This window comes from Marmota flaviventris, chromosome 3 (assembly GCF_047511675.1).
Source record: "Marmota flaviventris isolate mMarFla1 chromosome 3, mMarFla1.hap1, whole genome shotgun sequence".
Lineage (NCBI taxonomy): Eukaryota > Metazoa > Chordata > Mammalia > Rodentia > Sciuridae > Marmota > Marmota flaviventris.
Window position 1 is genome coordinate 168852545 of NC_092500.1, and position 144179 is coordinate 168996723.

The 144179-nt window shown below is 46.8% G+C and overlaps 1 protein-coding gene across 1 annotated transcript; it reads left to right on the forward strand.

Moving 5' to 3' along the window:
• The first annotated feature begins 28064 nt into the window (after positions 1-28064).
• LOC114085726 (dihydropyrimidinase-related protein 2) lies at positions 28065-90537 on the forward strand. Its single transcript, XM_027926959.2, has 14 exons — positions 28065-28392; positions 31656-31744; positions 33450-33634; positions 64806-64970; positions 67137-67198; positions 67459-67539; positions 68035-68103; positions 72323-72443; positions 80088-80244; positions 80741-80882; positions 82497-82667; positions 85359-85538; positions 86331-86496; positions 87930-90537. The coding sequence occupies exons 1-14, from the start codon at positions 28354-28356 to the stop codon at positions 88019-88021; spliced, it is 1719 nt and encodes a 572-aa protein (XP_027782760.1). The 5' UTR covers positions 28065-28353; the 3' UTR covers positions 88022-90537.
• Positions 90538-144179: the final 53642 nt, after the last annotated feature.

The window sequence follows — 144179 nt, forward strand, 5'->3', positions numbered from 1 at the left end:
TTTCTCTCTTTAGGGTTCTGTAGTTTTCACTGTATAAGTCTTTCACCTCTTTTGTTAGGTTGATTCCCAAGTATTTTATTTTTTTTGAAGATATTGTGAATGGAGTGGTTGTCCTCATTTCCATTTCAGAGGATTTGTCGCTGATATACAGGAATGCCTTTGATTTATGCGTGTTGATTTTATATCCTGCCACTTTGCTGAATTCATTTATTAGCTCTAATAGTTTCTTTGTAGAGCCTTTTGGGTCTGCTAGGTATAGAATCATATCATCTGCAAATAGTGATAATTTAAGTTCTTCTTTTCCTATTTTTATGCCTTTAATTTCTTTCGTCTGTCTAATTGCTCTGGCCAGTGTTTCGAGAACTATGTTGAACAGAAGTGGAGAGAGAGGGCATCCCTGTCTTGTTCCAGATTTTAGAGGGAATGCCTTCAGTTTTTCTCCATTCAGAATGATGCTAGCCTGAGGCTTAGCATAGATTGCTTTTACAATATTGAGGTATGTTCCTGTTATCCCTAGTTTTTCTAGAGTTTTGAACATAAAGGGATGCTGTACTTTGTCGAATGCTTTTTCCGCATCTATCGAGATGATCATATGGTTCTTATTTTTAAGTCTATTGATGTGGTGAATAACATTTATTGATTTCCGTATATTGAACCAGCCTTGCATCCCAGGGATGAATCCTACTTGATCATGGTGCACAATTTTTTTGATATGTTTTTGTATCCGATTCGCCAGAATTTTATTGAGGATTTTTGCATCTAGGTTCATTAGAGATATTGGTCTGTAGTTTTCTTTCTTTGAAGTGTCTTTGTCTGGTTTAGGTATCAGGGTGATGTTGGCCTCATAGAATGAATTTGGAAGTTCTCCCTCTTTTTCTATTTCCTGAAGTAGCTTGAAAAGTATTGGTATCAGTTCTTCTTTAAAGGTTTTGTAAAACTCTGCTGTATACCCATCTGGTCCTGGGCTTTTCTTAGTTGGTAGTCTTTTTATGGTTTCTTCTATTTCCTCAATTGATATTGGTCTGTTTAGGTTGTCTATATCCTCCTGACTCAATCTGGGCAGATCATATGACTTAAGAAATTTATCTATGCCTTCACTATCTTCTAATTTATTGGAGTATAAGGATTCAAAATAGTTTTTGATTATCTTCTGTATTTCTGAAGTGTCTGTTGTGATATTGCCTTTTTCATCCCGTATGCTAGTAATTTGAGTTCTCTCTCTTCTTCTCTTTGCTAGCATGGCTAAGGGTCTGTCGATTTTGTTTATTTTTTCAAAGAACCAACTTTTAGTTTTGTCAATTTTTTCAATTGTTTCTTTTGTTTCGATTTCATTAATTTCAGCTCTGATTTTAATTATTTCTTGCCTTCTACTTCTTTTGCTGTTGTTTTGCTCTTCTTTTTCAAGGATTTTGAGATGAAGTGTGAGATCATTTATTTGTTGGTTTTTTCTTTTTTTAAGGAATGAACTCCAAGCAATGAATTTTCCTCTTAGAACTGCTTTCAATGTGTCCCATAGATTCCGATATGTTGTGTCTGTGTTTTCATTTATCTCTAAGAATTTTTTAATTTCCTCCTTGATGTCTTCTATAACCCATTGATCATTCAGTAACCTATTGTTCATTCTCCAAGTGATGTATGCTTTTTCCTTCCTTCTTTTATCATTGATTTTCAGTTTCATTCCATTATGATCAGATAAGATGCATGGTATTATCTCTACTCCTTTATATTGTCTAAGAGTTGCCCTGTGACATAATATATGATCTATTTTTGAGAAGGATCCATGTGCTGCTGAGAAAAAAGTGTAACTGCTTGATGTTGGGTGGTATATTCTATATATGTCAATTAAGTCTAGGTTATTAATTGTGTTATTGAGTTCTATAGTTTCCTTATTCAACTTTTGTTTGGAAGATCTGTCCAGTGGCGAGAGAGGTGTGTTGAAGTCTCCCATGATTATTGTATGGTGGTCTATTAGACTCTTGAACTTGAGAAGAGTTTGTTTGACGAACATAGCTGCACCATTGTTTGGGGCATAAATATTTATGATTGTTATGTCTTATTGGTGTATGGTTCCCTTAAGCAGTATGTAGTGTTCCTCTTTATCCCTTTTGATTAACTTTGGCTTGAAATCTATTTTATTTGATATGAGTATGGACACTCCTGCTTGTTTCCGAAGTCCATATGAGTGATATGATTTTTTCCCAACCTTTCACCTTCAGCCTATGTATGTCTTTTCCTATCAAATGCATCTCCTATAGGCAGCATATTGTTGGGTCTTGTTTTGTGATCCATTCTACTAGCCTGTGTCTCTTAATTGGTGAGTTTAAGCCATTAACATTTAGGGTTATTATTGAGATATGGGTTGTTCTTCCAGCCATATTTGTTTATTTCTGTTACTAAACATGGTTTGTTTTCCTCTTTGATTATTCCCCCCCCCCCTTTACTGTCCTACCTCCCACTGTTGGTTTTCATTGTTATTTTCCATTTCCTCTTCCTGTAATGTTTTGGCGAGGATGTTTTGAAGAGATGGTTTTCTAGCTGCGAATTCTTTAAACTTTTGTTTATCGTGGAAGGTTTTAATTTCATCTTCCATCCTGAAGCTTAATTTCGCTGGATACACAATTCTTGGTTGGAACCCATTTTCTTTCAGTGTTTGAAATATGTTATTCCAGGATCTTCTAGCTTTCAGAGTCTGTGTTGAAAGATCAGCTGTTATCCTGATTGGCTTACCCCTAAATGTAATCTGCTTCCTTTCTCTTGTAGCTTTTAAAATTCTCTCCTTATTCTGTATGTTGGGCATCTTCATTATAATGTGTCTAGGTGTGGATCTCTTATGATTTTGCACATTCGGCGTCCTGTAGGCTTCTAGGATTTGGGATTCTGTCTCATTCTTCAAGTCTGGGAAGTTTTCTCGTATTATTTCATTGAATAGACTGCTCATTCCTTTGGTTTGGAGCTCTGTACCTTCCTGTATCCCAATGACTCTTAAGTTTGGTCTCTTAATGTTATCCCATATTTCTTGGATGTTCTGCTCATGGTTTCTTAACAGTCTTGCTGAGCTGTCTATGTTCTTTTCCAGTTGAAATACTTTGTCTTCATTGTCTGATGTTCTATCTTCTAAGTGTTCTACTCTGCTGGTAGTATTCTCCATTGAGTTTTTAAGTTGGTTTATTGCTTCCTGCATTTCTAGGATTTCTGTTTGTTTGTTTTTTATAACCTCTATCTCCCTGTAAAGTTGATCCTTTGCTTCCTGGATTTGTTTGCGTAATTCATTGTCGAAGTGATCTTTCATTGTCTGATTTTGCTGTCTAATGTCTTCCTTGATACTCCAGATCATCTGAAGCATGTATATCCTGAATTCTTTATCTGACATTCCATCTGCTGCAGCTGTTACCTCTTCTAAAGTTGCATTGACCTGCATTGCTTGTGGTCCTTTCTTTCCTTGTCTTTTCATACTGCTTGCGTTTCTTTCCTGCAGGCGCGGGCGGCGGCTCTGCTCTCTCCTTATTCCAATTGGGGTGTCGTGACTACCACGCCGGCAGGTCACTGGGCCTGTTCTGGGCGCTGGCGGCGGCTCTGTTCTGCCCCTACTCCAAGTGGGGTGACGAGTGTACCACGCCGGCAGGCCACCGGGCCTGATCCGCCGGTCGGTTGCAGGTTTGCCTACCCTGCAGGCGCGGGCGGCGGCTCTACTCTGCCCCTACTCCAAATGGGGTGACGTGTCTGTCATACCGGCAGGCCACTGGGCCTGTCCCGCTGGTCAGTTGCAGATCTGCCCACCTTTCGGGCACGGGTGGTGGCTCTGCTCTGCCCCTACTCCAATTGGGGTGTCGTGACTACCCCGCCTGCAGGTCACTGGGCCTGTTCCTGGCACGGGCGGCGACTCTGCTACCACGCCGGCAGGCTCCTGGGCCTGATCCGCCGGTCTGTCACAGGTCTGCCTACCTTGCAGGCGCGGGCGGCGGCTCTGCCCTGCCCCTCCTACCACGCCTGCGGACCTCTGTGCCTGATCTGCAGGTTGGTCACAGGTCTGCTCACCCTGCGGGCATGGGTGGCGGTTTCGCTCCGCCCCCACTCCAATTGGGGTCACGTGACCACCACACTGGCAGGGCCTGATCCGGGCGTGGGCGAAGGATCTGCTCTGCCCCTACTCCAGCTGGGGTGATGTGTGTACCACGCTGGCAGGCCACTGGGCCTGACCCCCCAGTCTGTCACAGGTCTGCTTACCTTGCAAGTGTGGGCGGCGGCTCTGCCCTGCCCTTCCTACCACGCCCGTGTACCACTGGGTCGCGGGTCTGCCCACCTTGCGGGCGCGGGTGGCGGCTCCGCTCCGCCCCCTCTCCAATTGGGGTCACGCGGTCACCACGCCGGCGAGCCGCTGGGCCTGCTCAGGGCGCTGGCAGCTGCCCGGCTCCTCCCCTCTGGCTCGACGACAAATCAAGAGAGACTCGGTGTCTGTGCCTCACCCCGCCTACCAGGCGACCAACTGTTTCTGTCGCCGCTGGTATTGATGAAGTTCTCTCCTCCGCTGCTTTCTGATGACATCAGATCTCTGCCATGTTGGTATCCTATGCGAATGGCAGCATTTCGTTCCCCTTGCCGGGCAACCAAAGCAACGGGTGAGTCCTGACCGGCCCTCAGCAGGACCCTGACCGAGAAGCAGTTTCCGCGGGCTCCTAGCCCTGGGCCAGGGCAGTTCCGGGAGCCGGAACTCGGCTGATCCGTGCTCGGTGTATGCTCTGATAAGAGCAGACTCCAAGAAGCAGCCTCCGCAGGCTCCCCAGCCCTGGGCCAGCCTCATTTAATTCTTACAAAGATCTATGAGGTAAAATGAGGCTGTGTAGGCAACTGCCCGGCATCGTTTTGCCAAGATCATGAAGGTAGTAAGCAGTAGAATGGCTGCTAGTGTTAGCAAACATAAATACACAATATCTAGTTACATTTGAATTTCAGATAAGCATCAAATAAAATTTTTGTTTGCATAGTGTAACTACGCCTCCTATAGTACTGGGATAGACATACACTAAAAATTGCTCGTTGTTTATCTAAAATTCCAATTTAACTAGGCATCCTGTATTTTATCTGACAAAAGTATTTCTATGACTGTTTTCATTACATTTAATTAGGATAAGAATTCATGTCTAAGGCAGGCAAGTTTGTGCTGTTATAATAATGAATTACCATAGGCTGGCAACTTCAATAATAAACATTTATTTCTCACAGTTCTAGAGGCTGGAAGCTGGAGCCCAAGGTGGCAGCTTGCTCAGGGTTCTGGGGAGGGCCCTCTTCTAGGTTGCAGACAGTCACCTTCTCTATCCTCGCCTGGCAGAGGAGGGTGCACTAGCTCCGTGTTCTCTTTTCTCCCATGGAGCTGATCCCATTCCTGAGAACTCCACCCTCATGAAATGATGACCCCCAAGTCCTTACCTCTGAACACCACTACCTTAGGGACTGGAATTTATCAGGAACTTTAGGAGGACACAGACATTCTGTCCCTGATATTAGGTTTATTTGGGGGGATTCACTGTGTAATACTTCAAGTCTCTAGAGTACAGTTCGCAGTAAAACTCAGCTCTTACCTCTGAAGTTGTGACTGTTTCCTGCTCTAGAATTCAATTCACAGAGTTCAAGTATGAAGATTGTAGGGGGGAGGAGGGGAGGGGAGAAGAGGGAGGGGAGGGGAGGGAGGGGAGGGAGGGGAGGGCGGCATACTATGTTTTGAACCTATTGATACAGAATTGAATATTCAGATCTGGATTTTCACTTCAGTGCAGGGAGCATGTGCAGTGGTTTATAAAGTGGGATTCCAGCTAGTTATTTATTTGGCTGAGCTGGTCAAGGCAAGGTTATTAATTTGCCAGGGGGGCAGGGCACAGTGCCAGCACAGCCTGTCCACCATTGGAGGGCCGTGCTCACCAGTGCTCATACCTTTGTGCAGGGTTGGTACAGGTTCGGGGTCACTTTCTGCCCATCTAAGTTGAACGCTCTCTGTGGCTGATGAGCATCAGAGGGGCTGGGGCCGTGGCTCAGGGGTGCAGCGGTTGCCTCGCACATGTGGGGCCCTGGGTTCGGTCCTGAGCACCACATAAAAATAAATAAATAAAATGAAGGTATTGTGTCCATCTACAACCAAGGAAATATATAATTTTTTTAAAGTAAATTGTCAGGTAGGCAAGGAATGAAACGTGGATTTATGAAGGGGAGTAAATTGTGTCAGAACTAAAAAGAGTCTGGAATTGAGCCTGCAGGAGGCACAACAGAAACAAAAGAAACATTGTCACACGACAGAGCAGAGTGAAGGACAAGGAAGGTCCTTCCAGCTGTGTCGGGGGACGGGCCGTGGGACATGAGCTCCACCTTGACTTGGGCCACCAGAGGGACACTACTTTGGAAGGGGTGAGAACATGCCAACCCGACCTCCCGTCCCGGCTGGGAAGTGTATGAGGGAGGGCTATGAGAGGTACAAGGTTTCTTTTTGGTGGAAAGTTTTTTGAAAGCAGATTTTTCAGATGAGTATCAATGTTAAAGGCAACTCCTCCTGAGATGCTTAGGCCTCAATCTCAGTTCTCTTGCCTAGACATTTGGAGAGCGAGGGCAGCATTGGATGTTCTGGGAGCAGCTGAGGAATGGCCTTGCGTCTCCGCCCGTCTGGGCAGGCGGCCCTGGCTACTGCAAGGTCGAGGCAGCCTCCGAGCTCAGGATGTTATAGCACAGGGTCCTCCGGGCCAGGTGCTTGAGTTTTTGCCAGATCTGTGCATGATTTTTTTCCTGTTATTTAGTATTTTGTAAAAATTGGCTGAAGCCTTTTGAGCTTTTTTTTTTTTTTTTTTTTTAAAAAAAACCCATACATTTTGAAGTTTATATTGGAGAAATGTTATAAAAATGATAAAGCATATCTGTACATTCCCCTCATTTCCCTAATTGTTGACATTTGATTACATCTACTTTATTACTCTCTCTCTCTCTCTCCACACACACACACACACACACACACACACACTGAGAGTCCATTGCAGATATGATGCTTCATCTCCTCTTAATACACTATTGTGTATTTCCTAAAGAACTGGAACAGTCTCCTTCATAACTAAAATAAAACCATCAAAATCAGAAAGTGGCACTGCAGCAGTACTTCCTTCTCATCCTCAGACTCCATTTGAATTTTACTGAGTGTCCAGTAGGGTCTTTAACAGGTCTAATATCCTTGACAGGATTTATGTTGAATGTCATGTCTCTTTGGGATCCTTCAATCTGGAACAGTTTATCTTTTCTTCACTTGAAGACCTGGCATTGATGGGGACTACAGATCGCATATTTTGTGGGCTGGCTCTGAGTTTGGATGTCCCTGGCGTTTCTTCGTGATTTATGCATTTTTGATAAGACCGTCTCTGAAGTGATCCTGGGTCTTTCCAGCTACGTGAGGTACATGATGTCAGTTTGCATCATTATGAATTATGATAACTTTGGTCACTTGGTAAAGGTGGCGGCCGCCAGATCTTTCAGTTGTTAGAGGCAGAGAAACTTATGTAAAGAAATAGTGACTGAAAAATTTTTAAATTGTGGAAGCAAAATGGACATTTAGATTCATGAACCTTCAAGATCTCCAAGCAGGTTAAACCCAAAGAGGTCTAACCCAAGGCACATGATAACCAAATGTCAAAATCAAGCACATACAGAGAATTTTGAGAGCAACAAGGGAAAATCTAGTCAATTCCTGTGAGGGATTCTCCGCAGGATCCTCAGTCTCTTGTTTTCTTAGCAGGAAACTTGCAGGCCAGGAAGGCCTGGGGTATTTCCAAAGCACAGGAGGAAAAAACTGCAACCAAGAAATACTACAGCAGACAAAATCATCCATTAAAATGAAGGTGAGGTAGACGTATCTCTGACAGAGCTCGTCTCTGCTAGACCTGCCTTATAACTGGTGAAGCTGAAAGCAAAATAAAACAAAGAAAAGCTGAGGGAGCCATTAGATCTGCTTTGTAAGAAATGCTTAGGAAGTTTGCAAACTGAAATGAAAAGTGCAGGGATGCAAGGTTGGGTCAACATCCAGAAATTAATAGATGTTGATTGATCCCAGAGACAGACTGAAAGACAAGAATCACATGATCATCTCCATTGATGCAGAAAAAGCATTTGACAAAATACAGCACCCATCCATATTCAAAACACTAGAAACATTAGGGAATGTGAGGACACATCTCAACTTTGTAAAAGCTATCTATGTTAAACCCCAGGCCCACATCATTCTAAATGGAGAAAAATTGAAAGCCTTTTCTTCTAAAAACCAGAACAAGACAAGGATGCCCTCTTTCAATTCTGTTCAATATAGTCTTGGAAACTCTAACCAGAGCAATCGGACAGAAGAAAGAAATTAAAGGGATAAGAATCAGAAAAGAAGAACTCAGACTGTCGCTACTTTGCTGATGACATGATTCTATATTTAGAAGACCCCAAAACCTCTACCAGGCACCTTCTAGAACCATAAATGAATTCAGCAAAGTAGCAGGGTGTGATATTAATACCCATAAACCAGTTGTCTTCCTCTACAACAATGATAAATCAACTGACAGAAAAATTAGGGAACTATCCCATTCAAACAACCTTGAAAAAAATGAAGATATTTAGGAATAAATCTAACAAAAGAAGTGAAAGACCTCTGCAATGAAAACTTCAGAACACTAAAGAAAGAAATTGAAGAAGACCTTAGAAAATGGAAAGATCTCCCCTGTTCTTGGATAGGCAGAATTGATATTGTCAAAATGGCCATATTACCAAGGTGTTATACAGATTTAATGCAATTCCTATTGAAATTCCAATGATGTTCTTCATAGAAATTGAAAAGGCATTCATGAAATTCATTTGTAAAAATAAGATGCCCAGAATAGCCAAAGCAATCCTCAGGGATAAACGTGAAGCAGTAGGCATCACAATAACAGACCTTGAGTTATGCCACAGAGCTATAGTAACAAAAATGGCATGGTATTTACACCAAAACAGACACAGAATAGAAGACACAGAGACAAACCCACATAAATACAGTTACCTCAAAGGCGCCATAAACATGCATTGGGGAAAAGATAGCCTCTTCAACAAATGGTCAGGGGAAAACTGGAAATTCATATGTAGCAGAATGAATATTCATCCTGCACAAAAGTCCAAGTGGATCAGGGATCTAGGCACTAGAACAGAGACTCTGCACCTAATAGAAGAAAAAGTAGGCTCAGATCTCCATCATGTCGGCTTAGGAACTGACTCCCTCAACAAGACTCCTAAAGTGCAAGAAGTAAAGTCAAGAATGAATAAATGGGATGGTAGTAAACTAAAAACTTCTTCTCAGCAAAAGAAACAATCAAGAATGTGAAGAGAGAGCCTGCAGAATGGGAGAAAATCTTTACCACACACACTTCAGATAGAACATTAATCTCTAGGATGTATAAAGAACTCAAAAATTTTATACCAAAGAAACAAACAACAACAACAACAAACAACCCAATCAATAAGTGGGCTAAGGAACTGAACAGACACTTCACAGAACAAGAAATACAGTTGGGGGCTGGGGATGTGGCTCAGGCGGTAGCGCGCTCGCCTGCCATGCGCGCGGCCCGGGTTCGATCCTCAGCACCACATACAAACAAAGATGTTGTGTCCACCGAAAACTAAAAAATAAATTTAAAATTCTCTCTCTCTCTTCTCTCTCTCTCTCTCTCTAAAAAAAAAAAAAAAGAAAAAAAAGAAAAAAGAAATACAGTTGGCCAACAAATATATGAAAAAATATTCAACATCTCAAGCAATTAGAAAATTTCAAATTAAACCTACACAGAGATGTTGTCTCACTCCAGTCAGAATGGCAGTTGTCAAGAATACAAGTAACAATAGATGTTGGGGATGTGGGGGAAAAGGTACACTTATACATTGCTTATAGGACTGCAAATTGTGGCAACCACTCTGGAAAGCAGTGTGGAGATTCCTCAGAAAACTTGGAATGGAACCACCATTAGACTCAGTTATCCCACTGCCGCAGTCTGGCTGGGCACAATCGGGAGCCACTTGTCAAAAGAAACTAACTTTATTTTTAGAACCACACATGCCAAACAAAACAGCCTCTCAGGAAAAACCCTCAGAGCCCCAACTGCCACCACCGGCTTTTCACAAGCCTCTCTCTCCAACCCAAGCCTCCCTCCACCTCCCACAATCCTCATGCTCTTGAGGCCGATTGGCTGAGTCACGTGGGCGGAGCCAAAAAAGTCCCCCAATGAGCAGCTCCGTGGTCTGAAAGGGCAGGGAAACAGCCCAATGAGCATCACCACAGAGGAGCCAATCAGCTAGATGTTGCTGGGGCCGCTGTGAGCCAATCATCAGCCGGCAGCTGGAAGTTTGCTGGCAGCTGGAAGTTTGCTGGGGCCCCTTTGGCTGTGGCTCTCAACATCCCACTCCTCCCTATATAGCCAAAGGACTTAAAATCAGCATACTACAGTGACACAGCCACATCATATTTATAGCAGCTCAATTCATAATAGCTAAGCTATGAAACCAACCTAGGTGCCCTTCAACCAATGAAAGAAAATGTGGCATATATACACAATGGAATATTACTTAGCCATAAAGAAGAATGAAATGATGGCATTCACCAGTAAATGGATGGAACTGGAGACTAGAATGCTAAGTGAAATAAGCCAATCTCCCCAAACTAAAGACTGAACATTCCCTCTGATATTTGGAGGCTCACTCACAATAAGTGGGAGTGGGGTGGGGGGAGGGAAGGATAGAAGTACATTGGATCACACGAAGGGGAATGAAGGGAAGAGAGGGGGATGGGAATAGGGCAGTAGAATGAACCAGACTTAACTTTCCTATGTTCATATATGAATACATGACTGTAAAGCGGAAAAGGCGAGTGAGATCAGGAACCACAGAACAAGAATAAGGCACCAAAAGAAGATTTATTGGGGGGTGCTCCGGGGTGAAGTTCACCTCTCCACAAAAGGGTGAGGGCTGGGGAAGTCGTGGCCGGGAAAGGCAAGAACAATGCTTATAAGGGAAGCTGGAGGTGGGAGGGCCTCGGCCACCTAAATTGTGCTACCAACATCAGGTAGGCTGAGCTGAGTTTGGGGGAACCTGTTGCTGGTTGGTCTGAGCTGAGATGAGTTGACAGGGTGATTGCTTCAGTCGGTGGGAAACCATGGTCTTTGGGGTCCATTACCACATCAGCTTCTGGTGGCCATTTCAGGTCTCCTCAGCCAGGTGGAAAGTCCCCAACCACAACCACCATGGAAGGGGGAGGGGAAAGGGAAGGCTGTTGACCCAACGATGACCAGTGTTAATTCTGCATCACGTACAACCGTAAGAACGGCAAGTTATATTCATGTATGTATAATATGTCAAAATACTTCCTACTGTTATGCATAACTAAAAAGAACAAATAAAAAATCAAAAAATGGAAAAATGTGTTAGATAGCAAAACAAAGGCACATGAAAGCAGGAATTTCATGTGTAATAGTGAATATATGGACACACAGATTAATGCAGCATTTTAAAGCTAGTGTCTAAATTTTAACCCTAACATAAAAGTTGGATAAAAAGTTTTAAATGGATACATAATATAAAAAGAAGCGATCTCTTCCTACAGGAACACAAAGTCTGTAGTGTTGAGTAGAAGAGAAGTATCTCTGAGGTGGGTGTGGCGGGGCACACCTGTGATCCCAGTGACTCTGGAGGCGGAGGCAGGAGGATTGCAAGTTTGAGACCAGCCTCAGCAAATTAGCGAGATCCTGCCTCAAAATAAAAAAGTGAAAAGAACTGGTGAGGTACTCTTGAGTTTAATTCCCAGTAGCAGGAGGAAAAAAAAAAAAAAGTAGAACATTCATGTACAACTAACATTAAATTGTTACTAAAATAGAAAGTTATAACTATAAGACATTTTACCCAGATATCAAGGGAACAACAAATAAAAAACATGTAATAGGTACACACAAGATCACTAAAAATACTCAAAGAAAATCAATATTAAAAAAACACCAAAGGAAGACAGAAACAGGAAAACAGGGATAAAACCACTGCAAGACAAACATAAAAAAGGTAACAAAGTGGCAATAGTAAGTACTCAGTGTAAAGAACTGTCTTAAATGTAAATGAATTAAATGTAGCAATCAGAAGGCAGAGTGACTAATGGGTAATCAAACAGTATCCAGGGCCGTGTTGTCTCCCAATGACCTAAGTTAGAATGAAAGACACACAGGCTGATGGCGAAAGGAAGGAAAGAGATATTTCATCAAATGGCAACCAAAGGAAGCACAAGTGGCTGTATGTAAATCAGACAAAACTGAGGTTGACTCTACAACTGTCTCCAGAGATAAGTAAAGTCCTTTAAAATATAATAATAAAAGACCAATTCAGGAGGAATATATAACAATTACAAATATATACATAGCCAACATCAGAGCACATCAAAAGCAAATGTTAACAGATCTGACGTCGAAAACCAACCGCAACACATTTATAGTGGTGGATTTCCACGCCCCACCTGTGATAGGGGATGGAGTGACCAGATGGGAAATCAAGGAACAGCTGCTGTATGCACACCAGAGACCAGGCGGACCCACCTGGTATGGTCACGACGTTCCTCCCCAACAGCAGAAGAAAACACATTCCTTTCAAGTGTGCACAAACATTCTCTAGAACAGATGAAATTTTTAGGTTATAGAATAAGGCATAACCAATCCAAGAAGCTCAGAGTTATTCCAAATAATTTTTCCAAACACAGTGGGATGAAACTACACGTCGATAAGAGGAAGAAGATAGAAAAATTCACAATGATGTGGAAACTCAATGACGTACTCTTGACTGGCCAGTGGTCAAGAAAAAAAAAAGGGAGTTTGAAAAGTATTTTAAGACAAATAAAAATGAAAGCATACAACCTAAAAACCTACAGGATACAGCAGAAGTAGTTATGTGAGGGAAATATGTAGATCTTAAACAAGCAATCTAACTTTACACCTCACAAAACTAAAAAGAGAATCAAGTAAACCCAAAGGTAGCAGACAGAGGAAAGAGCGAAGACTAGGAGTAAATCAAACAGGGGCAAAGGAAATCAACAGTTTTTAAAAAGATCAACAAAATTGACAAACCCTCAGCTAGACTAAAAAGAAGAGTCAAATCAGAAATGAAAGAGGAGACATTAGGAAGGACAGGTCAGAAGTAAAAAAGACCGAAGAAGAGTGTTCTGACCAGTTACACACCAGCACTCTGGATAACTCCACGGGATGTGTAAGTCCTGAGAAACACAGTGGAAGAAATCCACATTAGGAGGCGACAGACAGCTTGATCAAGCCAATAATAAATAAGGCGATTGAATCAGTAGTAAAAAAAAAAAAAAAATCCAACAAAGAAAAGCCCAGGACCTCATTGTTTCACAGGTGAATTCCACCAAACATTCCAACAATTATTAATGCTAATCTTCTTAAACACTTCCAGAAAAGAAAAGAAAGGAAAGAATAAAGAAAGAAAAAGAAGGAACCCTTCCATCCTAATTTTATGTCAATTCCAAAGCCAAGCAAAGACAATACAAGAAAAATAAAATAAAGCAAAAAGCCTCAGGCCATAAAATGCACCTGATGGACATAGACACACAAATCCTTAATAAAACACTGAGCAAATCAAATTCGGATCAGACACAGTGACAAAGTGAGGTTGTCTGGAGGATGTTTCATCATTTGCAAATCAACCAATAATAAATAAGATGAAAGAAAAGCCCCACGTGATCATCTGAATAGATGCAAAAGCAGAAAAACAGATAAGCAACAGTAAGACCCCCCCCACCCCCCCACACACACATTTCACAGAGCTCAATAGCAACTCATGATCAAAAGTCTCAACCAAGTAGTACAGAGGGACCTTATCGCTACATAATGAAGACATACACGAAAAACCCACAGCTAACACCGTGATCAATGGGGAAAACAGAAAGCTTTCTCTCTAACATCTGGCACAAAGAGAGAATATCCACATTAGCATTTATTTTGGGTGAATCTGGCCAAAACAATTAGACAAGAAAAATAAAAGTCACCCAAATTGAAAAGAAAAGAGAAAAGTTTTCTATGGGCATAGACTACACGATGATATATGTAGAAAACCCTGAAGAGTCATCCGAAATTTATTAGGACTAAAAAATGGGATGGGGGTATATTTCACTTGCCTACCGTGTGCAAAACCCTGAGTTTTATTCCCAGGACTACAAAAAACTGAAGTTATAGGACACTAAGTGAACATAGAAAATTAATCTTGCTTTTATTTGCAGATTATAAACTATTCTAAACACTGGGTTCAATTCTCAGCACTGTATATAAATAAATAAAATAAAGATCTATCAATCAACAACTAAAAAAAATATTTTTTAAAAAGAGTCACAACATAAAGCAACCAAAAGAATATGCGATAATAAACTTAAGAAGTGAAAGACATATACATTGAAAATTATAAAACACTGATGAAAGAAATTAAAGAACACAGAATTAATGGAAGATAGCACATATTTTAATTAGTAGAATTAATATTATTGAAATATTCATATGACCCAAATTGATGTATGAAATCAATGTAGATGGAGGCATTCTTTATCAAAATAGAATAAAAATTCTTAAAATTCAGATGGAACCACCAAAGACCCTGACTACAGAGTACAGAGCAATTTTGAGTGAGAACAGAGCTGGGGATATCACATCCCCTGATTTCAAAATATATTTTTAAAAAGTTAAAATAATAAAAATAGAATAATCAGGCATGAAGACATAAAGCCAGACACACAGTCCAAAAGAACGGAACAGAGTTCCAGAATAAAACCACACACCTCTGGTTAGCTGACCTTTTTCTGGGTGTGGGTACTGGGGATCGAATCCAGGGTGGCTCTACCACTGAGCTCCAGCCCCCCCCCCCCCCCCCCCCTTTTACTTTTATTTTGACTCAGGGTCTCACTAAGTTGCCCAGGCTGTCTTTGAACTTGCGATCCTCCTGCCTCAGCTCTCTGATTAGCTAAGATTACCAGTGGGCGCCCCTGTGCCTGGCTCAGTCAGCTAGTCTTTGATGTGGGTGCCAAGAATGCCCAGTGGGGAAGGGACACATGCTGGCAAAGACACAGAACAGCAGGATTTCTCATTTATTTGCTGGTGGGAATGCAAAATGGTATAGCCACTCTGGAAGACAGTTGGGCAGTTTCTCATAAAACTCAATATACTCTTAAAATGTGATCCAGCAGACATACTCCTCGATGAGATGAAAATTATGTCCATATAAAAATCTGTACAAAAATGTTTATGGAAGCTTTATTTGTAATTGCAAATTTACAAGCTACTGAGATGTCCTCCTGCAGGGGATTGGATAAACAAACAGTGGTGTCTCTAGATGATAGACTATTACTAAGTGTTAAAAAGAAATGAGATAAACGTCACGAAAAGATGTGGAGGATTCTTTAATGCTCATGGCTGAATGAAAGAAGCCAATCTGAAAAGCCTACATACTGTGCGATTCCAATCATATGACGTTCTTGAAAAAGCAAAACGATGAAGAAGCAAAAAGGTCAGTTTTTGCCAGGGGTTTATGTGTGGGTGTGGAAGGGTGTGATAATAGAGCGCAGGGGATTTTTAGCAAGTGAAACTATTCCGTATGGCACTGCAGTGGTGGGTACACAACCCTGATGCCTGCTAGGTACTTTTGTTAATAATGTATCTGTGTTTGCTCATAAGCTGTAACAAATGTATCACACTAATGCAAGCTGCTGCTATGCTAATAACAGGAGAAACTGTGTAATTGTGCGTGGGGGAAAGGGAGGATTAGAATCTCTTGGTACTTCTTGCTCAATTTCTCTGTGAGCCTAAAATTTCTCTCTCTCTCTCTTTTTTTTTTTTTAAAAAGGAGTCTATTAATTTAAACAATGGCATCATCATATATAAACTGTTCTATAACTTTTAAAAATTTAGCAATATGTTGTAGACATTAAAAAAAAAAAAATAATGGTGGTTGGGAGAGGAAAGGTAGAGGCAGTAAGTTGAGTAGCACAGGAAGCCAGTTACAGTCAAGTCTGCAAAGTTTTAGTGCATTCCCCAGTCGGGGGGCTCTTGCTGGAGCTCTCTCAGTGGGGGCAGGGGAAGAAGTAAAGGCCATGAGTGTAGACTACACTTTCTAGAATCTTAGCCACAAAGGAAAAACAAGGACAGGGCAATGGGTATAGCTGGACACAGGCCAGGCGATGGGAGGGGCTGGCACATGTCTCCACGTTCCAGAGAGTGAGTGGTGGAGAGGGAGAGAGGAGGTCCGGGAGGGAGGCGGGTGGAAACTCCCAGGTTCCTTGAACAGGTCTTCCTCTTCCTCTGAGGCACAAGGACGGAGAGGAGATGGGTGTGTGCGATAGTGTCTTGGAAGGCTCTGTCCGTCTTTGATTCCTTGTGTAGCATCTGCCCTGCCGGCCAGGCTGAGCGTTCCCCAAGGCCAGGACTCAGTGTGACCTGAGAAGAATGGCGAAGGTTGTGACAGCTTCTGAAGGGTGCGAGAGGGTGACGAAGCCAAGGACACACGGCAAGCTGTGGGGAGGCTGTTCTGGGGTCACTCGTCCCCATCTTTACTGCAGTGTGGATTTTTCTCATGGCCGTACTGGTGGACGCCTGGTGAGTTCTCTGCTCCACTCCAGGAGCTTGCAGGGCAAGAGTGCGGAGGAGACACCTGTGAGGCTGTGCAGGTGATGGGCTTCATCTCCACGAGGTGGGGAGGGCTCAGGTAGCCCCAAGAGTGAGTGGCTGAGGAGAAGGACAGGCCAAGGTCACTGAGGTCCAGAAGATGAAAACAAGGGGTGGGTGCATAAGTTGTGTTCCACACAAATTTCAAATTAAAACAGGATTATGATAGGAGTTAGGATAGAGAGGATACTGCTGCTGCAACAACTAGGTCCCCAAGATGTGTAATGACTCAAGGACAAAAGGAGTGCATTTGTGTCATGTAAAAGATCAAGGTGAGTATTCTTGAACAGCAGACAGGGTGGGCGCAGGTTCCCCGTCTATGCAGTTAACTGGCGACTCAGGTTCCCCTGCTTCTACGTCTTCAACACACAGCTCCTGTGGTTGTCTGGGGGACGTCGTCTAGTCAGCTAGGAGACTCCAGAGGGGAAGACAGAGGCAGTTCTCTGTGTCTCAGGCCTTGAGGAGACCTGTTTGATTAGCATGATCTCTGTCACATCTAGCTGCCAAGGAGGCTGGGAGTGTCCTACGCGGTGTCCTCCGTGTTCAGTTGTGTCCTGGATGAAGAGTGTGGGTGTTGTGAACAGCTAGCAGCCTGTGCCCCACACAGAGGCACAAAGGATGGACTGACCTAGTTGCGTACAACCTGAGAGTGCAGAAGTGACTTTCAGAGAGGGGACAATGCCCAGGGGGTGGGGCTTTTGTAAGTGTCTGGATTGACACTGTCTGAGGGCAGAGGGGGTGCAGAGAAGCCGGACTTGTCTGACTCTCCCGTCGGCCGTCTCCGCAGCTATTCAGCGTATTGGAGTTCTTCCAGCATTGTTCTCGTGGTCTGTAAAGTCCAGCCATCAGCTTCACAGTGTTCAAGGTGATTCATGAGAACATTCTTGGTGAATAGTAACTGTTCCATAGAAGTGATTTTTCTTTCTTCTGCCTATTCAAGGATCTTCAAAGTCACAAGTAGAGGGAGAGCACTGTTAAAAAAGTTGGGTGAGGTCTGTGATTGGCTAGAGAAGACCTGCCTCAAGGGCACCTGGAGTGGGGCAGGTGGAAGTATAGCATTCATGAAGAGTTTTGTAAATGACAGATGGAGCTAGGTTCAGCCTCACCGAGGTAGACAACTGCTGTGGAGAACGAGCAAAGAGCCCAGGTCCCTCCTCCGGGGCGGCTCCTTCCTGCTCCCAATCCCTGGCACCACTTGGGAACAGACACAGAGGTACCTACAGCTTCTGATTTTCCAAAAGAAGGGTGGAAGTGTGGTGGCTTTTTCATAGAAAGTGTTCTAATTTTTAGATGTTGGATATTAATTAAAAATCAGTTAGATCACCACGTGGGTCCAACAAAATGTGTCTCAGGGCTGCTCTGGCCCATGGGCCACCAGTTTGAAACTTGCACATTATGTACCAGTGAAGTTCCACTCCCAGGATGGCCTTCAAATCTGTGCTGTCCAGTATGACAGCCAGAGCCACTAAAACTCCCATTCCTCAGTTTGATTGGCCATATTTCAGGTGTGCCTTCGCCAGCTGGGGCTAGTGGCTACTCATGTCACACAGCAGAAGTCTAGGACATTTCTCTCAGGGTAGAAAGCTCTGCAAAGCACTGGAGGGGACATGAAAGAGAGGTACTGCATGTCAGAAGAGGTTTCCTTTCCTAGATACGGACAGGCCATTATGTTCTGTCTGTGTTGTCACGTGGATGGAGGCCAGGGAGCGAGTCCTGTGGAGTTTCACCTTGTCTTGCATGAAAGTATGAGATATTTCTCTGGCCAGTACCTCGGTGAATCATGGAGATTTAATAGTGTTGGAGAATCCCTCCATTCCACTCTGACTTTACCCCCTGTGCTGAGTGTCCAAGGTGGGGACTCCTGCTGTGTGAAAGAGTGTTGATATCTTGACACTTTAGAGGCAGATCTCTGTGTCTTCCAGTAGGAGGGGCCTGGTCTGTCCCAGATCCTCCTTATGCACTAGATTGATATTGAAGGAAGCTGACTGTGCTGCAGAGACGGGCTGGGGATTTGGTCAGGCACATCAGACAATTCAGCTCTCCGTATGTCAACGGGGTGGGGGGCATTGGTGGTGGTTGATTGGGGTGAGGGATCTCTGAGGTACACAGGCCAGTGGTCCACCAGATACAGAGAACCCTGAGATGGGGGCTCCAAGAGAAGGCCACTCGAAGAAGCACTGGTAGGTGGGCAGTGGTCAGAACTCCATGGGAGGTCCACCATTCCATGGAAGGCCCTCCATTCTGGTGGAGGCCTACCTGTGTGTATCAGATCCCAGTCCTTGAAAACAGGAACCAGGCATGATGGCGCATGCCCGCAATCCCAGCAGCTCAGGAGGCTGAGGCAAGAGGATCATGAGTTCAGAGCCAGCCTCAGCAAAAGCTAGGTGCTGAGCAACTCAGTGAGACCCTGTCTCTAAGTAAAATACAAAATAGGGCTGGGGATGTGACTCTGAGGTCCAGTGCCCCTGAGTTCAATTCCTGGTACCCCTCCCTCCCCCACAAAAGAAAGAAAACAGACAAGATGAGGGGTATGCATTCTATTCTCCAGAGGGGAACCAGCAGGGGCTAGGCAGGGGCCAGGCAGGGCCCAAGGCTTTGAGAGAGACGTCGGGGTGAGCAGCTTCTGGTTGATGGCACTCGGGAGGGTCTGGGACCAGATCAAAGGGTCCCTGCAGAAGAAAGAGGGGCTGGTAACTTGGTGGAGTAGAGCCCAGATGCTTGCTCTAACATGCCAAGTTCCTTCCCAGAGTGGGGGAAAAACTATCTAATACAAAATCTCGGACTACAGGGCCTCATGACACCTGTGTCCCCCTGTTTCTAGGACTGGGGGGCAGGTAAGGACATCAGCAAGGGCCTCCAGGCAAACCTTCATAAACTGGGCAGGATGGGAAGGGGACGAGACAGAAAATAGAGAGGGAGCTCCCCAGGGACCTTCTAGAAACTAACTGAAGGATGGGGCCTGAAACAGAGCTGGTTGTGCATTTTGTGCCTTGGAAGATCATTTTGGACTCAAGTGCCACATGGCTGTATTTTACAACTGGGACTTTCACCCAAGGTATTTATTCATATATTCATCTACTTATCTTTTACCTACTCTTCCATCCATCCCCCCATCCTCTCACCCATCCACTGTCCGTCCATCCATCCATCCATCCATCCATCCATCCCTCCCTCCCTCCCCATCCTCTCAGGATCCATGTGGCTATTGTATGAAGAAAGAAAGCACAGTTTCTGTCCTCGAGAAGCTTATTGTTGCTGGGTATGTTGGTGCACATCCCAGCAACTTAGGAGGCTGAGGCAGGAGGATCGTAAGTTCAAGGCCAGCTGCAGCAACTTAGCAAGGCCTAAATAACTTAGCAAGACCTTATCTCAAAATGAAAAAATAAACTGGGGATGTAGTGCCCCTGGGTTCAATCTCAAGTACCATAAGTAAAAGAAGAACCTTATTGTCCAGAAGACAACGTATAAAGAAATAGTGCGGGGAACTGTATCAGGCACTCTGCTAGGAGTCCGGACAGGGTCCAGTGGGCGACAGGAGTAGCCAGCTCTGTGTGGGGTTCAGGAATGGCTGCACAGAGGAGGGGTGAGGGGTCAGAGAGGGCATGGATATACTTGCAGAGGTAGGTGTGGGGGCCTGGGAAGAGGCTACAGACAGCCCCACACATTTCAGGAATGTGAAGATGACAACTCCAGCCAGGCAGTGGCTGGGGACGAGAGGAGCAGAGAACAGGGCATCGCCTCCCACCCAGTCTCTCTAGAACTAGGGTCACTTTCTTCCTGTTGGTGCCCCCTCTCTTTCAAGTGTTGTTTTTACTGGTCTAACTCATTTCTAATTTCCTGAAGGAGCAGAGGGGACTCCTTAGACTTCTCATCCATCAGAGGCCACACGAGTTCACCGTTGGGAATTTGGTCTGAAGGCCCATAATGAGACTGACAGTAGGCTCATAGAACTAGTTGTCTGTCTCTTCCGGTGATTTCCTCATCTGTTGGTGTCCTAGTGAGGGTCCTCTTTGGCTTCTGGAAAGATTCTGGGTGTGTCTGAAGTTGGAGGGACACCCATATCTGGGTTGCTGACCATCTAGGGTCAGAGAACCCCAGTCAGGTCTCGGGTAGAGAAGCAGAGCTGGTGCAGATGTGTGTGCTCAGCAACTTGTACCTCCACCTGGGCTTTTGACCCATCCATCTATCCACTTATTCATCCTTCTTGTGCAAATGCCTTGAATCAAAGTGCTTTGAACACCCCTGCCCCATCTCATTCCCCTCTGCACACATGGTAAACTCCCACTACTTGAAAATAGATAGTGACGGGTGTGAGTGGGGGTGGGGGAAGAAGACCAATTTGTTTAAGGGGAAATTCAGAATTTTGTGAAGTCTTTACAGTATTCAAATGGACTGCTTCAAGAATTCACTAAGGTAGCTGGGTGTGGTGGTGTATGCCTGTAATCCCAGAGCTCAGGAGGCTGAGGCAGGAGGATCATGAGTGCAGAGCCAGCCTCTGCAATTGCGTGAGGCCCTGAGCAACTCAAGTGAGACCCTGTCTCTAGATAAAATACAAAAATGGGCTGAGGATGTGGCTCAGTGGTTAAGCGTGCCTGAGTTCAATACCAGTACCCCCCCCCCCCCCCATAAAAAAAGAAAGAAAGAAAAGAATTCACTAATCTAATAACCCGTCCTAAAGAAGCCTCTCGGGAATTGACTGTATAAAAGTGCAATAGCCATAGAGTATTTTGGGGCAAGTGTATAGTTCTTGGTACTTGTTCATGGCTGTTCTTTTAAGAGACTTAAAATGAAACATTTACGATTTCTCAGTACATAGCTTTCCTCCCCCAGTGTAGAGTTGATGCAGACTCTGACTCAAGGAAGATAACTGATGAGGATATTGTATATCCTGGGCTGGGTGGAGCTCAGACCTGAGATGTGGGCTTGGAAAGAGGGACCAGGTGCAGTCCCCACACCCAGACCCCAGGTGGAGTTGATGGTGACTGTCAGGCCTGGATGGGGAAGGACTGACTCTTGAGGCTTTGCCAAGGGCAGTGGGAAGCTTGGCCTCAGCCCCTATTCAGTGATGCAAAGTCTTGACATCTGGATTGGATCACAGGTGCATGGTGGGGTGGCGTGGCAGATAGAAGGTGATGGTGTGGTCACCTAGGCTGGAGGCACCAGGAGGAAATGGAGGTGGTGTTCTTAGAAATGTCCGCCCATCCCTTTGTCCATTCATATTTCTGTTTAATGAATGCAGGGCCCTTTGCCAGGTGCGGGTGGAGAATGAGGCAGCTTAGGGGATTTTCTGTTAAGAGGTAGAGACAGATTGAAAAATACCCAAGTAAACAAGTCCACAAAAACAGTTCCACACTGTGATCACTGCTACTAAGGAGCCGGGGCCAAGCTGGGAAATAGTGACTACATGGGCTGGCTCCAGACCAGTGGCCAGGGAGGGTCTCCTGCGAGCAGGGATGGAGGGGCCAGGAGAGGCTGCCATCAATGGGGGAAGAGCGACAGCAGGAACAGAGGGCCACATGAGGAAATGGAGCCCAGGGCGCCCTGGAGTGAGGGGCAAGAGGGGGCAGAGGAGGAAGGGCACTTGCTAAACCATTTGCATTCTTTTATGCAAGCAGCCTGCCTTGTCTGAAATTCGACCAACCAGGTCTTCTCTTTTTAGCCGCTGGCTGGCACATTAAGTGCATGCCACTTGCCTTGGTGTTCATCTGTTTTGTTTCCCAGGGGAGCAGGGCCGGGGTCACAGAGTGAATCTGAGTTGTACAGGTAATGAGGCAAGGGACAGGGCAAGGGGAAGGGCCTGAGGAGGGGAAAGGCCTGAAGGCAGATGGCACTTCACTGTGCTCTGCTCACCTCTTGCTCAAGGCAGGCTCTTGTTCCTACTAATTCTTATTGGTCAAGTTCTTAAGCATCGAGAGAACTAGCCCTGTGAGCTTCATCACCTACATTAGAATCCCACCCTCCTGTGGGAAGCTGAGCCTGGAACAAGAGGCGTCTTTGTGCTTTACTTTCCCATCTGTAAGGTAAGGACACAAAGACTTACCTAGGAGGATTTGGGGAAGATTAAGGATGACATACTTGTTTGTTTGCTTATTTATTTATTTATTTATGGCAGTAATGGGGACCCAACCCAGGGCTTCACCCATGCCAGGCAAGCACTGTACCACTGAGCTACACCCCTGGGCCCTGAAGGTGTATCAAAAGCACTGTGTGCTCTGTCCAGATCACAGTAGGTGCTCCGTGGATGTCAGCTCCCTCCTTACTGACTACAGAACAATGTTTTAGGACATTGGACTATAATTGAAAGGTGGCACATTGAATTATAGTGATAACATTTATTATTCTTTCAAGAGCAGGATCTGGCTGCATTTTGGGGAGTGGGGGAAGTTCTGGGCAGGGAGTAAAACCTTCATTCTAGTATGTGGTTTTTGGAGCTTCCTTCTTTAGCAATGGAGGGTGGGGCAGGCTGGGTCTGTGTTTTGGTGCCCAGAGACAGACTAGTTAAAACCTCTCTGGCCTTATGCAGGAGGCTCTGGTCTGGAGAGATGAGCTGGGGCCATCCAATTCTGATGAACAGGCAGGTCTGGGAACACTGAAACAAGTGACCTCTGAGGACCTCTCCAGGCCACAGTCCACTTCTGGACCAGGAAGGGGTGGACCACATGCACACTCCTCATTGACCACCAGAGGGCAGACCTGAGGCAGGATGACCAGAGCAAGGTGCCTGTGTCTCCAGCTGGAACAGAGACCTCAGGCAAAATCTGTAGTCAGAGGATGGGGTGCAGGGTGTCTAATACTGGGATCCTTGGGAAGGCATCTGTGCTACCTAGAGAGGAGGAAGCTCTAGTCTCCCAGCTGTTGTGACCTGTACCTGTCTTCTGTGCTCTAATGCATAGCAGATTTGGACAGATGAGCCTCTGGTCTTCATGCTGTGGGGATGTCTGCAGGATGTTTCAGAGTCCCAACAGAAGTGGCTTATAGCCTGTCTAGTTCTATAAAAAGCAGCGTCTGGCTCAGAGGGCTGCACTGCTGACCCCTGTTACCCCCAATCACAACTGAAGAAGGCAGTGGGCAGTGCCAACCCCTCAGCTGTGCCTCTGCAGCCTGTGCCCCTTCAGGGTTACACACACTCAGGAAGCAGTTGCTGTTGCCTGAGTCCATCTGCAGCAAAGATGTGTCCTAGTCAATGCCCTTTGTTTTTGGCAGAGAAGGATTCCGGAACCTTCTCTTACACTGCATTCATTTTAACCTTCTCTGCAGTCTGCATTGGAGACCGCAGTCCTCCGTGTCCGACTGCAGCAGTGTGGGGATTTGTGGCTTTCTCTTCTCTGCCACATCGAGGCTCATTCTTCCTGTCAGCATTTTATGTTTCAGAGTTGCCCCACGCTGTAACTTTCTGAGCACTGCACTTCCACAGAGCTCCAGCCGTGCCCAGAAGCAGAAATGGTTACTCCAGCCTCTCAAAGGGGGAAGATGAAACCGAGGACTGTGGTGGGCTAGGCCAGGACAGGACTCACGCAGGGCAGACGGCGAGGAACTGAAAGCAGCCAGTTACTGCAGAGCATCAGGGTGCCAGTCTGCAGCCCCCACCACCATTTCCCAGCAGGTTGTAAGATGAGAACATCTTAAAGGTCTGCATCAGTGTCACTCCTCCTCCATCTACCCACGCATCCGGTCCTATTTAAGCCCCCAGTTTTGCTGGTTCCAGAATAAGAGTAAGAGATGAGAAAGACTCATGAAAGAGTAATCTGTGAGCTCAGGCTTCAGAAGGAAGGAAAGGGATGCTCCCCTAGGTAGGGTGCAGCTGTGCACTGCACCATGTAGGTGGCATTATAGGACAAGTGGTCTAACATAGGCATGTACAAAGATTAATGAGAAAGGGGACAAAAGAACACATTTTTGAGAAAAAAAGTTTCCAGAGATGACCTCTATCATTCAGTGGTTCATTTCAGGATTGGCTGCTCTACCTCTGTGTCAGCCGGCTTGGTGGCACACAGCAGTTCTGTTACTTAAAACGTGGGCAACTATGCCGGCACTAGAGTAATGAGCTTTGCTGTTGCACGGTTCTCTTGCAGTTTCAGGGACTTGAGGAAGAAGAGCTGAGCTGCAGTAAGACCCAGCAAAGTGACCTTGCCAAAAGAAAGGGCTGAGTTGGGGAATTTTTGACACCCAAACTCACTATGGTGGTGATGTGGAAGAACCTTTTGTCCTTGTCAAAGCCATGACACTTACTGATGCACCAAACCTTGAGGACAACCCCTGTGGACTGGGCAGTGTGCTAGTAACTGGGAGACTAGGAATGTGAGGAGTCTAGGAGTCACCATCTCATAGAAGAAATGCACAGCCTCTGTACATGCAAAATGTGTCACAGTCAAGGTGAACAGAGGAGGTGCGCTCCAGGCTTTAGGGGGCTGGATGTAAAAAGACTCCACCGTCAGGTAGCATTTAAGTTCAGTGTGAGAGAAGTGTCCCTGGAAAGGGGAAGGGAAGAAGGAGAATAGCCCCGGGGGAGAGGTCTGCTCTGACGCTGTGTCTGCATGCACCCGCCCACAGATTGGAGGTGGTTGTCCAGGGACTGGACATGAGGCTGTAGAGGAGGTGAAGTCAGATTCTGACCCTTGGTTGACTCCCCCCCTGTTCACAGACCCCCTTGAGTAGGGTTTTCCTTCCTCCAGACCCCCAGATTGTCTAGGGGGTTCCATCTAATTGTCCCACTCTTTTTCAACTCCTTGCCCTTTCCTGATGCTGGTGAAGTATGGGGAGGCAGGGGGTTGGGAAGGGGTTGCAAAATGCAAAACAGGCAGTCTTCACTGCTGTTTCCTGTTTGGTGTGTGTTTCATATTTATAAATGGAGGACAGGTTCAAATATTAGGTTCCCAGATTAGGTTCCAGCTTCACTGGAAAATTTCAGTATTTTTCCAAAGAGAGATTTTTTTTTTTTAAAAAAAGTAGTTTATATTAACAAATCTATTAATGTAGAATGGGTGGACAATTCTCCCTCACCCCCCTTTTACTTTTCTGCATGGCACTGAGCAGTAAGTACGGTAAGAAATTCAGATTACTGTCAGTTATCCTCCTTGGTCGATTAAAACTATTCCTTGGGTACTTTCTATGTGCCAAATACTCTCTTAAGTTCCAGCCAGAGCAGACAAATCCATTTAGATGTTACATTTCTGGATATTTATGGTTAGAAATGTCAATTACAATTGACTGGAAACCTTATATCAATGGCTATAGAGATAAGATTGACACAAATAAGTCTGACAAAAGCTCATGGGAGCTTTTTATTAGAAAACAAAACATTCCATGGCAAACCAGTAAATAACAAGACATATTTAAACCCATTAAGATCAAACCAGGAGCAAGGAAGTATAACAAGAATATAAAAAAGCAATATAATTAGAGCCATTTTGTTTCAAATTAATTTGAATATCATTATTTACTTGTTTGCCACGTGGGTATTTTTTTCTTGGGTTTTAATAAGACCCTACTCTATGCACCCCAAATCCAAGCTGGAACCTACTGGTGGGATTCCTTGGTAGGAAGGCATATTTTATGTCTTCCGAGACAAATCCCTTATTTGAGTCCAATATTTGAGGATAATCAGTCCACTTTGCTCCTGCATATCAGGTAGTTGGAGGGGGAAATGCTTCTATTGAACTTTAATGAATTTCCACAGTCCCCTTCTGGGACTTTTGAGGGGAAAGAAATGGTGAATTTTACATCTCTAAGTCTGGGAAGATCGACAGGTGCAGACGCTGGGACACAGGGCCCTCACTAGTCCTAGGATGATCCTGAATTTATCCAGCTAATCTTTCCTAAGCGAGTGTGAGCTGATTAAATAGATTGAGTGCTGCTTGCTGGCCTAGATCATGTAGGAATTGCATGTATTGTGATCCCAAGCAAGAGAAGCCCCACAGTCCAGATGTTTGTCATTGTACCTGCCTGGGGAACCTTCCAAAGGGGGTGGCCTGGTTAGACTGCCTGGGACTCACTGGGCCAGCTCTTTTCTTCCACAAGGATTCTGAAGGTAGAGCATCACAGCAAAGCCAAGGGCTCCCAGGCCGGTTCAGTCGGGTCACGGAGAGACCTTGAAAGCCGGTTAAGTGCGACTCGACTCCGGTTGGGGATTCAGGGTCTTTAACTCTTGAGATTAGAGGTTTTCTCCACGACCATTTCCCATTCCTTTGGGATTTAAGCTCTTTTTTGTCCCTCTGGCTTCTTTCCAGCTCATTTCGCTTTCTGCCTCAAGATGCTGTGCGGGGCGCCAGCTAAGAGCGCCGCGAGGCCTTAGGGCTCCGCCGACGCTGGAATCCCAACAGCTTTTCCTCCACGGATCTGTAGGCACCAGCGAACGCCCCCTGGCCCAACTTCCCCAGGGGCTCCGGGTGGGCGTGGCCATTAAAGAGGGGACACAGGGGCCTACACTGGGCCATTTACACTTTCACAGACTGTGGCCTGTTGGCACAAAAGGCTCTTTCGGGGTGGGGCTTCCCGTGCCCCGCGGACCGAGGCCTTCCCGGATGCCGCGCGCTTGCTCGGGGCTTTCTTTGCAGCTCCAGGCAACAGATGCAGGCAGCCGGCGCTGCCGCAGGCCAGATTCCGTCTTTGCAGGCTCACCTCCCGCCCGCGCCACAACGCACCCCGGAGCGCGACCGGCCCCGTGGCCCGGGCCGCAGCAGCCCGCATCCAGCATCCACTCCGGGGCTGGAGACGGCGGGCGTGGCCGGTGGCGAGCCTGTCGCCGGCTTCCTTTCCCCGCACTCGCCGCCTCAATTCCCCAGCCGGCTGCTGGGCGGAGGCTGAGCAAGTCTTGCTCCAGGCTGGGCGGGGGAGGCCCGGCGCCCCTCCCGGGCCGCGCGGCGCCGGCCGGCGGTGCAGTCGCGCGCTCGCCGCCAGCGAAGCCATTGGCTCGGCGCAGTCACCCCACGCGGGCTGCAGCGGCGGCCTCCGCGGATTGGCGCGCGGGCGGGCGTGTGCGTGCCGCCCGGGCTGCACCGAAGCCCCTCCGTCTTGGGGTTGTGCCCCCTCCCCCTGTTCGAAACGACCACCCCTCCATTGTCCCTGCGTTGCAGATGCTGCATCTGGGGCTGCTGCCAGCCCCAGTCCCGGATGCCCAGGCCCAAAGAAAGGGAGCCAAAGGCGCGTTCCCTGCTCGGGCGCACGCACCGACCGCCGCCCTCAACCGCACACTGCAGCATTTCGCGCTCCGGCGCCGCGCCCCTCCCAGCTTTCCCTCATTTGCATATCCCACGGTTGTGGCCAATCAGTGCTCGCCTCTCTCGAAGCGGATGGCTTTTGCCTGAGAGGAAAGGGAGTGGCTGGCGGCGCATGCGCCGCGGTGGCTGACTTGAACCGAGGCTTTTATTGCTGTAGTTTATTTCCACCCCCTTCCCTCCTGTTCTCTCTCTCCCTCTCTCTTTCTTTTTTTCCGCCCTAGCTGGGGCTGTGTTGGAGGAGAGGAAGAAAGAGCAACAGAGGATTGTATTTGTCCCTTACGTTCCTGAAAATTGCTACCAGCAAGACCAGCTAAACGGTTGTACCTTCTTCAATTCTGCAAAAAGTACCAAGTCCTCTTCCCAGCAATTTTTGCTTTAAAGCTGCCCTTTTGAAATTATTTTTTTTCCAGGAGAGAGAGATGTCTTATCAGGGGAAGAAAAATATTCCACGCATCACGGTGAGTTGGGTACTTGGGAAATGTGCGTTCGGCTAGCAACCTTTTGTGGCCCTGAACATCTAAGGAATTTTTAAAAGAGGGAGATGGAGAGGGACCCAACTTTTTTAAAAAACATTTTTTCAGTTGCTAATGAAGGCGATAGTAGGGTGGTGGTGGTGGGAGATGCAATAATAAAGAATTATAAGGCACGTAGTTTGCAAGGCATTCAATTAGGAGCGTGAGTACTTGGAGATAGCTTTAGGTAGCGCGCCAGATCCGCTGTATCCTTTTATTGTCAGCCCGAGATGCTGCAGTGCTGGCCTGCGGGGTGTAAGCAAATGGATGCCAGATTGAATATGCATGGTTGAAGCTCGATATTGTTCTCCGGGCTGCGTGCTGCGAGGCTGGACTCAGGAGCTGCGATGGGGAGCTGGGGAAATGGATCCTCCCTCCCCGTGTCTTCCGCCCCCACCATAAAGGGCTTTCTGGAGCCTTCCTCCGGCTCCTTGGAAGAAGGGACCGGTTTCAGCCCGAAGGCGTAATGACAGCAGAGGGATGCTGAAAAGGGCAGGGTGTAGCGGAATGATGGGGAAACGGGAAGGGAAATCGGGCACCGTGATGAGCAGGAGAGGAGGGCGGAGGCCCGGGCCAAGGCTTTTTGTTGACTGGGGACAGGTTTTGGGTAGTTCTCTTGTTTTTTTTTTTTTTTTTTTTTTCCGCCCTCTTTTTTGAGGCTGGGGCCCTGGCAGGGCTCGGGGCTCGCTTTCCTGCGTCTTTTCTGCTTCTTCCGCCACCAGGGAGGCGTCCGTGTTGGCGCATACAAAGCGGGCTGGGAGGGTGGGCGCTGGGGACAGCGGCGAGCCGGGCTCAGAGAGGTAATGGCGCTGCGCGACGCGCCGAGCAGATGGCCCGGCCGGCCCCAGGCAGACAATGATCACAGCGGCCCGAGGTGTGGGCGCTGTTCTGGGGCCTGGAATTGTTGGTTTGTACATCACCGGAAAACCTCCGTGCCTTGAATTCGCGATGCTTCAGGGATGAGCACCGGTTCTTGATCCCACTCTCTCTCCATCTTTTCCTGGAAAAGTCTCCCCTGTCCTGTTGTCTGCATCCTGGAATGAAATCCCAGGGAGGGGGAAAGCCAGGGAAATTCATTGTTATATAATGCTGTGCAATCGCAATTGGCCAGCTGATTCCCGGGTAGAACCCAAGGCCAACGCAGGCACCAAAGAATCAAACAGCCGAAAGGTGCTGTAGGGCTGGATTTGGTGTGTGTTTCGCCCTGGTTGTCCCTGTGGCCCCGGGCACCCCTGCTTCCTCTCCATGCACAAGGACACACCCATCCGCAGGAGAGAAGTGGGAATAAATGCGCTGGGGAGGGTCCTGCGCTTGAGATTTTCTGTGATGCGCTGGGTTGTTCAAGGAAGGTGAGTTGAAGGCAAAGACCCCAGATCCCAGAGGAGAGCGCATGGAGCACCCAACGGTCTATGTTACTGCTGGAGGAAGGAGTCTGGGGAGCTAGGGAGTGGGGGTGGGGAGTAGATTTGCAGCAAGCCCCTGATAATTTGTTGTCTTCTTGAACAAACGAGGCAGTTTGGTTTCTCATTGACGTTGTGGGGAGGAAAAAAAAATAGGCAAACAATCAAGACCGATTTTTAAATGTGCGCCCCCTCCACCCTTGAAAAATTCTGGTTGCATTATCCTAGGACCCATAGCATGTTTTCCCTCCCTCCATTACCATGGCCAGTCTCTTATGTAAGAAGCCTTCTAGAAGGTACTGGAGTGAACAGGGCTGTGATATTTCGCTTTTTTCTTGACATGATGTTGGCTGGGGGATTTGTGGTAATGGCAGGAACAGATAGGTCAGTGACTAAGGGGCAGGTGGTGAAGGGCAGGGTTTCTCCTGGTCTCCCAGGCAATGGAAGCTCTAGATCTGGGAGAGGAGGGATTATTATAGGCTCAACATCTCCCAGCCTCAGTTTCCCTGTCAAATGAGAATAGAATCTTCTTCCATCATGTTCTGAGGCTGCAACAGCCTGATGTACTTGACAGGATTTTGTAGAGGTATTGCCATTGATCATGATCAGTTTTAGGAATTGTCCACTGTTTCCATTTGACTTCCCAATATCTGTGTCAGGATGAAAAAGCCCCTGCAGTGTTCAAAATGAAGATCATTTTGATTTTTAGTATGTCAGAGAAACAAATATGTGGAATGACATGTAAATTTTTTTTCTCTTTAGTAGCTTATAGATATATAAAAGATTTTCTGTAATTTCCTTTTCTTGGTAGCTGATAAATGTAGATGGCACTTGCTGTGAGTATTGTTTTTAGCTTAGTTTGGGTTAACCCTTGTCAAGATGAATGCTGTCCTTTGAGATGTGTTGCTTATTAAAGGGGTAATATATGGCTCAGCTTGTAAAGCTTGAATCCGGATTGAAATAAAATAGATGCTTATTCACTGAATACACCACCTTCACATTCCATTTCTTCAACAGGATTTGGGATAGCCATGAGGCATAATGTGGTATTTTTGTTACATTCCTGGCCTTCCCATGCCACACAGCCTTTATTTTTTTGCACAAATATCACCAGTTAAAATATAAGTGCATTAGGAATCTATAGTGATGTTAGATTTTAAAATTTGCCATCTCATCTACTTTATCATAAAACTTTTCCTTTTTCTTAACTACATAGTGAAAATGGTGTAATTTTCATAGTCCCTTCCCTCCCTGCTATGCTTGCTGTGATTTGCCTCAAAAATAAATGTAAATATAAAAGGACATTCTGAATTGAAATCTTGTTGTGGCTGGACCAAGTGTGTTTGTATAGGGTATCCCCTGACAACAGACTTTTGGTCACTCTTCCCTGACACAGACCTTGCCAAGACTCTCCTAAGTGTGGGTGTGTTCCCCCCCCCCCCTTTTTTTTTTAAATGAGGTTTAGCCAAAAGTCATTCAAAAAGTATTGTCTTCTTTATTTGGAATGTTTTCACTGCTCTTTAATCCCCGCCCCCACCCCCCCCCATTTTCTTTTGCTTTCAGGTTTAAGGTCTAATTGAAAGAGATGGTTGATTTTTGTAGAATAAGCTTTGCCAGTATGTTCTGCCTCATTGGATGATAAATTGTTTGCTCAGTACAGGTTCCCCTTTGTCACCAGAGCTTTCAAAAACTGGCTCATTGGAACATCGTTTCTGAATAGTACAAATGTGTCCTGCATTCATTTAACTTAGCACCTGTGTTCCTCATAGGTCGGCTATGTGTTGTGACTTTACTATCTTTTTGTTTCAGAGTGATCGTCTTCTGATCAAAGGAGGTAAAATTGTTAATGATGACCAGTCGTTCTACGCAGACATATACATGGAAGATGGGCTGATCAAGTAAGTGTGACTCATTATTATGTATATAGTATCTATATACCTCCCATTGATCCCAAGCTTTGGTACCCCTTTACACATGAAGTGTTGAATGTAGTGACTCAAAGAGTGACCAACTTAGTATCTGTTTTAAGTTCCATTTTGATTAGTGGTAATTAATGAATTTTTTTTTTTTTGTAATTAATGAATTTGAGAATTCATATTTGCAGATTTCAAAGTTGCGGCCCCCTGCCCCCACCACTATGCCTTTGGTAAGGTCCTATTTTTTAATGGAGGTGACAAAATATCTTCTGTTGTCAGCTCAGATACTTGCTTTAGGGTATGTTGACGGTGTGAAAGGTTTCCTAGAATTTAGTTGCTTGGAATGGACAATCAAAGGGCACAGATGCGGAGTACAGCCTCTCATCAGGATAACCACATCTGCTCCCTCAATCAGGAGTCCAAGTTAGAGGCGCTACAGAAGGATACCAAGTTAATTACCAAGTGCCACAGACAAATTACTCCCTAATCCTGGGGGGAATTTTAGTTTTTATTCTCTTAAGTGGAAACTGTCTCAAATAAGGCTGCCCTTTGTATGTTATATATTATGTCATGCAGGAGAACAACAGAACGGTTGTGAGTCTGGGTGTTTCTGGACTCTGGCGGGTTAAATGAGCAGAGTGCATACCAGTGTCCTCATGCCCTTCCTACTGGGACAGCTCCCAGGCTCTGGAGAAATAGCACATCTGCTTAACGACAAACACTGCACCCAGTGACATCTTTTAAATAAGCAGCTTTCATCAGGCACTAGCAGCAGGGCAGCCGGAGGAGTGGAAACCTGGATGTGCCCGCTGGCTGGAAGCTCACACCCTGATTTATGAACCGAAAATAGGGTTGAGCATTTCCACATTTAATGTTTTCTCCATGTGTGTTTCTTGTGACAGTCTCAGCTCTGGGCTCTCAAATGCTGTGACTTTCTTGTTCCATCTCCGCTCCCAATTATAAGGCAGCATGATTTGGCCTGGCAGAGGGACAGTGGCCTGGAAGGGAGGAGGCCTGAGTGCTATTTTTAGTCATCACTCATTTGTCTCAGAACTTTAATCAACTCCTCTTTGATTAATTTTTAAGACAGTAGAAAGATATAGTAAAAATATTTTCTTAAACATTGGAAATGAATCATGTCCCCAACATGATGAGTATTTGTTTGTCTGCCTTTATTATCTGAATGGCCAAGCACCTGTTTCCACATTTAAAAATCGCGACCATTATAGTGTTCACTTTTTTCCCCCTTTGGTTCCATCTCCACCCTTCCACCTCTGTTTTCTCTCTATTGAAAAGGATATGGTAAAAATAATGTTTGGAAAATGCATTCAGGTCTGAAGCAAATTGCTATTGGATAATTAGCTCAATGGTGTGTGTTACAAGAAGGTCAGATGACATATGAATACCTTGGGGCCTTGTTACCATTTGACCTTATTGGTTTCTGGTAGCTAATTTGAGAATGGGGCCTCTGGTGCCTTATGTAAATCTTGTTTTCTAGTTTATTTGGCTGCAGCGCCCTTTGTGGGTGAAGGGTGGGGGGGATCTCTGGTGATGAATGATGACAAGATTCTGAAAAGTCCCCGGCACATGGCAGAGGAGAGTTTGGAGCTTAGTGAAGATAAGCTGTCAGATCTGATTTGAATCCACATTTTACTGACTGCCCTTATCACCAACCCTGTTTATTTAGGCAAATAGGAGAAAACCTGATCGTGCCAGGAGGGGTGAAGACCATTGAAGCGCATTCCAGAATGGTGATTCCTGGAGGAATTGATGTCCACACTCGTTTCCAGATGCCTGACCAGGGAATGACGTCTGCCGATGACTTCTTTCAGGGCACCAAGGCGGCCCTGGCCGGGGGGACCACCATGATCAGTAAGAAACACCAACTCTGTCACCACCCTTAGAGCCGTGAGACAGCAAATGAGCCTGTGTGGTTGGGTCTCCCTTTGAGAAGCTGATGAACCGAGCAGTGGTTAGACCTACTAAATAAGGGTCTGGGTGGGCTCGCCTTTGTCTTATTTCCTTGCTCTCGCTTTCTGTGGAACTTGGTGTTCTCCAGTTGAATTTGAGCATCTGGTTCTAAGGAATTTTGGTAGGAAGAGAGGAATGGCTTCTTGATTTCTCTACTTGAGGACTTTTATCTTCTTTGACCCCAAAATGTTATTTGGTTGTGAAAGTACAGCGTTTGAAGTCATCTTCAAAGCTACCTATTTTGAGCCTTCACTCATAAATATTTGATTTTGATTGAAAATAAAAAGATTCCTAAGAGTGCTTCCTCTTGGAATAAGGACAGGGTTCAGCAAATAAAATGCCCAGCCAGGAAACTTCTGTTCCACTGACGTGAAAATCAAATGCGGTAAATGCTCTTTAGCCTGGGTTGGATATAAAGAATTAGGCAGCCCTGCTTGGTGGAGGAGCCACAGATACTAACTGTCCTTTAGATATGAAAACTGCTGGTACCCACGGCCAGGAGCCCTTTGTGTTGCTCAGAGGGCTGTGATGTTTTGGTTCAGCCAGATCCAAGGTCTATTTGCTGGACCCAGCATCGGTGCTCAGTTTGCTTGTGAACAGCCAGATTCCGGGAGGCCTTTTTGCAAATGTCATTTTTGTTTTGAGGAGGTGGGCACGCTGCCTGGTGGCCCATCAGGTACGTATTTTAGAAAAGAGATTTTTTTTTATCCAAGAGTGAAAGTCAACATGCTTCCTGTCTTATATGAAAAGCTAATAGTCTGGTTCAGAAGAGGGTCCAAGTGGAAGGAACTTCACCCCCGAGAGAAGCCAGAGTTTGTATCTTTCAGTGATGGTCTTTTTGACCTGTGGTTTCGAGGTCTGTCTGGATGCTTTTTTTCTGTCTTTCCTGAGCTGGAGCAGCATTGCTCTGCTGTCCCCTCCCACTTGGAATTTCCCTGCATTTTAAATTGCAAGCTCACTCCCTGCTTCCCTCCCTGTCCCCGTCTTCAGCTCGGAAGCATCGGGACAGTTCTTTCCTGTTTTGCCTTCCTTCTTACCATGAGACAGCCTCCAAGGTTGAGGCTCACTATTTCTGCCTAGCTCCAGGCCTTGCCTTCTAGATTGTGGATGCCATCCTTTGGGGGGCCCTTTGTGCACACCCCAGGACTTGGGCCAGTGCGGGAGGCTGCCGCTTGACCGAGTGGGCCTTTCCTCCCTGCCTCCAGGGTGGTCTGGAGGCCCACCTGAGTCAGGAGGAGCATAGACCATTTCAGGATCATCCAGGAAGGTCCACGTCAAGGTGATCTGCCTCCCTTCTGGGTGCAGACGTTGATCACAGAGGGTCAATAAGCCGTAAGTAATATTTCTTGAGCGAGTGGTTGGTGACGACTGTGGTTGGAGGAGTTGCCTGACAGGAGCCCACTGGTGTAGGGGAAATGCTCCCAACTGGAAGTCAGCAGTCTGGTTCCCTTCCAGCTCTGCCTTGCTGTGTGATCTTGCACAGGTCACCTCACTTCTCTGTGTCTTAGTGACTCATCTGCCCAGTGAAGGATTTGCTGACCTGGTAGTCCTCTGCAGCTCCCCCATTTGGTCAGGCTCTGAGCTCAGTGAGAGATTTTACCTTAATGCACTTTTCTTGGCAGACGCCGAAGGGCCCTGTTACTTGAGAGGCCCCGTCCTCTCCTGCATTCCTGCATGTGTCTCTTCAACCCTTACACTTGGCCGTGCTTTGGCCCCTTGCTCTGTTTCGTGTCCCTTCCTGCCTGCCTTCCCCCGCCACAGGGGCACATCCCTTTTGGCTGCCCCCCAGCTTCTTGTGGCCTTCTCCCCCAGAGGCTGTGGGCTTCTTTCCATTCATCCAGGTGGGTTCCTTCTGGGCAGTAATGAGAGGCATCTCATTCCAGGGCGCCTGGAACAGTCGGCAGATGGCCCCATGGGCAGATGGTCAGGGGAGCGAGCACTCCAACCGGCTGCTGGGCCTGCTTGCAGGGAATGCGAAGGCTCCAGGATCAGTCGGTTTGGCTAAGGAGTGGGGGGAATTTAATGAGCGAGCCTCCCAGAACGTGATCGGAGTCGCACACTCAATTGAGGCAGTGTGCGCAGGGGCGTCACACCCCAAACTCCACTGCTTTTGTAGCCTGTGAGAAATATTAGCCACTCCTGCAAATAACCCCTGTGGTTGCTGACCCGTGTAGGATTCCCATCCGCCCGCCGTTCCCTCGGAGGGGAGGAGTAGCAGTACAGATGAGAAAATCGGGATTTTTTTTTTTTTCTGTTTTCTGCTTTCTGTTCATGCCTTGTGCATTGCCTCAAGTCAGCGAGTGGCCAGGGCTTACTTTATAGAGAAGGAGGCTTGCAAAGAGCACTTATTCAGTCCAGCTTGGTTGGTACGGAGAAGCTGCTTCTTCAGGGAGACCACAGCGCCTTGAATGCTTGTTGGAGCCGGGAGGAAAGGCTGGGGGAGTTTTGGACACATTCAAGTGCAAACTCGATGTGCCCACGGCTACTGCATAAAAAAGCAGTAGAAGGAAATTGGTACGAAGACCACCTGCACCGCCTCCTTCTCGTCTGTCTTTCTCCACACCTTGTCACCTGCCCTGGCCCATGTGTCTTCTCCTGTCCCTTTGCTGGCTGTATGTCTCCCAGGTCCACAGACCTTAGAGGTTCCATTTCTGACTGCCATGGCATTACCCATGAGGAACATGAAGCCAAATGTTCCCAGTTTGAAAAAGGTGACATGTCAGTAGCAGAAAATAATATTATGGCCATCAAACAGAACCTGCTACGGAGCTGCCCAGTAGGATCTTTGTGAGGGCCCCGGCGCAGGGCAGGGGAATGCCTTTCACCTTTCTGTGGGTGGGTGGGGATCCCAGACTCAGCCTGCAGGTGCGTCCAGACTGGCCCAGGGGTCACACAGGTGGTGGGATGTTGCTTGGGGAAATGCTGTGGACTCCCCCCCTCCCAAGGGCTTTGTGATCATCAGAGTTGTTAGGATCCTGGAGCCTCCAGGAAGCAGGTGGGAATGGCTGCTTCCATTCTGCAGAGGGGAAGACCAAGGTCAGGTGTCAGTGCATCACTTGCGGACACATTCCCTGTGCCCTGGGGAAGGTGGCAGGCATGTTGCACAGCTGCAGCCCTGGCCCTGCCACTTCTGGCTGTGTCACCTTGGCCTAGGTTGCCTCATCTGTGAAGTGGGGACAGTTGCCACAAAGATGGACTGTGGCTGTGTCAGCACGGTCCCTGTCCTATGGGAAGCACTGAGATGTGCAGGGGCATCTTGTGGGGACCACCAGCCCCATCTCTATGACCTACCAGAGCTCTACTCTCCCTAGAGAGCCAGAGGAAAAGAGGCCGCAGCTGCCCAGGGTGTGGCCTGAGCATTCATGTGTTGTCCGGGTGTGGGTGTGGTCAGTGCCCTGTGCCTACATATGTCAGGTGTGTGTGTAGGGGTGTGTGTGTGTGTGTGTGTGTGTGTGTGATCTTAAGAGATTCTGCTTCCTGGGTCCTGCCCCACCTACTGAAGCGGCAGATCTGCCAGTGGAAACCGTGAATCTCTTTTAATCTGGCACTTGTTCGAGGCACCCGGGACACTGTTTGAAAGGACAGTAGACCCTTGGTCAGAACAAGAAAATTTGAGGGGAGACTCACGGTGGCTTTCTTTTGCCTGATCTTTTCCCTGGCAGCTCTGGCCAGGTCTTGCCAGTTCTTTTAACAGGTGGCAGAGGGTACACACCTGTGTGGTCATTGAATGAGATGCCATTTAGCTCAAGTCCAGAACAATTTTGATTATACTGTGAGCCAGATCCTGATGGAAAGGACAGAGAGAACGAGATCGAGTGGTCCCTGGGTGTCTGGGGAGGTGATTCCAGGAGCCCCGTGGATACCAAAGACTGAGGATGCTCAAGTCCGCACATAAAATGGCCTGGCAGGTGCATGGAACCTCCCACGTCCTCCTGCATACTGAAGTCACCAGATTATGCCTATGCCTCGTACATGTCACACTGTGTTCTTTAGGGACTAAAGACAAGCTCAGCACAGGTGCAGTTTTTATGAATATATTTGATCCATGTTGAGTTGAATCTTTGGACACAAAACCTACGGATGCTGAGGGCTGACTGTGGCTCTCAGGAGTCCGTGCCAGATCTGTGCGCTCCGGATCTCCAAGGATTAGGAGTCACTGCTCTGAATGTCATTTCTGTCCACCTGAACTCCAGTCTGTCCCGAGAAGTGCAGAGTCCAGGCACAGACACCCAGGGGGACGTCCTTGTCATACTGCAGAGGTGGGAGGGGTGTCTTGGTCATGATGGGGTGAGGAGGTGCTGCCACACAGGGCTGGAACTCTAGACCTGAACTTCTCTGTGCATCTGCCAGGATGTGTCTTTTGTACCTTCATTCACCTGTCCCCAGGCATCTCTCATCCTCTTCTCCTGTACCTCTGTGGTGCTGCCAGCCTCCAGTCCTGGAGGGCTGTTGCCACGTCATGCTTGTGAGTCTTGTCCCATGTTGTCTCGTGCACCTATTCCTTGGCACCCCCGATTCTGTGCTTTGCCTCTTGCTGAGGGCCCTGCTCCTCGGGGAGCCTCTGTGGCTGGGCTCTTCCTCCAGCACACCTGCGCTCCTGTTTCCTCTTCCTCTGAAACCTTCAGTGGCTCCCTCTTGCTTGGAGAATGCAGCCCAGCGTCAGAGTCCCTTGATGTGGCTTAGTCCTCGTGTCTAGCCGTGACTCATGTCAGCTCAGCCAGCGACGCGTTGCCTTTTCTGCCCCTTCCTTATTTCCCATGGAGCTCAGCATGGGTGCTTCCTCTCAGGCTCCTTCTTAGCCCTCTTCCTGGTAATCTCCTGATGCCTTTGTACCTGGGTAGACTTTTATTTATTTTTTTAATATATTAGGCATTAAATGCAGGGGTGCCTGAGGACTGAACTACACCCCCAGTCTTATTTCTTTATTTGTTTTGAGTCAGTCTCACTAAGTTGTTGAGGGTCTTACAAAGTTGCTCAGGCTGGCCTTGAACTTGCAATCCTCCTGCCTCAGTCCTGAGTCACTGAGAATATGGTGTGCACCACCGTGCCTGGCAGACAATGAATGGGCTTTTATCCCTTGGCCCTTGTGGTCAGTCGGGGCCCCCCTGTTTTGTTTTTGTGTTCCCCACTCCCCCCACGCAGTGTCTCAGTGCTGAGAGGCACCCATTGATACCCAGGCTTGAGTGAAGGAATCCTCCCATGAATCTTGGTTTCCTGCTTGGCTGGTGGGTAGGGAAGGAGGGTGTATGTGTCTGATGTTAACAGTGGCTGCTCCCTCAGCAGTGTCCCCTTCTGCCACAGCCCCCTAGTTCTGGTCAGCTCTGTTAGCAGTTTGGGAGGGAGACAGAAGGGGAAGTCCAGAGCCCAGGCTTCGACCTGGTTGGGATGGGCAGCCCCTCTCTCTAAACTGCTCTCGCAAAGCGCTGGCACTAGCCGCGCGCTGTCACACTGGTCCTCCTAGGGCTGGCTCTCTGAGCGCAGCTTTGGGTGGAGAAGTCACGTGCCCCAGCACCCTGTGAACTCAGCAGTCCTTCCCAGAACGCTTTGGGCTGGTCCCAGGTCTCTCTGTGAGCCTCGCCTACGGAGGCAAGAGGCCTGGGAGGGAGGCGAGGAGGCTCCCCGAGGAGACGTGGCTCAGGGCCCCGCTGCGGTACATCTACTGCTTGTCATTTTTTCATCCATGTGGCGTCTGGGATTGCTCCCTGTTGGTGACAGGCACACATGTGTGAACACACACACACTGTAATATGGATGTGTCTGTAATTGATACTTTGATGATTCCCTTTGCAGCATTCATTTGACTGGGGTTAGAAAGTGTTTACTAAAACACCCGACCACATCAGACCAAGTTTCAAAGTCCAGGACCGAAGTTTTCACCACAAAATCTGCCCGTGGTCTGGCGATTAGAAAGCCACGTTATCCGACGGGCTGCTGGGTGGGCTTTCCCCTCTGCTCCTCTCATCTCCCCAGGCCCTGCATGGAGGGGGTCCCACGCTTCGCCTAAGCCTTCAGCAGGCAGACCCACGGGGCTAGGCCTGCTCAGGTGTCCTTTGTGAATCTCAGTCCTAAATGCCTGGACTGGACGGTTCTGCCCACTCCCTGGCGTAGTTTGGGCTGAATACTGGATACTGATATGGCTGGTGGGTAGGGAAGGAGGTCCCAAAGGTCCAGCCCAAAATGCTTTCCTCGTGAAGGGGGTTGTTGTGTTGGGCTTGACTGGCCAACGGGGAAGGTCAGCGGGCATTATGAAGCCTTTCCAGAAGCCGCGGCATTTCTGTGTGACTCTCTAGACCTTAATTCATGGACATCAGGCAGTTCCCGTAATCCACGGGGTCTTCCCCGGACCCTGGTCCTGAGAGCTGGCAGTGCAGCCTTGGGAGTCAGGCCAGCTCACGAAGAGTGCGCCTTCATTTCTTGAGATATCTGTATCCTCCTGGCCCCTCTTCTCTCTGGCCCTTCTTGGGGGTGTGGCGCGCAGAGCTTGGAGGATCTCAGTTCTCAGATGTTTCCAGAGCCTCTTGTCTGGTTTTCCCTGGAGTGGGTGTTCAGACTATTGGGAAGTTCTCATCCATCCTCCCTCCTGGCCGGAACGGCAGCTAGAGCATCAGATTCTCAGTGACCAGCCTCCCAGCTCAGGGTTCCTCGTTGCTGGACAAGGGCTCCATGACACGCGTCCTGGGCTCCCCTTGCCCTGTGTCCTGGCCGAGTGAGCTGGGCACAGACTTCTGGAGGCAGGGCTTGTGCTCCCTCCATGTTGACATGGCTCTGGTGTGCATGGGAACTGGCCATGCTGGGGGCCTGACAGGCCACTGAGTGAGTCTGACAAGAGCCCTGGCCCAGTGCTTCTTGTGCCCTTACAAGCCTTCACACTGTCCCGGGCAGCCTTTCCCATGCAGCCTGACAGGGCGCCCTCCAGCTGACACCTGGGGCTGATGGAGGTGGAGCTGTGCTGGTTGGAACGATGGGTGGAGGTGGTACAGTGGGAGACCCCCGTCCTTCCCCGTCTTCCCTTTCTGACTGGAGAATCCTAGGGTTTGGGGTGTGTGGTAGGAAACCACCACATTCCCTCACTGCCTTTCTCCATCGCTTACCTTCCCTCCACAGCTTGGCAGTGTCCCTGGTCCTGGCCAGTGTCAATGTTGAACTGTCAAGGAGATGGAGTTCATGAGACAGGGTGTCTCCAATTGGTCACTTAAGAAAAGTCCTCACCACGCTGAGTTTCCAGGGCTGTCCTTCAACGTCCCTCCTTCTGTTCAAGAGAGGAGCTGGGTTGCAGCACCCATTGTATTTCCCCTAAGTTTTGGCCATTTTGCTTTTCACATGAAAATCTGTCAAGGTGGGCTGTAGGCCTTTCTTGAAAAGCACGAATGGAACCCAGTGTTCAAGAGGGAAATCAAGCACCCGAGGGTGTGGTGTGCGCTTCTCACCCCCCACGGCTCTGGACCTCAGTCACTGTAGGAAGGGCCTTTGTCTCTCCTCCCTCCTTTTCCCCTTCTCTGATTCTTCTCAAGAGATGACTGCTTCTATCTCTGGGTTTGAGGGCCCTGCCTCTAACTTGCTGCTATTGTTGGGTGAAGCCATTTGCCCAAATTCCTGGCTTTGAGTTGGCCTCCACGGCCTGGGTTAATGATAAAGGGGAATCACAGTGAGTAGGAATTAGAGTTCTTTCTGGTTAACCCATTTGGGAGGCAGCTTTCTTTGAATGTGACTAAATGTTCCCCTAATGACAGAGAGGATGCAGCTGGGGGTTGGGTCGCGGTGGCTGAGGCTCCTCTCCAACGAAGGAAATTTTGCAATGAGCTTGGGCACTCACTAAAAACCATGGCTGCCTGTTAAAACCCCGGGAGAGTTTTAACAAAATACGGAGACCAGAGCTTCTGACCTAATTGTTCTAGGGAGGCCTGACATTTTGGTACTTTTGAAAGTTCCAGGTGATAGCCAGGGTTAAGAACCATGGATCCCAGAGCTTGGTCCAGTGTTGGACTTCCGGCAAAGCCGAATAAGTGTTTGCCAAGGTTTTCCAAAAGCGAGTGGTGGCCTCTGCTCTGTGACCCCTGCTCTGTCTTGTCCTCTTTGCAAAGGGAGAGGAGGATCACACTGTTGTGACCTGGGGTGTGCAGGCTGGGGCTGAGCAACCCTCAGTTGCTGACCTTGGTGTCCCAGAAGATTGTGCTGGGCTAATTCTCTGACAGACACCGTTTAGGACTTGCAGTCAGTGGGGCCAGAGGCAGTGAGAGGAAGAGGGCTGGGTGTGGTGGGACGGGAGGGGGCTGAGGAGAAAGTGGAGCTGGACCAGGCACTGCTGCCCCAGGCCACCTGCCGTGCAGCTCTCTGAGAAAACCCTCGTGTCTTTAGGTTAAATCAGTAATGTTTATGACCTAATCTCCCTCTAATGATAGGCCAGGACTGGAATCCTTCCTTGTGGGGAGCCTGTGAGGAAGAAATTAAAAGATGCTGGTAATAACATGGCATCAGGGACTCTTAGGGTGACCATGCAAATCTTCTGGCCCAGCCCCTCTCTTGCAGCTGGGTGGAATTCGCTGGGCCTCGCGCGCTTCAGAGGGTGAGATCGCAAGCCACACAGCAGGCTGGGGTGGGAGAGCTCCAAGAAGCAGATTTAAGTCCAGTTTTCCTTTCTAGTATTTTCTGTTTGAGAGCGAGTATCCTAATGTATTTCCAGATGGAGATAATAAGACTTATTTCTTGGGGTTATGTACAGAGTCAATGAGTTTATTTACTTATTTTACATACTATTTAAAAATGTTTGTTTTGACACTCTGATCTGTTTTATCTACTCTGTCCATCATCCATCTATACTATCTTAGTTTGGGTGATTGTATACATTGTGTGGCTTTTGAACAACAGAAACTTATTTCTCATGATTCTGGGTGCTGGGAAGTCCAGGATCAAGGCACCTGCAGATTCGGTGACTGGTGAAGGATCACTTTTCAGTTCATAGACACCTGTCTTCTCACTGTGTCCTCACTAGGTAGAGGGTGAAGGTCTTCCTTGTGTCTTTCAAGGGCACTAACCCCATTCATGTGGGCACTACCCTGCTGACCTAAGCCTCTCCCAAAGGCTTCACCTCCTGACACCATCGTGGGGGCTAGGACTTCAACATAAGACCTAAGCATTCAGACCATTACTCACTCCCTTATCTGTCTGACTGTCACTCAGTATCTATTTAATCTAATCAGATATCCATCTATCTAATCTACCTACATATCAAATTTCCATTACCTGTCATCTCCATTTAATCATCCATATATCTTATCTGTTACCTGCCTAGTGGCTATTGGTCTTCTCTCCTGTCTAATCTGTCTGATCTCTATGTGTCAATTATCTGTTTATTTCTCCTGTAATAAGGATGCAGTTGTACCTTATCTGGTTCCAGATGGGTTATGTCACCTCACTGCTACTTGATGAGATCAGGAAGAGGCTTGTTAATCTTCGTGAGAATGTAAAGGAGTTTGTATTTTGAACACAGCTGGAAAAACACCTGCATATAAGAAGCCCTCTCTGGCCTAAGGGTGTAGCTCAGTGGTAGAGCACTTGCCTCATAGGCACAAGGCCCTGGGTTTCATCCCAGCACTGCATAAATAAATAAATACACAAATAAATGAATATCATCCTGTCCTCTCAGAGGCTAAGAGGGGTTTTTATACAAAAAAAAAATGCTTCTCACTTTTCCCCCCTCCAAATAACTCAGGAGAATTTGAGGCCTAGATTTTCTTGATGACACATCTGGTCCCACATATGTAAAGCAGGGCCACCAGGAAACAGTTCCTCAAGTCAGTCACTATGAGAGTCATCGGAGACTGGCCTCATAGTTGCTCACTGTGCTGTGGACCCCCAGAGCCCCTCGTTTTCCTGGCTGACACACTGCATGGGCTGTGGGGTGGATTCTGTCCCCCCAGCACTGAATCCCCCTCCCCGCTGTCCTGCAGTTTGCTGAGCATCCTGTGCAGGGCTCTGGGTTTTTCCTCTGGCCCTCCTGGTGAAAATTCTTCCCCATGGGTGCTTGGTTAAGGAGGTAGTTAGTCATACAGGGCCCAGCACATGGGGAAGTGGGCTTGGGTGAGGCCTGCCTGACTGCAGAGTCCTCCCCTGTGGGCGGCACCATGAGCCATGCCTTCCTGTTTCAAGGCATCAAATCCATGGACCAATGGATCCCTCGAAGTCATTTCACACAATTAGATGGGGCTTGACCCCTGTTTGTAGGCTGAGCATTAAGTTATTGCCCAAATGAATATACTTATATATTCTACTAATCATGACCCTAGGACAGTTGGGCAAGACAGACACACCCAGACATGTGTCACTCTACCTCTCAGGGCCTTATGTCAAGTTCTCTTGTCCTCTGACGAGCTCTGAAAGGCAGTGGCTTTGGAATTGCTTTCTGGATTCCTCCACAGACCTGCCAGGGGTTGAGGGCAGGATTCTGTCCTTGCAGGATTCCATTCTTTTCACAAGAGGCAGTGAGAAGAAACCGAGGTCATTTGGGTGGAGCAGATGGTCAACGTTCATCAGGAATCTGGGCCATGCATGTTCTGTGCGAGCCGTTTCTAATCCTTCCGCCAGCCCTGAAGGTTGGGGGGGCTGATCCTTATGCTAGACGTGAAGAATCAGGAAGCCTAGAGAAGCCAGTGGACTTACTCTAATCCTCAGAGCTTGCGAGCATGAGGACGGGGTTCTGATCCAAGCTTTGCGCTAGTGGCACTCACAGATCACAGAATTGAAAGGTAATGTTTTCTTTTTAACATTTAAAAAGTACTCATGGATGCCGGTCTGTACCCAGCACCATGCAGGGTGCTTTGCAGAAATCTCAGATGCACACCTTGAGTTTGCCATCAGGCATCAGACTACCTGTCTAGTGCCAGCAATGGGAAGATTCCAGAACTCAAGATCTCTCCTGCCCTTTGGTCCAACCATCACTTAAATGACCCCTTTCTGTAATACAGAGGGGGAAAATGGTCAGGTATCATGCATCTGCTCCTAAGCAGGAGGCTGCACCCCAGTGGGGGTCTATCGAGTGTCTCTGATGTCCCAACAGAAGCCTGGCTTGATGACCTAGATTTCCCCTGCATCCCAGAGGGGCATTTGGAGAGTCCATCAAGAGGAGTAACTGATGCCACGCACTCCCCAGCTGAACCTAATCCCTCCTGGGAGCCCCAGAGTCCCTTTCTGTGCAGGGCCAGATTGAGCTGATTTCTGTGCCGCGGGCTGCTGCCGGGGCTCCTTGTCCCTGCCTGGGTCTCTGCTTTCCTCATTTCTCTGGGTCACTTTGGCACGGTCCTCTGTGAGGTTCATCAGCTCAGCTCTTCCCAGGTTGGTCTGGGAAACACCCCAGGCACGTGGCATTTTGTTTCGAGGAGGGACAGGGACAGGAGGGACAGGGACACAGGGGGAAGGGGACTGTATCTCAGGTTGGCGCCGCTGTGCTGGGCATTGTTTTCTCCTCTGTGTAGATGATCCAAGCATTCTCCAAGGAAGCATGAGGTGTATGGAAAGAATTTGAGGCCCTGCACTCTTAACACATCTGCATGTGCTGGAATCAGGAGACCCGAGTTCTGCTCTCCACTCTGCCTCTGATTAGCTCAGGCGAGATGCCCCACGTCTGTGTTGGTTTCTTAATTGTCAGGAGCTTCTCTGGCCGATCAGGGTTGCTGTTAGGTTCAGGGGCATGGTGGATAGGACAGAGCACGCGCAGGGTGCCCACGTGGGAGAGTGGCCCGTCAACCCCGCTTTGCTGTTGAAGCTCTTTATGATGACGCTGGGCTCCCGAGTCACTGAAGGACTAAGTCTGCAGCCCCTTTATTTCAACATTCACCTCTTTTTTCACCCTTTAGTCAAGAGTGGTCAGCATCGTTCTGAAATGGCTTCTGTTGATGGTAGAGTTCCAGAGTCACGTCCTCAGCCACTGCTGAATTCTTGTTGTGTGTTCGGCTGGGGGCTGGGGCTGGAGCTCAGGGGTAGAGCGCTTGCCCAGCGCATGGGAGGCACTGGGTTTGATCCTCAGCACCACATTAAAATAAGTAAGTAAGTAAATAAATTAAGGTATCCTGTCCATCTACAACTAAAAACATGTATCTAAAAAAGGGGGTTCAGCTCTCTTTATTGAAGAGTTCTGGTTTTACTCCACTTTCTGTTGCTGTAACTGGCTGCCATAGACTGGTAATTTATAAAGAATAGAGGTTTATTTGGCTCATGGTTCTGGAGGTTGGAAAGTCAAAGATTGGTGCTGGCATCTGGGGAGGGCAAAGGGCGTCACGTGGTTAGATAGCAAGCATGCCAGCTAGGGTCTCTCTTCTTATAAAGCCATCACAGGAGAGCCATCCAGTTGTCTGCTAAAGGCCCCACCCCCAGACACTGTTAACGTATGAATTCGGAGGTGGTTTCAAATCCGTGCACTTTAGGGGACAGTTCTTCCCCTTCCCCCCATGAAATCATTCCCCATCTTACTTTGGAAGAGGAGGATCTGCTGTGCTGAGTTTTATACTTTAGATCTTAGAACGTGGGTGCTGGCAGAAAGCACCCCAGGACAGCTGCGTGCCACCTCCCTGGTATGCGTCCTCCCCCGCTGGGCACAGCCTCCTGCTTATGGGAGATTCCAGGCACAGGGTCACTTCCTAAACAAGGACTTGTTAATTATGGCTGGGCTGGAGTGCAGGCTGCAGCTTCAGGGCAGCATCCTGCTGTCCCTCAAGGATGGAGAGGAGCCTCACACCTGATGGAAAGCCTAGCGAGGGCTGAGTCAGGGACATGGACCTGTGGGTTACAGTCCCCCTGTTTCCTGGGGACAGCTCTAAAGCCTGGAGAGGGGGCATGGCCTCTGGTTGTGTCCAACCTGTGTCCTTTTCCCGGTGACCCTCCTTCACATCATTGTTGGTGCTGCCCTGGGCACTCAGCAGGTACCTGCGACGGGTGCCCTCAGGGCCAAGGAAGCTCAGCTCCAGGAAGCAGCTCCCTTTCCGGGGGCGGCCAGGAGGGTGTACTGACCCTCCTGGTGCTGAAGTGTGGGCTGAGGTGCCGAGGGAGTGGGCTCTGTCTGCAGCAGGTGGAAAGTTCTGGCAGCTCTGTTGCCGGAGCCCTCGGCCTGTGTGATTGCGTTTGAATTTCTCTTCTGTCTTGATTCTGAGCGGGTCTGATGGTCGAGAAGCTACGGAACATTCCTGCTTCTGACCCGGTCCCCTTCTCCAGGTCACCCTGCCAGACCCAGGTGGCCTCTGGTGACGGATAGGTGCCCCGAGCATGGCTTCAGGAAAGGCCGTTTTCCCTGGTCGCTCTCCCTGTGTGAGCCGGCCTCCTTCTCCTTGTCTGGGAGGCACTTGGCGGATGGGCTGCCCTTGCTCCTTCCTCCCTGTGAGCTCCGGAAGGGATTTTCTATGGGAAAGAAGATCCTGAGTCAGAGTCTTGTCCTTTAGGGTTATAGCTCCCTCGCCCTCTTTTTCTTTCTGTGTTGGTTTTATTCAAACTCTTTTGATACTTTTAACATTAGTTTTCAGAATTTAGATATGATTTGTGTTCCTGTAAAATTCATGCTTTTTAAAGTGTACCGTCCAGTGATTCTCCCCATACTCACAGCCATCACTGCTCTGTAACTTCAGAATATTCTTGCCACCTGCTGCGGATTGACTGTGTCCCCCAAAATTCACGGGTGGGAAACTTAGTCCTCAGGTCAACAGTGTGGAAGAGTGGGACCTTACAGAAGTGGGGAGATGCCAGCGGCTCTGCCCTTCTGAGTGGGTTAGTGCCATTGACCTTAGAAGTGGGCCGGTTGTTGTAACAGGGGTTCCTGATGAAGGGACGAGTCCTGCCTCCTCTCTGGCACATGCATGCTCCTTTCCTCCGCTCCACCTTAGGATGGTGCAGCAGAAAGGCTGCCATATGCAGGGCCCTTGACCTTGAACCTCCCAGCCTCCAGAACTGTGAGAAATAGTTTCTCTTCTTTATAAGTCACCTAGTCTCAGGCATTCTGTTATAGTAGCACTAAACAGACTAGGACACATCTAAACAAGAAACCCCATACCAATTAGAAGCTACTCCTCATTTCCCAAGCCCCAGGCCCTGAACACTGCTAATCTATTTTCTGTTTGTACAGATTTGCCTATTCTGGAAACTTCATATAAATAGGCTTTTGCACCTGGTTCTTTTCTTTAGCATATTGTTTTCAAGGCTCAGCTGCATTGTAATATGTCCTTCATTCCTTGACAACATTGTCTGGATATACCATCTTTTGTCTCTCTAGCCTTCTGTTGGTGGCATTTGTGTTGTTTCTACTTTTTAGTTATTGTGAAAGAGTAATGTACCTTCGTGGTCATTTTTTTGGGTGGATGTAGGTTTTCCTCTGTCTTGGGAATGTACCCAGGAGTGGCATGGGTGTACCCAGGAGTGCTGGGTCACACGGCAGCTCTTTGTTTAAAGGAACCTGCAGACTGTTTCCCAAATGGGTCACACCATTGACATTCCCACAGCAGGGTGTGAAGGTCCTGATGTCTCCCCTCCTCCCCACCCCATGTCACCGTTGTCATTTTGAGAACAGCCATTCCAGGGGGTGGGAGGTGGTCTCTCATAGTGCTGTTGAGTTTGGTTTTATTTTAAAGCCCACTTGTTCAGACAGAATTCTTGAGATCAGGGACACCCCAAACAGTGGAGCTCTCAGTGCCCCACCTGAGAGTCCCTGGGATCCTCTTTCTGGGGTTCACTATTTGTGGCTGACTGCAGTGGCCACCGCCACTTCTCCGGGTTTGCTCTCGTCTCCTGGTGGGGCCCAGGGTGAGACCTGCTTTACTGCCTTTTGTGTCGATCCTGGATTCTGCTTTGTGGTGGAGTGGGCAGTGGGTGGCTCTGTGCCCGGGAGGGGGCAGGGTGGTGTCCCGCAGCCTCTTCCTCCAGTCCCCCTGCTCACACAGCACTTCTGCAGCCTGTAGGTACCCTTGACCATGACCCGGGGTCTCCTAGGTCCTTGCATTCCTGCCTCAGATGGAGATCCCCTCCAGAGGCCAGAATAGGAAGAATCATTTCCTTCTGTACTTGTAGTTTAGAGGGCCCTTGCTTGTGGCTGCTCGCTGTGTAGACCCTACCTGCTGTGAGACAGATGGGAATGTCCCCCACGTTATGCCAAGGAATGGCTTGAGGGGAGAGGCTGAGGGGCTCTCCCGAGACCACCCAGTTGATAAGATACCGAATAAGGACTTGAAGCCTGGTCACTTGGCTTGCTGGCCAGCAGTTGTCCTGGTTGGCATGTCACTGGGCCCTTCACCATCGGGGGCACAGTAGGCATGAAGCGCGGTTCCAGGGTGTTGATTTGACTCCGTCCTTGCCTTCCCCTGTTTCTGATGTATGGTGATGAGCACGGCCCCTGCCAGGACTGACAGCTGAGAGCACTTGCTAGACTCCAAGGCCTCGTTTGTGGGCTGATGAGGGGCTGAGGAGAGGAGAGGATGAGGTCACCTGCACAGTACTGTTGCAGCCTTTGCTTTTGTTTAAATAAAAGCAGATTAGTGCTGTGGTTTCCACTGCTAAAGAAACCCCCATGCATTGGTTTGCTCATTCATCGATCCATCCATTTAGCCGACTTGTATCAGGCCAAGTAGCTGGTCCTCGTCTGGGCATTAGAAGTACAGTTAACATCTCTGTTTGCAGAGAATTTGCCATCTACTGGGGAGTTCTACAAAGAAATTATTAAAATGGAATACTGTGTGCTGGAGGAAGGTTCTAGAAGAGAGAAGCTTCCTGAGAGAGTCAGGGAGGCCTCACCCAGCAGGCCCAGGGTGTCCTACCCCTGAAGCCTGGCTTGTATTTCGCCCCCTGGGTCTGACTGTGAGTTGGCAAGAGAAGGTGGTGGACACCCAGAAGAGAGACGTGCAGGGAAGGATGGAGGCTTGTGGAAACTGGTGAGAGTTTGGTATGTTTTAGAATTTACAAGTAAATCAGTATTTCTGGGTATTGAAAACAAAAGCCTATGAAGGGCTTGGGAGGGGGGTGGGGGAGGCAAGGAGTGGGGAGGGGAGGCTGGCGGGAGCTGCGGCTTGCTGAGGGCCTGATGCCATGAAGGCCCTCCTGTTGGAGGGGCAGAGCTGGGGCTCCAGCGCGGTTCTTCTCAGTTCTTCCCCCGTCTCCAGCTCTTTGTTTTCTATTGCAATCTCCCCACATCCAGCTCCCAAGGAGGCAGCCCGGCTCTCACTGACAGGGCTGAATTGGGTGTGGCCCAGCAGGGCTGTGGGAGATGCTGCAGGCTCGGGGCAGAGGACTCTTCCTACTGGAGTTTCCGGAGGGCAGGAAGGGGACTTTGACAGTCAGGTCTTTGTTGTGCAAGGGAAGATCTGCAGAATGTGAGCCCGAGGCAGGGGACTTTCTGGGGAGGTAGGGCTTGGCCTGTGTCCCTAGACTCTGGTTTGGCCCTAGGATATTCACTGCTCACTACTAGTGGGGCGGGCTATTTTTCTTTGCTCTGAGCCCCAGTTTTCATCGACTGTGGGTACGTACACGCCTAACGTAACTTGGCCATTTCCACTGTTTTGCAGCGTGCAATTCATGGCATGTTCACAGTCACGTTATTGTCACCAGTATCACCTTCCACCCACGGACCTTTTTCAGATCTTCCCAAACTGAAGGTCTGTCTCCCTTGGACAGCTCCCTGTTCCCTCCTCCCCAGCCCCCAGCGCCTGGCAACCACTGTGCTACTTTGTTTCTGTGAATTTAGGGATGTCATAGGAGGGAGATCCCAAAGCCGAGTCCTGCTGGGTCTAGCACATTTCGCTAGGCTGATGTCCTCGCTCTTTGTCCGAGTTGTACCATGCGTCAGAGCTTCCCTCCTTTTAGATACGGAATGATCTTGCACTGTGCGTGCTGGTTTGTTTATGCGCGCTTGGGTTCCACCGTTTGGTAATGTTGAAAAATGCCACTGTGAAGGTGGGCACCCGAAGTCTGTCCATGCCCCTGCTTTTCCTGCTCTTGGGTATGTGTCCAAGTGTGGGATTGCCAGGGATCATGGTCATTCTAAGCCATGGTTTTCTGATTTCTAATATGATTTCAGTTACTGTGCAGCATAAAGTGGGTATGATACACGAGGTCACTGAGTGTGTGCCTGGCACATGGTCACTGTTAAGTCCTTTCCCCAAAGGTCCTTTCCACCCTCTTCTGGAAAGCTTGGTCTTTATAAACTGGCCCCCATCCCCTGCACTGGGCATGGAACCCAGGGGTGCTCACCACTAAGTTACATCCCTACCCTTTTTATTTTTTCTTTCAGACGGGGTCTTGCTCTGTTGCCCAGGCTGGCCTTGAACTTTGGACGCTCCTGCCTCAGCCTCTTGAGGAGCTGGGATTAGGGTGTGTGCCACCATGTCCAGCACCCAGCTACTTTTAACTATTATTATTATTATTTTTTTGCCTTGGGAAAAATGTTACTTATTTATTTATTTTTTTAAATTACAGCTTAACGGTTATTTATAGTAGTTGGGTTTTATTCTGACAAACTCATACATGCATGGAAATCGGTTTCAGTTCATGATCCAGGGGTGCATGGTTCTTCCTAGAAGAGGGAACCAGCCCCGGAAGTTGAAGCCCTTCCCGGTGAATCAGGGTTCTGGGTGGCCTCTGGCACAGGCAGGGCTCAGCTCTGAGGTGGGGCTGCGTCCCAGAGCTGGTCTCGCTGTGTGCAGGTTTGTCTCTATCTTTCTCTGCCGCCATCCTTGCTGTCCTCTCTGTCCTCCTCTGTGCCCATAAGGCTCCTCACTGAAGCTCATCTCTCAAGTCTTTGCTCAGGGCAGGGCCTGGATGACCTTTGTCCATTGTGCGGCAGCAGGAAGATTCCAACTCTGAGAGTCTACAGTCACCTCTCTCCAAGAGCAGTTTGGGGACTCCCATTTTGGCCAAATGGAAGTCCTCTGGGCAGTTTTGTAAAGAATGGGAGAGGAGTCAGCTGGTCAGATTTGGGTAGCAAGGTGTCATTGGGTCCTGGGCAGTCGTGCCGGTGAGGAGGTGAAAACCATCCAGTACTCTGCCAGGTCTGAGGGCCAGTGGCTGCTTTCCCTCGGGATGCTCTTGGAAGGCTCCTGAAGGAGGGGTAATGGACTCAATTGGAGAAGAGGAGGTTAAGAGCTTCCTGGGAGCCCTGCCTCCCTCATCCTAGATGGGCAGATGGAGCACAGAGCTGGGAGGTCAGCACCAGGTGCCCCTGGGGCTCTGCGGCTGCCATACTCTGCACACTCCTCCACGGCAGAACTGAGGAGGAGTCTGACGTGAACCATGTCCACCCTGACCCCTTCCTGCCAAGTCTTGGGTTTGCCAGGGGGAGTTGCTATGTTTTGGATGTCCTTTGTCCCCTAATGGTTCATGTGTCGGAAGCTTGCTCCTCTGGGTGACAGTGTTGGGAATGGTAGGGACCTTTAAGAGAAGGAGCCTAAAAGGAAGTCCATAGGCCACGAGGGGCGAGGGGTACCCTCAGAAGGAATTCACAGTTTTTCTGGGACCCCTGAGTTCTCAAGAGAGCAAGTCATTCAAAATAAACTGGAATAAGCGATTGTTAGGTAAATTATGTATGGCTTTCTCTGGGAAGAAGTAGTACATAGTCATTAAAAACCATTGTGGAAAATATTTATTAATGTGAACATGTTCATACTACGTTGGTGGGACAAGACACAGACTATAATCAGTATGTCTAGTTGGATACAAGGGTTCTTTTTTGGAGATTGAACCTGGGACTTGTACATGCTAAGCACATGCAGTACCTCTGAGTCATGCCTTCAACCCTCCCCTGTAAAGAGTTTTCTTGAAGTGTAATTTACATACTTCCCTTTATTATAATACTACTTTGTAAAAAATATACATGTGTGTTTATGTTGGTCTGAAAAAAGGTTATATAGACATGTGAGCACATTAATGATCTATTAATATTTGTGTGATTGGAGGGATAGTGGAAGGTTTTGTTGTGTTTTTCTCAGTCTTTCTGGTGTTCCCGGGTTTGGGCATTGAAATCATTTTCACTTCAAGGAATTTTTCTCTAAAGAATAGTTCCTTTGGAGCTGTGCTTTGCATCTGGGTTATTATCTCTTATCTCTGGCCTTCCTGGGAAGGAAGAGAACATACTGTGAGCGGGGGTTTGCATTTACATGTGGCGGGCGTGGTTCTGGGCTGCCGGTGTCACCTGGACTCTCAAACCGTCCACACAGTCTTAAAGAGTAATTACAGGCTCCCTGAACAACAGGTCCCTCACCAGGCTTGAACCTCCTGTCCAGATACATTGGCTTTTACTCAGAGTCTTGCTAATCAACCGGGGACAAAAAAGACCCATTGACCCATGAGCTCTGGCCTGAGAAGGGCTGACACCATGGTACAGTGGCTGAGGTTCAGGCTCGCGGGATGGCACGCTATGTTTTTTTTGCTGTGTTTTTGAATTCAGTCCAGGTTCCTAGGAGGAAAACACCCATCAAATTATGTTGGCTCTAGATTGGGCCCGGTCAACACATGACATCACCGAGGCTTCCTTCCCTGCTGGACTTCATTTGGAGGGGACGCAGGAGGGATTGTCCAGACTCCGCCTGCCTTTGTTCCTGAGTTTAGCTGTGGTCCAATGGCTGACCTGTTCTTCACTGTGTGTAGCCAGACTGTCCCGGCGGCAGCTTTTGTCCAAGGGTTTGGGTGCTCACATGCTGATTAGAGTCCTGGGTACCCCCTGGTTATTATTTGAACGAGGTGCTCTTGATTTTATTATAAGAATGTATCATCTGTCCAGAAATGATGTCCTCAAATAGAGGTGTGAGCATCGCATCATGTATCTCAATCCGTCATTTTGCAGAAGGCTCATGGTAATCTGATCACACTGGTTGTTTGCAGATAGGCCTCTAAAAATGTCAACAGGACCCTTTCGCTGATCTGCTCAGTGTTCTTTCCGGTCACTGTCATTGGCCTTTGGAAAGCGGCAAGTCTCAAGTTTATAGTCTTAGTGCCTTCTTAAGAAAGGAACAACAGGAAAGAAAACTGAGTCAGAACCATCCTCTGCACGTGGAGGCCTTGTGGTGTGACTTCTTTTTCCTGATGTTCTGCACAGCCCTGTAATCTCTTATTTTTGGCAAGCCAGCACCGAATCTGTGGTCCTGTAGCCCGTGGCAACCAAAGCAGAGACAAACAGAGGAAGTGTCATTACCCACATATTTCTCCAGCCACCTCATCTGGCCGACACAGCCAACGGCCACCCCTCCTTGGAGGTGGAGTTCCTCAGGACTGGCAGGAGGGGCGGACCTCGTCCCCACGTGGAGCACCGCTGGGTTGTCGCCACAGCCCCCAGGCTTTCTGTTGCTCATTATATCTCTCGTCTTGCTGTAATTTGTTCATAGTCTGGAATTTATTTCTGGCAGACTGTGGAGAGAACTGGGAAGTCTCCCGTGTTTCCTTGCAACGTCCCAGGACCCAGGAAGTAGGGAGGGAACTCGTCTCCACCCTCCCCTCCCTGTCACGCTCACACACACACACACACACACACACACACGCACACACACATGCCCATGTGAACATGCATGCATACATACGTGTGGGGAGGGCAGAACTGGGGCATCCATCCAGCCTGGGCTCCCTGTATTTCTGGGGTTTTGAAAGTTGGAGTCATTTCATCATCTTCAAAGCCTGGTGGAGATGGAGCTGATGTTCCCTGGGACCCCTGGGACCCACTCGCAGGATTAGGTTTCTTTGCTTTTGATTGGAATGACATGAATTCTGTTAATGAGGACAGCTTGGCTTATCTGTTGCTACTGCCAGTTTTATTTGCATTTGATTTCTAATAAAATGGAAAGTGAATTTGTTCCTAGCATGTCCTATGTGATGGGAGATTGTTCACATCTTGGGGTCCCAGGTTTGGGGTGCCTGTGAGGTGAACGCCTGTATTTACATCTGTTGACAGAGAGTCTCTGACTTACCATCAGTGCCTGCTTGCTGTATAAACAGGACAGATCTGTTTGTCCCCGGAGTCTTAGTGTCATCAGGAGACTGCCCTCTGGTGAATGGCACCAGTTCCAGGTCTTCCTGTGGCACTGTGGGCTCCTGCTTCCTTCTCTCAGTTGCGCCTTTATCAGACCCTTCCTGCATCCTGTTCTTCCAGGCTGGCGCTCTGTGCCTGAGTCTGCCCCATGAGCCCCTCCCCTGCTGCCGAGGGGTGCGGCTGGTCTCCCCATAAGCTGCATTGGAGGTGCTCGGATGTTTGCGGATCACAGTGTGGGGCTGGGAATTGCATCAGGTCACTTTATCCTCGGGTGGTCCTGTTACTCTGGGTTTATCTGACCCAGATTTATGCAGGACCCGCTATTGTAAGCCCTTTATACACACTACTTACAGCAGCCCTGTGAGTGGTACTATCATGATGTCCGTTTTACAGATGAGAACACCGAGGCCCAGAGAGGGTAAAGGATCCCAAAGTTACAGTTAATCCTTGGCAGGGTCAGGGTGCAAATTCAGACTTCAGAGTTCGCGCTTTGAACCCTTCTACTAGGAAGTAGGCACTGTTGCTGTTCTTTTTCAGATGGGGAAACTGAGGCACTGAAGGGTTAATTAATTTGCCCTGGGTCCCAGAACTAGTTAGCAGCAGTCCCAGAATTCAAGCCCAGGCAGGTGACTCTGGAGCCAAAGCCCTGAGCCTCTGGTAGACTGAAGATTCCCCGTGGATGGTTGTCTCACCTCTGTCCCAGCAAGTTCAGTGTGGGTGGCTACAGCTGCGGGGACGTTTCTTTCATAAGTGCAGCAATACTCCAGCCTAGCTTTATAGATGGTGCAGTGGGGGCCCTGTTGTCCGTGCTAGGCATTGGAGAGCTGGTCAGCCTGAGGGCCTGTCAAGTGGCTTCTTGGGACTTCAGACGCTAGAGGAATTCCAGGATCGAAAAGTAGGAGGCTGGGTTGGTGCTTCCCCCACCGGTGAAGGGACATGGAGATACTGTCAATGTGGCTTTTGTTCCGACTCAGATTTAGAATGCCTGTCTAATTACAGGAAGTAGAATCCGCGCCCCACGCTTAGCTGAGGATTTCAACATCTCTTGGAGACGTTCTGCATGGACCTGGGGCTGGAGGCTTTGCCCTTGAATGGATTTGGCTCTCCTGCCTTCTCCCCAGGCCACACTTCGTCATCCTGTTTTGGAGATGGCATTTCCTATCAGGCCTGTGCCAGTCTGTGAACATAAACATGGAGGGGAGACAAAGCACAGCTTCTCTCTGTGCCCGGGTCAAGGAACTCAGAACCTTGAACTCAGAAATGCTTAGATCTCAGAGGCCTTAGCCTTGGTGAAGGAGTTGTCTCAGGGCTCAGGTTGACATACCTGAGAAGCACCTGGGAGAAGGGCCAGGGACTAGCACTAACATGGCAGATGTGGCCCTTGGGTTGTGCTCTGTTGAGTTGTCAATCACTTTCTGCAGCTGGTCTTGGAAAGGGTCTGTTCATCTGAAACAGAGATAGCCTGGTAGAGTGGAAAGAGTTTTGTGTTTTACCCCCTTAAATAACAAGCAGATAGAATGGATATTAGCACTGTCTGGGGTGACGTCCCACTCTGTTGCTGGTGGCAGAGTGAAGTGGCAACACTTTTGGATCACAGTGTGGCTGTCTGGATTAGGAACTGCAGTCCGTCCAGTAACGCCCACTCTAAGGCTCTCCAGAGAAAGCCATGCAAAAGAGCATTAGTGTGAATGTATTCATAACAGAGGAAGAGTGGAAGGGTTCTGCAATAGGGAAATGGTAGAGAACATGATAGCAGATTCCCCAAGAGCAGCTCACACTAAAAATTAGATTATGATGACTCTAAGACCACATGCAATTAAAATAAGAAAAAGAAAAACCCCACACAATTAAAAGGGAGCATGCCCCGTGGTCATACCACATAAAATACATGTACAAGACAGACCTGGAAGATAATGTGGAAAAAGAATAGTAGGTCTTATTAGGGTGGTGAGGTCATAGGTAATGTTTCTCCTGTGGAATAAAGAGCAGAGGAAATGGTGCAGATTTGAGATTCAGTCCTGGATTTAATTCTGGTATTGCTACCTCTGATCACCCATCTTTGAGCAACTTTTGAAACGTCTCAGGGTCTCAGAGTCTTCATCAGAAAAGTGAGAGGTGGATTCAGAGACCTTCAGAATTGTTCTGGTTCCAACCACTGTGTCTGCAGGTGGAGTCTGCTAGATTTGCTGCTGTCAGTGAGATTCAGGGTCAGATAGAAGTGTCATTATGTACAAACAGTGATATTTGTGCTCTCTGACTGTTGCTCCCCACACGACTCCTGGCTTGATGAAACTTTCCTTGCAGAGAGCACTCAAGACTGTGCACGGCCTTTCTGAGTGAGGGACAGCAAACCCCCAAGTCTCAAGGTCAAGTGTAAAGTAGGGTGGGGGAGTGGGCTGGTCACTGGGTCCTCTCCCCAGGCCCAGGCCATGCCCACGGCTGCCTCTGGGGGCCTGTTCCTGGGGCCTTGACCCACGCTGCCTGCAGATGGGTCTCTTATTCCCCTGCATCTGCTTTTGGTGAGTCAGAGAGTTTCTGCTCATCGTTTGGTTCATCACTCTTTAGGATTTACACCTTGTAAATGACCCTTCGTCACGACACGCAGATCTTATTAGCCTGGCCTTTGATCTGGGATGCCAGGAGCCCACATGCCACGGGGCCTGGAGAGAAGGGTTTTATGAGGTGCCAGCATGTTGAAGGGCTCTTCACCTCATGCCCGGAAGTGACTTCCACGCCTCACACTGCGTATTCCTCTGCCATCCGCTGGCCTGAGGGAGCTGCATGTGTTCTGGGTGACGGAAAAGGGCTCAGGAATGCAAAGTTGGGCTGACCACTCACCGGGACAAGCCGTGAGGGTGACTGTCAGCCAGGGCTGGAGACCAGGGCCACCTGCCTCAGGCTGCTGAGGGCCCTCCATACCGCAGAGGCAAGCCCTGCAGGCTCCACTCCTCATATGGGACCCTGGGATCCTGAACCTGCCACCTGCCTAGCGTGGGCACCAGCAAGGGCAGGCGTGGGAGAGCCGTCTGCAGAGGCCTGGGAACCTGCACCAGTGTGGGCTGCTGGGATTCTGGTGACGTTCCCAAGCCACAGGCTGAACTCATGAGAGGGTTCCATTTTCCATGCCATTGTCCCGTGCCTCGAGGAGAGGGGCATCTTGTTCCTAAAGTGGGGATCCTCGTTGTGTCTGTGTTCATCTGTGAAAATGGGACGAAGAGACAGAGGTGGCTTTTCAAGGTCATCTTTAGAGTAAGAAATCTTTGAGTTGGGAATCCAGGCCTTCTCTCTGTCCTGCTCCCAGATTCACTCTCCAGCTCTGGTTCTGGTTCTGGTTCTTCCTGAGCCATCTTCCAGCAGCCTGAAAGGAACAGGCCACCTTGCTCCAGCAGGCCCAGGCCCAGGAACTGTAGCCAGCAGAGGGAGTGGAGTGCAGGGGTGGGTGGCTCCAGGTGCCCACTTCCAGCTTTAAGATGGGCAGCTCCCTCTTGCAGCAGGTGCCCACTCTGACGGGTGCTGTTGCCAACGGGCTCCTCTGTTTGAGGTGCTTATCACGGGCACTTACTTGTCTTATACTGAAGTGGGGCCCGTCCCTCAGATCCATTGGCCTGCAAGTGTGGGGCCAAGACTGGCTGTGAGGAAGACTGTGGAGGCAGAAGGATGAGGAGGGAGGAGGCAGGTCAGGAGAGAGGAAGGAGGACCAGGAGAGGAAAAGACAGAGGAGAGTGAGATAAGCAGCCTCATGCAAGCGAGCTGGGGCGGCACCTCCAGAACCCCTGCTCAGGACCTTCAGAGTAAACATCAGGAAGCCAAAGAAGAGCGCAGACAGGGGAACAGGGGGTGGGGAGGGGGAGCAGATGAGGATCTCTCTGTGTCACTTCTAAAAACTGCATGTGAGTCTCCAGTGATCTAAAATAAATAAATAAGTAAAATGTTTGAAACATTCAGGTCTGATATGTGAATTTTCAAGAAGCATTCTATTTTTCTATGTCTTTGCACTATGCTTGTTTTATGCAATAAAGCATAAAAATAGGGAAGCCAGAGCCACTGAAGTCATAAAAAGAACAGAGTACTGATTCAGGCTGCAGCAGGGACGAGCTTTGCAAGCACTGTGCCCACTAAGCACCAGCAGCAAGACCACAAGCCCACGCATTGTGTGTGTGATTGTATCTGCGAGCGAGCTTCGTCTGGGATAAGCAAATCCATAGAGACGGTAGATAGTGGTGGCTTAGGGCTGGGACTAACAGAGGCAGGAGGGATGGGGAGGGACTGCTAATGGTACGGGTTTCTTTTAGTTGCTCTAAAAATAGATTGTGGTGATAGTTGTACAGATCTGTGAATATACTAAAAATCACTGAGTTGTATCTTTAAATAGATAAAATGTATTATGCGAATTATATCTCTATTAAGCTATTAAAAAATGTAGGGTCCTTTGACAATTTTAATGTAAGTAATATGGTTTGAATAGCCCTTATCTGAAATGTTTGGGACCAGACACATCTCAAATTTCAGAGTGTTTCAAGTTTTAGAGCAATTGTATAATGAGCCATCCTGAGTCGAAATGTGAAATTCATTTGTGTTTCTTATATACCTTATGTACACAGCCTGAAGGTAATTTTATGCAATATTTTAGAGTACCTGCGTTTTGACTGGGACCTGTCACATGAGGTCAGAGGTGGGATTTTCTACTTGTGGTATCAGATTTTAGAGCATTTTGGGGTTTGGATTCTTGGATTAAGGATCGGCATCTTGTAATAGCCCTCTGGAAATAGCTGGTGGTGTTTGGATGGAAGTACTTCCAGATTCTGCTTGTAGCTTCCAAGTTCAGGCCACTGTCCCTGGCCCGTTCTTGGCTTCCCCACCAAGCAGGTTCCCAGACTCCCCCCAGAATCCCCAATAGTGTTCCCCAGCACAGCCTGAGGGAATGGAAGCCCATGTGTGTGTGTGTGTGTGTGTGTGTGTGTGTGTGTGTTTTTGCAGGTCCTATGTAGACTTTTTGTAGTTCATGGTAGGTGGCTTCATGCCTGTGTTTTCTAGTGACAAAATGGCAAGTCCCAGAGTGTGAGCACAACAAGGAGGACTGTGGCAGGCAGGATGGGGGTGTTTGGACCCCAAGGTCCACCTCTTGTCACTGCTGGTGGCTGGCTGGTGTCTGGCTGGTGGCTGTGTGCTCCCTCTTGCAAGGGCGGATGGCATAGGAAGGTCCCCAGAGGGAAGGCCTGTGAGTTCCGGGCAAGTCTTTCCAGCTTGCATCCGAACAGGGACTCCGCTGCCTCCGGAAGTGAGCATGACCTTCTGTCCTGTTCCCTTAGAGGAGCTCTTCCCAGGAGAACTCGGTTGGGAAGAGGACTGTGGGAAAACCCATGCAGCTTCTCAGGGGCTTCTCAGCCTCGCTAGGTCTTGGAGGAAGCCCGAGTATTTCCCTGAAGTACTCGGCTTCTTCTGGAGCTGAGTTTTCAAGGGTCCCCAGCGCTAGGCACTGGCTCCCAAGCCAGTTCTGCATGCCCAGCGTGGAGGGCAGCTGTGGACTGCAGCCAGGGAGCCTGATGCTTGTTCTCATGATACTGTTGAGGAGCCCACAGGTCCTGCTGGTGAATGCAGGGGGAGGGCCGGAAACAAATGGGAAACTGTGCTCTAATTGGCTGTTGTCAGAGTGGTCCTCAGCAGATCTGGGTGCTCACTAGAAATGCAGATCACCAGGTCCCAGCCTGCACCTAGCCTCAGAGCTCTGGGTGAGGCCCACACTGGGTTTTAATAAGCTCTCAAGGTTGTTCTTGTGAGCTCCACAGGGCATGAGGACTGTGACACAAGTGATCTGCCACCCCTGGGGCACCTGGGGTTGTGGGCTGTCACTGGTCTGAGGGTGTCCTCTGCAGACACCTCCCACTGTGTGGGCTAGGGAGGGGGAGAGTGCTTGCTCTAGGGCGTGGAGTGGGAATGCTCACAGGGCTTCCCAGAGTTCCCAGGTTAAGGGAGGGAAGCGAAGCTGATGGAGGAACTGAGCTTTTGAAAGATAATATTTTTTCTCCTAAAAATTCAAGACCTGGGGGTGCAGCTCACTGGTAGAGGCTTGCCTAGAATTGCCCTGGGTTCCAAAAAAAAAGGAAAAAAAAAAGAAAGAAAGAGGAATGAATTGGAACATTTACCACCAGGTTTGTGGTATCAAGAAGCTGCTCTAAAGGCTGGGGTGGTGGCTCAGTGGTGGAGCACTTGCCTGGCGTGTGTGAGGCTACTGTGCTCAGCACCACATAAATATAAAAAATAAAGGTCCATGGACAACTGAAAAAGAAGCAGCTGCTCATTTAATACCAACAGTGACAAAGGGAACAAAAGAAAAATAACCCAGGGTCAGAACTGTCTTATTTCTCTGTAATATATGTGCAAATTAAAAATATTATCAAATGCTTTATCTAATAGTACTAACATTAAAGTATTTTTAAAAGTCATCAGAGAGCAATAGAGCGGAAAGGATCATTCTCTAGCTGTGAGCTTGTGGATCTTGGCCTTGGCAGTGTTTGCCCTTCTCCCGAGAGGGGTGGGTTCTTTTAATCCCAAAGGAAACAGATCTGCTGAACATATCAGGCTTCCTTGTTTACTTTGGCTAGAAGGCCTGACCTTAAATCCAGCCATGTGTAGGACAAATGTTATTTATCTGTACACACATGCAAATACATCTACCTGCAAACACAAGTGTTTAGTACACACACACGCGTGCGACATACAGACAGGCCTTGTTCTTGGTTTCATTTTATGTCCACCATTATTTTTTTCCTCCTATACCATCTTTTATTCCTATTTCTGCTTTAATCAAGTCTTCTTATAATTATCTTTCACTTTAAAAATTTTTGAGAAGAGACGAACTATAAATAAAAAAAAATAGAATAAAAATATAATCTGTAGAGAAAAGGTATAGAGGAAATATACCAAATTCGAGTAGGCTGGTTTTTGGCAGGGTGGTGGTGGTGGTGATTGGATTAGATGTGATATTAACTTTGCCTAAAATTTGAGATTTTCTACTTAAGATTGTATCATCAGAAAAATCACTTTTATTTATTTATTTTTCTGCAGCACTGGGAAATGAACCCAGGGCCTCATATATACTAGCAAGGGCTCTACCACTGAGCCACATCCCGAGCCCTAAAACCTTTTTTTTCTTTTTCAAGCAATCTTTCCTCTTTCTTTGTTCAGTACTGAGGATTGAACCCAGGCCTTACACGAGCTTGGCAAGCCCTGGACATCTCCATCTATCCTAAGAAAACAAGTTTCTCCCTCATCCCCTGCCACCAGTGGAAGACGGCCCTCTGATTGGCAGGCAGCATGGCTGTGCAGGGGTCCTCTGGGCTTCACAGCAGCTCTGGGGCATGAGCAGGAAAAGCTGTCGGGCTCTAGGACAGTACAGATGTCTCTTCATATCCACACACACTGCATCTGTGAATCAACCCACTGTGGGTTCAACCAACTACAGGTCGAAAATGTTTGGAAAAAACATTCCAGAAAGTTCCAAAAAGCAAAACTGAAATGTGCTTCAAAGCATTTAGTAATGCTGAATCCACTGAATCCGCTCCAACGGAGGCATGCAGGCATCCCTCTAGGTATTATGAATAATCTAGAGATGATATAAAGTATGTGGGATTTAGCTAGTGGTAGGGGGCCTGCTTGGGGGCCCTGGATTTGATCCCAAGCACAATAAAGAAAAAGGAAGGAAGGAAGGAAGGAAGGAAGGAAGGGGACACTCAAGGATTTGAATGGTTCATATGCAAATGCTATGCCATTTTACATAAGGGACCTGAGCGTCTGTGGATTTTGGCATGGGCAAGACTTTGCCTTGTAATACCAAGGGGTGACTCTAACTCTGGCTGCTTCACCTGATCCTGTGTGGCGGAACGTGAGAGCTGAGAGGCAACATTCTTTTATTTACTTAGATCATTTATTGAGCTCTTCCTGTGTCCCGACTCTCAGTCCCTGCTCTGAGGAATTTATGTCCTAGTGGGGGCGTGGTCAGACAGCAAATTATTAGTGATGCTTGTATGGAAACTATTTCAAATCGTGGTGTCCCCGTGGGATGGTGACAGACCCGATGAGAAGGATGAGGAACAAGGACAGTGGATTTCCAGAGAAGGGGCATCTGGGATGGGCAGGTGCTGGGTGGCCCAAAGAAGTGACAAGCTGTCAGGGTGGCCATGGCCGTGAGCAGGTAGGGGACAGAGTGCATTGGGGATATTAGCTGGGCCCAGACCCACTGGACCTGGGGAAAGAGTCTGAATTTGACTCTGCAGATGGAGGATGGCCCCTGAAGGATTTAAGCAGGCGACTGGCAGCAGCTGAGTAAAGGTTTTAGAAAACTCACTTGGCTGCTTAGGAGGGAGGTTTGGAGGAGGGCGAGAGGTGAAGCAGGGGAGTGACTGTGGAGACTGTCCAAACTGATTGTTGCTGAGGTTTTTCTGTTTTTTTTTTTTTTTTGTGAGGATGGAGTCAGGGGCACAATTTAAGAAGAAAAATTAGAATTTCTGGTAACATTTTACCAAGGGAGAGAATTGCATTTAAAATGTGCATCGATTTTACTTTTTTAGATAATGTTAGTGTATTACAGATATAGGTCTGATCGATTACATAGACATATGCTTATATTTTATACTAATACTTGCAAATATTTGTGAAAAAGTGGATTCTATCCAAAGAAATTTACCACAGTGGGCCATATTTTAAAAATTTTTAATTGACACATAGTAACTGCATGCATTTTTATATGGTGCATTGGGACATTTAGTGCATATATACAATTTGTACTATTCTGATCAGGGTAGTCAATGTGTCGGACGGCCATATCCCTGACATATATAAAGCCAAGCTCAGGGGATCCCAGTTTAGCAGCATCTGCAAGGTTTGATTCATTTCAGAAACCTGAGCTCACCGTGTTGCCAAGGCTGGCATTTTCTTAGCTCAGAACTGCTTACCTGGGTGCAGAACATCTAATATTTTATTTAGGAAGAATGCCTCATTGCTTTAGGCATCTGGAATCCTGGGCTTCATCTTTCTTGTTGCCCAAGTTTGATTCAACCTTGGACAAATCCTTTTGCTTTGTATTTCTGAAGTGCTTCCTATAAAGATGGGTGACAGTAGTCTAGGAAGCCTGCCATCACAGTGGCTGGGTGAGAGCTCCCCGAGGCCTAGGAGAGAGAATGGCACCTGCAAGCGCCCTGTGGTGGGAGGACAGGCTGGGGGTGCAGCACCCCCAAAACAGCCTTTGGCGCTGGAGAGCAGAATGCAAGGTGGGGCTGATCTAGGATCATGTGTGAAGGTTGCCTGGGATTCTAATCTTCAAATGAAGTGCAAGGGGACACTGTTGGAGGGTTTACATCAGGGAGCTCAATAAGGGTGATAGCTACGCTTCTCATTTAATCCCCATGATAAATGTCTGTGCTGGGTAATATTGTCCCCCATTTTAAACCAGCAAGACATTTAGGACCATGGAGATTAAGTAGTTTACCCAAGGGTACCTTGAAGGGGAGCCAGGAAACAGACTCCAGGTAGCCTGAGCCCATGGTCCTTTGTCCTCCGGGTCAGCCTACCTCCATAATAATATCACAGCAGCCACCGTTTTAGAATGCTTTGAACTCTTAAGATGAAAGATCTCCCTTAAATTACAGACTGGTATTATGCTGCAGAAACATGAGCGGCCACGGGAGAGTGGCTGAGCCTGGGCACTCTGGAAAGGTCCGGTGTGTGTGGCTGTGCTCCAGTCCCCCCAGTGCCTAGCTGTCTGGTGGGGGCGTCTCCTGGCAGCTATCAGCACAAAGAAGTTCTGGCTCCTCTGGCCGGTCATTTGACACTGCCATTGTTCATAAGGACACATTGTCCACGAAAAGTGCCCCCCGGGTTAGGGACTTGGAGCTGGGAAATCAGATCTGGGCAGTTCACGTGTGGTTTCCCCGGAGCATCCAAGGACAGGTTTCTCCTTCGTCCCCTCCTCAGCTGGCTTCAGAGCATTCTTAGGGGCTGACGAACCCAAGAAACCCTGTTCAGGGGTCAAGTGGGAAAACACCTGCCAGCTGTGGCCTGTGAGTTTCTTGAAGATGACGACGCGTGTCTCTTCTCTCCTAGTTGACCACGTTGTTCCCGAGCCTGGGACAAGCCTGCTGGCCGCCTTCGACCAGTGGAGGGAATGGGCCGACAGCAAGTCCTGCTGTGACTACTCTCTGCACGTGGACATCACCGAGTGGCATAAGGGCATCCAGGAGGAGATGGAGGCGCTGGTGAAGGACCACGGTAGGTGGCGCTGCCCTGACACCCGCTGCTGATGGCTGCGTTTCCATCCAGGCATTGGCAGGGCCCTGGGGAAATGCTCTGGGTACTGCCTCTGGATCCCAGTTGTGCTTTTTGCTGGTGCCTGGCCCTGAGCAAGGAGAGCGGGCTTTGGGCAGCAGCCCGTGCTCACTGGAGGGCCTAACCCCTTGCGTCATGGTTGGTAGAGAATGTGAGCCCTGCTACAGGCCTGTTTTTGGATGACAGCTGCCTACAGCTTGCTGGTCTCAAGGACCCTTGCTCTCTAGCCAGGCTGGGAGTTGGGGATGTGGTGAGCATTGTATGAGCCCCGTGAGGCTGCTGGGCAGTCAGGGTGTACCTGAGCCGTGAGTGTTGTGCAGCCTTGGAGTCCAGGGTCAATGAGAGAGTGAGGGGACACCTCACACCTAAGTGGTCTTTTCTGTTTCACAATTTCCAGGGATTGGAGAGATTCACTGGGAGGCGGGAGGAATCCACTTTCAGGTGTCTCCAGGACTCTGGTTCACAGGAGCCTGGGGGCTCAGGGGTTTGGTAGGGAAGTCAAACCACGTGGTGTTTCCGGGTCTTCTTGAACTTGGCTGTGGACTGGGTTTCTGGGGCCACTTGTTGACCTCACTGGGTCTTGACCTTCAGGGAAGCATCATGCATGTAGGGGACTTCCAGGCTCAGGCGTGCTGTGTGCTGTGATCCACAGCAGGAGGGAAACCTGGGCGTGGGTGTGGATGTGGATGGGGTGGGGGTGGGGGCAGCCACAGATGTGGTGCAGAATCTGCAGGATGGAGAGCTAGAACCTCAGCCTTATTTCTTTGCCCTTCCACAGGCTAGCTGTGTGACCTTGGGCAAATTGCTTAAAGTTTATGGTTCTCCCTTTAAAAAAAAAAAAAAATCTCCCACATGAGCATACTGCACTGTGATGTTTCTTTCCAGCCTGAAGATTCCACAAACAAGAAAAGTGGGTAACCTTTGACCTTCTTCACATTTGAGAATAACCAGACTCCAATGGATTTAACTTTCAATATTTAGAGTGAATCTACTTTAAACCAGGCCTGAGAGTTACCATGACAACTGTTGCCTAGCAAGGAGAGAAGGGCCAGGATGTCCAGGAGCATTTAACTCAGGCAGCGCCCAGCACCCCAGGTGGCTTGAATTAAGCTCCCAGGCGAGGAGGTTGTCAGGACGATTGTTTAACATTGTGATGGATGTTGGGCAGGGATGTTTGGTCTGGTGCCTCGGGAGGCAGGGAAGCAAGAACTCCGAGACGAAAGGATGGGCCTGGGATGTCTGCTTGTTGAGCCAATGAACTTTTTTTATTTAAAAAAGAGTTTCTTAAAAATCGGCAAGGAGTACAGTCTTCTTGCCAAAGAGAAGACATTTGGTACTGATCTTCACAGACAGAAACTTGTAATTCATTTTCTTGTGAAAGGCACGACAGACTTGTGTTGGGGGCAGCTTAAAAAAAAATAGGAACTGTGGTAAAATACACACAACCCAGAACTCACCCTTCTAACCATCTGTCCAGGACAGTGGCATTAAGCACATCCATCTCCAGAACCCTTCCTCCTGCTACACTGAAACTCTGCACATTGAACAATGCATCTTCACGTGCCCTTGTCTGCAGCCCCAGGCAGCCAGCCCCGTTCCACTTCCTGTCTCTCCAGGCCCCTCACAGGAGTGGATCACGTGGTATTTGTCTTATTGAAGGTGTCAGAATGTCCTTTTTAAGGCTCAGTGAAATTCTGCTGCATGTATAGGCCAGATGTTATCTCATCATCCATCGATGGCCACTTGGGCTGCTATGCACATGGGTGTATACCACTTCAGCTTTTCATTTTGATATCATTTTAAAGCTCCTGAACAACTGTAAGACTACTCAAAGGAATTCTCGTGAACCCTGTCCCCAGAATTCATTGGTTGTTTATGTTTTACCCTGTTTGCTTTATGCTTTATCATTCTCTCTGTATCTCCATCTCTGTCTCTTTTCCTTTCTCCTCTCTCTCTCTCTCTCTCTCTCTCTCCCACATACACACACACACACACACACACACACACACGCATGTGTGGTAGCATCACTTTCTCATTCCCTTTCTGATTATTTGGTTTGGGTTTGTGAATTAAAAGTCACGTCTCCCTCTCTATTTTGTCTGTCACCAGGGGTCAACTCCTTCCTCGTGTACATGGCTTTCAAAGATCGCTTCCAGCTAACGGATTCCCAGGTAAGCGTCAGCTCTTCTGAATGGGCTTGTGGGCATGTGGCTACTGCTGCCCCCTGGGAAAGCATTCTCCAGTATACGTACATCCCTTAGCTTTGTGGGGCTTGACCGGTGGAGTCATTTACGAATGTGATTCAGCCTTTGGGGAGAATGTGAGCCCAGTGCTTTAGCCCTGGGCTTCTCACTCTCATCCGTGTCCTTTTGGTTTGTGCTGCTTTGTAAATTGCGGAGTCCTTGACTGATCCCACCTTCCTCTCTCTCAGATTTATGAAGTACTGAGTGTGATCCGGGATATTGGTGCCATAGCCCAAGTCCACGCGGAAAACGGCGACATCATTGCAGAGGTAGGGGGCTTTTTTTTGCATCATTTCTGCATCTCCTGGAGGGTGACTTGGGTAGCTGAACACCACGGAGGGAGATCAGAGGGCCTGGTGTTCCTGGGCTGGACTCCGCTGCAGTCTCCCTATAGGCATGAGCATCCCGCTAGCCAGTCCCTCTTTCAAGGAGGCTGTTTCCCTTGGAACCATAGTGCAGCTGCCTTGGGTGGGGTTCGGAAGCTCCCTGGTCATGCCTGGGCATCTTACACTGTGGCTGAGGCTGAGGACCAGGAGCATATTGCTCTCAGCCTCCCAGGGGAAGGCTGAGAGGTTTGAAGAGGCTGGTCAGACAGGCCAGGGTATAGGGCAGTGAACCTTTTTCTTTATAAGGTCTTGGGACGAGGGCAGAGTGATCAGCAGAGCCAATTTCACATCTTGCTCGGGTAACCCTGGTCCCAGGTCTCTGCTGGTCAGACCTGAAGGCCAGCTTCCTGACCACCTGGCTTTCTTTACACTTTTCAGGAACAGCAGAGGATCCTGGATCTGGGCATCACAGGCCCTGAGGGGCACGTGCTGAGCCGGCCTGAGGAGGTGAACACCCCCAGATGGGATACGGGCCTTGAGGTCCCTTGGGTGCTGTGCAGAGCATGCAGAGTCTACTTCGTGCCTGTTGAGAACGGGGCTTTTCTCGTGCAGACTGGTCTCTCTGAGAAGCTATGGGTCACATGTGTGTGCACGCGTGCGTTGTATGTCTACACAGGCAAAATGAAGTGTTATACAGAGCCCAGAGGTAGAGCGTGGGATTGTGTGGCCTGAGTGCTCCTCTCTGGTTTTCCAAGCCCTTCCTTGGGAAGCTCTTGATTATCTTCCTGTCGCCTAGTAGTTTATAACCAGCAGCCAGTTACCAAAACAGGAATGCAGATCACAAAGCTCTTCTGTGTCTCTGGGGGGTAGTAAGCTTTTCCGTGGTAAGCCTGCACAGAGTACAACATGATCAGCAGAGTTTGGTGGACAGACCCTTAAAATTGGGGAAGGAAAATTTAGAGCAGGATCCTGTTTGGCGCCACAGCCGAGAATCAGGGCCCTGGCTGGGATGAGTGAGTCACGATTATGAACAGGAAGGGGGCTCACAATCGTGTAGGTGTAGATGACGGACAATCTCTTCTTCCCAAGTAGAATTTTTGGCCTTTAAATGCTTTTCAGATTTTGGTCAAGGTCAAGCTGTGGCAGACCTGGCTAAGGCCGAGTCTGGCAGCTCTGAGCCAAGAGAACAATGAGGGAGTCTGAACAGATGTTCTCAGAAAGAAAGAAACAGATGTTCTACAGAAAGAACTGGTGGAAAAACAGAAGGTGTGGAGGAGGAAGAGCAACCGCCAAGGACCTGGGCAGATGGAGGCTTGAAATTAGGAGTTTTCTTCCAGAAACAGGCGAAGGAAGATGCTTGACCAGAGGGCTGTAAAGGGGCAGGACCACTAAAGCAGAGCTTTAGGGCTGTCCCACAGCAAACAGGAAGACAGCCCGCCTGGGTTTACTGGGAAGGAGAGCTGCGGGCGGGGGGGGGGGAGCTGTTCTGGTTGTACCGGGTGCAGCGTGGGAGGCTTCCCTGGAGTCCCCAGCAGCTAGTTGGGAAGGCTCCTCTGGAGACACAACTCAGGGCATGCACCAGTCAGGGAATGTCTTTTCATCTGACTTGGAGGCACCTGCTCTGTGCCCGGGGTGTTTCCCCTGAGTAATTTCACCCTGTGACAGTCCTTCGAGATGAGGAGGGGTCACAGGGAGTCTTAGAGGCCTGATGGGTGGCACAGTAGAGTTAGAGCTCTACGCTCACTCCAGCTGCACCTCCTCTCCCTTTGTCAGTTTGCCAAGAGGGGTCTGTTGTGAGCTACCCCCTGAGTGGGCGGTAAAGGGAATAAAACATGGAAACATTCTGAGTGGCTCCGAGCACCCCCTCCCATTGGGGAGAGCCCTCAACACATAGGAAGCAGCAGCTAATACCACAGTCCAGTTTCCATGCGGTTTCAGGGTCTTTCTACCACTCACATCATGATGTTAACTGAGTTTGAACTTACCAACACCTTCCTGCCGCCATATGCTTTTCTTCCCAACACACCATGTGGGACCACTCAGTAGGGTTTTCCCTGGTCATTAGCTGAGAAGATTGGAGAGAATTCTGGAGATCACTGTCTGTAATGGGCAAGAGGTGACTGAGCATGTGTTCTTTCTTTTTTTTTATTTAATTTTTAAAATTGCTTTTATTTTTTAAATACATGACAACAGAATGCATCACAATTCTTATTACACGTATGTAACACAATTTTTTTTATAGCTCTGTTTGTATATAAAGTGTGTTCACACCAATTCATGTCTTCATACGTGTACTTTGGATAATGATGTTCGTCACATTCCACCATCCTTGCTAATCCCCTGCCCCCTCCTCTCCCCTCCAACCCCTCTGCCCTATCTAGAGTTCGTCTATTCCTCCTATGCTCCCCCTCCCTACCCCACTATGAATCAGCCTCCTTATATCAGAGAAAACATTCGCCATTTGTTTTCTTTTGGGATTGGCTGACTTCACTTAGCATTTCTTCTCCAACTGCAAATGCCATGATTTTATTCTCTTTTATGGCTGAGTAATATTCCATTGTTGAGCAGATGTTCTGATTGGGGCTGTGTAGGATTCTGCGGGGCAGAGAGATGAGAGAGACATGGTCCCTTCTGAAGGGACTCACGAGCTAGGCAGATAGGAAGCAAGTGCATTGGACAGAACGTGATGAGCTAGGAGCAAGGAGACCCTGGGGGGCCTCACAGAATGTCATGCACTATCTGCCAGGAGCCCAGGGGACCAGTGCTGATGAGCAGGTGGTGTACTGACAGTGTGTGTCTCTGGATAGGTTGTTTCCCTCACAGAAGGTGGGAATAGATGACTTCCCAAGTCCCCGAGAGCCCTATAACAAGGCAGAGATTTTACTTTTAAACTGTCCTACTGTTTTCACGGAGTTCAGCATTGTGTGGAGCAGTGTATGATTATGTACCAGAAGCCCACACATAAGGAGGGTAAAACTTATGGTAGAGGTGGGGTTTAACTGACTTCTCTTCCAAGGAGCGAAGGTTTCAGTTGAGCCTCTTGCTGGCTGGGGCAGGGGTGGGGACCAGCTCACTTCACACAGCACATAGCACACAGCAGGTATGCAGATCCAGACAGAGCCCTGGACCTGGATTCTTCTGTCCAAGGCTGGTCCTGGTGGGAGTCAGTCCCACAGGGGTAGAGCCCCTGGTTAAAGGCTCCTTGTCCCCCTAATTAGACCCATTGCACACGCTAGTTCAGGGCTGGCCCTTCTGGGGAATGTTACTTTGCAAATGGGATCTCGGTAGGGTAGGTCAGAAATCCTCATTAGGGAATCCTTGATAGTGCCTCTTCCCTGTCAGAAGTGTCTGTGTGGGACATTGAATTGGGTAGCTTCTGGCATCCCTGGGAAGTGCTGAGGACTGAGGCAGAGCCCTCTTCATACTTCACTCTGGGGACTTGTGAAGCACTGGAGAGGGAGGGTGGGTCCCTTCTCCAGCTATGCCAGGAATTAAAAACATTTGGGTGTTTAATGAGCATGTTCAAGAGCCATTTGCCCTGCCTGTGGACCTCCAGACAGCCCTCTTCACATAGGTGGTGCTCAGACGGCCACATGTGAATGGAGCTGTCTTATTTCTCGCCATTAGTTTACCAGTTACAGCCAGCGGGGAACCTGAGCCCCAGGCCAACTTGGGGATACTGGGTTAGCGACTCCAGGTGGAAAGTACCAGCTCTGAGGAATGCCCAGCTTTAAGTACCCTTAATAAAGTGAAGTCATTTATTTGTGCAGCAAACATTATTGAGCATCTGCTGCAAACCAGGCCTACACTGGGAGAGTTGGGGGCAGGGCAAGGAGGAACAGGCCACCCCTTCCCTCCCCTTGGTGAGTGCACACCACAGGTTGCTGGAAGGAGCCCGTGACCTCTCGAGGCTGCATTGACACAGCTTTACCTGCCATTTTAGACACACATAGCTGATTGCCCTGAAGATAAACTGCATCTGGGGAGTCTTCCCTGATGGGTATTCACAGGGGATCTTTAAAATACTGTCCACTGAGGCAGCTGATGTGCAGAGCCAGGTTTACCAGTTACAGCCAGTGGGGAACCTGAGCCCCTGGCCAACTTGGGGATACTGGGTTAATTTATGAGCTCAGTCCTCCCCTCTGGGACTCAAGGGCGTACCAGGCAGCGGCTGGCCGGCCGTGTTGGTGCGTGCACACAGAGGCCCTTGGTGCTCACAGCTGCTGCTGCCTGTCCCTGTCCTGAGCCCTGTGAGGGTGCATTGTTTTGGGGGTGATGCTGGTTTCATTCATGAGCTTTTGACAGAAGCCCAGTCCGGAGTCACAGTACTCAATGTCTTGGCTCAAGACTGGCTGCTGAACCAATGTACTGAATAGAGATCAGCCAGTTCCCTGGATGTGGTGGTTTTCAAACATTAGCAAGAGTAATGGTCCCTGAGCATGTTGTATCCCCCATGGCTGGGCCCTGCTTCTGGAGTTCTGGTCTTCAGGTCTTGGAATCTGGTCCCCAGGCCAGGAAACTGGGTTTCTTATGGACCCGGTTGATGCTGATGTTGTCAGCTTGTGGAATAAGGCCCTATCCCTGCAACCATTCCGGTTTTGATTGACACTGGGTGCCCCCTGGGGCAGAACCTTGGGGACACAGCAGTCAGTCTCTTGGTGGGTGGAGGATAAAGATGGGGGCTCTGGGGTGGGCTGAATTCTTACACTTCGCTCTTCTGCTGCAGGTCGAGGCGGAAGCCGTGAATCGTTCCATCACCATTGGCAACCAGACCAACTGCCCTCTGTACATCACCAAGGTGATGAGCAAGAGCGCGGCTGAAGTCATTGCCCAGGCCCGGAAGAAGGGTGAGTGCAGCGGGCTGGGCCACCTGGCTGTGGACAGGTTGGCGGGAGGGAGGGCTCATCACCCAGGAGGGCTCCTTTTCCGACCCTCATGCCAACTGGGACACTTTTATCACGTTCCAGCATTAACCTAATTACAGCCCAGCGAGGCAGGGAGCTCCAGTTTCCTGCCTTTGTTCCTCTGCTGCGGCCTTGTTCTTATCTATTTAAAGCCGCGGCTGGTGGTCGCCCCCCCCTCCCCCCTGTAGAAAAGTGGGATTTAATTTGATGCAGTCTAAATAAACTAGGCACATACATGGGTGACGTCATTTTTCATTTGCTACAGAGCCCTTCTGGGGAACGTTACTTTGCAAAGGTGTCTCCCCTTCGAGGCTGGTGATCTCGGCGGGGTAGGTCAGAAAGCCTCATGCTGGGCAGGGTGTGCCTTTCTGCCCCAGATAAGATCCTGGGCAGGTTTCTGGTGCTTGAGTACCCCCCCCACTTCAATAAACTATGGAGGCATTCTGGGCAAGGCTGGCTCTCTGTTCGTACTAGGGAGTCATTGAGAAGGCTCTGGAAACTAATTCATTGAGTGCAGCTTCCAGCGCTTCCCTCAGGGGACGCTTCCTTCTGTGGAGCATCTTATGCATAATGAATACAGCAGAGACCTGTGGTCCCTGGCTTGGGAGTTAGCTCCTCCAACAGGGAGCCTGGGAGCCCAGAGTTGGCTTTGATGGTGGATCTTAGTCTGATCTGAAATGAACATGAGAAAAGGAGCCCCCTTCTTCCTTTTTCTCTCTCTCCCTACCCGCTTGCCTCTCTACCTGTCCATTTCTAGTTTTCTCTTGACTTGGTCTTGTCTTTATCAGCCTCTCTTTCTCTTAGTCTCTGTCTGCACCTTTGTCTCTCTCTGTTTCTGTCAGTAGGGAGCACTTTGACCTCTACAGCTCCGTTTCCAGCTCCCCGTGGAATGTGATCCACACAGATCAGGGAGGGCTGTGGGATTTATTTCACTGGTGGGTGACTTCATACAAGCCCCAGAACAAATTGCTCAATGACCACTAAGTCAGCTGGTCCCAGGAGATGGCTTCCAGATGGACCTAGCACTGCCTGCTCAGACCCAGCAATTCCCAGCCCCTGTTCTTGGGAGCTCTCTGGGCCTCTCAAGTGATTGCTTTGCTGGTGCGTTCTTGGGAACCTGCCCTCTCCCGGCAGTTTCAAGGAATTGCTTTTTTGCAGTAAGCATTCCCCTAAAGTGATATGATCTCCTCAGGAGTAATATAATCCATCCAAGGAGACCTTGCGGATGATGTCTTCATCGCCCAGACACACATTTGTGCGACGGCCAGGTGGGGCTCAGCCACAACACTGATCACCTGTCGCAGTACCATGTAGCGTGGGAGCTGTTCACACAGTGTCCAAAAGGAGAATCTAGAGGGCAGTTGATTTTTGTATCTTTTATCAATTATTCTGTGCCTGGATGATAATAACTCACCAGTCAGGCAAACAGTTTAAAATAATCTTGAATTGTGGCCCTGTTATCTAGTGTGTACCTGAATTCAGACACTCACCTGCCCAGACTGGAGCATGGACCGTGTGGACTCTCTCCAGACTGCAGTCAGGGCTGGTGGTCTTGGGGGACCAGCCCCTGAGCAGTGATGAAGCCCTTTCTTTCTGTACCTGAGTTTTCTCATCCAAATGAGGGTCTGCAGTGTTACTGAAGCATCCAGGGGGCCGCTGCCCTCTATTGTTCCACTAACTTTCAGCTTTGTGTGTGTCTGGGGGGTGAGCACCAAAGGGAACGATTTCAGTCTTTTCTAGTTCCAGAACCTCCCAGGATTAGTCCAGCTGTACCCACACCACGGTTGCCAACGTGGCTTTTGCATTTGGACTGTCACCCTTTTAGTCCATGAAAGCCTTCGTGTCAGACCTGAGCTGCTGGAAGGAATTTCAGTGCACTTGGATGCTAACGAGCAGGACAGGAACCCTGGCCAACCTCACCGGCCATTAAGGTTCTTTCCACCTTGTTGGGACTCCCTGACAATTTCAGGAGGCAGCTCAGGCAGTAACTTTTATATTTTGTTTTCCTTTGCAGCTGAGTCAACAAGGTCAGGGCTATTAAAGTGTGGAATTGGGGTTCGATTGCCAGGTGTCTAACTTCAGCCCACAGATCTCCACGTTAATGTTTGACTGACTTACCTGCACACTTCGAGATTATGTTAGACTAGGAAATGCTGTGGTCTCCCTGTGCTGGGGCTTCCCTCCTCAAGAACCTGGTAGAAACTGGAGCCTGACACCTGGCAGAAGCTTGGGGAATGTGGAAGCAAGGATTCCCATGCAACCTCCTGCAAGGGGAGGGTAGTCATCATCACTCACCTCATGGGGCAATGATGCCGTTTAAATGTGATAATGTAAAGATGTATACAATAACTTCTACCAGTTATCCTCATGGTGAAAGAATGAAGGGCTGGTTTATCCTCAGACTTGTTAGGCAAGCAGAGCAAAGACACCGGCAACTTAGGGCAAAGTTTTTCTGCTAAGGATTGCTTTTCTGCCTCGGTGGGTTCTTCTGGCCCCCAGGTCTGAGGTCTCAGGCACTGCCAGCCTTCAGCCATTCCACCCCTTCGTCTGTGAAACGGAGAGAGATTTTTTTTCCTTCAGCAAACTTTTCCTATGTGATACTTCAGGCCTAGGTATCAGGGACGAGACACCATCCCAAGCCTCAGCCAGCTCCTTCAGCAGCAGGAAAGGGACTCTTGACCATAAAGTGACCGTGGGACACGGTCAGTGCTACCGAGGAGGTATAAGCCAAGCAGGGCTGGGGACCTACACAGAGCCTCAGGGGGCCAGAACTCAGAATTTCTCTACAAATATGGGCAGTTGGTAACTCATAACAAGCAGTGACAGGTGCTTCTCTTGGTGAGGCCCTGTACCTCGGTGTCTCCCATGTCCCCTGTGGTCCTTTACGACGTCCGTGTGTCTAGATGTTTAGGAAAGTGAGGATCTGAGATAAAAGGGAGACGCTGAGATGAACATCTCCCATGCTGGCCTGACCCGACCCGACTGAGCCCATCTTTCCTGGACATGGGCTGCCTCCATCCTTCTGTGTCAGGCCATAGCCGGACAGATGGCGTCAACCCATTTTGCAGATAAGGAAATGAAAACACAGCGAGGACCAGGATGTCTGGGACAGTTTTTGTGCATGAAAGGAACTCGGACCCCGGTCAGTTTCATGCTTTGTTTCCTGGAAGAGGAACCAGAAGGCAGAAATTGAATCTTACCTCAGATCATGGGGCCTGGGGAAAGTAGTTCCAGACTCCCGGGCATCTTTCTGTCCAAGGGGTTCACTGTGGGTCTTTCTCTCCTAGAATGGTCTCCTTCCGACTGCCTCTGTCACTATGTGAAAACTGGTGTGTGAATGGCGGCCCGTGGGCGGTGCCCAGTGACATCATTTGTGGACTTGCTATTTTTTCTTCCTCCTCAAACCACCCCCAGAACCCAGAGGCAGACAGACTCAGCTGTGGCTGCTGAGGGCTTTTAAGCCCTGGGAACCTGATTCAGGACAAGAGTTCTTATGCCCTGCAGGCCAATAGGTGTGCTCTGGCATCGTGAGGACCACCTCAGCTTGGGATGAATCCTTAGGGCTCAGCTAGTGCACCACACAGCCACCTAGAATTAGAATTGAGAGTGGCAGGTGGGTTGGGTTGTGAAATAAAATTTACCAAAGTCTCTATTAGTCAGGATTATCCAGAGAAACAGAACCAAAGGGGGTGGGGGATGGAGACAGATCTATTTTAAGGAATTGGCTCATGCAAGTGTGGGGCTGGCAAGTCTGAAGCCTGCAGGGTGGGCTAGCAGGCTGGAGACCCCAGGGAGGAGGAGGTTTTCACCTGAGTCCACAGGCTGTCCAGAGACGAGCCCTTCTGGGTCAACACTCTCTCCTTTGAACAACTCGTGCCCTTTTGGCGAGAATTCAGTTTGCATTATAATTCAGCTGGATCCTGCTTTTGATTTTCAGCCATCTCACTTCTGCATCTGTGAGACTTAAGAGTCTCTTTTAGGCCATTTACGTGGTGCTTGATGTGGGAATTCGAACCCCTGAATCCATTGTTTTCTTTCCCCACTTGGTTCCAGCACCATTAAGAGCAACAGTCAGTCTCATGACATTTTGTCAGTTTGACAAAAATGTTCTACAGTGTCGCCCAGAATCTTGCCTCTTAGAAGTGTTGATAGGGAGCATCAGGAGTCGGATTTTGTGTATCTATCGCCCCATTGTGCCATCGACTGCAAGGGCTGTCTTTACTGGAAATAGAAACCTTAAGGCTTTTAAACTGAATTGGATTAGAAAACCAATTCCAACAACCTCAGAAGCAATCCTGAAAACTCAGTCTTGAGATTTTTGTTTCCCTAGAACCACTCTTAGTACCAAAATCTGATAGCACGGTCCCAAGGCTGATGGGTGCGGCATGGGTTCTCTGAAAGAGCAAGTCTGGTGTGTGTGTATGTGTGTGTGTGGTGTGTGCCTGTCCCTCTGTTTTTCCGTCCCAGGCTCTTTTCTGTCTCTCTTGTGCTGCATTCTGAGTTATACACACACGTGATCTTCCTTTGTTCCTACTTTGGATTTGTCCTCCTGCTTCTCATTCATGGGAAATGACGAACTGTAGGAGCCAGGAGCTGTCAAACATTTTTAAACCCCGACCTTGCATTTATTCCTCACGAATGCACCCTGGCCCCAGGCTGGTTGTGAATAAACATCACCCGTGTGTCCCCTGTGAGTCCCTGCATTTCCCAGGGTTACGAGGGAGTCTGCCAGAGGCTGGTTTGGGGTCACATCCTTCAGTTTAGACTTTCCCTGGAGAAGAAAATCATGAAGCTCCGAGGGCCGCCAAGAAAGCGTCAGCAGTGTGTTTAGAGAAGTGCAGAAAGGCCAATTAAGCCATTCTGTGGTTTATTATTATGAGTGGCAATTATTTCTGGCACGCAAGCTCACTGGTGTCTGTGGCCTGACTGAGCTCCGGAAGCTCATTCAGGGCTCCTCATGCACGCTGTTTATAGATGGGGAGAGAAGCCCTGGGGGAGGCACCAGGCCACTGGTGATCAGGCCACTGGGGAGAGCCTCATTCTGTAGACCCATGCTGCCTGGAGGTAGAGGCCTTGGACTGGTAGTTAATCCCTGCCCTGCCTTTGGAACTGAAGAACAGAAATAAAGTCCAAAGACAGCAAGAACCTCTGAATCCCTCAGTGAATTATAACAGAACAAAGCAGAAATGACCCTCAAGAGGCTCCCCTTTTCTCTTAGTGCCCCCTTTCTTGTCCATGCATGCTGCCATCTTGGTTTGGCTCAGGTACAGGAGTCCTTGCTTATCCTTGGACTAAGCAGGGAGGTTCTGGTCAGCAGTGGCCTTGGAAGCCCCAACCCATCAAGTTAAGGGGTTTCCAGAGGCTGAAGGCTGAGTTTGTTCTCTTGTGAGGTGGGTGTCCTGGGTGCTGAAGGAAGAGACCTTTGAGCAGCTCCCTACCTCAATCCGAGTGGTATTTCACAGGGAGAGATGAAGCCAGCCCTCCTAGCACCATGCCCTCCTGGTGCTCAGTTTCCAAGGGCAGGACTGAGGAGCAGATTCAGTGAGAGGATGAGTCATGGCAAGTCACGTGGAACCTGGGAAATGTGGGCATTGGTTCAGGGACCCCCAGGCCCTCCGACTATAGGATTTTACTGGTTGTTTGGTTGGTTTTTATTACTCCAAGCACCTTTCTCTCATGAACTTTTTCACAGCCGTGGGGATAGAACCAGAAGACCTTTAGGACTGTGAATCCTTGGTGTTCCTAGGGCTTACACAGATCTCACCTTTGTGCTCAGACAGGCAGGCAGCAGTAGGTGGGACCTCCAGACCTGGGTGGGCCGGGAGAGTGAGACTTAACCAGATGGGTTGGACTGAACTGGATCAAGTTAGACTTAACAAGATCTTTTGGATGCACCACCCCAAAGCTGGGAGCTGAGGTCCTGTGAGAGGCTGCCCCTGGGTCCTGGTCAGCTGTTGGCATCTGGGGAAGGACCTTGGCTGTAACAAGTCCTTGTCACATATGCTATTTTTCTGCTTTGGGGTGAGCTGAGTGGGCTCTCTGCACCAGCTTCTGGGGGAGTCGTTGAGTGGATCAGGAAGGCAGGGTCCCTTCCAGTCATCCTGAGTGGCACTCTTCTTCCTGGGGGCTTTCTTCTGGGCAGGCCCCCTGGTCCTGGAGTCCCTCCTCCTGCTTGGGATTGTGACTGATTGCCCGGAGACAGCGGCCTTCTGGGGCCCCCACCACTCCCTGGCTGAACAGGGACTTCTTTGTGGAATTCCTGAGGCAGGAGGGGGCAGCTCCTCCGAGCCAGCTCTGAGTGGCGGGCAAAGAGGGTGTTGTGGAATATTATCTGGTGATAAGGCTTTGGAAGCTGTGGAGGGGAAGGGAAGCACATTCCTGACTGGGCCGGGTTTGGCCCCGAGGGCCCTGTGTTTGGGGAGAAGGGAATCTAGGCTGGACCATGTGGGTGGGGGTGAACCCTGCGGTAGGAGAGGTGGATGTGGCTGGCTGAGCTCAAATTCCGGCTCTGATGCCTTTAATTAATACATGATTGGGCCGTTTGATCCATCTAACGTGTAGTTTTTGAGTGCCTACTCTGTGCGGATGAATAAATTGCCTTCAATGTGTCTCCATTGAGAGGAGTCAAAAAAGTTCAAAACTGGGCATTCAGTGGAGCGGAGGATGGGATTCTGGGGCAGATGGTGTGAGGCCGAGTTGTTCTTGGCATGATGTCAAAGAGGAGATCTTTGGATAGTGAGGGCAGTAGATGTTTCAGTGAGGAGTGGTTTTTATTTTATTTTTTAATTTTTAAAATTTTTGTGCTTAGGGCACTCACAGTTTGCCCTCCCGTGTATATAAATGACTCCCCAAACCTGGCTGGCTCTGCATTGACAGAGTTGGGGACACGATTTGGGCAGCAGGAGCTGGTGTTCTTTCTTGGACATTGTAGCAAATTCGCCAAGGCTTTGGAAGCTCTGAGACCTCGCTAGTGTGGCTGTGGCCACTCCACCAAAGGCCATGGGTGTGGCAGCTGACACGGGCAGCTCCCCTCACGTGGCCACCCGGGTCCAGGCTTCCTCTCGGGAGGTCTGGAGGTGGTGTGTTTGCTGTCCAGGGCTTCGGCTTGTTCTGTCCTGGGTGATTTCCTCTCGCTGGCCTTGCAACAGAACCAGTCAGGGCAGGGCACTGGCACGTGTGAGTGGAGAGGGCGCTTTCTGAGCCCCAAGGGCACGTTGGAGTGCATCCAAGAAGAGCCTAGGTGGCACTTGGGGCGGGGTGCTTGAAGCCAAGTAAGCTGGAGATTGTTCACGGAGCTTGGGAGCAGGCGTGGGAGGCAGAAGCCTGGGGGCTGTTTGGGACCACCAAGGGACAATGCACAGGCTTCACAGGGGGGTTCACAGGAAATTTCCGGGAGCACATGCCCTATAGGTGGTTTTGGCCAGATGAAGGACGTGGCCTCCCAAGCATGCATTGCCTCACCTGTGACAAGGCTGCCGTCTCCTTCACAGGGCTGGTGAGAGCAGTGGTGGCTGCCAGTGTCCCCCAGTGAAGGTGGCCCCCACTCCTCCTCCTGTGTGACTGAGCCACATGTGTTCTGACCCTCAGGAACTGTGGTGTACGGCGAGCCCATCACCGCCAGCTTGGGGACTGACGGCTCTCACTACTGGAGCAAGAACTGGGCCAAGGCCGCTGCCTTTGTCACCTCCCCACCCCTGAGCCCAGATCCAACCACTCCAGACTTTCTCAACTCCCTGCTCTCCTGGTGAGTCCTGGCCACCTGCTCACACTCCGCAATCTCTGACTCCTCAGACCAAGCTGACCTGACAGGTGACCATGCGGTGGCCCAGAGCAGGCTTGGAAATAGACCCTTATGCACCAAACTGGGGTTGATAGATGAGAACAAGGAATTGTCATTGTGTCACTGTCCCTGGAGGGTGTTCCTGATAAAAAGCTGGGCCATCGTGACAGTCAGCCATGGGGCATGAGTTGGTGTCTGAAGACCCCTCTTTGGCTGCAGGACTTGACCTCCCTGACCACAAGTTGTCTCACCTGTGCATCAAGGATGGCATCTCCTTGGAGGCCTGAGGAGAGTGCTGGTGGGCTGCTGGCGAGTGTCCCCTAGTGAAGGTGGCCTCCATACTCTTTAGTGTTGTTGGACTGAGCCCTGGGTGTTCTGATTCTCTGGTGCCACGAGTTCCCCCAGATTCTTCATAGGACAGATTGGGCACAGTGTTATCCTATTATATGTTTCCTTCCAGTGGAGACCTCCAGGTCACTGGCAGTGCCCACTGCACTTTCAACACTGCCCAGAAAGCCGTAGGAAAGGACAACTTCACCCTGATTCCCGAGGGCACCAACGGCACGGAGGAGCGGATGTCCGTCATCTGGGACAAGGCTGTGGTAAGGACCAAGGGTCTCACTCATGGTGCGCCTTGGTGCTCCCCTGCTTCCTCATCTGCAGGCATGGACTTGAGATGCTGGTTGAGAACATTCTAGAAGCTGGTACTTGTGTGGCAGTCTCCTACATAAGTAGGAGTCGTCTCCATGACTACTCCTGAAAGGTCATTTCACCTTAAATATTACACGTTCCTTATCATCATCTCTGGGACAGTGGAGCCTGAAAACATGTAGTCTTTATATGTGACTTCTGTGCCCGTCAGGAGAGAACTTCCTCAGCCACCTGGTGACTTAATCAGCTAGCTCTTGTCCCGTTGGAAATGGACTCTCTGAAGGCTGTCTGGATTTAGCATTTCTATCCCACCTCAGGCTTCTGGAATGCCCAGTTTGAACAGGCACTGAGCTTTGGGGAATCTTTGGTCTGTTTCATTTTAATGTTTTAAAATGTAACAGCAACAGGTTTTCTGTTTCTTGATGAATTTTTAGATTATGTAAATAAAAATCACCTTGTTTCAGACCCAACTACAGGGAGCATGCTAGCAAGTGCCTTTCCATTTTTAAGGAGTGCTTAAGTGCACAGGTACGTATGTTATGTGAGAGTGTGTCAATAACATTAGCATCATGCATAGTATTTTGAGATCTGTTTTTTAGGCAGTTTTAATATACCATGAAAAAGTTTCCACATCCTTAAATGCACTTGGTTTTTGATAGCAGACTTTTCCATCTGGTGCTAAATGGTGATTCACTGGCAATGCTTTGAACATTTCTGTTGTTTCTGATATTTTTTACCGGGATGGGCGTCCATGTAGACACATCCTTGGACACATCCTTAATAATGTTTGTAGGCATCACTAGGGAAAAGGGTGTGTGCATTTTTAAGGCTGTTGATACATATTACTGTTAGCATTCCTTCTAGGAAGATTGAACCCCTTTATATGCAACCAGTAATGTGTGACATCCCCCAGTGTTTTCTCCATGTCCAAATGGGTATTATGAGCCAAAAGCCCAAAGTAGTACTGATTTGATAGGTGAATGTTAAGTCTCATTGTTTGACCTTTAATTTCTTCAGCTACTGATTAGAGTGAATATACTTTTGTGTGCTTTTTGGCCATTTGTACCTTTTTTACTCTCTCTTGCTGCATGCTCATTTCCTGTGCCCATCGTTGTACTGAATTTAGAACCGATTTGGGAAGGAAAGGACTTGAGCTAATGTGATTGGTGCCTGCTGTATACTGTGGAGCCAGAGGCAGAGCTGAGACCTGCAGTTAGAGCAGATGTGAGGTGATATCTATGCCTCTCTCCCTCTCTTTTTTTTTTTTTTTTGGTACCTGGTATTGAACTCAGGGGCACTTGGCTACTGAGCCACATCCCCAGCCCTATTTTATATTTTATTTAGAGAGAGGATCTCACTGAGTTGCTTAGTGCCTCACTATTTGCTGAGAGTCTGGCTTTGAACTCGCAATCCTCCTGCCTCAGCTTCCGGAGCCGTTGGGATTACAGGCGTGTACCACCCAGCTGCACCTCTCTTTTGTTCCAATGGTATGTCCCTTCTCTATGCTGGATAGCATCCCACCTTGCAGCTCTCTGACCTGCTGTCATGTGTGCTCTGCCCCTCAGGTCACTGGGAAGATGGACGAGAACCAGTTTGTGGCTGTAACCAGCACCAATGCAGCCAAAGTCTTTAACCTTTACCCCCGGAAAGGCCGCATTGCTGTGGGATCTGACGCCGATCTGGTCATCTGGGACCCTGACAGCATCAAAACCATCTCTGCGAAGACACATAACAGTGTAAGCCTGTTAGCTCGCACACCTCATCCACATGGATCACAGGCACACAAGGGGCAGAGGAAGGGAGAGGCCCAGGGGCTGTAAAGAGAACTTGCTGTGCTGGGAATGAATTTTCCCCAGGATGTGTGATAACTTGAAATTTGTTGAGGGAGCAAACAAAAAGAAAAAAGCCATTTCACTTTCTTCAGTGAAGTCATTAAGAATGTTACTCTCACCCACATTTTAGGGTACCGTGGCTTTACCTTCAGCATCCCCAAGGTGACATTGGGTATTAAGAAGCTTCTAGAAGTTGGGCGTCATTCCACCATCGTGGTTTGGTGGTGCACCTCTTTTGCTGGTGCTTGGTGCAAGGGACCTGAATAGAGCAGTCACGGTACAGTCCTGAGAGTCACCAGGCACTTGAATTTTCACATGTCATTGTTTTCTGTGGGGGTGGTGTTACCCAGGAACATGACAGAAAATGACAGCTGGTTTTACTGTCCTAAGTGAATTGATCAACCTTGACTTCGCCCCAAAGAGAAGAAATACGTGCAGCCATTGGATGGTGGTTAGGACCTGCAGGTGTGGGGAGCTCTCGCCTCTCAGTTAGGCTCTCGAGCTTGGGAATGTGCTGTCTTTAAAGGTCTCGGTCTCGGCAGCTGAGGTCTGGGTGTCCTGTGATGCTGTGGGGCAGTGGGCAGGAGCACAGTTCCTCTGTAAAAATCATCTATGTGTAAAATCGAAAGAACATGGACCAGGTGAGCTGTGGAAAAGAAGGGTGCCTTCCGCCAAAGTGTTTTGTCAGGACCTCACTTGAATCTTGAAATGCTTCCTCAACGAAACAAGAGGAGGTTCTGGGTGCAGTTCTAGGTGGAGAGCTGTTGGCTCACAGTGGACTGGTTCTAGTTGGTCTAGCCAGCACGGACCCCACCCGAGTGCCCCGCGTCACGGGGATGGGATTCTGGCATCTCTCTAGGACAGGCTGGGGCCCTTTGCTGGATCCAAACCCCTCACTTGGACAGAGGTTCTAGGGCTGCGGCAAGGCGGGCTCCAGTGCATGTGTGGGGCTGCCTTTCCTTCCCTCTGTCCCCGTTGGCTGGCCCACTTCCAGCCTCCATCCCATCTGGGTGTTGAGTGACTCCCCTCTGGGGAACCTACCTATCCTGGGGCACCTAACTTGGCATTCCTGCCTGCTCTGTCATGTAACACCCAGTAAAGGGCGTTTTCTCACCCCACGTGGGAAGATAAATAAATGCAGGCATTGAGAGTTGAAGTAACTGGTCTACTGTCACACAGTGATTTTGCAGTTGAGCCAGAATTGGAACTGAACATCGTCCAGGGCCCTTCACTGCAGGCTGAGCACACAGCCCGCTGTCAGGGTTGATGGAGACAGTGCTTCCCTCCCTCGCACAGTCCCTTCCCCCAGAGGCAATGAAAAGAGCAGACAGGGTCCTGGCTTGAGGTGCAGATGACCTGGGGACTCGCCTCTGGCATGCTCCATCTGGACCGTGGAGGATGAGCCTCAGGAAGACAGAGGCTGGGCTCCCTCTGTTCCCACTCAGACCTTTTAGAGGGTCAGCACTGCCTTGCCTTTCCTGCAGGTGACCCTGTGGGGAAACAGCGACTTTCAGATCACCTCTTTTCTGCCCTCACCTGCCTCACAGCCCCGGCACTCAGCATGCTGTGTGTCATTAGTCACAGCAGGAGGTTTATCCTGTGTCACTCTGTGTGTCTCCTACCATGGAGCAATGAGCGTGGGTTTGGGGGAGCTGTGTGGATATCGCGTATTGGAGCCCCTGCCTACAGGTGCCTGAAGGGCTGAGTGCCCAGTGCTGTGACCCACCCCGGGATGCTTCAGTTTTAAGGTACTTTGAGCCGTGGGGCTGGTCCCTCCCTCTATCATTTGAAAGTGAGATGTCCCCAGAGCCCTTCCAGGGGCTCATTCCTAGGTGACAAGGCTTAGTACAAGTGTCACATGAGGCCTTGGATGCCAAAGGGCTCACACCCTGGTAGGCAAAGCACAGTAAGAGCCAAATGTCCCTCGGTGCCAAGCCCCAGATAGCTGCTTTTATTTCATTTGCTCTTGGCCTCTGTCCTTTGAAGTGGGTCTTAGCCATTTGTGGATGAGGAAGGGTGTCAGGGACTTGTCCAGGGTCACACAGCTGGCAAATGGCAGACCTGGGGTGGGGACCCAGGAAGATGGCCCTATGTCCACGTCTCTGTCTGGAAGGTTCAAGCAGAGGCATTAGACAAGGAGTTGTGGAATAACGTGGATGGCTTGACCCAGGACGACACACACCTTCTAAAGGGCGTCTCACAAATGACAGGTTTCTCTGACGAACTACACAGGGATGAAACCTTTTGTGTTGTCATTGTCACTGAAGACTTGGGAGGGTGACAGATGAAGAAATCAAAGCTCCGAGACAGGGTTAAAGTGACCTAGCCTAGAGTCACAGCTCCTGGATGTTACTGTGGCTGAGATGCCATTGGTGGTAAGAGAGTCCCTTAGTTGATGATGGAGGAGAACCAACAGAAGTCTCATAGGAGACGCCTGTCAAAATGCTGGGCCACGCAGGCCAGCCTGGGCCTAGAGGGTCAGTGAGAGGTGGGGCTGCCCTGCCAGAGAAGGTGGCAAGAGACCTTACGGGCCCCGACTCTGGCAGGGGCAAGGGGCGGGGCCTGCTCTGAACTTCCTGTGCTCCCCTCTTCCAGTCTCTGGAGTACAACATCTTCGAGGGCATGGAGTGCCGTGGCTCTCCTCTGGTGGTCATCAGCCAGGGGAAGATCGTCCTGGAGGACGGCACTCTCCACGTCACCGAGGGCTCAGGGCGCTATGTTCCCCGGAAGCCCTTCCCTGACTTTGTTTACAAGCGCATCAAGGCAAGGAGTAGGGTAAGTGCTTTTGTTCTTAGGAATTTCTTTTCTTTTTTTTTTTTTTTTTAAGTCGTGGATCAAGTTCAGTTCTACCGACATTTATGAAGCACTGAGGTCAGAATACTGGGACGAGCCCAGAGGGACGTGGGGATAAGGAGACCTGATCTTCTTATTCCTGGTGCTTGAGGTCCAGGTGGAGAAGCCTGCTCAGAGCCAGCCAGGGCCATGTGTGCCGCCCTGTGATCTGCAGTGCGTGCTATGGCGAGGAGCCTGCCGTGAGCCCAGAGGACGGAAGGCGTCCTGGGAGGGGCCGTTTCAAGTTGGGTTTTGAGAGTGAAGTAGGAGTTTATATCAAGTCAGAGAAGGGAGGTGCAGGAACTGGAGAGGGAGACTGTCAGGAGCCTGGAAGCCGACCGTGTCTGGGGCACAGCTTGTGCTTGGGGACTGGGAGGCAGGGAAGGATGGAGCCCTATGAGAATTACAGGAAGAGTGAGATTGGAAAGAGCTTGGGGCAGATCTCGAACATGACACTGTAAGTTTAGGGGATTCTTCCAGGGTCTAAGGTTGAGGTGCCTTGGGAAGAAATCTAAAAAATGTTAGTTGTTGTGGAATAACCAGTTACCTGTAGCCCACCTCGTGGGAGCTGGGCCTGGATCTGCGGGGTCCTCCGCCCCAGGAGTCCCTGTTGTCCCCGTCTGTAAGGAAAGTCCTCCATCTCCTCACGCCTAGGCTCCAGGCCATGTTCCTTCCCAGCAGGGGAGGTGTCCTCTGTGGATGTGGCCTGAGCAGAGGGGCTCTTGTGTTTTGCAGCTGGCAGAGTTAAGAGGAGTCCCTCGCGGCCTGTATGATGGACCTGTGTGCGAGGTGTCCGTGACGCCCAAGACGGTCACTCCAGCCTCCTCAGCCAAGACGTCTCCCGCCAAACAGCAGGCCCCACCTGTCCGGAACCTGCACCAGTCTGGATTCAGCTTGTCTGGTAGGTTCCCGGCTTGCCCAGGGGCCCCTCTGCTGGCCAGCTCCGCCCGCAGAGGTTGCAGTTGCATTTGGAGGTGGGACATACTCCTGTCACCAGAGATGCATCTTTATAGTCAGTGACCAGTTGATTTCAGAATCTCCACATTAGTTTATGCCACATGTGGCACTACCAGGCCCCTCCTAGATCCAGGATCTAATAGATGGCAAGGACATTTGTTTAGTTTGTTGCATCCATCCTCAGGAAGGACACTGATATTTCAGGGCTGGAGTAGTCCCGGAGTCTGGAGCAAACTCGATAACCCAGCTCCACGTGTGCCTCAGTCTCCTCTTCTGTGGAATGGGGACTATGGTAGCAGCTCCCTTATGGAATTGTGAGGATCAGTTGAGTTGACGTTCAACCAAAATGCTTAGATCAGAGCCATTGGAGAACGGTTAGCTATTTGCTGGGATAAAATATGTGATTCCCTTGGTGAGAGGAAAGGTCTAGATTTTAAGGTTTCCTTCCTTGAAACTTCCTTCCCCTCTTTCATTGGGCCCATGACCTGAGCTTTCCTCCAGAGTCCTGCGATATGTTAAAGAAAAGAAATAACTCATTAGATGTTTTTCTTGTCAAGTCTCCTATTTTTTTTTCTAGAAAATTGCCATATAGGCCATACATAGATTACACATTTTCAGAAAGTTCAAAAAGAGTGAACCTTATTTTTGTCATGCAGTCATATAAAAGTGCAGGTAAAGGGTCCCTCATCCCAAGTACTTGGAATGAGAAGTGTTTCATATTTCAGGTTTTTTTTTGGGGGGGGGGTGGGCGGGATACTTGCATATCCATAATGAAATATCTTGGGGATTGGCCCTGAGTTTAAACATGAAGTTCACTCATGTTTTGTATGTACCATCCATGATCAGAAGGAAATTTTATATGCTATTTTAGAGTGCATGTGTTCTGACTGCAGCCCCAACATGAGGTCAGCTGGGGAACTGTCCACTAGTGAGGTCACGTGGACTTCCAAAACGTTTCAGATTTGGGAGTGTTTCAGATTTGGGATTTCGGATCAGGGATGCTCCTGTGTTCCTGCTTCTCATTGCATGCGTAGGACTAGGAAACACGATACCAGAGGGGGAGATTGCTGTATCCTCAGGAAAGCTGTCCCCCGCTAGGAACCAGGACAGGCTGCAGGGTGAAATGTCGGGGTCTTGTTTGTGGTTTTACTTCCCCACTAATGGATCCAGCCGGGCCCCCACGAGGACTGCTTGTCCTGGATGTAATTCTTGGGCTGACTTTGGTCCATCTCTGTTTTGGGGTTTGAGCTCATGTTTTAAAAAAAAATGGAGAAGGCTGTGCCCGGCACCCCTTCCAGACTGCTTTTTGGGTTTAAAGCAGGAGACTGTTTTACTGCTGTGTCCCCTCACCCCTGTCTTCTCTCCCCTTCCCTCCAGGTGCTCAGATTGATGACAACATCCCCCGCCGTACCACCCAGCGCATCGTGGCGCCCCCTGGTGGCCGTGCCAACATCACCAGCCTGGGCTAGAGCTCTGGCCTGCAGGCCACTTGGGAATGGGGGATGGGACACCTGAGGACATTCTGAGACTTCCTTCCTTCTCCTCCTTCTTCTTCTTCTTCTTCTTCTTCTTCTTCTTTTTTTTTTTAAAAGAGCCTGTGATAGTTGCTGTGGGCAGCCAGTTCATGGGGCTCCCTCTTGGGCCCTGCACTCCGTCTCTCACTTGGAGTTATGAATTTGTCACCTACTTCCCTGTACATGAGTACCACACCCAAGCCTAGCCACCCATCCCCACACGGAGCTGCACCCAACACTCAGACATGCTACAAAGCAAACCCCAGTGAGGGCGCCCTCCACTGCGCCCCCCTGTGCTTGTCAGCATCTTTCCTTGTCATGGGGGGAGATACAGTGAATTGCCCAGAGCTGCCTTTTTTTCTTTTCTTTTTAAATTTTTTAAAAAGTTTTTTTTTTTTTTTTTTTTGTGGAGCTGGGGAGGGATGGGGGGTGGGCTAGAGTTTTGTTCGTTTTTTTTTTTTTTTAATACTAAATTGGAAAGTCTGATTCAATATTAACACACAGGGTTTGAACTGGACATCCTAATGATGCAATTATATAACCATCATGCTGACTCAGGGTGGTTGGCAGACTCGCTTTGTCCCTCCTGAGAGGCTCCAAAGTGTCCACATCGCCATTCTGTAATCTTCTGGGTCAACTGTTGAGAAAGGGCAAGTTTTCTTTTTTGGCCTAGATTTTGCAGCAGATTAGATCTTTTGAGGATTCTCTTTGCCATTTTTCTGCTCTCTCTCTCTCTCTCTCTCTCTCTCTCTCTCTCTCTCGTTGTCAGTCATGAGTACCTTCAGATATCTGGCTCTTTCTCCATGTTTCCTCTGGCCCTTGTCTCTGAGATGGTATTTTCCCCCGTCCCCGTCGTCTTTTCCGATTGCCAGGGTAACAGTTTTACTGAGGCCAGAACCTGTCCAGCAGGACTTGAGCTTTGCCCTTGTGACCATTGTACATGTTATCCTGGTCCTGGAAGAGTGGTGCTACCCGCCCACCGTCACGAGGAGGTGTGTCTGACTTTGAGACTCTTGCCAGGTGCAAGGATAGGGTGGGTTCTCACCCACGCTGTCCAGGGCGGGCCCAGTATGGAGCCACACAGAGTTGAGCATTGGAGAAAAATGCAGAGCTAACTGGCCCAATCCATAAATCCAACCCAGTAACCCAGTGAACCAGCCAACCGCAAGCCATCTACCACCTTAGAGGGGCCTTGCCCATGGGAGTCTGGCCCTGAGGGTCAGCTCTTTTTTCTCCTGGAAAGTTTCTAGACTATATTGGGCCTTTTCACTTAGGGGGAAAACACCATTTTTTTTTTTTCCCGGTTCAATTATTTCAAAAGATGTAATGCAACATAGGGAGAACTTATCAACCCAGAAAATCCCTTGGAACTTTGACTTAAAGACCTGTTCACTTTGCAAGAGGAAAGAAAAATGTTGTATGTATTGTCTGTCACATCAGGGCTGTTGTGGGAGAAAACCTTTCAAGTCCAGCATGTGGCCCACTTAGACCACGGTGGCCTCGTGTCTCACACTCCTCCCTTCCCTTGGCTCAGAGACCACCCCCCCCTTAGCTAGCTGGCTGCTTTCTGTCCCTGCTGACTTGTGTCGCATTTCTTTCCAAACCTGTTTCCAGGTCCTTGTAAGCAATGTCAGGTCTGCAGGCTTCTATGAAACCAAATCTGCTTTTGTCAAGTGCAACATCAAAACGTAGGTCATCACATCTTGACGCTTGTCTATCCACACGTTTTGCCTTCGGGGTTATGGTCGGGGTTTTGGTTTGTCGTCGTTGTTGTTTATTTGTTATTTTAAAGGTGAATTGCACTTTTGAAAAATTAATTGGTTGACTTAATATATTTGTTTCTTTCTTTTTTTTTTCTTTCTTACCTTCACTTAGAGGAAATTTGAACAAGTTGGAAAACATTTTTGTTTCAATTCTAAGAAACACAAGCAGCTCGTCAGTATTCACTTGTCTTCCTGTTTTTCCTGTACCAGGTCATGGTAATTTTGGTTGTTTTGATTGTTTTCTTAAAAAAAAAAAAAAGAAAAGAAAAGAAAAGAAAAACAGTTTAAAATCTGAAGGTTTCCACAGGCTGTATAAGCATGTTTACCTGTTGGCTTGCTGTGTGTGTCTGTTAAACACATGTCATATGTAAATGCTAAAATAAATCGACAGTGTCTCAGAACTGAATAACTGCAGTGACTTGATGCTCTAAAACAGTGTAGGACTTAATAATAGATGGTTTTTAATCCTTGCGATTGTGATTGTGACCCCTGAGTGGAGGACCTTTCAGTGCTAAAGCTGATCATGTGTGTAACCAGAAGAGACTTTTGTTTTTGTTTGTTTTTTTGTTTTTTGTTTTTTTTTTTTGTAACCACTGTCTTAATAGCAAAATAATTATGGTAAAAGACAAGTCTCGTGTTTATTATTCCTTAAGAACTCTGTGTTATATTACCATGGAACACCTAATAAAGCAAAATGTGGTTGTTTCAGGGGTGTGTCTGTGTTGGGGTGCTCAGGAGGTGGCTGCTTGGTCTCTAAAAATGCTTCTCCCCTGGATATTCACGGAGGCTCTGGCTTGGCTTGGTTTTGGTGACTATACCAGTTAAGGAGCTCTTGGACCACGTCACGGTCGCCGTGTCCAGGCCATAGGATAAGGTCTAATCCCAAACAAAACTATATCCTGTGGGGTGCACGGATATATGTCAGAATGTCAGAATTTTTTTTTTTATAAGTAGCATGTTTTAGAAATATTTTTTTAGTTGTAGATGGACAAGTGCAACATCAAAACGTAGGTCATCTCATCTTGACCCTCGGTCCACATCACGGTGGCCATGTCCAGGCGACCTTTATTTTATTCATTTATTTTTATGTGGTGCTGAGGATCAAACCCAGTGCGTCACACATGCCAGACGAGGGTGCTACCACTGAGCCACGACCCCAGCCCGCAAATGTCAGAAATTTATAGAACACGTCCCAGAGAGGCCAGAGGCCCCCAGGAACCTGCTGTGGACATCCGATTGATACTGGGAGTCAGTGGGGCACCTGAGGTTCAGGTGGGGTCCCTCTGTCGCAGGGCTTCCTTCTTCTGTACCGTGGAAAACCCTCGTGCTGCCTGGGTGCATTAAAGGTGGGTGACTGAATCACGCTGACTTGAACCCACCCTTCAGCAGAGGAGCTGCTAGGGAACCAGGAGAGAAAACCCCAGTGCTTCCTTCTACCCTCAGCCAAGGCCAAGGGTGCGGCTCAGGGCCGGGACTTGCTCTTGCAGCCGCCTGTTAACCGACCCATCGCTGGCATCGCCGCTCCCGAGAACTGCGTGAGGTGCTTGCCTCGGGTTCCCCGGGCCATCATAGGGTCGAAGTCGTTTTCTCTGTTTTCCCCCTTCCTCCTCTTTTCCTTCCCTCCCTTTTTGATTTCTGTCCAAACTTATCCAAACAGGAAATGAGTGACTTACAAAAATATGTACCTGATTCCAAGGTTTCATAAAGAAAGACTCATCGGGTGAAAGGAAAATAAAAGGGGGAATCCCGAGACCCAAGTGGGTCGGCACCGAGTGTCTGCCCTGGGCCTGGAAACTTCAGGAGCTCTGAGAGCACTAATTTTGCCAGTTCCAACATTTACAGCGACCAGTGACACAAGAAATAAATGAGGCCTTGAGAAGAAATCCAGAAAATCCCAAGTCAGCTTAGAGGGAGCGTCCTGGGTCCTCTCAGTAGCCGCAGTGCTGGGAGCTGCCTCTGTGGTCCAGTGGAATCACATCTGCCCAAAGAGGGGGATGAGACATCTCACCCTAATGTGTAAAGGCCTGCGATGAGAGAAAGTGGAGACCCCAGAGCCACAGTCCCTCTCCAATTCCCAGACCACACCAATGTCCTCCAACACCTCAGAGGCACAGGTTCCTATCCATGCCAACAGAAGCGTGTGTGCGCACATGCTGCCCTACCCTGGCAAGGGGTGTCCTTCACAGCCGAAAGGGCCACTGTCTGCAGGACAGACCCAGCAGGAGCTCAGGCAGGTACTAGAAGCAGGCTGGGGCCCATTTGAGAAGAGATTGCAGGGACCCAGGTACCAAAGCTGCCTGGAAGGGCCTCATAGGCTGTGTCTTAGTGACTCATGGTGGATGGCAAGAGTCGCAGGAGGCAGGCTGCAAGGGACTGGCCAGGGAGTCTGTAGAGATGGATCCGGGCACTAGCGCCTTGTTAAATGATTGGACCAGCTACGTAACTTTGTGGGTGTGATTTACTCCAGAGGCACATTTTGGAGCGTGTAGGAAAAGTAAGTGGCACACATAGCCTTTGGGAAGTGGCTTGGCCTTGCAGTGCCAGGAGTGGGAGCCTCCATTCTCTGGCGAGTTTCTGTAGCCCAAGTTGAATAGAAGGCCCATCTCTTCCTTCCCCCATTGACGGGGGGGGGGGGGGGGGGGGCTCAGCCCTGACAGCTCTACTGATCAGGGATGTCTTTCAGAGAACGGTTTCACTTCTATGGGCCTGAGTTACCCTCTCTGCCAGGTAGATGATGTTATCTAACCAGCCGCAGCTGAATCCCCAGCTTTCCTAGACCTTTAGTAAAGGGCAAGCCATGAATGGGGCGTGGGCAGAGCAGAGGCTTGCCAGGAACTGGAGGAGGCTGTTGCAGACAGTGTCCTAGGAGATGAAGACTGGGGATTGTCAAGGTCTTTGGTGGACTGCAGAGATTGCAGGACTGTGAGCCATCAGAGATGGTGTTGACTGCTGAACAGAGCAATCTGCTGGTTAAAGTCACCGTGGCGATGACAGCTAACACGATGTCCAGGCTCTGCTCTAAGAGCTTACACCTAACTCTGCTACTCTGCACGGCAACCTATGAAGGAGGCATCAGGTTTGTGCTGTGGAGCAGATGAGGGGTCAGAAACATCGCAACTTGCTCAGAAGCAGGTTTTGAGTCCATGCTGCCTGGGGCCAGTTGGTTTGTAAGGGAGGATTTATTATCAAAAAGGGCATTTGTCCTCAGCAGACACAGGTTGGAAAATATTTTCTTTTCGGAAATTAGGGAAAAATGATCTGAGAATATCTAAGAATGGCCAGAAAATTTTATAATAAGAGAAAAATGAAATCTTGGCCTCGTAGACAGCAAGGAATCATAGAAAACCCTTATAATTAGATAAGATATTGAGAGCAATGTGAATATAAGAAATAATGGAAAAGAATACAGAAAAGATACAGGGGATGTATCTGCACTGTATGTCTAGCTGTCTCCCCACCACTGAAGTAGGCGAGGGACGGACACTCAAAGGCTGGAGGAAATGGGGCGAGTCTGTGGGAAAGCCCTGGCTTAGGAGGGGGAGGGGGAGGGGGATGGAAAGTGCCAGAGGAGAAGGCCTGTGGTCTGAGGCCCAGGGAGGAAAGGGGCAGACAGCGCTGTGCAGGAAAGAGCCCTGGGGCCATCACCGGGAGCCAACTTGAACCTGAAAGTGGGAGGGCTCTGGTAAGAAGTGAGAGAGCCTACCCCAGCACAGCCCCAGGAGAAAAGCGGGGGAGGATGAGGGTCACTGGAAGCGAATAATTCAATTTTAGAGCTAAGATTTGGGGAAACTGTTGATGTGGTAATATCGTGAATGTGTGTTATACAAGACTAGGTAGCATAATTAATTTTATGAGGATTTTGAAAAAGGACATAAAAATACTTTGGAAAGGGCCAAGAGACTAGATAGGCACACGCACTGACACTCGGTTGAGGTTTAGCTTTGGAGGGGCTGGTGCCCACAGGAGGGCTCTGAGCACCAGGAACAGCGGGGTCTGTGGAGGCTGTGAGATGCAGCCTCCCCACGCGGCTCCACATAACCCGCAGGGACCTTGTGGGGAGCGCTGGGAGAGCTGAGGAGGAGCAAGCCCCACGGCTTAGAGTTTCATGGTTAAATAATTGATTACATGGAGGTGCCCCGTGTGATGGTGTTTGCCAGCTAAGCCTGACTTAGTGCTAGAGTTCCACACTCCCCCCCCCCCCCCATCCTGGGGCACCTCATTCTCCACGCAGCCTCCAACAGGAAGCAGTGGGGGTGGGGGGTGCCCAGCAGGAACCCTGTGTCCTCTAGCCATGCCCCTGACCTGGATCAAATGTTTTCAGCTTTATCTTGTGTCTCTTTCCCCAAATCTGCAAAATGCTGAATGCACTCAAAGAGTTTCTCCTTAGGCTTCTGTTCCGTCAAGGGACCCTGAGAGAACCCAGGGTGGACCCCCAGGAAGGAGGGGCCAGGCGGGGAGGACGAGCTGTCTTGCTCCCCAGCTCTTCAGGACCTGCAGTCCAAGGGAAGAGGACCTGCGGGGCGTGGCTCCAGGGCCCACTTTCTGAGCGCTCCTCCTTGGTTTTTCCAGCATTTAAGGGCTGGGCAGGGCCGGGGTGGGGGGTGGTTTATGCTCAGCTCTTGGGGAGGCCTCTGTTGGCCCATTCCCCAGGGTCAAGGGGAAAGAGCAGGCTGTTCTCAGTCTGTTCCTGGCATTGAGCGCCCTCTGCTGGAGGGAGACCCTCTGTTTTATTATATATTTTGGAGAAGAGCAAGGCATCGCTGGGGTGGATTGGGGAGCCCTCCTGGATGGAGGGAGGTGGGCTCTCTGCTTGTCTCCGCTCCCTCGCCGGCTTTCCCACCCACCCCTGCCCCTGCACCCGCCCTCCGACTTCACGCACCTTCAGCCTCCCAACCTCGCCTCTGTCCTCCAGCTACCAGCCTCCCCAGCACTCGTCCCCCTTTCTTTCCTCAGTAGTTATCCCTGTGTCCCTCTGGGCATCCTTCTTCCCCTTGATCAAACCCCCACTCCTCAACTCTTTATAGGTTTGTGATCATCAGTAAACTTGGCTCATCTTCACTAACAGTATTCTCCGTCTACTCAACACACAGCCGGTCCTCCTTTCTGAGGACAGTCATCCTCCGTCCCCTCCGGCAGAGGTTCCTTTGCATCTTAACCTCCACATTCTTCGGGATGGTGGAGGGTTGGTATTTTGCTCAGGCCTTGACACTTAGGTCCTCTGACTTTGCATGACTACAACAAAACTCCCGAGGCAGCTTGCTTACAGAGACAAAAGCCTTCTTCAGGTCACCATTTGGGAGGTTCAAAGAGCAAGATCAGGAGGTGGCGTGTGTTTGGCCTCTGGCAAGGGAGACAGATGGTGGCACATGTGGTCAGAGCACATGGAGAGCAAATGATCTGTGTTGAACTGGAGTGGGGGGGGGAGAGGGAGAGAGGCAGAAGAGTGTGTGGGAAGAGAGTGTGGGGGGGTCCCACAATCGTCTTTGAGGGCACGCACTCAGTGACCTAGGGCTTTCCACTAGGTCTCTCCTAAAGGCCCCCATGGGGGGTGCTGAAGGTGGGTGGGAGAACATTCAGGAGGTGGGGCCTATTTGGGGAAGTAGGGGGGCACAGTATGTCCTGGGAGGATCTATCTTGTCCTCAGCAGTGCCCGCCCCTTCCTGGGTGCCCCATTCTGCCTTCCAACCTGCCCACAGCCAGGGGGCTAAGAGACTATGGACTGAAACCTCTGAACTGTGAGCCCAAATCATATTTCCTCCCCTTTTCTCAGGCACTTTGTCACAGAAAGTTGCCAGAAGGGGGCCAGGGTGGGGCAGTAAGGCCCTCCCTGCAGCCTTGGGGAAAGTCCCAGCCCCGAGGCCCCCCAGGGTTGGCTGGCTTAAGCACCTGAAAGAAGGTGGAGACCTAAAAGCAGAAGGTCCCAAAGCAAAGTGGCCAGGAAGCCATGGCTGAGGGGTTCCTGGGAGGAAACCAGGGAGCCCAAGGCTGATGGGAGAGCACCCGAGAGACTCAAGAAACGCTCACCCCAGGTGTCTCAGATGAGCTGACTCGGTGGGACTTGGTTCTTCCTTGGAACAGACTGAGGCTTCCTGAAGAATGAGGAAGGACAGTGCCCAGGCAAACGTAGAGACAGAAATACACAAAAACGGACCCAGTCTATTACAAGGAATGACCAAGTCTCACTGGGTTGTGGGAGGAGCCAGAGACGATGAGCCAGAGTGTGGGCTTTGTGGCCACGCTGCGTGGGGGTGTGTCCCGGCTTAGCTGGGCCTGTGGACCAGTCATTGAAACGCCCGGTGCCTCAGTTTCCTCCTCCGTAGGACAGGCCTCATAATAGTACCTCCCACGTGGTTGTTGTGCGGCTTCGGTGAGTTGGTATGAAGGGACACTAGGACCAGCACCAGGAAGTGGCCAGCAGGTGCCGGTTATTATTGTATCCAGGGCGCCCTTAGCTTTTCCTTCTTGGATCTCGTCTGAATCAATAGCCAGCCTTACTCCCCAGCTGCCCTCCCTTTTATCTATGTGCAGTTATCAGCTGGAGCCTAACGAATTTGGGCTTAGACACCAGATCCAGACAGGCCTGCCCCTTGTGGGCTGTGTGCCTGCGTCCCAGCTTCCTTCTCCAAGAATTATCAGTATTTTCCACTTTGTCAGTTTATAGGGAGGATTGAATAAGTTATCTGATGCCTGCCCATGATCAGCACCAGGCAAGTGCTGGCTTTTATTGTTCTTTATTTTGAAGGTCGGATCTTATCCTCCTTAGGAGACTGTAAGCTTGTTTTGGGGGCAAACAGCCTTCAACTCACGGTGGCCACCTGTTCCTGGGGTGGAGGGAAGGCTCTCCTGTGTGAGTCTCTTCTAAGTGGCAACAGTGACCTCAGGCCACTCCAATCTCAGAAGCAGTGTCTTCCAGGGGCTGCCTCCAGGCTTGCAGAAGAGGAAAAGGGAAGCAAAGTCCAGGTCCAGCCTGGATACAGACATAATTTTTGCTCACATCCCATTGGCCAGAATTAATCTTGGGGCCCACCTGCAGGCAGGTGGCTTCCTACAGAGAGAGAAAGAGAGAGAGAGAGAGAGAGAGAGAGAGAGAGAGAGAGAGAGAGAGAGAGAGAGAGAGAGAGGGCTTCTCCAAAGGAAAATTGGGATGCGAGGCCTGGAAGAGGGGTGGGTGCTGGGCTGGAAAACACCGTTGATTCCAGTGCCCCTGGTTAACTCCAAACGGTAACACTAAGGCCAGTGTCCCCCCACTAGATGGTGACCTTATCACCTCTATCTTGAGAGTAGTGGGTCTGCAGAGTAGTGTGGCTCTTTGGGCACTGGGTCCCAGCTGCGCCTCAGAGCTTTCCTGGTCATGGTCTCAGCTGCAGATGTGACTGTCCTCTGTGTCCATTCCTCGGTTCCCTTCACTGGGACTTAGGAGAAAGGACGGTGGGGTGTGCACACTTACGCCAGGAATCTCTTTGACCCTTTGTGGAGAGGCAGCCGTCCCCCACCCTGGGGGCCTGTGGGCAGCCCCCAGTGAGGTGGAAAATGAATCCAACGAGGTCTCAGTCTAGAGGGGAAGGTAGACAGGTAGGGCGATGACTGTGACCAGTGCTGGACGAATTCTAGACCCCAAGACACCCAGGCCGGAAGATGTAGTAGGGGAATGGGAAGACTTCACAAAGAATCAGTTAAAATATAAAAATGGAATTAAAACAAACAAAAACAGAAGGTGAAATGACCCACAGAGCCGTCCGAAGGACTCTCAGGCCCGGTTCCTCTCCAAGGGAACTCATCTCCCCCTTGCACTTAGGGTTTTGATGTTAACTCCTTGGGGACCAAGTTGACCAGATGTCCTATTTGTCTGGTCCTGCCGTTTATGCCCCCAACTTTCTCTTTGTCTTTCGTGACTCATTTGCAAATCTGGGATGGGGACGCTTATTGAAATTTTATAATGCTCTTAAAGTATCACCCCACCGGCCGTCTTACTGCCAGTTTTTCTGAGTTTTTCATCTTCTCTATATCCCGCCTCCATCCTGCCACCATCTACCATGCACCTGTCCCCTATTTCAGAATAAGCACCTTGTCCCTCAAGGTTCTTACTTAAAAAAATAGTCCGCTGCCAGGTTGCCTTTAAATGTGTAATTCCTTCAAAGGCATTGCCTTGTCTTTCCCCTCCTGGATGACAGCACTAAGACCTGAGGATCATCTTGGTTGACAGAGTGCTGGTGGGGAATTGGAATGAGCCTTGAGCTGCTCTGGCAGGTTGCACAGTTGTCCACTAGATGGCAGCAGTGTATGAGCTGTGCACCACCAAGTGCCAGGACCCTGGAGAGGACTTGGCCCTACCCAAGGCAGGAACGCCTGTGTCCTAACCAGCACCCAGCCAATCCCATGTGAACCGGTGCTGGCATCCTGTGTGGGGACCGAAATGACTCCAGCTTAGAGAGTTATGTATGACGTGAAGTGGGAGGCAGATTGGACAAGTCACTAAACAAGTTGCTTGGGGACAGAATCTCAGATGGCCCAAGTAACAGGTCTTCCTGTTAGAGGTGACCTACTTTCCGATAGGGTGGACAGTACTGTCATCACTTGTCCAAACAGATACCATGGAGGTCATGCCCTTCATTTCCTCTTGCAGCCTGTTTTAATGCTTCATATTGATATTCTGTAGTCAGGGTCCCCAGGTCCCAATGCATTCTCTGAAGTCACTGGTGACTGGCCAAACTGATGACCAACTTCACCTTGTTCTCTCCTGCCCCTGACTCTCCTCCCACACCCACCCTGGCTGTCTTTTGACCCCTGACGCCCAGAGGAGTGAGGTTAGGCCCTGTCACTTAGGGCATCTGGAAGGCGTGGAGTCCTGTGTTAGAGAGGAGCTCTGCTTTCACTGGGATGAGTCTGTCAAACACTTCAATGACAGGGACCGGTGACACATTCACTGCTTATGTACTGCTGAGGTTCTGATCACGAATGTGGGACATCTATCTCTCTATTTGGAATTGAAAAATTGAACTGAAAAATTTTCTCTTGCAGGTAGTTTTAAAAAATGTCTTTAAAAAAAATTAGGATAGTTCTGAAGTATTGAAAAATTGGCTAAGAAAATGCAGAGATTTCCCACCTACTCCACACTGAGTTTCTCCTATCTTCAACACCTTGTCTAAGTGAGGTTCGTTTGTCACAATGAATGAACCAATATTGATACATTATTTTAACTAAACTCCATGCTGCTCCATATTCCTTAATTTTAACCTCATGTCCCTTTTCTGATTCAGAAACTAAATTTAGTTTCTGCCCAGATACTAAATTTATTTAGCTATCACGTCTCCTCCGGCTCCTCTTGGTTGGGGCAGTTTCTCCCACTTTCCCTGCTTTGATGACCCTGACGGTTTTGAGGATTCCTGGTCAGGTGTTTCTGCCCCTCAGGAATGTCTGATGTTGTCTTCATGACTAGACTGGGTCACTGGCTGTAGGAGGCCAACCACAGAGGTGGAATGATGTCCTTTACATATTCTATGTCCTCACACACCTAGGGGTGTACACTGTCCTCACCACTGGTTAGGGACAATCTGGATCACCCGACTGAGACTGTTTTTCAGATGTTTATGCAACGCTGCTTCTTTAAGAGCAAAGCAGGTAGATTTTTCACGTACCGATCTTTTGTTCCTTTTGTCAGGTTTGCCCATATTTCACATTTTGATGCTATTCTAAATGGAATGGTTTTGTAACTTATTTATTTTTGTGCTGGGGATTGAACCCAGGGTGCTTAACCACTGAGCTACATCCCCAGCCCTTTTTATTTTTTGTTTTGAGACAGGGTCTTGCTAAGTTGCTTAGGGTCTCACTAAGTTGCTGAGGCTGGCTTTGAACTTTCCATCCTCCTGCCTCAGCCTCTTGAGCCCTGGGGATTACAGGTGTTCATCACTACACCTGGCTTCTTTTGTAAATTTTTATTTCCAATGGTTTGTTGTTAGCATTTGGGTTGTAACTGATATTTCTATTCTGATCTTGAAATGTTGTTAGCCTCATTTTTTTTTGTTCTAGAGCTTTCTGTAGATCATATTGGATTTTCTATGCAGACAATCAGATTGTCTGAAAACAAAAGCAATTTTATTTTTTCTTTCTGATTAGGGAGATTTGTTTATTTCTCATGCCTTATTACGCGAACTAGAACCTCTAGTTCGATTTTGAATGAAAGTGAATGAGAAAAGAAATCCTATGTTCCTGATCTTATGGGGAAAGCATTCAGTCTTTTACCATTAAATAAGATATTAGCTTCAAGTATTCTTTTTTTTTGAACCTTGCAGCTGACCCTTTAGGTTGGGGGATCAGGTGCCAGTCAGCTGCAAGTTTTTTTTTTTTTTTTTTTAGAGAGAGAGAGAGAGAGAGAGAGAGAGAGAGAATTTTTAATATTTATTTTTCAGTTTTCGGCGGACACCACATCTTTGTTTGTATGTGGTGCTGAGGATCGAACCTGGGCCGCATGCATGCCAGGCGAGCGCACTACCGCTTGAGCCACATCCCCAGCCCTGCTTCAAGTATTTTATAGATACTTTATAATGGAAGTTTCTTTCTAATTATCGTTTTATGAGACTTTTACTTAATTGAAGTTGGATTTTGTCAAATGCTTTTAATTTTTTTTTAGTTGTCAATGAACCTTCATTTTATTTATTTGTATGTGGTACTGAGAATCCACGCAGTGCCTCACACATGCTGGGCAAGTTCTCTACCACTGAGTTACAACCCCAGCCCTTGATAGCGTTTTAATAACAGTAGAATTTGTAGTGAGGTTATTCTCCCACTCCCCAAAGTATGAGTCATTTTAATTTTTTCCCCTTTTCACAATAATTAGAAATTTGTCAATTTCACTGATCTTCTCAAATAACCAACTTTCAGTCCAATTTTTTAAAATGTTTTACTCTTTTTCATCCAGGTACTTCATTCTGATGTTTCTAATTTCCTTTCTTCTGTTTCCTTTGGGTTTGCTCTTCTTTTCTAGTTTCCTACTATGGAATCTGTGCATTTCTTCTTTTCTATTGAAGACATTGGTGCTCATCGGTTTCAGCCTAGTTACCACTTTCCTGTCCTCTGTGTTCTGGTTACTGAGAAGGCTGTCAATCAGCTTCTGGGTCTTGGAGATTATCTAGAGATCTTTCTGTCATTTTTTTTCTAACTTACTTTCATTGTAGTTAGAGTATACACTTGGTACCACATAGATAAATTTGAATTTATTGGGCCTTGTTCTGTGGGCCTCACCGTGATCCACCTTGGAAGTTCCCAGTGCCCTTGCGAAGAGAACTCTGCAGCTAGATGGAGGGTGGTGTGCATGGCTCTTACCGGTTGGCAGAATCATTCAGCTCTCCTCAGGTCCTCGTCTCCCCGTGATTTCCTGTTTACTTGTTATGTCAAGCTGCATCATGACGTTAGCTGAGAATCATTTGATCTGAAATTTTAGGACAATGTTCTAGTGAAGCCAGCAGAATTTTTATCTTGTTCTCCATATTGTTGGGAAACCATCACGACATCATGTTCCAAAGTGCAGTTCTGTTAAATGGCCGTTGGGTGAGCTGCTGTTGGAACAACGTCCTGCTGTTGGAAGGGTATGGAACACTTGGAACATTGGAACACACATTAGCCCTCGAGAACCTGTTTAATCTGGTCAATTTATCATTTCTCATATATGCTTGATTTTAACACTATTTTCCCATATGATCCTCATTAATAAAATCACATAGAAGTAACTTATTTGGAACATATTTTAAGAAATATCTAGTAGATAAAGTTTTAGTTGCTATGTTAGATATTCTTTATCATGTTAGTAAAGTATTTTTAAATTTCTATTTTAGGAAGAATGTTGTTTTTAAAAATAAAAGATATAAAATTACAACAGATCTTATTGAGGTGACCACGTGTTTTTCTTTTCTGATCTACAGAAGTGACAAATTCTACACCTGCTTGGATGTTATTTTCTCACATAAAATATTATACACCTGCTTGGATGTTATTTTCTCACATAAAGCTGTTATCAACTCATTTAGACTTTTATTTAGAACTTTAGATCAGTATTTATATTTGAGATAGGTTTCAGGTTTGTTTCATGTATATACTAGTTTTGCCAGGTTTTGACATTTAAGGCTACGGCAGCTTGTTAAATTAATTGGGGTTGTTTCCATTTGTTTCTGTACTGCAGAATAGTTTACATAGCAAAAGAATTGTCTATTTGAAAGTTTAAAACAACTTGCCCATAAAACTTTCTCAGTTTAGAGCTATAACTAGCTATGAACATATGCAATTAAGGGAATATTTGATTTATTTTACATGTAAAGAGTGGAGGGGGGTTCAATTCTTGACATATTGAAGAGGTCTTCTCAAAATAATAGTCTCTTGGCACTAATTATAAGAAAGCATGGGCTTCCTCTGTTCTCTGACTTAGAATTTCCCTTTACCAGAGAATTAAACACAGGATTGGAAGGCTGTAGCTTTATGTACAGAGGTTCTGTTTGGGATGATGAGAAAGTTTTGGAAATAAATAATGGACTTGCTTGTACAAGAGTGTACATAGTACCACTGAACTGTACACTAAAAATGGTTAAAATATAAATTTTATTATATATTTAGTGCCATAAATAAAAAATAGCTAGAGAAGGCAAAAATAGAGACAGCAAAAAGATCAGTGTTTGGCAGAGGGAGAGGGGGATAAAAATGTGGGGCATAAGGGATTTTTTTGGGGTAGTGAGTTATTCTTTATGATGCTGCATTGCATTGTACAGATATATGACATCATACATTTGTCAAAAGCTTAGAGCTATCAACACAAAGAATGAACCCTAAAATAAACCATGGACTTCAGTTAGTAATACTATATATATATATATATATATATATATATATATATATATATATATATATACACATATATACTGAGTTCTCACTTGTAACAAGTACATTGCAGAAATATGAGATGTTAATAAAAGGAATGAGGAAGGAGGACAGAGGAGGTATATAGAATCTGGCTACTTTCTGTTCTCTCTCTCTCTCTTTTTTTTTTTGTAAACCTAAAACTGTAAAAAGTAAAGTCAACCAATTTTTTTTCAAGAAAGCAGAGAAACATGAGCCAAGGACAAATATGGGAATGACAGCAGATGTTTCCTCTGAAACAATGCAAGTCAGAAGACAGTGGAGGAAAATACTGAAAGAAAAAATGGTCAACATGGAATATTTAGGAAGGGCAATAACTTTCAAAAATGAAGATAAAAATAAAAACTTTCTCAGACATTAAAAGGTGGAAGAATGTATTACTATCAGTTCCACACCACAGGAGACATTAAAGGAAATCTTCCAAGTGGAAAGAAAATGGTACCAGATGGAAATCTAGACGACACAGAATGAAAGAAGAACAATGGAAATAGTAACTCTGTGGGTAAACATAAAGGTATCTGGGTGCTACCAATTCCTGAGCTTTGGGGTGTGAGGATTCTGCAATGCTAAACAGGTAGGTGTTTAGCCTTTCCAGATCCTTTCTTAAGCAGTTATCTTGAGTTTGCTAAGTCATTTACATCATTCACGTCATTTTGTCCCTATACATCGTTCATGTCATTTTGTCACAGACCCTTTGCTTTCTTGATCCAGAATTTTTTTTTTTTTTTGGCAGGTATCACTTCTTCCATTTTTCCAGCCACTGATGCTCACATTATCCAGAATTGATGCTAATATTCTCATATTTCATCTGTCTTTGCTTATCAGAAAGAGATGAAATATAAATACAGTACATAGGTATTTTTAAAAGTGATCAGAACATCAGTGAGCTACAGGAAATTCTTCAACTTTTTTTTTTTAATATTTATTTTTTAGTTTTCTGCAGACACAACATCTTTGTTGGTATGTGGTGCTGAGGATCGAACCCGGGCCGCACTCATGCCAGACGAGCGCACTACCGCTTGAGCCACATCCCCAGCCCAGGAAATTCTTCAACTTTTATGTCCTTGATTAAAGTGGGTAACCAGAGTGCTTTCAATTGAAATTTATTTATTCTTGTTTTGAATTTTCTTTTGGTTTGGAGAGCATGTTAATATTTCCATTTTTCATAATTAATTAATATGAATTAATTAATATGAATCCTCAAATTTATGAGATCACATTTGGAGATTTTAATATTTTGGTTTAAAAATGTGTTTTTGTAGTTACTTAAAATGGGATCTCATAGTTACTTTCAAGCATCAGGAAGCCATGTGGGACTTTTAGAAAGTATCTGTCTCTGGTACAGGGCTGGTCAGAGCTCAGGAGTTCTTGTTTATCATCTAGTTCTGCTTGATGCTAATTGTGAGACTTGGGTTAATTGGCTCAGTTTCCTAACAGTATTTTAATGATGGAGGTGGGCCTTTGATAATTAAAACAGTTTATGTTTCTTTGAAAATTTTCCTATTCTGTGAGAGTGGGGACAAAACAAACCCATACATTTCTTTCATCCAGTTATAAAACAAACAAAAGCTTTGGGTACTCTGAGCCATTTCATGGAGAGTCTTGTCACCACCAGGGCCAGGAATCTATGCCTCCAGCATTCTGCAAGATTCCCCTATGATCTAGATAAGGAAGGGATATAGGGCACAGACCTCCAGGAGAAAGACTTCGGCATGACTGACGACTGGGACCAACAAAGAGGACCCATATCACAGAGAGTGGAGAGCTAATCAGGAACAAAAGGCAGTTTCCACAACCTGGGGGCAAGATGTGGACCACTCACAGGCACTAGAGCAAATGGACCAAGGTAAGGGCCTGGTTTATAGGAGCAAGGAGTGAGGTTAATACATGGGATCAGTAGTATGGCCTGGGTAGACTAATCCCAGTTCAGAGCCACTGCTGAACTTGCAAGAGCAGGGCAGAGGACTGCTGATGTGCCCATACAAAGTGTGTGTCAGTTTTAGAGGTATCAATCTGCATCTTTGGGTCTGGTCAAGGTCAGTTCTGTAGTTAAGCAAAGAAGCTTTCTGGAGAAGATGACTTTGAATTGGACACGTAACTTCTCAGCATCTTTTCAAATGAAGAGTTAACATGCACTGTTCTATGCATCTGGCATGTATTGGCCAAATTAATAAAAATACAGCGTGGGGTATTTTATAGGTTAGGAAACTGGAGTGTGGGGAGTTGGAATAATTTTCTTAAGTCAATACAGCTAGAAGGTAGCTTTGCTGGAAGTCAAGCCAGGTTGTCCTCAAATCCTTAATTCCCAGCCACTATGCCTCTTCAGTACAATTATGTAAATTTATCAAGCACTATTGGGAGAGACTATATTAGACTTTATTAGAAATAATGGATTTAGATAATTTAAAAATTCAGTTGTATTTATTTATTGAAACTAAACTTAGTTTTTAGTAGTTTTTCAAAGCCAAGAGGCAGCATTGTCTTTGTCCACCAGGGGGCGCTCCCAGCACAACCTCCAAGTTCAGAGTCCTCTCCCGGTTCTCAGCCCTGGAGATGGGGCTGTGCAATTTTGTACGAATGACAGCAGCCAACCTTACACTGATAAGTGTCTTTGACAAAATCCAGAGGTTCTCAAACATGCACAAAGAAATCATTACTTCCAAATGGTCTGCAGATGCGAGACACACATGCCGGAGGTCCTGTTGTCTCCAGTGTTTGCTTTGTGGTTTTTCTCAAGGAGGGGAATCCGGGCAGGGAAGGGGACAAAAGGTAGCCACCCCCCCCTTGGTGGTGATTCCTGTATCATAGGAGGGGGGTCCCAGAGCAAGGACTTAAGTGGGTTGTCCCTCTAGGTGGGGGTCGTGGGACCCAGTGGGGCCGGACCTGCAGGAACATGTGAGGATGTATTTGGGGCTACGACTCAGCCCCTGTCTTGGATTCCTCAGTTAATAAGAGCCACCCTTAATTCATGGGCAGTGACTCTGTGGGAGGAACTTTCTCTAGTAAGCCATAAAGGATGGGATTCAGAAGGGCTGTTTCATTGGGTTGGAGGTAGTTGGGGGAGCCTCAGCATGTTTTGCTGGCTTTCTTTATGCCCCCTGCCTCTCTCTGTGATTTTGTCATATTTCCAGGGAGGTCCATGAAAAATCACAAGCATATACATGGAGAAACAATGGGGGTCATCCAACAAGGCCATCTTTTGTGATTTTTTTTTTAAATTGTAGATGGACACAACATCTTTATTTTTATTTATTTATTTATTTTTATGTGGTGCTGAGGATCGAACCCAGGGCCTCATGCATGCAAGGCGAGTGTTCTACCACTGAGCCACAACCCCAGCCTGTGATTTTTTTTTTAAATGGCATTGGTCAACACTTCCTAGGTTTGATGATATCTTATCCAGAGAAAATGAATAGTAAGACAACTTGGAAGGACTTCAAAATCCAAGCACATACTTTCAAAAAGTCTTGAAGTTGAAAGGGAGCTTAAAACCCACATGATCTAACCATATTTCAATACCGAATTGTCTCTGACAACCCCCTTCAAAGACCACCTGGCGGTAGTGTCTGTCATACCTAAAAGGGGAAGACATCCCCTTCTCTTTTGGGTAGGTCCAACTCCTAGGAGAAAGTCACCTTTCATTTCTGTCTACTGGTTTTAGATTTTCAAATCCTCATTGCTAGTGTTTATTGAACACAGGGAGCTGGTTTAGATATTATCTTATTTAGTCCCCAAGGCCTCTCTATGGGTACATTGGTCAGCTTGAGCTGCCATAACCAAATGCCATATACTGGGCCGAGCAACAGACATTTATTTTCTCACAGTTCTGGAGGCCAGAAGTCCAAGTTAAGCTGGATTCCCAGTCAGGGCTCCCTTCCTGGATGCTGCTGTTTGTCTTTGCGTTCACATGGCCTTTCTTGAGAGTGGAGAGAGAAAGGAGTGTGGGGGTAGGGGATATCTCTAATGTTTCTTCTTTAAGGAACCCATCTTATCAGATTAGAGTCCCCCACTGTGACCTCATGTAACCTTCATTACTTAGCTACCTTGACTCTAAATACAGCCACCTGGGAATGAGGACATCACTCTAAGAATTTTTGAGGCACCATTCATTCTACAACAAGGGGGTAATATTAGCATCCTGGTTTATGGAGAAGGAAGCTGTGAGGGATCAGCTTGCTTTCTCATGCAGTGAGTGTTTTGATCAGAATTGAGAACAGATCTGCCCCATTCCAAAGCTAATGCACTTTCCTTTAAGCCACATTGCCCCATGTTTCTTGAGAAAGCCGGTCCACTTTGGATTTGAGACAACCAGAAGCAAGTTCTTGGAATTGATTCTTTGTCCTGCCCAATTCCCTCAGAACAGAAGACTTAACAAGGATTTGTTCCACAGCCCTCTCTAGGAGAACAGACACATTTTAGGAGTGGGGGTCATAACAAGAGGGGCTGTGTGGTCTGTGCAGTCAAAGGCCCAGAATATTAGCTTGCTAGAGCTGCTATATAACAAAATGCCACAGAAATAGCTTAAATAGCACAAATATATTTTCTTATGCTTCTGGAGCATAGGAATCTGAGATCAAGGTGTGGGTCTCTTCAGCAGCATGGTTTTCCCTCTGCATGGGTCTGCATCCTAATCTCTTCTTCTTATAAGGACATTAGTTATTTTGGATTAGGGCCCATCCTAGTGACCTCGTTTTAACTTAATTGCCTCTTTAAAGACTCTATTTCCAAATACAGTTGCAGCGGGAGGGACTGGGAGCTGAGTCTTCATCCTGCAGATCTGTGAGCCTGCGGCATCCAGGGATGCTGGCCAGCAGAGGGCGCCAGCGCCCGCATCGAGCTGCGCTGCGGGGAAGGGGCGGCTCAGAGCAAGGGCCTGCCTTTCAGAGTGCTTCCAGAAGCACAGCTTGATCCCCCGGGTTTGCACCCCGGTTTACCCGTGTACCCCATATACTTCCAAATGGCAGGGAAAGAAAGAGGCAGAACTTTGATTGCAATGAAACGTCATCGCTGTCTTTGAACCCTGCGATTGTTTTTGTTACCAGAAAACATTTTTTCCCCTTCCCTCTGATAGCATCTCTCTCTGTATTCTGTTTACGTTTTATTCCAGCACACACTTTCTGCCCGCTCCCCGCAGAGAGTTGCATCAATTGGTCTCCTTAGCTGCCATCACACATAGGAGTAGCGTGCCCTGGGCACACAGTGTCCTCTGCAAAAGGCGGAGACTTAGGAAACCGTAGCACGACAGGACTTTAGAAATCCTGGAAGAGATGTGCAGAAGCGCCCAGGAACACACTGCACCAAAGGAAGCTGCTTTAACAGAAAATTTCGTGCAGGGCATGGACTGTTCAGGGAATGGGCCGGAGAACCCAGAAAGCCAGGAAGGGCGGGTGGGCGCAGCAGCTTGCTGGAGTTTCTGGGCCACCGCTCCTGTGTGGTCAGGTGCAGCTCCTCGGTGCCCAGAACTCTCCCTCAGAGGGAGGCACAGCCTCACCTGGGGAGTCAGTCTTGGCAGTCACCTGTGGGTCACGCTTGTGACTCTCCAGACTCAGTGGTGTCTCTCTGGAAGACTGTAACCAAAGTAATGAACTGGGAGTTAAGTACCAGCCACAGCCTTTATACCAGGTGAAAGGGAAAACCAAGGGAAAGGAAAAAATCAGTCAACATATCCTCACATGCCAGACCCACATTAAGGATGAATCCACATTTACTTGGTGGAATTTTTCCTGCTTTAAATCTGTAGTGATATCTCCTGAATCAGACAGGAAATAATACCAAGACTGTAACTATGCCAGACGACAGCAGGAGGAGGCCTATTGCTTTCAAGATCACATATTTTCATCTCATAATTTAGCATGACTTGCAGGATAAGGTTTTGATGGAACCTTTATGACAAGTTCTTACAGACATTTTAAATTTAATATAAATTATAAACATGTATGTTGTTAATACACGCTGGATAATTTATTTCCTTTAAAAAATCAGTATTTTAGTTTTATTTGTTATTTATTTATTGTTTTGGTAGCAAGGATTCCAACACAGGAGCAATTGATCACTGAGCCACATCCGTAGCTCTTTTTATTTTTTATTTTGAGAGAGAGTCTTTGAACTTGGCTTTGAACTTGCGATCCTCCTGAGCTGCTGGGGTTATAGGCATGAGCTACTGTGCCCAGTCCATTTTAAATATTTTATTGGTGCATTATAATTATACATAATAGTGGGATCCATTATGCCATATTTGTGCATGCATATAACATACTTTGACCAATCTCATTCCCCAGCACCTTCCCTTCCCCTTCCTTCATCCCTCCCACTGATCTGCTTGGTCTACTCTGCTGATATCCCTTCTATTATTATTATTTCAATAAGTGCATTATAATTTTATATATATACATATATGTATATGTGTATATATATATATATATATATATATATATATATATATATATATACAGGATTCATTGTGATATATTCATGCATGGATGTAACATAGTTTAGTAGATTTCATTGATGTTTCTAGCTTTCTTTCCTCAAAGTTACAGATAAACAAGAGGAAGGGTTACAACGAACCCTGTGGTACTGGATTAGAGTACTGGATTACATCAGGAACATTTATACACAGATGGATGGGCACAGGAGTGATGATAGATGTGCATATAGACCTGGGTTAGCACATACAGGTACGTTAGCTTTGTCCACTGAGAAAACCTGGAATCGATGGCACCCCAATCACAGCACACCCAGTGCTCAGGTCTTGGTTTCTAAACCATCCTCCAGTGAAATGATCAGAGTTCTTTGGAGAAATGGCTAATTCTAGGGCCAGTGTTGAGAAAATTTGAGATGAATCTGGAGCATCTTGTAGGGCCAGAGAGTGACAAAGGCTCAATAACTGAAAGGGTGGGAGCACTTCAGAGCCGAGAGGGTTCGCTACGGCCAGAGTGGAGCAATTGGAACTATGAAATAAACACTTTGAATTATAACCCAAAGTACAAACAAACCCATATGGGTAAAAATAAATGACTGCATACATGAATAAATGCAGAGAAGAGGCAACTCTTTTGCAGATGAATTCCGAATGACAGGTGCACCTGCTTCCTCCTGTCAAGAGACAGCTCAGCTCTTTGCCCTTTGCATTCAAGCAGGGCTTACTGACTCACTTCTGATAAACAGAGTACAGACAGGGAAAAATAGCAACTGTTCAGTGGTGAGGGTGGCAAACACAACCTTAACCAAGAGATGGAGGGCAACGTTGCTATCGATGTCACCCAACTACCACGTACCCGCTGATATGATGTGACGAGAAGGCGCTTTACTTCAGTGTCATTCTTTGCAAAATACCATGGCCCAGGGACAACATCCTGTGTCTAGTCATGTGAGAAATATCAACACAAACTTAAATTGAGGGACATTCTTCAAAATGTTTGACAGATACTCCTCAAAAGTGCCAACGTCATGAGAAATGGTCACAGACAAAGAAGGGACTAAGGGGACATGACAACCAAATCCAGGCATCATATTCTGAGTTGGATCCTGGAATAGATGGAAAGATTCATAGAAAACTACCAAAACCCAAATGAAATCTGGTGTTTAGTTAGTCTGGCCTCTTAGTTTGACAATATGTCACAATAATGAAAGATCATCATCCAGGGAAGCTGGGGGAGGGCGCAGGCATGTGGGCAATCTGTACACAGATCTGTGCTCTATTCCAGTATTAAAATCAGTATTTACAGAAACCTCCTTATGTCCCTGCCCATCCATCTTGCTCTTTTCCTCAGTCTGGACCTAACCTGGAGGGGTTCTTTGCCTGTGAGAATGTTCCAGTCTCGATTCCTGCAGGGTCTGGGTCCTCTGTGGTCTTGTCTGTGTTTCAGTTGCTGTAGTTTTCCGTGAACTGACCTTGGTGAACAGGGAAGTACGACGAGAATCTCAGAGAATCTGTGTTCTGGAAATACTCACCTGTCTCCTTGTGCAGCAGTAACCCTCTTACGTGAGTCAGCATCCACCCTCCCAGTCAGTACAGAAGGACCCTTCCTGTCTGTTGATTCAGAGATAAGAGAACTTAAAAGGGCCCAGGGAGGTCATAATGAAACCATGGTATTTGTCTCTGGCGGAAGCATTTTTTCCTCGAGGACCAACACCTCCAAACCAGCACAGCTTCAATATGGAATGACGAAAACCAGATATTCATGGGTCATGATAAATAAAGAGAATTAACTTCCATTTTACCCCATTTCTTGGGCTCATGGTTTCTGAGTATGATGGAAGGAAGCCACAGTACATGAGTTGAATTGCTTCTTATGAGACAGAATCCTAATTTTCCAGGATATTGTCACCTAACTGACATAACTGAGCTTTCGGGAATTTGTCCCTCCAGGGTTCTGTCAGGGCCTCCTTTTCTAGGCATGGTGACTCTGTAAGCCAAGTGACTGTCACCGCGGGCATAAGCCCATCACTTCACTGATTTTTTTTTCAGTGACACGAGTTCTTTGGTTCGAAGCCATATTGTGTGGAATGATGGTGAGCAAGGAGTTCTATCCAGGAAGGCTCCCAGGTGTGTCCATCAGATTTATGACTCTTTTTGTGGACGGGGTCAAGGATGATCAACAACACCCAGGAAGCTGGAGGTCTTCCCAGGGAAAGGTGCCCATGCAGGTCCAGGGCACCTTTTCCTGCAGAGGGTTAGGCAGCAGTGGTAGCTAGACCAGCCTTGGTGGAGAGAGGGCCAGGCCAGTGGATGTGTGTGGAGCCTCCATCTTCAGCACCATCCCTTTAGCTTCTGCCGGTGTCCAGGTGAGATGCTGCTCACACCTCTCTACTCAAGAGCTTCTGTGGCAGTGGATGCCCACAGCAAGCCATCAGGAGGACGCAGGCATCTCCACACCCTCTGGATATTCTCAGAGATCCACCCCACACACCCTGGCTGCTCATCTCCCCATCTCATTTTCTCCAGATCCCCGGCAAGTGCCATAACATCAACCACTCCACAAAATCACTGTACCAAGGGCACCTCTCCTCCCTCCCTAGAAGACAGTGAGGGCACTGGTTGAGCTGCCCTGTCTTTAGGAGGTACTCCTGACTGGGTCATAAGCAGCAGCCCCTTTCCTGTTCCCACAGTGTGTGGAATCACCATCATCAAGGGTAGATACTTTTCCCCTCCTCATCTAAGGGGTCCGGAGGACTTCCCACGAGGCCATAGAGGTAGATCGAGGGAGGAGAGACTAGGGAGGGGTGCAGGGTCCAGGCGGTCTGAGATCCTGGGCGTGTGCAGGCTGCCCCTGCCTTCTGAAGCTGTTGCAGTTGGATTCTAGACTACTGACTGCCGGAAGCTGCCTCTGATCATGTGCCTCCGCAACCTTGTGAGTCCCTGCATCAGACAACACCCATTCATTCTGGAAGATCAGGCCACATGTTTGCATGATGTGTCATTGCTGGGTGTGTGTCCTTATCAGACACCATTGTGACAGGAGCCACCCTTAAAGGGAGAGTGCCTGTCTGAAGGTGAGGGCAACGCTTTGCTCTTCAGCCTTAGAGCCCTGCACTATGACTCCCCTTTTGAAGCTCGTCAGAGGCTTCACAAAGTGTTGCTGGTTTCTGCAGAGACCACGCATCATGAACATTCTGGGTCATAAGGCCCAAGTGACAAAGCACCTTGCCCTGGAGGCTGCTGACCTGCTGCAGTCACTCTCGGCCTTTGGTCTCCACTTGAAATTGGAAGCCGGATGGGTAAATGGGTCTGAATAGCACATTTAACGTGATATATTCCCTTGAAATATAGAAAAAGACCCACCAAGTAGTATAATCTAGTTTTCAATGACAAGAGGTGAAAGGAACATAGTCTGTCTGCCACTTTGGAGGGAGAGCTCAGCACGGTCAACGCTCAGTCTCCAGCTGCCATTTGTCATCTTCCCGAAGGATCTAAGGAATTTGCTATTTCTTATGCATAACAGTGTCAGTACACTGGGTCAGCATGATTTCTGTGGGACACCAAGACCATCAAGATCTCTACCTTGAGGCAAAACTCGAAGGTATACCATTGGTTGTGTCGATCCCAGCAAACTGCTTCTGGTGGTCCTTGGAAACTGGTGGAGAGAAACCACGCATCTGCCACATCACGTGCTGCACACAAGCTGCAAAGAATTGTTCTGATTTGCTCCCGGAAAGTTTTCACGTCTGGAGCAACATCTGTTTATGTTTCCAACTGCCGCAGTTTGGCTGGGCACAATCAGGAGCCACTTGTCAAAAGAAACTAACTTTATTTTTAGAACCACACACGCCAAACAAAACAGCCTCAGGAAAAACCCTCAGAGCCTCAACTGCCACCACCGGCTTTCCACAAGCCTCTCTCTCCAACCCACAATCCTCCTGCTCTTGAGGCCGATTGGCTGGGTCACGGTGGGTGGAGCCAAAAAAGTCCCCCAATGAGCAGCTCTGTGGTCTGAAAGGGCAGGGAAACAGCCCAATGAGCATCACCGCAGAGGAGCCAATCAGCTAGATGTTGCTGGGGCCGAGGAGCCAATCAGCTAGATGTTGCTGGGGCCGCTGTGAGCCAATCATCAGCCGGCAGCTGGAAGTTTGCTGGCAGCTGGAAGTTTGCTGGGGCCCCTTCGGCTGTGGCTCTCAACATCCAACAATCCACTTTCTCCAAGATCCGTCCACCTCCTGATGGGTCAAACATCTGTTAGGTGGGAAAGGTGATAAGTACCACCATCCCTTCTTCCTTCGAATCTCCGCTGGTGCTACTGACCTCTACAACTGCCCTCTAGGAATGTAGTCAAGCTATAGCTTTTTCTGTTAGCAGAGAGAGGATGTTTCAGGGACTGGGCTCAGTCCTTCCTACAACAGTAGCTTCACCCTATGGGTCAGAGAGCCAGTATGGCTGCCGTTGTCAAGTGTGTGCTTCTACATGCAGGAAATAGAGAAAGATGCACATGTTGTGACAGCCCTCAGGACTGTGGGCTCTCTGTGATTTGGACTTGAGCCCAAATTCCATTTGCTAGTTGGTCTTTATAACCCCTGTTTCCCACTCTGACTGACGGATCACAAAGATCCCTGGGGTCTTTAGAAACTAGCATCAATTCTGAAATTGTGCCTTGTAGACCCCAAAGGTCCAGGTCTTCTCCTTTCCCATGTATGGTCACTATTTATTAGGGTTCCCTATCCTTTGGGAGAAGGTGCAGAGGAGTACCCTGTGACAGGGTGGTTGGCTTCTTCCTTAAGGTGACCTGGTTTCTTTAGTCAAGAGTCCTTGGAGTGGTTTGGGACTAGGAACTGGAACAAAGGTTTTCCATTGTGGTGACAAGATTCTCTGTTGGGGTGACTCAGTCAGGCTTCCAGCTAATAGAGCTGCAGTTTTTCTATCAAGGAATCTTTTATTTGGGTCCCTACCTACTCCATTCCCAGAGACACTGGGATCAGTTAGTCACGTTGGAGCAAAGATCATGCAGATCCCAAGATTCTGATTCACCACGTCCCTCCTGCTGCCCATCACTTCAAACATGTTACCTTGTTGCTGATAAGTTCTGAGTTGGCCTCTGCTACTCTGGGATCCCCCAGGAAATCAGGGAGCCCCTATCTATGGAGGCACCCTCCACTGTCACATCAAATCAGCATCCAGGAGACAGCCACCAGAGAGTGTGCGACTGTTCCGGAGTTTTGTTTACTGATGTCATTCTCAAAGCCATCGTCCTGGGAATGTCCTCTGAGCTCTGCTGGGGAATGGAGAAGTACAGCTAGGTGTGCAGGCTGAGTTTGATAAATTTACTCCAGCTCCCATCTCCGTGATCTTTTGTTTCTATGTGATACCAGGAAGGCTCCGGAATCCCCCCACAGCCAAGCAAATTGCTAGGACCATTTCCAGCTGCAGTAGCTAACCTGCCGGACCCCGTTTCAGGTAGAAGAGAAGGAAAGAGTTCCACCTGTGTCAGCACAGTTAGCCTGGCCCAGGGGTGGGCTCCACGAGCCCATGCAAACACAGAGGGCTGTTCACCATCACAGAGGCTGACTGAGGCCTCCACTCCACTGTTAGGAAGCGCATCCTCATTTGCATCCTCATTTGTTGCTTGGAAATGGACTTGGAAGGAGTGTGTGAGGGCTTTATCGTGGAGAGAGACTCCTACTACTCAATTCCAGTGTGCATTCCCATCCTCCTCAGAGCTTCTCCCTGTGCTCTGCCCCCAGTTGTTCCCCAAAATTCTTTTTCAACCACAACTTCCATTCTCTTCTTAGAAAGTATCATAATTTATGGGCTGGGGTTGTAGCTCAGTGGTAGAGCACTTGCCTAGCACCACATAAAAATAATCAAATAAAATAAATGTATTGTGTTCTACTACAATTAAAAATTTTTTTAAAAAAAGAAAGTATTATGGTTTATAACACGTTATGGGTGTAGGTAATTCTGCTTGTCCACAGTGAGAACCAGTAGGGAGTTAAGGACGTCTGACAGTTCTTTGGGTGACAGAAGCCCCTGAGGGTAAAATTTATTCCTTGACCAAGAGAATGGTGCTGAGCATCTTAGTTGATGTCCACCGGGCTGATGAGTGCTGACCAGTCAGGAAGCATGCTAGCTCTTTTGTTTAACCGCCCCACACACTTTGCCTTTACTGATTTGATTGCCAGTAGCACCTTTTATAAAGAAGTAGAGCCAGGTCCATGGTGCCCTAGGGAAGGGTGAGTGGCTCCAGCACCTGTACCCTCTGCTGTCCATGACAGCAATGTCTAGAGGATGCTTCAGGGTGAACCTTGGGTGGGCCAAGAAAACACACCAACGTCTCCATTAGAAAAGGCACAAAACTTGGGAAACAATTTCTAATAGCAATTTGAGCAGAGCGGCTGGAGCATACTTTTCAAACGTGGGAGATGTCCCAGGGCTTGGAGCCCCTTCTACACAGTGTGAGCCAACATGGGTGTGCTTTGAACCCTGCCTTCCAGGGCTGTGAAGGGCTTCCTGTACCTGCTGCACGGCTCAAAATCAAAACAAAATGCGCCCTTTTCCTGGTGGGAAGCGAAATGGTAGAGAACAGCTGGGGTAGATCCTTGAAGTTCAAGGGGAAGTAGGCACCAGCAGTTGAGTTTGGGTCTCAGACAAGGGCAGTGATATTCGCCTATTCCTGTCCATAATCGTCAAATCTCCAATAAAGAACATCATTCTTGCTAACAGCTCATACATGTCATTGTTAGCAGTTTGTTACTGGATGGGCTTCCTATAGGTAGAGGTAAGGATTTTTTTGTGTGTGTGATGTCATGGACCGGGAATAGGAGGGAGATCAGTGAAGGAGAGGAACAGGGAGGAACTGTGGAGTGAAGTTGACCAAGTTACGTCCTGTACATGCATGAACACATTACAGAGAATTCCACCTTTATGCATATCTGTAAACCGATTAAAAACAAATAAGTGAGTAGAAGGAAGATCAGCAGAGGAAGGGGAACAGGGGAGAAAGGAGTAGGAAAGAGAGGTACCAGGAACTGAAATGGAGGAAATTGCATTCCATGCATGTATGATCACACCAAAATGAACCCCGATATGTATAACTATAATGCACTAGTAAAAACATTGAAAAAACACCCAGTCTACCACTTGCATGATGCTGTTGCATAAAAGAAAAAATCAACAAAAGCTCATGTCTTGGAAGACTTGGGGGCTCTAATTGCAACCCCAGCTTGTTTATGAGAATCAGTGATGATCTGAACTTGATTCCTTGGAGGTGTGGAAAGAACCACATCCTAAAAAAATGTAGTGCTTATTTCACATCCTATACAGAGAAAGAGAAGCTTGGAAGTTTCGGTTAGAAAGGGATACTGTTAGGAAAACGCAGTTCTATAGTAACCTGACTCCATTTCACTCCACAAACCATGTCGTGATCACAGACACACAGAGGGTTGGCGTGGACTTAATGTGGTCTCAGGAAGACACTTCCAGTGCTGTAGTACGCTTAATCCTTATTTTCCCTGCTAGAAAATTTGTAGTCTTGTTACTTGGTTTTTGGCAAAACATAAGAATCCAAGGGATTGTGTGGATTCCTGAACATTTCTGGGAGGATCTCAAACAACGGTTCAGAGCTTTGATTCTGGTCCTGGATGACAGGAGTTCCTGCTAGAAGCTGCTGAGCCCCCCACGTCCGTGGTAGAGTGCAGTGAGTTCATTTGGTATTAAAAGGGTCAAACAGCTCCTATTGGATTGTTTGTTTTTGTGGATGCCTGGGCTTTCAAGTAGAACTTAAACTCCAGTCCCAGAAATTTGGACCAACGTTTGTAAGCCCTTATGGCCTCCAGGACCTTGTGCCTCTGACAGCACTCATGTGGTGAGCAGTGGACTTGGGGACGTCATTTGTCAATGTAGATGATGGGGAAGAGTTCACAGCTTGTCTTGGCAGACTGCACGGGGCACACAGAGCCATCTTTGTTTTTGCCTTCCCAAGTGTTCAGGAGGGGCAGGGTGCATCCTGTGGTCTTTCTGGGAGAACCAGTTGAAGACATGAGATTTCAGTCCCAGGAAATAGACATGGTTGCATTTCCAGACAGTGTTAGTGATGTCAGCAGCCTCCTTTGTCAGCAGCCTCCTCTGTCAGCAGCCTCCTGTCATGACGTGTCCAAATGGTGCTTGGAAATTCAGCCACGTTTTGTGGTCACCCACTCCTGCCCCTCACTGCTCACTAAAATCTCATTTCCTGCCGCAGTCTGGCTGGGCACAAATCACAAGCCACTGAAGCAGGAACAAACTTTATTTTTAAACTGCAGGAAAACACTTCACACAGCTCCCGGGGAATCCTCCTGAACGCCACGAGGCTTGTCCAGGAACCCCCAGCCGGAAATATCTCTCCCGGAAATCCCTCCTCCTGCACTTCCCCAACCAATGGGAACTCTCGGGGAATCCCCGGAAATCCCCACGAGAACTCCAAAATAGTGCGAGAACTCAAAAGTTGCGGCAGAGGCGGATAGTAATGCCTCGCCTGTCAATCAATACTGTTGGCAAAATGCCAGGGGCCACACAGACTCGGCCGTGGCTCTCAGCATCTCCCCCTTTTTGTTTAATTAAACAACAAGCAATGTGGCTTAGGGACCGTGCCTGTTAGGCAGTCCAATTCAACATATGGTCCTTACCCGTCATCGGATGAACTGACCTCTAGGCGTCAGCCTCCTGTCTTAGGTTGGTACCACTGCAATTGGATCATACCCGTCACTGACTACCGGTCCAGCATACAGCCATACTTGTGGATAGGCCTTTGCACCAGTGGGGGGGTGAGGTTCTTTGCCTCACCTCTGTTGGCCCCCAATTTTAGACCATCACTAGTAGAAGGGAGGAGGATGCAAAATGCCATGACACTAAGCCAATTGAGGGCTCCTTTGAAAAATTGTACCACCGGTGACACCATCAGCAAAAATACTCCAGCACTACCACAATTCGCTGTACCAACAGATAGTTCACAATGCATACAAGTGATACATAGTCCAGGCAAGGTCTGCAAGCAATTCAAAGCAGAGGAATCTGTCAATATGTCCATTTCCTCCCAAAGTAAATCAACTCCTTAACTGAGCATTACTTGTTGAGTTATTATTCATTGATGCATCAGTTTTTACAGTTTGTTGTGATAACTATCGAAGAAGCTGTAGTTTGGTTGTATCTTTGTCTTCACCGGCACTGGGATGAAGATAGGAATTTTGGCAATGATGCTAAGAAAAAAATTATGTAACATTCCAACAGGCACTAAGAAAACAATTTTTTGAACAATTTACATTATCCTGAACAGAATTATTAAATATAATGAGAAGGAAAGGTGAAAGTAAACAAACAGATCTATTAACCTCCTTATTTGTTCACATATTAAAACAATTTTCAACAGCTGTTTACCCAATCTAAATTAAACCATTAAAATCACGTGAATAAAAAAATTCGGATCGATTTATTCATGAGCGCTCCTCATATATGATATATGGACATACGCACATACAGACATACAACACAAAACAGAAGTGTGCACACATAACATACAACACATAAGACAATAGTAAAGGCCTTGTAGCTTTACCTAGGTGAAATCTCCATTGCAATGCTTAAAAACTCCACAGTCAAAAAATAAAACTGATCAGAAAAACATTAACCTAGGTCTGTATGAGGTCAAAAATAAAATAGAACTTTATGATGTGGGAAAAGGCAAATAATAAAATAAATATTGAAAAAAGCATCCTGGTTAATCACTGTCGCAGATGTAAGAATAGCCAAACTGGTGTTCTGGATATCAGCTGTTATGGATTTGAGTCAAATCATCTTCCTTTTGGCCTGTAGAAATTGTTTTAGTTAATCTCTCTGGAATCCAAATCGGCTGCTGTTCTCCCTGTGGAAAAACACAAACAGAACCCCGACTCCAGACAATCACTGGGTCAGGACCTTTCCATTGTCCTGTTAGAATATCCTTCCAAAGTACCTTAGGCTTATGTACATTTTTTGGACACATATGCCTTTCCGCAGCACTAAGCCCTGAGGAATCCAAATTTTAAAAGCTTAGAGTAAAAAGGGTTATTTTAAGTTTATCTTTGGGTGACATATACCCCTTTCCAATTCCCTCTTTTTGCTTTAGTAAGTACATTTTAATAGTTTGATGAGCTCTTTCAACTATGCCTTGTCCCTGTGGATTGTATGGAATTCCCGTTATATGAGTAATGCCAAATGATGAGCAAAATTGTTTAAAAGAGGTAGAAGTATAACCAGGACCATTATCTTTTTTTAACTGTTTTGGAACGCCCACAGTGGCAAAATTTTGTAAGCAATGAGCTATAACATCTTTAGTTTTTTCTCCGGAATGAAGGGAGCCCATTAAAAATCCGGAAGAAGTATCAACTGTAACATGCAAATATTTTAATTTTCCAAATTGTGGCAAGTGTGTGACATCCATCTGCCAAATATGGTTAGGTATCAGTCCTCTAGGATTGACTCCAAAATTAACTTGTGGTAAAAGGTCACACAATTTTGACATTGTTTTATTATTTGTCTAGCTTGTTCCTTAGTTATTTTAAAACGCTTTTGTAAAGTATTAGCATTGACATGGAACCTTTTATGAAAATGTGTAGCTTCTTCTAGTGTAGAGAAAATATGTATGTCATGTGTAGTTTTATCTGCTAAATCGTTGCCCAAACTAAGGGCTCCAGGCAATCCTGTATGTGCTCTGATATGTCCTATAAAGAATGGATCTTTTCTGTCCCAGATTAGACTTTGTATAGCAGAAAACAAAGAGAAAACAGTAGAGGAAGGGGAAATCCTGCCAGCATCTTCAAGGGATACTATAGCATTAACTACATACTGACTATCAGAGAATAAATTAAATACAGACTCTTTAAACATCACAAAAGCTTGTAAAACTGCATTAAGCTCTACCTTTTGAGCTGATTGTTTGGTTACTAAAAATGTAAAAGTTTGATCAGGGGTAACTACTGCTGCTGTACCATTATTTGACCCATCAGTGAATACATTTGGAGCATTCATGATAGGTGTTTTTCTTGTCATTTTTGGAAAAACTACAGGATGCGAAGACCAAAAAGACAACAAAGGATTAGATGGTAAGTGATTATCAAATGAAATATTAGATTTACATATGATTATTGCCCAAGTATTTAACTCATTAGCTAACTCATCAATTTGATCCATAGTATATGGAGTAATAATTTTATTGGGAGAAATCCCAAACACTCCCTTTGCTGATCTTATTCCTTTGAGTATTAATTGTCCTACAGCCTCAGGATACCTAGTAAGAATAGTGTTAGGAGAATAAGATAAATGTATCCACAATAATGGACCTTCTTGCCAAAATACTCCTGTAGGAATATTTTTTGTTGGTATTACAATAAATAATAAAGGCAAAGTTATATCAATTCTATCCAAATGCATAATTTCCATATATGTTTCAATAATTTTTAATGCCTTTCTTGCTTCAGGCGTTAACATGCGGGGTGAATTTGGATCTGATGGACCTTTTAGGATATCAAATAAAGGTCCCAACTCTCCTGTTGGTATGCCTAGATAAGGCCTTATCCAATTTATGTCTCCTAATAACTTTTGAAAGTCGTTAAGTGATTTGAGTTGATCTACTAGTATTTGAATTTTTGGTGGACGGACCATGGTTGAGGATAATAGAACTCCTAAATAATTAATTGGAAAATTTAATTGTACTTTATCTATTGCTATCTCTAGATTATAATTTTGTAATAAATTTGTAAGTGTGGCATAACATTCTAGCAATGTGTTTTTATCTTTGTGTGCTAACAATACATCATCCATATAGTGAAATATTTGTAGTTCAGGATTTTGATTTCTAAGTGGCTGGATTGCTTTGTTAACATAAATTTGACACATAGTTGGGCTGTTAGCCATCCCTTGAGGGAGTACTTTCCATTCATATCTCTGATCAGGACCTTCATGATTCAGTGCAGGGATAGTAAATGCAAAATGTGGACTATCCTCAGGATGAATTGGAATTGAAAAAAAAAAACAATCTTTTATATCTATAGCTAAAACGTACCAGGTTTTTGGCAAAGCAGACAATTGAGGAATCCCCGATTGAGCAGGTCCCATAATAACCATCTCATTATTAATGGCTCTTAAATCTTGCAATAATCTCCATTTACCAGATTTCTTTTTAATGACAAAAATGGGAGTATTGTAAGGAGATACGGAAGGTTGTATATGTCCCTCCGCTAATTGTTGTTTGACCAGGTCATGGGCTGCTTGTATCTTTTCTTTAGTCAGGGGCCACTGAGGAACCCATACTGGTCTATCTGATTTCCAAGTAATTTTTATTGCCTCAGTGACCCCTTTTGAAAACCCAGTCCATGTCTATTTATTCCCTGATCTGTTTGAATTGGTGCTGCTATGCCTTGTTCTCCTAATCTTTTTTCTTTCCTGAAACCTTGTCTAGCCCTAATAGTGGGCGCATTTGGATTGATGTTATTTGTTAATGTCAAACCTAATTGATCTAGGACATCTCGTCCCCATAAATTTATGGGAAGATGATCCAATACATATGGCTGTATAGTTCCTTCACATCCTTCAGGATCCTTCCAATCTAATACCATTGCACTTCAATGGGGATTAGTTGCCACTCCTAGGCCTCGAAGCGTTTGAGTGGCTTGTTGTAATGGCCAATGTTTTGGCCATTCTTGACGAGAGATTATGCTAAGGTCTGCACCTGTATCCAGTAGTCCATTAAATTCATGTCCTTGAATATTTAGTTTTAGCATGGGGCGAGAATCTAAATTTAAAGACAGCATAGCCCAATCCACACCTGTGGAGCCTAATCCCCTGGAACCTCTTTCTATACTACTACTGGAAAATTTATCATGTAGGCTGGGTATTATTAATAACTGTGCTATTCTATCTCCTGGTGAAATTACTGATATACTCTTTGGAGAACTAGCTATAATTTTTATTTCACCTTCATAATCGGGATCAATTACCCTGGGACTTATCATAAGTCCTTTTAGCATAGAAGAACTGCGTCCTAACAATAAGCCTACTGTTCCTTGGGGAAGAGGTCCTTTTACTCCTGTGGGAATGATTTGAACTCCCATCTCTGGAGTTAGTACTGCTCTGGCGGAGGCGCAGATGTCCAACCCTGCGCTCCCTCTGGTTCGTCTGATGAGAGATCTGATGGATAATGTGTCCTGGGCACTACCCTGATGGTGTTGCTGGGTTCCTCCATGGTGTTGCTGGGTTCCTCCACTGCCCCGTACATTTGTGGTTGTGGGCCCCGGAGCATTGGGCCCCCCTGTCCGTTTTTTGGCAATGGAGCCCGATGCCTTTCTCCACGATATCGTGGGTAAACACTTGGTCCTTGTCTGTTTTTTGATAACGGAATACCCTCTATGGTGGTTTGAGAACGGCATTCATTAGCCCAATGTTTCCCTCTACAGCATCGTGGACAAATACCCGGTATTCTATTCGTTTGATATCTAGCTTTGTTAAACCCTCCTCCTATGGGGCAACTCCTTTTAAAATGTCCTGTTTGATCACAATTATAGCATGTTTTTGGCCTGGCATCTAAAGCCTGTTGTACTGCTGCTAAGACTTGCCCTTGTTCATTAATGTCTCTACATAATTTAATATATGTGTTTAAATCTTCATGTCTCCATGGTCTAATGACCTCTCTGCAACAACGATTTGCTTGGTCATAAGCCAGTTGTTTTATAAATGGCATTGCCTGTTATGTATCCCCAAAAATTCTGGAAGCTGCTTGAATAAGCCTATCTACAAATTCAGCGTAAGGTTCATTAGTTCCTTGTATTACCTTAGATAATTGACCTTGTAAACCTCCATGCCCCTGTAAAGTTTTCCATGCCCTAACCGCATCTACAGCAATTTGTGCGTATACGCCAGGATCATATTCAATTTGTTGCCATTGACCCTCATAAGGTCCTTTTCCTAACAACATATCTAGATTTCTTTGAGGGTAACCGGCTGCTGCATTTCATCTAGCTGTCTCCCTGCAAAATTCCTCATTGGCAACCTTCCATAACAAATATTGTCCTCCATTTAGCACAGATTTACACATACTAGCCCAATCTGCTGGCGTCATGTCCAAGTTGGTAATGGATTTGACCATGCTTACAGTGAACGGTGTTGAGGACCATAGGTTGTTACAGCCTCCTTTAACTGCTTCACTGTTTTGAAATCTAAAGCACGGTGAATTCGCTGCCCTCCTGCCTGCTCAAGTACAGGGCATGCTAATCTTTGAGGTCCTGTCTCAGGATCCCATCTATCAACTACGGGGTTTGAGGGCCACTCAGCTATCTCCATAGGGGGAGCTGTTGGTTGAATTACGCCCTCTGGTGATAGAACGGTGTTAGTAGCAGCCTCCTGTTGTAGCTTTTTCCCTAATAGCTGTTTCTCCTCTAAGCTTTCTTCCTTTAAATTTTCTTCCTCTGTCTGACTAGCTTGAGAGACCTTCTCTTTTGCTTGATCTAAAATGTCTTTCTCCATGGTCTGAACCTCTAACAATTTACTTAACACTCTTTCAGTTTGTTTTTTACTAATTTCTAATCTGTTATAAAGATAACGCAACCCAATAAGATAACACAAAACAAAACCGAAACAGAATGAAACAAAAACGGAACAAAAAATCGTTGTATCAATTTTCCTATTTTCTTGACATGTGCATTTGTGGTCTATTTCTATCTCTTCCTCAGGGGCGAACAACTTCAAACCTTGAGCCAACCATTTTTCCCAATCTGCCTGAGAAAATTCTAGGGATAGGCAGCTTGAAACAAACACAAAACAAATCAAAACAAGAACACATTGTTTTTTAAAATGGTCACCCATTCTCTCGCCTTCCCTTAGGGGCAAGCAATTTCACTTACCCCGAAGCCTCAGACGTTCCCCGTACGGGCCACCAAATGCCGCAGTCTGGCTGGGCACAAATCACCAGCCACTGAAGCAGGAAGAAACTTTATTTTTAAACTGCAGGAAAACACTTCACACAGCTCCCGGGGAATCCTCCCGAACGCCACGAGGCTTGTCCAGGAACCCCCAGCCGGAAATATCTCTCCCGGAAATCCCTCCTCCTGCACTTCCCCAACCAATGGGAACTCTCGGGGAATCCCCGGAAATCCCCACGAGAACTCCAAAATAGTGCGAGAACTCAAAAGTTGCGGCAGAGGTGGATAGTAATGCCTCGCCTGTCAATCAATACTGTTGGCAAAATGCCAGGGGCCACACAGACTCGGCCGTGGCTCTCAGCAATTTCCCTAACAGGTGTCACTGTTCTGTGACCTCTCTAGCAGTGTGGCACAGACAGAGTCGCCAGTGACTTGTACTCCTAGCCTAGGTCACATGACGTGTCCAAACGGTGCTTTTCTAAGATTGGATTGGGACACTGGAGATGGTCTCTTGGCTCTTCTTCCTGAGAATTCACTCAAATCACTTCAGATCCCCTTCCTATAAACCAGTTAGTATCCTGATGGTGAGATTTGCACTGGGCTTCATAAAGTAAGTATTCACTGTTCAATTGAAAGAAACTTAGCCACAGCTATACTGGGTACAGGGAAGACCCCCATCTCATCCAGTGCTAACCTTTAGAGTTTGTTGGCAGAGGTTCTTCAAAAAAGTCAAAAGATCGCAATCGCAATAGTTACCACTTCAAGTTCTATTTCTGAAAAGCCAAGTAGGGCACCTGCTTTGCCCCGAGCTGGAGAAGAGAAAGGAATCAAAAGTGTCGACAGAATGACATATCCTGCCTTCTCTAAATACAGTGGGCTTTGATAGATAGGCACGGTCATGGCTGTCAATGTCAAGTGCAGGAATTCAGTCCCTTGAATGTGGGGGTGGTCTTCTCACCAGCGTCTCCCTTCATGTCTATTTCCTGGGACTGACATGGCAGTAGCCCTTGAGCCTGAGGTGAGGGAATTTTAGGGCTTACCATGAACAGCTTGGGTATAGTGTGAGTGAGGACGCATGCAGACCTCCAGATGTTACTGCTGTTTTCTATGGATGGGTTTTGAATAATAGCGTTTCGTTCTTTCCCAAACTTCAAAGCCTGTACTGGGTACATCTCGGCAGCTGTTCAATATGAAATCAGCTCCTGCCAACCTTTTCTTGGGTGAAATGTACTTAGGTATGTTCAACTCAAATGCCTTCAGCTGCAGGATTCAGAGCCTGGCCCACACCCTAATGGGGTGATTTCAGTTACGGTTGGGGACCGCATCTCACAGTCTCTGTATCATTAGGGAAGCAACACCGAGTGCTCATGGGGAATTTGCAAACAAACTTATACTTATGCTCAATAGTTCAGAGCCAATAAAAGGGATATTAGTAATTGAATTTTGGGGATTTGTGTGCTTTGGTTCTAGTGAGCTTTTTGGAATCCATTCGGAAATCTCACGACTAGTACTTTTGGAATGTAAATGGCATTAACAGTTTGTAGGCTTCCTCAAAGGTCATGAAACTTCAGTTGCTTGTTTATATCTAAACAGGAGGTAATAGGAAGACTGACTTGGAGCTTTGCAAGGGTGGTTGTGACTGCTAGCTGGGGTGAGGCATCTGTCATTATATGAGTGCCCTCAAGTCTGTGTCCTTGCTAGGCTATAGGTAAGGCAGCGTGTTCAGTTTTTAAAGGTCGCCTCTTGCTTCTGTTTGTTTTCTTTGCCATGCAGTGTGTGTGGGAGGAGATTGTGGACCCCATGTGACTTTCTGTTTGTGGTGGGGTGGTGACCTTTGGCATCCACATGTAACACTCTGAGCCCATTCTCCTGAGGTCCCTGCAGTCAGAGCCCAGAGTCTGCAGGCAGGCCTATTAGTGACTTTTTATGGCTGGGTTCAGATTCATGCCTGCTCCTCTCTGCATCCTGACTGCACAAGTCTACTGCCTCCCATCTTTCAGAGGTGTATGGAGAGGTCATATTACCTGTCAACCTACTCCATTCTCTTCATTAAAGAATTTGGCTGTTAGCCTGTCAGTAGCTGGATGGTGAGTTTCTAGGTAAGTTAAATGGGAGATTTATCATTCTAGTGTGGTTTGGGTGATGGCTTTATGACTTCAAGGAATCCATGCCAGCTATGCACTGCAAATGTAGTATCTCTGTTTTCTGTTCTACAACAAAATACATGAGACCTAGTAATTTACAAAGAATAAAAGTGCATTTGGCTTACAGTTCTGGAGGGCAGGAAGTCCAGGAACATGGTGCACTGGCATCTACAGAGGATCTTCTCACTGTATCATAACATGGTGAAGGGCATCACATGGTGAGATGGAGCAAGGGTGCTTACTCAACTCTCATAACCTAATCACCTCCAAATTCAAAGACCCTGCTTCAAAATTCCATTAACAAATGAATGTGGGGTTCTCAACATATGACCCATTCAAAGGATAGTATAGCATTATTTAAACCCAGTAGCAGCCTCACCAAGGTATAGGTGGAAGGAAGAGGTTAGTGCCCAGAGGTACCTTCTCTGGTAGGCATTTATTTTGTTTCTATAGCTTCCTGTGATAGCCTTCTACTATGTAACAAATCTTATTTAAAAAATTTCTATATGGTATTGAGATGCTTCATAGGTGCTATGCTTTTTAAAAACCAGTAGATAGCCATTAGCAGAATTGGAAATTATAAAGTTTTTTGAAGATAATTAATTATGGCCATCTGTTCACTACACTTAAAATCAAACTTTGAATTAATTACTATGACTGATTATGGGGGCTTATAGATTTAGAGATTTTGGTTCTTTTTTTTTTAAATAAAAGTTGGTTTCTGAGCAGCATTTTCTTTGATATGTTAATTAACTTAAACACCTTTCAGTAAAATCATAAGAAGGAATTACAAATGGCTAAGAAACATGTTAAAATATATTTAAGCTCCTTAGTAGTAAAATGCATCTTAAAACTAATAATAATGGGGTATTTTTTGTCTATGGAGTTAGCACTGATTTTACATATTAATGACACTGGCAAAGGAACAGACTGGGAGGAGAAAAACAGGCTGGGATGTGTCTATAGAGAAATTTAGCAATAAATATGAAGGGACTTAATCATACATGTGACCATAGGAAACAATTTTGCTTTTAGAAGCTTGTCCTAACCAAAAAATCTTTTACCAAAAGTTGGGAGTGACCTAAATATCTAATATGAGGATACTGATGTAATCACTTATTGTATATATAAGTAGAAATCAATGTAGCCCAAATAATGTAGGATATTTAGTAACTGGAAAACCCTCATGATACATAGTTAAAAAAAGATAAAATAATATTGATACTATAATCCCATTTCATCCCTTTAATCCTTCATTTATGCAAAAAATATGGACAGTTATGTAGGCAAATATTATTGTTAGAAAGAAAACAATTTTTAATTAATAAACTTATAAAAGAACAATTATAGTGTATAGAAAGATGAGCAGAAAATACACAGTTTCTATGTGTCTATTAATGTCTGAGTTTAGTGATTCATTTGTTATAACAGAGGGGCAAATATGGATGTTATTATCAAAGTCCTTAGTTTATAGTAGGGTTTGTTCTTGATGATGCTCAGTCTGTGGGTTGGACAAATATACAATGACATGGACACAACTATGACAGTATCACATGGAATCGTTCACTGCCCTGATTATCCTCCATGGGCTACTTATTAATCCTTGCCTTCATCTCTCAGAATCCCTGGCAACCTCGCATCTTTTTACTGTTTTGCTTTCTCCAGGATGTCATGAAGTTAAAATCAGATAGTACATAACCTTTCAGACCAGTGGTTTTTGGATTTAGCAATATGCATGTAAGTCTTCTTCATGTCTGCTCACGGCGAAATAGCTCATTTCTCTTCATTGCTGAACAGTAGTTCATTGTTCGGATGTACTACAGTTTGTTTATCCATTTACTCACTGAAGGACATTTAATTTGCTTCCAAGTTTTGCAATTTTGAGTAAAGCTGCTATAAACATTCGTGTACATATTTTTGTGTGGACACAAGTTTTCAACTCATTTGGGTAAACACCAACAGGTGCAATTGCTGGATCAGATGGTAAGAGTAGGTTTTGCAAGAAACTGCCAAGCTGTCTTCCAATGTGGCTGCATCATTTTTTATTCCCAATAGCAAAAAGTGAAATTTGTTATTGCCCCACATCCTTGCTAGTATTTGGTACTGTGGTATTTTGGATTTTAGCCATTCTTGGGTGTGTAGAGCTCTTATTTAGTTTTGCAGTTCCCCAGTGACACAAGATGTTGAACATCTCTGCAAATGCTCATTTGCGTCTGTGTATCTTCTTTGGTGAGGTATCTCTGCTTATATCTTTTGCCTATTTTAAAATTGTGTGCTTGTTTACTTACTGTTGAGTTTTAAGATTTGTCTATTTTGGATACCAGACCTTTTTCACATGTGCATTTTGCAAGTGTTTTATCTAAGTCCATGGCTTGTCATTTTAGTCTCTGAACAATATCTTTGGCAGAGCAGAATTTTTAAATTTCAATAAAGTCTAATTTATCATTTTTTTCTTTGTGGGTTATGCTTTGGTTGCTATAATTAAAAAGTCATCACAAAACCCAAGGTCATCTAGACTTTTTTTTGTTCTATAATTCATATAATTCATCCTGAGGGTTTTGTGTGTGTAAAAGTGTAAGGTCTGTTTTTTAGATTCATTTTGTTGCATGTAGATGCCCAGCACATTTTGTTGAAAGACCACCTTTTCTCCATTGTATTGCTTTTGCTCCTTTGTCAAAGACCAATTGATGCTATCTGTGGGGTCTGCCTCTTTTCTTTCTTCTGCTTCCGTGATCTGTTTGTCTATTATTTTACCAATGCCATACTGTTTTGATTACTATGGCTTTAGAGTAAATCTTGAAGGTTAATGTCAGTAATTTTACTTCAATATTGCACTGCCTAATCTGGGTCTTTTGCACACTCATAGACATGCTAGAAATAGTTTCTCAATATCCACAAAATACCTTGCTGGGATTTTTGAGATTGGGTCAAATCTGTAGATCAAGTTGGGAAGAACTGCATCTTGGCAATGTTGAGTCTTCCTGTCCGTGAACATGGTATACCTGTGTCTCTGCATTTATTTAATTGTTAGTTGATTTTTTCCAGAATTTTGTAGTTTCTTCTTATAGGTCTTATTGTATAGTTTAAAAATCATATCTATGTATCTTCTTAGTTTGTGTTAATGTAAACATTATTATGTTCTTAATTTCAAATTCCAATTGCTCATTACTGGTAGCATACTTACTTTTAACGAATTATAAGCATATCAGAGGATTGGGAAAGATACCTTCTCTCTTACATATCCATTTTTTGTTAAACACAAATGTTTCCTGGCAGGCTACAAAGACCATGTGTCAAAGCTGTAATTTAGTCTTGCTCAAAAGGAAAATAATTAAATATATTCCAAATAATTGTATATATTGGAAGACACAATTTATAGGAGAAGAGAATGGTCATTGTTAAATTATGTACACTTGTCCAATGAGTTTATTATCTCAACTGGCACATGTTTGTGAGAGCAAGGGCACAGTGTTAATGATTACACACAGATGAACCTGCAACTGTCCTCTGTACCCAGGGTTGTGTGATCCCTGTCTAGGCTCTTGATTGGCAGTCGATGTGGGGCATGTTTTCCCAGAAAAAATCTTTATCCCATTACAGTTTATCATAACTTGCATAAGCATTGCATGAGGTATACTACGTTCCTTCCACAGTGTGAGTCACATCACACAAAAATGGTGTCCCAGGCTGGGCTTGGGACGGGTTTTCTTTTACATTGGTTTTTGGTTCTTATGGAGTCGGTCTCTGATGGCTGTCAGGGAGTCCTTTCCCTCCCTGGTGTCCCTTCCTGTCCTCTCTTCCCTCCATGTCTCTCTGCCTTCTCCCAGATTTCAGGATCTCGAGGAACCCATGGTAGTACTAGGAATGGTAACAGAGGATTCAGGTAGAGAGATCAGCATACAACACATGTGGTTCTAAATACTATATGTATACTGAATATATTAATTCCTAGTGGAGCCCATTTGGAATAGATACTGCAGAAAAACTATTTTACTTAAAGAAACTGAGACATAGAGATGTTAAGTATCTTGTTTAATGTCACAGGGCTAAGTGGTGGCTTTGAACACAAATAGCCTGCTTTTAACCACTCTGTAGAGAGGAATGTCTCTTCTTCATATGGAACACTCCTTACCTGGACAAGGTAAGTAAGAAAGAGGGAAAATTATTGGTACGGTTTAAAAAATGCATTATTCCGCTAGTGTTGCTATAAAAAAATACCACGGGTGGGTGGCTTGAACAACAAAAATTTAATTCCCATAATTCTAGAGACGGGAAGTCCAAGATCCAGGCCCAGGTGATCTAGTCCTTGGTGGGGATTGCCTGCTCACTCGTGGCTCACAGGGAGGGCTTCTTCTTTGTTCTATGAAAGGAGAGGGGGACCTCTGGTGTCTCCTCCTCTTCTTCAAGGGCACTGATCCCCTGATGAGGGCTCTACCCTCATCTAAATCTAATCTGATCCTAATAGCCCACCCCCTCACTGGGGATTAGGGCTTCCACACAGGGATGTGGGGAACACAGATGTTCAGTCCATAACATGTTCACATATAATATTGTGAAAGAACATACAGGAACGAATTAACGGTGGTTATCTCTGTGTGTCAGGACAAGAGTTGTATATTTGCCTATTTGTATTTTGTTTTCAAAAGAAATTCTACTTTCATATAAGGGAATACCGTTGAATGATTGCTTCCAGATGGGCTTCTCTTTCAGTTTTTTACTGAGGGATAAAACATTCTCTTTGAATTCCAGGGCAAAGAATTTACAACACACAGCATCCTTCAAAGTAGGTGAAGTGACACTCTGGTATTTAAGTCCACACCAAGAGTCAGCGCTGGCCTTTGTGAGAATTGCAAACCAACAGAGCTGAGCCGTGCAGATCAGGCAGGGGAGGTCTCCCTTGCAGCACGGAGCATAATTATCAAATGCCCACGCCATCCATCATTTCAAGTTCATTCTCGGTCGAAGCATAGATCATCCCCTCTCCTATTAAAGAACAAGCAGAGGAGGCCACCGGGTCTCAGTGAGTCAGAGAAGCACAGATCAGACTGGAACACTGAGCACACATATTCCTACCTCCCATTTTCTCTGCTTTTTCTGAATTTTGCTTTTTGTTGTTGTTAATGCAGGATCAATCATGGATGCTTTAATGTTCTTTTATGAATTCAATAAACTGAAAGGAAAGACGCTGTAGAGTTAGGAAAGCTGTGTTAGGAGTCCACATGGAGATAGAGGAAAAGAAGAGCAGCCAGGATGTCTTCATGGACACTCGGGCTCCCGGTGGCTTTAGTCACTGACCAACGTCCCCAAGGGTGGCTCCCCCTGTGGCATGTGCAGCGTTGTCACAGGGATCACGGATTTCCCTAGATCCAGAGCACAAAAAGTGAAAGTCTATTTTATTGATGGTTGAGCCTGTTGATGTCAGAATATCCATTTAAATCACTGGAAAATAAAAAAATAGAGCTCAGCTCTGTGGATGAGTGCTAAGAGCCATAGCCAAGTAGTATGATGCATGGCATTTTTGGTTGAGGGGTGGTGCCAGCAAGCCATTGAGATGATATGATTATGTTAAGATCTGCATTCATATGGATATTGGACTCCTGCTGTCCATCTCAGCCTGCTACGGGACTCCTGGAGAGTTCCCATTGGTTGGGGAGGTGCGGTAGAAGGGAATTCCGGAGGAGGGACTTCCTGTCCGGTCCTGGAGAACGCCGCGTGTGTCGGTCGGCAATTTTCCAGGGAGCGTATGGGGCATTGGCGGCAGTTTCAAAAATAAAGTTTGTTGTTTGGGGCTGGGGATGTGGCTCAAGCGGTAGCGCGCTCACCTGGCATGCGAGCGGCCCGGGTTCGATCCTCAGCACCACATACAAAGATGTTGTGTCCGCGGAAAACTAAAAAATAAATAAATAAATATTAAAACTCTCTCTCTCTCTCTCTCTCTCTCTCTCTCTTTAAAAAAAAAAATAAAGTTTGTTCCTGCTTGAGTGGCTTGTGATTTTGTGCCCAGCCAGACTGTGGCAATTGGTGGCCCGTGCGGGGGACACCTGAAGCTTGGAGGTAAGCAAAATTGCTCGCCCTGAGGGAAGGCGAGAGAATGGGTGACCATTTCAAAAAACAATTTGTTCTTGTTTTGATTTATTTTGTTTTTGTTTCAAGCTGCCTATCCCTAGAACTTTCTCAGGCAAACAGGGAAAAATGGTTGGCTCAAGGTTTGAAGTTGTTCGGCCCTGAGAAAGAAAAAATTGATACAACGATTTTTTGTTCCGTTTTTGTTTCATTCTGTTTTGGTTTTGTTTTATGTTATCTTATTGGGTTGCGTTACCTTTATAGTAGATTAGAAATTAGTAAAAAACAAACCGAAAGACTGTTAAGTAAATTGTTAGAGGTCCAGACTATGGTAGAAAACATGTTAGGTCAAGCAAAAGAGAAGGTCTCTCGAGCTAGTCAGACAGAGGAAAATTTAAAGGAAGAAAGCTTAGAGGAAAAACAACCATGGGGGGGGGGGGAGCTACAACAGGAGGCTGCTACTAACTCTGTTCTATCACCAGAGGGCATAATTCAACCAACAGCTCCATCTACAGTTGAGTGGCCCTCAACCCCCGTAGTTGATAGACGGAATCCTGAGGCAGGACCTCAAAGATTAGCATGCCCTGTACTTGAGCAGGCAGGAGGACAACGAATTCACCGTGCTTTAGATTTCAAAACAGTGAAGCAATTAAAGGAGGCTGTAACAACCTATGGCCCGCAAGCACCCTTCACCATAAGCATGGTCAAATCCATTACCAACTTGGACATGACGCCAGCAGATTGAGCTAACATGTGTCGATCTGTGCTAAATGGAGGACAGTATTTGTTATGGAAGGTTGCCAATGAGGAATTTTGCACAGAGACAGCTAGGCAAAATGCAGCAGCTGGTTACCCTCAAAGAAATCTAGATATATTGTTAGGAAAAGGACCTTATGAGGGTCAACGGCAATAAATTGAATATGATCCTGGCGTATACGCACAAATTGCTGTAGATGCGGTTAGGGCATGGAAAACTTTATGGGGGCATGGAGATTTACAAGGACAATTATCTAAGGTAATACAAGGAACTAATGAACCTTACGCTGAATTTGTAGATAGGCTTATTCAAACAGCTTCCAGAATTTTTGGGGATACAGAACAAGCAATGCCATTAATAAAACAACTGGCTTATGACCAAGCAAATCGTTGCTGCAGAGAGGTCATTAGACCATGGAGACATGAAGATTTAAACACATATATTAAATTATGTAGAGACATTAATGAACAAGGGCAAGTCTTGGCAGCTGCAGTACAACAGGCTTTAGATGCCAGGCCAAAAACATGCTACAATTGTGAACAAACAGGACATTTTAAAAGGAGTTGCCCCATAGGAGGAGGGTTTAACAAAGCTAGGTATCAAAGGAATAGAATACCGGGTATTTGCCCACGATGCCGTAGAGGGAGACGTTGGGCTAATGAATGCCGTTCTCAAACCACCATAGAGGGTATTCCGTTATCAAAAAACAGACAAGGACCAAGTGTTTACCCACGATATCATGGAGAAAGGCATCGGGCTCCATTGCCAAAAAACTGACTGGGGGGCCCAATGCTCCGGGGCCCACAACCACAAATATACGGGGCAATGGAGGAACCCAGCAACACCATCAGGGTAGTGCCCAGGACACATTATCCATTAAATCCCTCATCAGACAAACGAGAGGGAGTGCAGGGTTGGACATCTGCGCCTCCACCAGAGCAGTACTAACTCCAGAGATGGGAGTTCAAATCATTCCCACAGGAGTAAAAGGACCTCTTCCCCAAGGAACAGTAGACTTATTATTGGGATGCAGTTCTTCTACACTAAAAGGACTTATGCTAAGTCCTGGGGTAATTGATCCCGATTATGAAGGTGAAATAAAAATTATAGCTAGTTTTCCAAGAGGTATATCAGTAATTTCACCAGGAGATAGAATAGCACAGTTATTAATAATACCCAGCCTGCATGATAAATTTTCCAGTCATAGTGTAGAAAGAGGTTCCAGGGGATTAGGCTCCACAGGTGTGGATTGGGCTATGCTGTCTTTAAATTTAGATTCTCGCCCTATGCTAAAACTAAATATTCAAGGACATGAATTTAATGGGCTACTGGACACAGGTGCTGACCTTAGCATCATCTCTCATCAAGAATGGCCAAAACATTGGCCATTACAACAAGCCACTCAAACGCTTCGAGGCCTAGGAGTGGCAACTAATCCTCATAGAAGTGCAATGGTATTAGATTGAAAGGATCCTGAAGGATGTGAAGGAACTATACAGCCATATGTATTGGATCATCTTCCTATCAATTTATGGGGACGAGATGTCCTAGATCAATTAGGTTTGACATTAACAAATAACATCAATCCTAACACACCCACTACTAGGGCTAGACAAGGTTTTAGGAAAGAAAAAAGATTAGGAGAACAAAAACAAGGTATAGCAGCACCAATTCAAATAGACCAAGGAATAAATAGACATGGATTGGGTTTTCAGAAAGGGCCACTGAGACAATCAAAATTACTTGGAAATCAGAAAGACCAGTGTGGGTTCCTCAGTGGCCCCTGACTAAAGAAAAGATACAAGTAGCCCATGACCTGGTCAAACAACAATTAGTGGAGGGACATATACAACCTTCCGTATCTCCCCATAATACTCCCATTTTTGTCATTAAAAAGAAATCTGGTAAATGGAGATTATTGCAAGATTTAAGAGCCATTAATAATGAGATGGTTATTATGGGACCTGCTCAATCAGGGATTCCCCAATTGTCTACTTTGCCAAAACCTGGTATGGTTTAGCTATAGATATTAAAGATTGTTTTTTTTCGATTCCAATTCATCCTGAGGATAGTCCACGTTTTGCATTTACTATCCCTGCACTAAATCATGAAGGTCCTGATCAGAGATATGAATGGAAAGTACTCCCTCAAGGGATGGCTAACAGTCCAACTCTGTGTCAAATCTATGTTAACAAAGCAATCCAGCCACTTAGAAATCAAAATCCTGAACTACAAATATTTCACTATATGGATGATGTATTATTGGCACATAAAGATAAAAACACATTGCTAGAATGTTATGCCACACTTACAAATTTATTAAAAAATTATAATCTAGAGATAGCAATAGATAAAGTACAATTAACTCTTCCAATTAATTATTTAGGAGTTCTATTATCCTCGACCATGGTCCGTCCACCAAAAATTCAAATATGAGTAGATCAACTCAAATCACTTAATGACTTTCAAAAGTTATTGGGAGACATAAATTGGATAAGGCCTTATCTAGGCATACCAACAGGAGAGTTGGGACCTTTATTTGATATTCTAAGAGGTCCATCAGTTCCAAATTCACCCCGCATGTTAACGCCTAAAGCAAGAAAGGCATTAAAAATTATTGAAACATATATGGAAAATATGCATTTGGATAGAATTGATATAAGTTTGCCTTTATTATTTATTGTACTACCAACAAAAAATATTCCTACAGGAGTATTTTGGCAAGAAGGTCCATTATTGTGGATACATTTATCTTATTCTCCTAACACTATTCTTACTAGGTATCCTGAGGCTGTAGGACAATTAATACTCAAAGGAATAAGATCAGCAAAGGGAGTGTTTGGGATTTCTCCCAATAAAATTATTACTCCATATACTATGGATCAAATTGATGAGTTAGCTAATGAGTTAAATACTTGGGCAATAATCATGTGTAAATCTAATGTTTCATTTGATAATCACTTACCATCTAATCCTTTGTTGTCTTTTTGGTCTTCGCATCCTGTAGTTTTTCCAAAAATGACAAGAAAAACACCTATCATGAATGCTCCAAATATATTCACTGATGGGTCAAATAATGGTACAGCAGCAGTAGTTACCCCTGATCAAACTTTTACATTTTTAGTACCCAAACAATCAGCTCAAAAGGTAGAGCTTAATGCAGTATTACAAGCTTTTATGATGTTTAAAGTTTCTATATTTAATTTATTTTCTGATAGTCAGTATGTAGTTAATGCTATAGTATCCCTTGAAGATGCTGGTAGGATTTTCCCTTCCTCTACTGTTTTCTCTTTGTTTTCCACTATACAAAGTCTAATCTGGGACAGAAAAGATCCATTCTTTATAGGACATATCAGGGCACATACAGGATTGCCTGGAGCCCTTAGTTTGGGCAATGAATTAGCAGATAAATCTACACATGACATACATATTTTCTCCACAATAGAAGAAGCTATAAATTTTCATAAAAGGTTCCATGTCAATGCTAATACTTTACAAAAGCATTTTAAAATAACTAAGGAACAAGCCAGACATATAATAAAACAATGTCAAAATTGTGTGACATTTTTACCACAAGTTAATCTTAGAGTCAATCCTAGAGGATTGATACCCAACCATATTTGGCAGATGGACGTTACACATTTGCCAGAATTTGGAAAATTAAAATATTTGCATGTTACAGTTGGTACTTCTTCTGGATTTTTGATGGGCTCTCTTCATTCCGGAGAAAAAACTAAAGATGTTATAGCTCATTGCTTACAAAATTTTGCCACTGTGGGCGTTCCAAAATAGTTAAAAAAAAGATAATGGTCCTGGCTATACCTCTAACTCTTTTAAACAATTTTGCTCATCATTTGGCATTACTCATATAAGAGGAATTTCATACAATCCACAGGGACAAGGCATAGTTGAAAAAGCTCATCAAACTATTAAAATGTACTTATTAAAGCAAAAAGAGGGAATTGGAAAGGGGTATATATCCCCCAAATATAAACTTAAAATAACCCTTTTTACTCTAAACTTTTTAAATTTGGATTCATCAGGACTTAGTGCTGCGGAAAGACATATGTATCCAAAAAATGTACATAAGCCTAAGGTACTTTGGAAGGATATTCTAACAGGACAATGGAAAGGTCCTGACCCAGTGATTGTCTGGAGTCGGGGTTCTGTTTGTGTGTTTCCACAGGGAGAACAGCAGCCGATTTGGATTCCAGAGAGACTAACCAAAACAATTTCTACAGACCAAAAAGAAGATGATTTGACTCAAATCCATAACAGCTGATATCCAGAGCTCCAGCTTGGCTATTCTTACATCTACGACAGCGATTAACCAGGATGCTTTTTTCAATATCTATTTTTATTATTGCCTTTTCCCACATCATAAAGTTCTATTTTATTTTTGAGCTCATACAGACCTAGGTTAATGTTTTTCTGATCAGTTTTATTTTTTGACTGTGGAGTTTTTAAACATTGCAATGGAGATTTCACCTGTATAAGCTACGACGCCTTTACTATTGTCTTATGTGTTGTATGTTATGTGTGCACACTTCTGTTTTGTGTTGTATGTCTGTATGTGTGTATGTCCATATATCATATATGAGGAGTGCTCATGTATATATGGATCTGAATTTTTTTTATTATTCACGTGAGTTTAATGGTTTAATTTAAATTGGGTAAATAGCTGTTGAGGATTGTTTTAATATGTGAAATAATAAGGAGGTTAACAGATCTGTTTGTTTACTTTCACCTTTCCTTTTCATTATATTTAATAATTCTGTTCAGGATAATGTAAATTGTTCAGAAAATTGTTTTCTTAGTACCTGTTGGAATGTTACATAATTTTTTTTTTTTTAGCATCATTGTCAGAATTCCTATCTTCATCCCAGTGCCGGTAAAGACAAAGATGAAACCAAACTACAGCTTCTTCGATAGTTATCACAACAAACTGTATAAACTGATGCATCAATGAATAATAACTCAACAAGTAGTGCTCATTCAAGGAGTCGATTTATTTTGGGAGGAAATGGACATATTGATAGATTCCTCCGCTTTGAACTGCTTGCAGAACTTGCCTGGACTATGTATCACTTGTATGCATTGTGATCTATCCGTTGATGCAGTGAATTATGGTAGTGCTGGCGTATCTTTGCTGATGTGTCACCAGTGATACAATTTTTCCTAAGGAGCCGTCAATTGGCTTGGTGTCGTGGCATTTCTGTATTTTCCTCCCTTCTACTAGTGATGGTCTAAATTTGGGGGCCAACAGAGGTGAGGCAAAGAACCTCACCCTCCCCCACTGGTGCATAGGCCTATCCACAAGTATGGCTATATGCTGGACCGGTAGTCAGTGACGGGTATGATCCAATTGCAGTGGTACCAATCTAAGACAGGAGGCTGACGCCTAGAGGTTAGTTCATCCAATGACGGGTAAGGACCATATGTTGAATTGGACAACCTAACAGGCACGGTCCCTAGCCACATTGCTTGTTGCTTAATTAAACAGAAGGGGGGAGATGCTAAGAGCCATAGCCAAGTAGTATGATGCATGGCATTTTTGGTTGAGGGGTGGCGCCAGCAAGCCATTGAGATGATATGATTATGTTAAGATCTGCATTCATATGGATATTGGACTCCTGCTGTCCACCTAGGCCTGCTAGGGACTCCTAGAGAGTTCCCATTGGTTGGGGAGGTGCGGTAGGAGGGAATTCTGGAGGAGGGACTTCCTGTCCGGGAGAACGCGGTGTGGGTCGGTAGGCATTTCCCGGGAGTGTATGGGGCATTGGCGGCAGTTTCAAAAATAAAGTTTGTTCCTGCTTGAGTGGCTCGTGATTTTGTGCCCAGCCAGACTGCAGCAGAGGAGACTCCATCAAACCAGCTTCCGGGTCTTAACCTTTTGTATCCCGTGTTGAGGAACTCTGTGGAAGACCTCGGATCCCACGCCTACTGGATGGAATCCAAGGCCGTTTCCCCAGGAGGAGAACCTCTGCTTTAGAGGACTCTGTTAATGCCTTAGTTACACCTGCATTTCTCGCTGCCTGGAAACTGGGAAGAAGGAGGGAATCAAAATACTTCACTTCTCAATCAGCCGCTTTGGATCTGCACTGACACAGAATTCCATCCTACCACGGGAGGACTGGAGCTCGCCTGTCCCCCCTTTCCTGAAGAGGGGTCTTCATGCAAAGTAGACGGGATCGGGAAATAATAGTCAGTTTCCTTGACCAGGGACTCTGGCCCAGGCCGTTCACCTGGCCTCTTGGTTCAGGGGGCTTTGGTCTCTTCTCAGCTCAGACGTCTGTGCCCTCCCTGGATGCAGCCCCTTGGTTCTGCGAGACTCCTCAGTTCACCTGTCTTCACAAATCTCCAGGCTGGGAAGGGAAGGCCAGCCCGTTAGGTTTCCTACAGAAATCCCCTGTCTTCAGAACCAGCCCAGTCCCTCCTTCTCCACGACATGTCCCCTCATCTGGTCGGTGCCCTTAAGATTCGTATTTGGAGGCTCATAGCCAGAAAAGTGTCATTTATTTATTTATTAATCAACTCCATTTATCCCTAAGAACTCACTATGGAGCACATACTGTATGCTTTCTAAGAAGGGAAGCCAAATCTTTGCCTCGTGGAGCTTAGGGTGTGACCAAGGAAACCTGGGGAGGTAAATGAGATGAGGAAAATGTACCCCGGGTGGTTGTAAGAAGGAGCCGTGGGCTTTCAGGATGGGAGGAGACAAAGACGGTCAGTGGAAAAGGACGTGATGATGAAGTTTGAGAATTTTATCATGACCCCCGCTCTATCTAGTATAAGGCATGTCATTTGTGAACTTCCCGATGCTGGAAAGAAAGCATTGCTTTTATTGTAAAATATAATACACGTATCAAAGAGCACTCAAGGCCCACGAACAGGTGAAGGAATCACTGCGGAAAACACCTGGAAATGATGAAACTAAGAATTCCTAGCACCCCAAAGCTCCTGCTTGGACTTCTGGATTGTGTTTGTTGAGTTCTGCAGCGAGAGCTAGATGAGGACACACACACACCCACCCCACCCCCCCCCCACACACACACACACGGAGTGAGAATTCATCTTCAGGAATTGGCAGGCAAGTGTGGGCTGTGTGGGGCAGGGCTGGAAGCGGAGGCCCAGGGAGGAGCTGAGGCCCTAGCTTGAGTCTGAAGGTGGCTGAAGCAGGATTCTTTCTTTCTCCAGGGACCTCAGTCTTTTTCCTTTTGAGGCCTTCAACTGAGTAGTCGAGGCCCACCCACATTATGGAGGGTAATCGGCTTTCCTCAAAAATCTATTAATTTACATGTTGATCACATCTAAAAATGCTTTCACAATACTCCATGTTTGTATAAATATGTCAAAATTGACTCTAGTGTCATGCATAACTAAAAAGAACAAATAAAGAACATATACATTGCAAAAAAGTAGTTGGGATGGCAGATTTTTGTTATGTGTATAATACCACCAACAACTTTTTTTGTAAAATGGAAAAAAAAATGTGTTCCCATAACACAGAATCAGCGTGGGTGAGTTAGTTCTGAGATTCTCAGTGTCAGCTGCTTTGGACGTTTTCCTTCATTGACTTCTTCAAGGCGTCGGGGTGACACTGTGAAGTGAGTCTCGCTGGCCGCATTTTTCTCTTGAGAAGCAACCTGAAGGGTGAGCGGCCGAGAACCGAGTGTAAAGTATATTTTTCAGGAGACATGGAAGGAGCGAGGCTGGATCAAGACTTGTTCAACTGCTCTGTTTACTCTTATTACTGTTGGCTCCTGGGCACACAGAGTTGGGTTTATCATAATCTCAGATTCATGATGTTTAACACTGGACTGTGGATTTTTTAAATATAATCTTTATATAATATAGAAATTTTAAAATATTATATAAAATTTATATAAATTATTTTTTATATAATTGGCTATGCTTTTTTTAAATGTGATGAATACTCCAAACTTGTGACCCCAAACCAAAGCCAGGATCTCGACAGCTCTCACATCTGGTGGGATGAGCTCTGCTGCCATCTCCCTGGTCCCTCCTACCCATCATCCTAGGGCCTTGGGTCCATCATGATCTTGTGTTCCTTTTGATATCATTTTATTGCATTTGTATCTCTCTTCTCTCATTTTCACTTTATAATTTACACAAAGTTTTTTGTATCTTTTGAAACCCCTTTTGCCTTGAATGATATTTGTTAAGATTCATCCATCTTATTGTGGATTGCTGGAGATCATCCAGTTTAACTGCTGTGTAATATTCCATAGCTTGACTTTATCATTTTATCTACTCTCCAGTTGATGGGCATTTGGGTGGTCTCCAGAAGTATACATGAGTAAATCTTTCCCTTGTGTATCTTCCCAGGAGTGGAATTTCTGAGTCAAGGGTATGTCAATGTACAATTCTAGTGGATCAAGCCAAATTGCTTTTCAAAATGGTTGCACTAAGTTTTATATCTGTGAACAATCTATAAGAAATCCAATAGTTACACATGCTCTCCAACACTTACTATTGTATGATGTGTTTTTTTTCCCCTCCGCATCAAATTGTGTAAAGCGGCAATACACTGTCCTCTTGATGTATGTGTCCCTGGACATCATGAGGCTGAACATCTCCATGTGATTAGTGGCTCTGTGTATTTCTTCTTCTGTAAAGTGTGTCTTTAAGGATGAGAAAACTTGGGCTCAAAGAGGTTAGGTCCCTTGTCGGGGGTTCCCCAGCATCATGTGACCATACCATCAGGTTTGCCTGAATAAGGAACGTTGGTTTCTCCACCCTGCAACAGCCTCCTTAGGGCTTGTGCTTTTTTTTTTTTGATACTGGGGATTGAACTCAGGGGCACTCAACCTTTGAGCCCCATCTCCAGCCTTATTTTGCATTTTATTTAGAGACAGGGTCTCACTGAGTTGCTAAGCACCTCGCCATTGCTGAGGCTGGCTTTGAACTCTTGATCCTCCTGCCTCAGCCTCCTGAGCCTCTGGGATTTCAGGCGTGTGCCACTGCGCCTGGCTTGTGCTGATTTAAAAAAAAAACAAACAGTTTTTTTTTTTTTCTAATTGTAGAAGGACAGCATGCCTTTATATTATTTTTATGTGATGCTGAGGATTGAACCCACTGCCTCACACAAGAGAGGCAAGTGCTCTACCACTGAGACCCAACCTCAGCCCCAGCCCCTTATGCTGATTTTTTAAAAAATAAAACATTTCAGAAATTATTCACCCAAGTAAGTGCTTCTTTCCAAGCACCCATTTTAGCACTCTCTCTTTATTCCAAAAACGACATCACCGGACAATTTGTAGTTTACCCCACTGTTGCTGCCATTTAATACCATAATTCTTACAAGAAAAAAATAGTCTTAAATTTTCTTGCCTTTTGATTTTTTTTTTTTTTGAGAGCTAAATGATGATCCTAGATTGCTCACTTGGTTTAGGAAACTGGTCCATCCTGAGTGACTCTTGGATGTTTCAAATCACAAACCCACTTGCAGAGATCGAGTATTGACCACCACCAAAAATATTGATGGAAAGATGCCTCGTGAGCCCCTTGGGGGAGAAGGAGCCGGGAGCCACCTGAACTAGACAATTAGTGTTTTCTGTGTTGGGTTTGGATATGGTATTTATTCTGGAGGAAAAGAGTTGCGAAAGTCAATTTCTAAGCTGCCATCCCTGGATCCCTAAGCCCACTTGCTGCCTCTCAGCAGCGACTCCTTTAAAGAACTTGGCTGGCTGCCCCTCAGCTCTGTACCTACTCGACCGTGGCTTGTGTGGCTTGACGAGGGGGACTGTGATTTGCTCTGAGAGCGACAAACAGAGCAGACACTTAAGAACCCCTTGGTGAAAGAATGAGAAACCGTGCCCCGAGCATGTCTGGCTCCTCCTGCTCCTCATCTGTTCCTGCTGCTCTGCCTCTGCTCACAGAAGCCACAGGGAGAGGGAGAAGGGAGGAGGAGGCATGCATCGGGCCTTTAACTACTTGCACCCCAGGTGCTCTGTGGGGCCACAGATTGAAAGCCTCACAGCAGAGCATTTCGGGGACTGTAGTTTTATATGTGCATCATCTACTCACAGAAGCAGGGAGCAGGTACTGGAAATAAAATCCGATTACATTTTAGCTTAACACAATCACATCAAATAAAAGCTTCCTAGACATGGAAATTGGCCCAGAGCTGGGTATGTTGACTCCCCTCCAGCTGCATGTTTGGAAATGAAATCCAGCCAGCGCCCTAGAGGAGAGAATTCAGGCCAAGGCCTTGTAGTCTGTGCACCTTGAAGGTTAGCAAAGGTTGAATCTGGGTGGATCTCTTCTGTTTACTGAGTAAGTCAGCACAAAACACCTGGGGCTCATGAAATTCTTTTGCAAAAGAAAGCAAGGTCTGGAACCAGCTGTGGCAGCAGTTGAAGAACATCTCAGGGGTCATTTGCATACGCCATTCAAGAAGGCTTCAAGGAGTAGAAATTGATAACAAGAGAACCTGCAGGTACACAGCAGGTGACACAAAGGGGCTGCTGGGCAAACAGGGAAGCACTGCAGAGGAAAGGAGAGGGAGAGTGGAGTCACACCCACACCAAGGCAGGGAGCTGCTGGGTGGGCAGAAAGCGCAGATGGAGCCCTTGAGGTAGAGAGCACCTTATCATCTCCCCAGGAACACAGAGCACAGGGGTTTTTAACCAGGACCATGTGGGACTGACTAAGCACCCGAGGGTGGGATCAGAGCCTCAGATGTCTTTGGGCAAGAAACAGAACAACTGAAGTGGAATCAGGAACCAGATGTCGGATTGGATCAAGTGTCCTGGGTTTGCTCCAAAGAGGACATATTTATCATGTTCTAGGAAAAAGCACTGAGGTGTCACCTCCCTCGCTGGACTGCTCTCATTCTTGGGGTGGTGATTAGGACGCAGGGTGATGAAGTGAGGTGATGAAGTGTGCTGACGATCCTTCACGACATCCTGCAACAGAGGCACCATAGGTAAGAGGTGGAGCCCAACCAGGTTCTCTCCGGGCTTTCTAGAAAGGTCCAGGTCAGGGACTTCTTGTTACCTTCAAAATGCTACAGCTTAGGCCCATGTTTAATTAGTGGCTGTGAACTGTCAAAAGTCTGTTGGGGAGAGGGGTGGAGAGACGGTGGGGGAAAGGAGGGAAAGGGGGGA

What these genes read in the sequence shown, in the direction of transcription:
- LOC114085726 (XM_027926959.2), top strand. Translation starts at nt 28,354, where the DNA reads ATGTCTTATCAGGGGAAGAAAAATATTCCACGCATCACG. An exon ending in AAAATATTCCACGCATCACG is followed by an intron (nt 28,393 to 31,655) that starts GTGAGTTGGGTA and finishes TTTTTGTTTCAG; the next exon opens with AGTGATCGTCTTCTGATCAA. An exon ending in TGCTGAGCCGGCCTGAGGAG is followed by an intron (nt 68,104 to 72,322) that starts GTGAACACCCCC and finishes CTTCTGCTGCAG; the next exon opens with GTCGAGGCGGAAGCCGTGAA.